Source organism: Sceloporus occidentalis, unplaced genomic scaffold (assembly GCF_023333645.1).
Source record: "Sceloporus occidentalis isolate IW3139 unplaced genomic scaffold, rSceOcc1.0.p SCAF_224, whole genome shotgun sequence".
Classification (NCBI taxonomy): Eukaryota; Metazoa; Chordata; class Lepidosauria; order Squamata; family Phrynosomatidae; genus Sceloporus; species Sceloporus occidentalis.
In genome coordinates, this window is record NW_028317204.1 from 1,166,261 (window position 1) to 1,287,945 (window position 121,685).

The window sequence follows — 121,685 nt, forward strand, 5'->3', positions numbered from 1 at the left end:
AGATACTCCAGAATGCCCACGCTAATATAATGTGAAAGACACGCCGACCGGTGCCGTTAGCAAAAGCACAGGTGCAGGTAAGTAAATAGCCCTAGAGAACGTCAGGGAGGGCAAGGAGAGACCCCATAATTATACCAATGACCCCCCTCCACCCTACGGACATACGTCAATAAATCCTGGTGAGGCAACCCATGAATTCCATGGGAGCCATTTGAGGGTGTTAAGGTACTCCTGACCTGTGGAGGAGGCCACCACCTAAAATGATGATTTATAATGAAGTTAAATAGATATATTTCCAAACACAAATTAATCCCTACCAGAAAAAAGCAGATCCGGTGGAGGCTGTCGGGCAGTTGTTGGTAGTGTTTGTGATTAATGATACTCTTTGATTGATTGAGCTCAGTCTCTTTGTCAGTTATTGATAAATTGTTTATTGAAACTAGAATTTTCCGTCAGATCGGCCCCATCCGGCCCCCGTCTAGTCGCCCGTTTCTCCTGCTGTAAAGACTCAAACCTTAATCAGTCGTTGGTCTCGTCTTAGATTCAGGAGCCGTATGTCTATCCCATGCATGTTTAATCCCCTCTACCACCTCTGCTGGGAGGCTGTTCCACTTAGTAAGTAATAGTAATAATAATAATAAATAATAGTAATAATAATAAATGATTATTAATAATAATTATAATAATTGGTGTAATATCTATTTAAATCTAAATAATAAAAATAATTTGCTCTGAAAAAACCTCGTCTTATAATCGAGCAAATACGGTATATTGGGAAATCAAGCCTCCAGACACCCCTAAAGTCACTGAGGCCCCCTGTAATGTCTGTTTTCTCTTGTTGTATGTAACCTCTTGCAGCCTGCCTTTGACTGTTTCCTGTGAGTTTGCATTTGCTGATACTTAATAACCAGCACCGATTAGATTTGTTGGACTCATGAACACATTGAACCGTAGTTACATTTTCTGGGAAAATTGCCAAGATGCCAATCACAGCTTGTTTCAGCCTCCCGCAACAAACGCAACATACGGGGAGAGAGTAACATACAGGGAAAAGTCTAAGCTACTGAAAATGAGCATTTAGAGCAGGGGTTCTCAAACTGCGGCCCTCCAGCTGCTGCAGGACTACATCTCCCATAATGCTCCTTCAGCTAAGGGGCTGGTTGAGGAGTATGGGAGATGTAGTCCTGCAGCAGCTGGAGGGCCGCAGTTTGAGAACCCCTGATTTAGAGTTTTTTCACTCGCTTTTGTTTGTTTCGTTGGAGGCCCTTCTTATGTTTGGAGATTTGCATAAAATTGGTGAATTAGACAAAATTTGTTAAAATTAAAGTTGAGACGAATCCGATTGCAGAAGTCTAGTTTTTGTGACATGATATAGAATGTATAGTATTCACTTACATGAACATCAAAGCAAAAACATGTCTTACGTTCTCATTTTCCTTTTTTGCCGTATCATCCTCTTTACCCAGGTAATAAATGGGTATTATCAGCCGAGCAGATGGTTTGCTGTTTGACGCATATCAGTGCATTGACTTTCATGCATTTAATGCGCCGGTGGGTCCGGCGTGCGGTGATAATGCGCCGGTCTGAAACCGAGGTCATTGATTCACACGGTGGGACACGCCTGGCGGTTCCAGATAACATAGCTTTATCCTTTTAGTCTTTTCAACCGCAATCTCTATTTCTACAGACAGTTATATTTCATATTAAATAATAGCTAGTCCTTTAAAGAACCAAACTAGTTTTTTGGTTTTTTTTACTAAGTTCCAAGGATCTTGGTGAAAACCATTAGAAAAATCATGGATTTATTACCTTCATCTAAATAAGCTTCATGTTGCCTTGCAATATAATAAATCATAAATAATTCATTCACAGAGTAGCTATTCCCCCTTGCTCCCGCGCAGGCTACTTTAAAAGAATGTTTTCGAATAAAAGCCATTTTAAAGATTAAATATTATAATCTTCAAGAGTTAACATGTCAGATTCAATGCTGGAGATAAATATATCACACGTAAGATGCGTTAGATTTATCTCCAGCAGTAAAATCATGTCTAATGAGGCCTACGAAGGAAAGGACTTCATTAGCATCGCCATAAAGCATCAGCTCAGTGCGATGTTTGAGCCGGGAAAGTCCCCCAAAATATCACATGACTGACAGCAACGGCGGCTCCAGGTCTGCAGATAAAGGGGGTTTATTGGGCCAAAATAGATAAAACCAATGTTTCTTAAGTGCTACATTGTATACGTGTACACAGCACTGGGTTTAAGGCCCAAAGAAATAATTATTTTCCCATGAGACTTCACCTTTACCCTGAAGAAGCTTCTGCTGACTTTAGTTCCACTGGGAACCACCTTGGTTTCTATAATCGTGGTTCCTTTTGGCTTTTAGGACTGGGTTTCCTCTCGCATTTGCTCCGTACAACTTCAAAGACGAGATACTTGGCATCATTTAACGCTATTAGGTCAGCTGGATGAGTTTGAAGCACACGTCGGCCCATACGTACCACATTGAGGCCACCACGGTTATGAAGGATAAAAGAAGATGGTAACCTTGGGTCCAATTTGTAATCTAAACGTTCATTCTGTCCATTGAATTCGAATGAAGGTCCATTTGTGTCGGCCCTGCGAGCCCTCATTACCTGGTAACATTATTCTATGTGACTCAAAATGAGCGGTGGGTGAATTTTTATGTTGAAGCATTACCGATGCTATAAGAAGTGCAGGCCTCGCCGCGCTTCTCCTGCAGGAAGGTCGATGTTGGCCACAATTCATATTTAATTATGTGGGAAATTCCTATTTGTCTTTTCATAAGTGGCTGTTTAGTGAATAAATCCCATTATGAGGAGTACAAATCACTAGGGGAGATTGATAACTCTTGGCACACACGTGTTTTCTGTTAGTGGTCTGTATATGAGATAAGGATTACATTTCTGAATTGAATTTTGTAGAGCTTTATGAACGGGTCATTTATGAACGGGCTTTATTTAAGGTATTTCTTTTTCTTTTTGTCTTTTCCAATACTCACAGCTCCAAAGACAGAGCCCAAGAAAAAAGAAGTGCCAACGCTATCCGGGAAAGTGGACGCGGAAGATACAAAGAAAGAGAGTGGGAAAGGAGGAAAGAAAAAAGAAGGAGATAAAGGAAAAGGAGACGGGAAAGAAGGAAAAGGAGACGGGAAAGAAGGAAAAGGAGACAGGAAAGCGGATGGGAAAAGTGGGAAAGAAGATGGAAAAGGAGGCGGAAAAGGAGGTGGAAAAGGTGGAAAAAGTGATGGTAAAGATGGTAAAGGCAAAGGAGAGGTAAAGGATGGAAAAGATGGCGCTAAAAGGAAAGATGGTGAGAAAGCCGGCCCGGATAAACAGGGAGCAGGAAAGAGCGGAAAAGAATCAGGGGCCGCAAAACCAGGTGGGACGAAATCGGGTGGGAAGGGAGCTGGTGACCCCAAAACCCCAGGGAGAAAGCCACCTGCAAAGAAATGATCGCGCTCTATAAGGGGGCATTTGGCGAAATGGACGCGTCTATCTTCAAAGCTCATCCAGTGGACCTTGTGATTGTTCTCTGATGACTTCATTTGTATTATACTGTAAAAACTGTAATTTTTGCCAAAAACAATATTATTTTCCATAAAATCGTGCTGCACACCATTAATAATTTACTGAATAGAGGATGAATTCGTTGTCTATGGGTTTAATATTAGATACAATTACATTTAATAAGGGATAGTTAGTGATATTGCCTAATACCTAGATAATTAATGCAAGGGGGACTTCGAGGTCTGACATACCTTCGACCGGCACCTGGGTATTGAGGTCCACTGGGCATGCGGGGGTTCTGCCAGTTACCGGCTCTCGCTATGAAGCCATAAAGGACAAGTTGGTGAATAACTGAAAGTCCTGAGTGGCCATTATCACTAATTAATGGGGCAATAATGCCATTTTTGGCTTCACGAGGATAAGTGAAGCACAACACGCTTGCTTCACTCTCCTCTAGCAGCAACATTAAGGACCGAATCTTGCTGCCACCTACCTGTGCCATTGGCACACAAGCCAGCTAGATGGGCTAACATGCTAGTGGTGTTAGTAGCGGGGGGGGGTTGGGGGTTGTAGACTGCGACCGCCACAAACACCTACATAAAAATCACTAGGAAAACAACTTCTACTAAGCTGTTCAATGGGCTGGGAGGGATATTAGCAATTAACCGAAACGAGTACATTTTTTTGTCTGGAATCCACAAGGCTAAAGAAATTTAATGTACCATCCCAAAAAAGGCATAAACACCCCGCGCATGCATAGGAAAGGAAAAACATTGGCGATTCAACGCTTTCAATTCAATGCCAGTTATGTTAAGTTGGATTAAGAGTTACTGGGATTCATTTATTGCCGTGTTTCGCCTGTCTGTTTAAATGTGTTTTTGCATTAGTCTTCCCCGATACTATTTTTTTTTTTACTCGCTGTGAAAATATAATTGCGCATTTTCAAAATAAGCAAGTTATTAATTTTATTAATCAATAAAGCGCTAAATGCATTATTTTTGAACTAACTTTAGTTTGAATTTTTCGGACTTCTGAAGTTATACCATATACCATAGAATCAAAAGTCTCCTCTCCATCCCTGGGAATTGTCAGGGTTTGCCCCCTGAGTCTCATAGTTTTTTACCCCAGTTTCAAGGCTTGGGGTGAATGGGGCAGATTCTCAGAGATTTTACCCCAGTCTCAGGGTCCGAGGGTGAATGGGCAGATTAATATGCTTGAATACAGGTGACTCAATTAAGAATAACCTTACCACCTGACAAGTCACGGTTTCCATGACGACCATTGTTAGAACCATTTAATTGAAATTAATAGTTGGTCACTATATTAACAACATATATATGTTATTAAAGGGTTAATATTTGAAAGCGTCCCATGTATGACAATTCCTGTTAATTAAGGTTACAATAAAAAAACGCAAAGAAAAACATAATTTATGGTCTATGGGATAAATTCTTACTTTCCTTGGTAACTCAGCGCAGAGATTCAGAAATGAAATATTAATAAAAGGCTACGACCTAAGCGAATACTAAAAATACTAAGCTAAAAAAAACATAATAAATATCAAATCCAAGCTCCACTGACTCTGCCTTTATGATTCTCCGCTCTGCGAGCTAAGAAATGATTTCCGACGGATAAGAAAATAGATCAAAATATCAGAGATGGACCAGAACCCCTCCCCCCCTTCCCGCCATAGAGCCCCCCTAGAATATCACCCGAGCCGGTGAATGGTCTTTTCAGCTATTAAATATTTAGCAGAAAAGTTCAACGAAACCCAACTTTTTAAAATAAAGCAAAGAGGACCGGACCTCCGCAAGTCACCGCTAACGAATAGAAGGGAGCGGAACGTTCGCCGATATTTTGTTACAAATAAAAACATTCTATCTTTGGAATGTACGAGCGTTTATTATTCTGAATTCCGCGGAACGTATTCCATCTTTTATGGAGTTCTAATTCCTTGCCTCGTTTTATCAAGCATCCCGTCCTATTACCCGGGTTATTAATTCTTATTCAGATAAAAATTAAAAACTACTCATCAGGATCGGGGGAAAGTAGGAACTTTTAAATGAATGAGGGATCCTGTCCCGTAATCACAGTTTATCCCGCTGCAGAACCGGAGGCATCTCTTAAAACACACAAAAAAAATCAAAGCCGAGGCGCATCATTTTAGAAGAGACAGAAGCTAAAGATTCCGAGCCCTATCAATCAGCTCGAGGGAGGGAAAAAGCATTACGGCATCACAAAAGGAGCTTTAAAAGAAGAAGTGAGACGTGCCGGTGAATATATTTGCATCAAATGTTAAAGACATAAAAGCAATTCTTCTGCTTAACTAATGCACTTTTAGCAAATATACCAAAAGCGGAGATTTTTTGCTTTATAAAGGAAGATAAAAGAAATAAATTTCACGTTGTCGCTTTGTTTCTATGGTTCAATAGTTAAAAAATATAGAGATTTCCATAGCAGGCGTTACCATTTTAACAAAAATGCTAAAAATCTGCAAATTTACTTTTCCCTGAAGTTACATTCGCTAAAAGTAATTAAGATGCACAAATTGAAAAAAAAAATTATGCACAAATTGAAAAAAAAATTTTTTCTTTGTAACATGAAAATCATTTTTTTTCTCTCCATGTCTTAGAGTTTTGTTCCCATCGCGGTTATTTTTGGACATGACCCTAACGTAACGGGGGTGAGCAGCCTTTAACTATCTAAGTGCTGGCTGAATGTCATGGAAGTTCTAGTTATCGGAGGTTGGGGGTGTCTGGTTTGGATTTGGGGCTGACCGGGGATACTTGCATGTGAGTGTCCTCGTTTATACTCAAGGGCGAGCACTGGAGGTGGGAGGAATATTTTGGATCTATTCATTAAGAAGTCGAGTGACTTCTGTCGCAAAGACCTCACATTTTAGGACTCAAACCTTCTTGCAGATTCTCTACTCTGTGAGTTGTTTGTGAGTAGTATGAGTTTACATTTTGTGAGTTACAGGCGAGGGCATGCGTACATCCCAAGCATCCTTTTTTAGTCTTGCCAGTCCATCTTTGGTCTCCAAACCGTGGAAGGCTACCCCTCTTTCTTCTCCTGAGGGTATCAGAGCTAAATCCCTAATGATGTGAGTAGAAACAGTAAGGAATGGGTTAATCTATCCATTATTCATTTTCTTAATGCCTCAGTTACACAAAAAGCTCTGCCTTCAGACCCGCCCTGACCACACACCCTAAAGCGCCCCAAAAATGGTTTATTTTTTGCAATAAACACAAAAGTCACACTTGACTATCTATCTTTAGCTTTAGCCATTTTGGGTGATATCGGTGTTTTTATTAAACTTGTTTTATTTTTTGAAATAGTGGATAAAGTCATTTTAAACTTAATCTAAACTTAATTTAAAAATGTTTACGTGAACAACTAAAAATGTACAAGTGAGGAAAGCTTCTACATAAAAGGCAGTTTCATTTTTAGATGAATAATTTTAAGAAATATGGATTAGATTTTACCAGCCGCGGAGTTTAAAGTTTTCTCATCGAACGAGAAACGAACTTTACGCTCTGATTTAAGTTGTCCTCGGGGAGTTTGCTAGTTCTAAATTTAGTAGATCAGACCCTTTTTTCCCCCTATTTTTCCATTATCTGTGACGATAGCTTCTGATTAATGACATCTCATAAGGAAAACACCTTCTGGGGCTACATACAAGCCAAGCGGAAATTCCACTTTTTTTACTAATTTTGGATGAGCTTTTAAAAACTCCGGCCATATGGAAAAAAAATTTTTTGTTTAAGTATATGACTGATACAAAGGCTCCCTGCGACCTCTCTAATATGATTGGACCTTATTTGCATGCGCCTACCCAGAATCCCCTGTGGCAGCACCATGAGATTTCTGAGGGAAAAACAAGCCTTCTGGCCTGTCTGGTGTCTGTAGATGAGTGTTTAATAATAATACTTCTACTATATATATATATATTACCTTATAATAGAATAATATAATTATTATATTTTTTTTTTCCTCACCATAAGAGAAAATATTTTCCACCATTACAAGGCAATTTGCAGATTTTTACAGCCCGTAACCTGTTTAGAATGATAAACTTGCTTTAATTAGATTGTTATAGCAAGATAAAATACAACATTTTATAGAGTGACTCATAACGTCAAATTGGAAACCGAACAACCCGAAGCAATATTTAAACATTATTGCCATTATAAAGAAAATAATTAGAGTTTCTGTTCAAAGTTTTCCCATTATCTGAAAATCTGGATAAAAAAAAAAATATGTGAAAAGCAATATAACAAAATTAATGATTTTTCACTAATTAAATTACCCAAATGCTATACATAGATATATTAGCATTATTGAATTTAATAAATTTTGGTAATAAAATATATTTCTGAATTTTGTATTATACTGTACAGATTCACCAACATTTCTATATTCAGAGCAATTACCATGTAATTTTTTCATATTTTCCATATGATTTTTTTTGGTTATTTTTTTCCTACAGGAAGCTAATTTTAGACACTTTTCCCCACTAACTACATTTCATCCCGATAATCAGAGGGAAGCTGAACTGAAGCCAAACTGTCGGCTAAAATACCTTTTTCCTGGTGTTTACAGGATTTTAATAATATTAATAATCATTTTTGTAAACACTTATTGGGAAGAAACCCATTTAGAAGGCAATATACCCAAAGTTGGTTATCCAAAGACATTGGGGGCCCCTGAGCTGTCAGCGACAATCAAAGAGGCTTGGGGGGGGTCATTATTTCTGATAGAGGGACTTGAGGGGCAGATGGAGGACAGACCTCACCTAGAGTATTGGGGACAGTTCTTAAGACCCCCATCTCCAGAAGGATCTTGACATACTGGAGAGAGTTCAGATAAGTAAAGGGAACGGTTGGCAGGATAAAAAATAGCAGAAAAAACAAAAGGATCTCAATATGTCCGACCTGGGGGAGAGAAGAGAGACGGGGGATGGGAGAGACATTAAAATCCATAAAGGGATAAAGGACGGGAGGGAATTTATTTCAAAGGAGGAGAAAAATTACAACAAGAGACCGGAATATAGACGGTCAGAGGCTGAGGTGGAAGGGAAGGAAGTTTTACTTTACTGAGAGGGTGGTAGATAAGTGGAACGGCCCCCCAGCAGAAGTGGTAGAGGGTTATACAGTGAGGGGATTAAACATGCGCGGGATAGACATACGGCTCCTGAATCTAAGACGAGACCAACGACTGATTGAGGTTCGAATCGCCCCACTTTTTCTGTTGCTAATGCGTCTCTGCTTGTTTTTCTGACGCTTATCGATGAATAAATAATAAGAATTTCTTGCACCGGCGGAACTTCACTCGTTTGTGAATCGCAGCTGGCGAAGGTCCTCTTATTTTCTTATTATTTTCTGAACCGGCCGACCGCGGCTTTTATTATCCGCGCGTTCTTTGTGAGCCGCTATCTGCATGAGTGCATCGAGTGAGTTTTTGTAGGCAGGGTGGCCAAGGATCCCGTTAATCTCGACACATTTTTTTTCTTCTTTTATAGTCGGAATGCCGAGGATTCGCGTAGCGTCTTATCGAACACGTTACCATTTCACAGCAAAACCAGAAAAAAAAGAACATCTACATTCGTTCATTTATTCCTATTTCATATTTATTATAGTTTTATAATTTTTTTTTTTTTTTTTTTTTTTTTTGCTTTTCTTGCTTTGTTTCTATTTTCGAAATAAAATTCATTCAAATTTGGAAAAAGGTCTTTTCTGCCAAAAAAAAAGGCAAAAGTACAGAACATCGTCCGTCTTGCTTTCCGTGCCATTGTCCATAGAAAATACTTTGAATGGCATTTTAGGTAAGAAAAGAAACAATTTTACATTTCAGGGGGTTTCACGGACTATCTGGGGAGGGCAGATTTCTCAACCAGGAGGACTGCCCCCCCTGAGAGAGAGGGCATCCTTTTTTCAGTGGTATATTTCTGACCAAAATCTGGATAATTTGACCCAAAGTCAATCAACAAGGAAATGTGCCGGGAGGACGGACGACATCAATTTCGTTTATTTTTTTTTCGGTAAATTCGTGTTCAGATGCTGAATTTCGGTTCCTGCCATTTTGGTTCCGATGAAATTCCAGAGAGGTTTTTCCATTCGGAAACCACATTTATTTTCACTCACTTTACTCATCCTCTCTCACATTCTATTTCACTCTTTTTTTCCTTTTTCTTTTTCTTTCCCTCTTTTTTCGCTTTTCCTCTTTCCCAATGTCTCCCTACCTTCTCCGCCGCCCCCCCGGGTCCTTCCCTCAACGATGCTTCTTCTCTTGCCGCGAGAAAGTCTGAAACTTTATAGAAGAAAATATTAAAAAAAAGTTAACAAGCGTTATAAAAATTATAAAAAAGTTATAAAAATGATCTTACTTTGTAAGAAATAAAATTGGAAAAATTGGGGCATTTTGGGCCAAACCTGATACCTTTTTATGATTTCAAACATCTCTAGTTTCTAAGTAATATACAAAAGAGATTTATTACATAAAATTTTCCCTCAAATGGCTACTTTTAGGCAGTTCTAGAGTTTCCTTTCTTTTATATTAAGTTTTTCACATTTTTTTGTATTTTTTTTTTTTTTTTAAATTGATTTATTGTCTGCTGTAAACGGAAAACTCATTATATAAAACACCCGAACTGAGGCAATCAGATTCAGCACATTGGCGTATTCACATTTCCAGCTAATTGGAATTACTTATCGCTCTCCCGCGGGTAATTACAACAAACAAACAAAAAAGTGAAATCCTAATGAAAGGTTTATTAAGAAAATATAACGATTTTTTTTATAATTTATGCTGTGTGAAAATAACAATTTTAATCTCTGATTCTTTTAAATTGCTTGGTGTACGATGTGGGAGATGCTGTCATGCGCGGGATAGACATACGGCTCCTGAATCTAAGACGAGACCAACGACTGATTAAGGTTTGAGTCTTTACAGCAGGAGAAACGGGCGACTAGACGGGGGCCGGATGGGGCCGATCTGATGTTTCTAGCCAAGGGCTTTGCTGCTTAATATTGCATTAAATACTATTGACAGCTTTAATAAAAAAATATTCTATACATTATTTTATATAATTCCACTAATTGTCAGCCATTAAACGGACGTAATTTTGTGAATATAAGGAAAACATGGCGGACGTCTGCTGACCAGTAATGACCAAAGCCCATTCAGTAAAGTGCATTGGACCCAGTCATTCTAATCCAAAACAAAAGCGAATAAATCAGATGAAGGATCTCGCCTACCGTGACTCTAACACCTAGTCGGAGACATCGGCAAAACGATTACAATGTGAACCGAAATCTTCATTAATAAGTAAAAGACCCCGAATCCCCCCCCCAGTCTGGCCGGGTATTTCATTTAATGCCCTAAGGGCAGCTGGGCATTTCCATAAAGCCTGTGAAGCGAAGTAGAGGGTTTCAAAGATTTATCACCTGCTTCATTTTTTATCCTGAAATTAAATACAGAAATGCGTTTTTAGACACAGAGGGAGATTATATTTCTCCGACACTTTAAATGACCCTTTTTTTTTAAAATCTATGCTTCTGGGGAACTGATCTGATCATCATTTTCTGAAAGTTTTTAACCGGTTGACGGGGAAATTTCATTTCTACGGCCATTATCCGCTGACCCTTCGACTGCTGACCATTTGTGAGAGGTGTGATGGGGGAAAAAAGGGTTAAACTGTCAGATTCTATCATCGTAACTTGAAAATGAGAAACTCCATGTATTGTTCGCTGTGAAATATTTTATGAAAAATCTATAAATGGACATCACTCCCCCCCCACTAACTGGACATTTTAGTTTTTTTAACCCCTTCCATCCCACAGGACATGGGTGGAGAGGGGGAGGGGTCTGTGTCCCTCCAAACTGGATTTAATTTATTCTTAATCATTCTCTCTCTCCAATGAGAAGAGGATGAGGGGCAAATATGCCACACAGGGGGCGGCGCTTTTCAGTGGCAGCCAATCATGCAACCAATGGGTAAAAAGTGGGGTCAAAGGTCAAGCTATTCCAGATTGGGCCCTTTAATCATATTGATTATATTCATGACCTCATTTCCAAAGCAGGGACACTAAGGTTAAATTGGCTAGAAGTCAAATAAAAATAAATATATTATGTGATAAACAAATATTAATTAGGACTATTGTAAAAATGTTACCATTTTATGTACAATATGTAATTTTTTTAATGTATCTTTTCGTAAATTACTTTTAGTTCAAGTGCAGAATTTATTGAATTTTTAGCAGCATGAAGTCATTTTACAAAACTGTGTAAAAAAAAATAAATCAAATATTTACCATAACGCATACGGAAATATTTGTCCATAAAATGGTAATTTATAATTAATTATATTACATAAGACGTTCTGCAAAATGTAACACTCGCTGATGGCGTTTAATGAATCTGGGTGCTAAATATTGTAATAGAATTTGTAGCAGACTGACTAATTCATACACTGTATCTCAATTAGAACTAATGTGTGACCTAGGTAATATGCAAATTAAAATTTGATTTAGCATGCTAACCTGTTTCAATGCTTTTGATTAAGATTTTATTTTAATATGACTTTTTTCCCCCTAAAAGTTCTATGAAGTTAGTGCATTAACTTACAATCGGAAGCAGGGGCTTGAGGAGAACCTAATAATGGAGTAACGTTTTCATGGAGGTATAAAAGCCACTAAAGGCCTCTAGGTGTGAGCCTTGGTATCTGCCAATCGAACGCTCCATCATCCTCCACATCCTTCCAGCTTATTTGCTTAATTTAAATGTTTAACATACACAGGAGTGCAATTAAAGTTTTGTCAAAAATATATTAGTTTTTAAACAGAATGGACTAAAGACATGGGAAACTGATAAACACATGAAAAATATATATATTACAATATTATAATATGGAACTCGCATGTCCTCACCTTCAACTCACAAAATTATTAATTATTACGATTAGTAACTATATCATAATATTTTAATATTATATAAAATAAACTATATACATAATTGTTCAACAAAAAAAACAATAATTGAAAAAAAGAAAAATATATTTAAAAAAAAAAGATTTTCCTCTCAACTCATCCTCCTTTTTCTGTCTCATGTGTGGTTGAATAACTTGTGGTTGAAAAAAATCGCTGATAAAGACTCCATGCTATGCCTCATCCTAAGATTGGAGGGGGGTAAAAATGAAATTCTCTTAGGGGAGATTGAGGCCTCTATCCCATGCCCATTATGATATGGAGTTGAAGTAAAATTAACCCTTTGGAGGGGTATGGGGTAAACCGGCGCCATTCCTGTCCTATGTGGTGGAAGCGATTAAGTAAACTAAATTTTAAACAAGCTTTAGGAGATTCAAGAGAATTTATTTGAAACATTGTTCTAAATATAAGCCACTTTAAATGCTAATCCTTTTTAGACTTAATAATGTGCTTTGTCTACAGCAGATCTCAACAGTAATGATCGCAAAATAAATTCGCCTCAAATAATTCCTACTTTTAGGAAGCCCATGAGCTTCGAAAATGATTAATTTTATCTCGGTGGGAATATAATCAGATAGCTTATCCCGAAGGTATTTTATAAAGATAACACGTGTGTAAAATCGAACAGAAATATCTTCAAAGCAACAAATGACCTTTGATAATGATGTTTTTGATGGGCACACAAGATCGAGTCATCCTACAAAAAACATTCCCACCAATAAAAGTGAAGCAAGGAAAAAAGTAGGTTATTGGAAGGAGAAAGTTTGAGCCCAGAAGAACCGGCACCCAGCACCATTTTGCAGTTGATGGCGAATTATTTTTGTCCTAGCAAGATTGCCTTCTTAGCTTGGCCTGCACTGGAGACAAGACTTACCAAAAAAACTGGTGACTTTGACTAAAAAAATAGATTTTTTTCACTTTTTCTTTTCTTTGTAGGAATTAATGTTTTTTGTACACTGACTATATAAAAGAGGCATTCATTGCGCATATCTTTAACTGAAATCACTTTACTACAATCCAATGAAAAGGGGGGGGGGGTTGTTGCTAAAGGTAAGAAATCCAGAGAAAGGGGCCCCTCTGCTCCTTAACCTGGCCTTGCACACACACATACTCGCACACACATTCATGTTAACACTTACATACACTAACCCCATACAGACACACGCATACTAATCCTCACAATATTTTACATAAGGTTACTTTTAGCGTTAAGCAGCAGTTAAAAAAAAGGGGGAAAACTGAAAACCTGAACACTCATCTACAGACACCAGACAAACCAGAAGGCTTGTTTTTCCCTCAGAAATCTCATGGTGCTGCCACAACCACAGGGGATTCTGGGTAGGCACATTCAAATAAGGTTAACAATTATCGCCTTTTGCCTCTATATCCACTTTATACACGGATCCCTTGAAAGATAATTGTTGACCTTATTTGCATGTGCCTACCCATAATCCCATGTGGTTGTGGCAGCACCATGAGATTTCTGAGGGGAAAAACAAGCTTTCTGGCTTGTCTGGTGTCTGTAGATGAGTGTTTAATAATTGCTTCTACTACCCCTTAAAATTAAGCGGAAGGATTTTCCATCACCTTTACCCCCATAACTTATGTAATGGTAAAATTTTAAATAAAATACAGTATATGTTAAAGCACTATATAGCGGTTTCCAGATCAGTGTAGGTTAAGGAATATATGTTTTTGATATTTTTCCCTTTTATACTAGCTAATTTACATATAAGTAAATCTCTAAATATTTTTTTAATTCCATTTTTTTTTTAATTTTATTCCTAAAAAATATTTTACATAGATGAGTATGGCTTTCAAAAAAAGCCCTACTTGGTCCTGTCGTGTAAAAGAGCCCTGGTCCCTAAGGGGTTAAATATTTCTGTCAGTCCTTAAACTGCTACATTTCTCAATGTACCTCATAGTGTTTTAAACTTGTCCATTAATTAATGGAATATAAGGTCAGACCCTTTCTGTGCCAGACATTTATAATATAAAATAAAATATAAAAAGCTATTAGTAAATATACGTACATATGATGGCGTAACGCAACGATTCACCACGGACCCACAATTTTTGAAAGCTCTAAAGACCACAATATGGTGGAGATTATTATTATTTTTTTTAATAATAAAAATTAGGTGAAATTCTAAGCTTTCAAATTCTACTATGCAGAAGTAATTACTGGTATTCCCCATGATATAGTGGAGCTCTCTATGGAACCCTAAGTAATTAATCACTCGCGGTTAGAGCCCTATGCCTGATACTAAATGCCATAAGAATCTTTATTCCATTGATGTATTGCAATTTTAATTAACCACATGGTGGCTCGACTGGCAAAATACATGCAAAATAAATCAAAATCAATTTGTCAGATTACAGGGTAAAGCAATTACTGTTGAATAAAGCAGATCTCCCCCTGCCAACAAAATCTAAATAAAAAAAATTCAGCCAGACAAGAGATAAAATAGTCACATTTTTTTGTTATTTTTAAATGTTTAAATAGAAACAATTTGGGACCGGTAATTTTTTAACCCCTTAATGACAAAGCCCGTACATGTACGGGCTCAAAATGCATTGTTTTCAACGGGTTTAGGGACCACCCATTGTCCTTAAGGGGTTAAAAATGTGCTACCAAAGCATTATGAGGGGTTCCAGAGGAATAAATAGGATGATTTCAGCTGCATTCCAAATCTAAATTGTTTCTTCGACTAATTAAAAGAGTTCAGGGCCCGAATTAGTCTTTTTCCGCGTGCCAGAAAGGCATGTTTCACGTCTCACCCGGGCCGTCTGTAGCCCAGAGATATCCCCCTCCCCTGGCAATGAGCTCTGGTAGAATTAATTTTAAATAACTTTTTAATTGCCGTGTTTATTGCTTTATTCTGCACTGAAGTGCCTAGGCATCTTGAATAAAAAATAAAAAAAATAGAGATCCCTTGCAAGAAATTCTAAATAGGAAATAATTGTCCTCGAAATGAATTTGGTTTTCCCTTTTAACAAGTAACGGTTTACAAACAGCCCTACTGGTTCATTTTTATGAAGTATTTTTTAATTCCTAATTAGCGAGATTGCTCAGTTGAAAATACAATGTGCATTATACAAATGGCGGGTAGAATAATTGAGACGATTAGATTGTATTATTATGGCAGGTGACGTAAACATGGAATACTAAAACAGAATAATGGAATAATTTGACAGACTAGTCCTAGGCTGGCAGGTCCAAGGGGCAGCTGAACAAAGCAAGCAACTCGCAGATTAATTTGTGAATTAAGTTCTAACCCTAACTAATACTAACTCTGGTGGTTTGCCTGCCTGCCTGCCTTCATGCTCATAGGGAGTTACTTACCAGTGTAATATTCATTTGGCAGTTACCATGGAACCAGGTGAAAATGTGAATTTAAACACAGGAATCTCAGAGTAAGACACTTAGGTCTTTTTACAAAAAAGTTAAGTGGTCAATTGAGCTAAATCTTAACTCTACTGACCTGACCGTACTTCAGTCTTATACTAACAAACACGAAACAACTCACAGATTTACCCATCTGAAAATGATTAGGAAGGGATGCGACTTTGAATTTAGCGTCTTTCATGCGAGGGCATGCAAGTTCAAAATATACTGCTCCTCCCAATACAAATAATAATAAATAATAATACAATAATAAAAATAAATCCTTTTAAAAATGAAGGGAGGTCCCCAGGATCCACTAGTGACCAACAGGAGGACCAGTGATAGAGCTCCTTAATCCCCCCACCCTGTAACCCATTGGGGGTAATTAAAGTACATGTGGGGTTTATGAGCCATGCTGGGTTAAGTAATATCTATAAAAAAATCTGTAGGAGGAACAGACACCCAACCTTTCCTAGTGTGACGGGGGCTTAAAGATGAAATAAATTGCCCTTAGGCTTAGGTGAAATCCCTTCATGCATTCTCTGTTGAGTGGAAGGGGGTTAAGTAAAAAAAAAAACAACCCTACCTGCCCTGGTAGTTGCGAGTCCATCCAAGCACCCACCATGCATAAAAAGTGTCACTTGAGCAATGATCAACGTAACCCTAATTCCTCAATGTCTACCCCATAAAAGGGACCATCAAAAAAACAAAAGTGTAAGTAAGTGTAGGGTGTTTTTGTATTTTTTTAGCTGACTGCTCACACGTCTGACTGCTCACACACTCACTCTTTAGTGAATAGATCTGATTGAAGTACCCCAGCTGTGACTACTACCAGACCAGCTCTAAAAGGATCCAGGTTGAGAGTCTAGCTGAAACAATTGATTATTTTATTTTTCCCAAAAACATGATTTTTTTCCAAATATGAATCACTTACCTGTTATATGCACAGGTTCCTGGTCTTGAACTCAGTTTATAAAGTTGTTTGCTATGTAGGAGAGTAATCATTTTATATTGTCTCTTTTTTGGCATCACATGTTGGCTGCTGTTTTTTAAATTATTCAACTAAAGTACATTATAAATTATGAATTTTTATTATTTTCTTTGCTCTCATATTTTTCTGACATTATTTCTCCAAGGAACAATAATAATAATTCTAGGGGTATAATGCTTACAATTTAGCCCATGAGTGTGTTGAATTATATTTTTTATTACCAGATAGGATGAGATAACCGGACGTCATTCACGAACTTCCACTTTCCATAGCCCTGGCCATTTATAATTATTTTTTACATGCATTTAAAATATAAATATAAATACAGTATTTGGGATGTCTGTTTAATCCACTTGATAAAGTATAAGCTGGCGTATGTTTTTCTTCCATTTGCATTTTATTTTATTTTTTGTTTGTTTTAATAAATATATATATTTTTTACGGTTCCAACCGAGGAAAGGATGGTATCTCCGGCTTCTAATTATTTGCTGATTTTCACAAAGCTTAGTTTAAGCAGACGATACTGCGGATCAGCTCCAGACCAGATCATATTAATTAGCGTGAGTAATTGAACGTAACACGGAGAGAACTTTATTTGACGCCCAAGTAGCTTCATAGGACTTAAGGGGCTTAATGTCTGTTCCTCTTACATCAACACAACTGCTCTGTTCCAAGAGACTGAGTTACATTGGTAAGCAAAATTTAAATTTTTGGACTGGGAATACTTATTTTGTCCGAAAAATATATTTTTTTAATTGGTGATTTTTTTTTTCATTCATAATGTTTATTATTTTAACTGTAAATTATGTTAACAGGAAGTTAAGACAAATTCTTATTTCTCTACTTTTTCCTTAATTTCTTTTTTTCCTCCCTCTTCTTTGATGGCGTTTGTGAGGGGTTGGACTTGAGACATTTTTTTACTGTGTTTTGGGGGAGGGGGTGTCCTAGGAGTTATCATAAGTCCCATATGTTATCTCTTTACCGCTAGGGGCAAAATATCACTGGATAATCACTGGGGGACGATGCAAACCCGTTCACTTACATATAACCAATCTGAATCATGGTCGGATTACAGATATGTCTTCAGATGGGTCAGATGAGATTTATATAGCCTCTCGCTCCTTTTTATCCCAAATGAGCCCCACAGGACGGATCTAGGATCCTCTTTCTTGTACTACCTACCGAGGCCTGGACTGGCCATTTGGCACACCAGATGAATGTCGGGTGGTCCGCTGGCCAACATCACTACTTGTGCAAATGGGCCAAAAATTATTCGGATAAATATTTTGGTTTGTTTTTGGCCTATTCGCTTTGGCCAAAAATTCGGGGGCATTTTTAATTTGGTAACACAATGAGTTGCCCAGTGCTCACATTCGCTCTCACTCTCACACACTCTCATTCATTCTTTCTTTTTCTTCTGACCACTTCCGCTTCTGCCAGCCACTTCTTCTTCTCTTGTCTATCTTCATCTTCTATCTTTGTCCGCATCTCGCCGGACATAACCCGGCGGCAACTTCCATAAATATGGCAGCACCTGCAGTGATGTCCTCTCACCGATCCTCCAATCGAGGGAGAGGACGTCACCAAAAGCACCATCACTTTGCCCTTACTTGAACTCAGGGCAATATTGTGGCACGTTCGATGACATCCTCTCCCTCATCCTCCAATTTGCTACTGTAATTTTGTTTAATAAAATTTGAATTGGGAAAAATGCTCATTAGTTTCTTTCCTAAGCCTCTTTATTTAATTTAGATTAGGCAAATGCAAGGTCTACCATTTTCAGTTTGCAGGAGCATTCAGATATGTACATCTTAAAATTCCACGGAAAACCCTGGAAAAAAACTTTTCACAAGAAATCACTTTGAGAAATCAAAACGCAGATATTTATTTCAACTTTTTTTCTCTTGTTTTTATACAGTTTCAGCGATTTTACAAATGTAGATATTTTGATAGAATTTTCCCACTAAAGGTTCACTCTTTTTGCAAGTCGTGCCCAAATATTGACCCAAGAGACTCTTTATATATATATATTTGAGGATTATTTTTTTTAAGTGAACTACTGTATATAAGATGAATGATTGAAGGGTATAACACAGACTTCTTCAGCCAGGGACGGCGGTCATAGACAGGGCTGCACTGGCGCTTTAAAGCCGGCGGCCAAATGATGACATAGGTACAGCCGGAGGTTGGGTGTGTGCGGCTGCATGTTATGAATGCAGTCGGGTGTATCCAGCCAGCAGTCGCACAATTACCCCTGGGGTGTATGGGGCTGTGTTGGCCAGTGGCCCTCCGGGCATTCACCTTGTATGCCAAGCGGCCAGCCTGGGGCTCCCTGTAGCCCCTGGGGCTCCCAGATTTAAAGTGCCCCTAAGGCTTTTTGTACAGAAGTGGGCTCTTATCGCCTGTTTATGACATCGTCGTTTTTGCTATTACCGAACATTCCCAAGGTCTTTGCTCATATTTCACTGGCTCAGATTTTGAGCTTGATTCCCTTTATTTGCTCTAAAATATTCATTCATTAGGAGTCGGGCCCCTGAACACAGACTGTGGGGGGGGGGGGGCTGTGACTTTTTTATTATTTCATTGAAATTAATGTTGTGCTTTTAAACAGAAGACGGGCAGACTGCGTTCCAGCTGATCCTTATGTGCCGAGAGCTGCTATCTTCCCGTATCTGCCAACCGCTGCCAACAGAACAGCTTGGTAGAGTTTAGATTCCATTAGTAATCATTAAACTGTCCAAGAAAAGCAAGCAATGTGTTAAAAAACCTCATTTGTCAACATTCTGTTATCAAGGGTTCTGAAAGGCAAGCGATCTATAGAGAAATACACCAGTGAATTGATTATTACTGTCCCAGAAATCTGATGAACCCTTTTCTTCCAAACTCGTTAACAATAAACCTCTAGGTCACAATAAATAGATACAGAACTTGGAAGTCTATTCTTCAATTTCTCAACCATAGCGGAACAAAAATTCCATAGGAACAAACATTTTTCCCCTTGAGTATAACCCCAAGTGTTGTATACAGTAATAATAATAACCCCCTGCACTGCATACAGCAATAACCCGCAGCACTGTATACATTAATATAACCCCCAGCGCTGTATACAGTAATATAACCCCCCCAGCGCTGTATACATTAATATAACCCCCAGCGCTTGACTGCTTAAACCAAGACCACAGGGCCTAATATGGCACAAAAAAAACCCCCATCCCACCCAAAAATTACACAACACAACAATTGTGGGTAAGGGCGTTGCCACAGCTTTATTAACGTCATGAACCAGCACATCATAACCATACATAAACATAACCATCCTGCCAGCTGTCGCGTTACCGACAGGCAGATAACCCAACACTTTACCAAGAGCTCTCGTTCTGGGTACCGTCAGCCTCCACAGAACTCGTCTCCCCAAGCCTTCTCCATCCACTGGATATTCCACATAAAAGGTGCTGGCCGAGACTTCCCGCTGTGACTAAAAGAGAATAAAAGAAACCAACACCGGCACAGGAAAAAATACAGAACACATAGATAGAAGGGGAGGGCGGGAGGGAAGCTCGTACAGAGTGTCAGGAATGACTGAAACCCTGCTCCGGTAAGCCCACCCTTATACACCAAAGAACATTATAGCAACAATGTTGCTACCCACACCTGTGACCGGACCATGAACTACTGACCCCGGTCAAAGGGCCAGCAGTCATGTTCCCCCTTCCTAACCGTCCAGGGGGGCCCCTGTATACAGTAATATAACCCCCAGCGCTGTATACAGTAATATACCCCCCAGCGCTGTATACAGTAATATACCCCCCAGCGCTGTATACAGTAATATAACCCCCAGCGCTGTATACAGTAATATACCCCCCAGCGCTGTATACAGTAATATACCCCCCAGCGCTGTATACAGTAATATAACCCCCCAGTGCTGTATACAGTAATATAACCCCCCAGAGCTGTATACAGTAATATAACCCCACGCTGTATACAGGAATATAACCCCCAGCGCTGTATACAGTAATAACCCCCAGTGCTGTATACAGTAATATAACCCCCAGCGCTGTATACAGTAATATAACCCCCAGCACTGTATATAGTAATAACCAATACAATTATTTCAGAACAGATATTCCGATTTTTATTATGTTTCACCGGTAAAAAAAAAATAAGTTGGGCTTTAAATGCAACTTTGATACTTTTGGTGCCATCTGGATTTCCGCGTGTTGATTACAGAAACCAGCGCATGGTTCAAAATGAATTTGGCTAATTTTTCTGGATCCAAGAATTCAAAGGTTTGTAAGTTACTTGTTAATCTGTGATAAATTAAATGAAGTCTCAGCTGCTCTATTATGTATTTAATAAAATTTTTAGAGTGTGTATCAGCAGGACGCTCTCCGTACCAGCTGTGCATTGGAGGACGTTCAACTCAACAGTGGTCACCAAATGCAAAATGTGTTAAAATACTAAAAGAGGTTGTTAAGCGTCCAAAGGATCAGGGAATGACACATGGAGATTCTAATTCCTTTGTAAAGGTTCCAACAATCCTTTTTACTCTTCTGTGTGTGGGCAGAAGGACAATGGCAGACTTTGGCTTTGTGACGTACAGAGGAGATCTGTTGGATAGCTCCATGATACCAAAACAATCAACAATCTACCAAGTACCTTGCAGTTATGGAGCAGTCTGGACAAAGTCATGTCCATAGTGAGACATTAAGGAGCAATATACTTTTAACATTATGAATGATATACAACCATAGTAGGCAATGCAGTCAGTGGCGACTCTAGAAACAATATATAGGGGGGGCACACAAGATACCACAGTCAAACTGGGGGGGGCATTCATAATTTCCAAAAGTAATGTGCTACGGAATTATACTTTTGTTATTGGGCTAAAATAATAATTGATCATAGGAAGCCTGAAGCCACAACTGAGTGCGACTAATCCTTGAAATAAATATTATAACACAATAAATAACTTTTCCACTAAATGATTTCAGGGCATTTTATCTCTGGATAAATATAAATTAAATAATTCCTACTGTAAATTAAGTGCCAGGAAACAGATGACCAAACACACACACCAACACAGGCTCTGTCACACCGACACCCAGACACACACACCAGGACAGGCTCTGACACACTGACACCCAAACACACACCCTAGGACAGGCTCTGCCCCACCGACAACCAAACACACACACCAGGACAGGCTCTGCCACACTGACAACTGAACACACACACCAGGACAGGCTCTGTCACACCGACACCCAGACACACACACCAGGACAGGCTCTGTCACACCGACACCCAGACACACACACCAGGACAGGTTCTGTGACACAGACACACACACCAGGACAGGCTCTGCCACACCCACATCCAAACACACACACACACACCAGGACAGGCTCTGACACACCCACATCCAAACACACACACCAGGACAGGCTCTGACACACTGACACCCAAACACACACCCTAGGACAGGCTCTGCCACACCGACAACCAAACACACACACCAGGACAGGCTCTGCCACACCGACAACCAAACACACACACACCAGGACAGGCTCTGCCACACAGACACCCACACACATCAGGACAGGCTCTGCCACACCCACATCCAAACACACACACCAGGACAGGCTCTGACACACCCACATCCAAACACACACACACACCAGGACAGGCTCTGACACACTGACACCCAAACACACACCCTAGGACAGGCTCTGCCACACTGACAACCGAACACACCAGGACAGGCTCTGCCACACCAACACCCAAACACACACCAGGACAGGCTCTGCCACACCAACACCTATACACACACCCGGGGACAGGCTCTGCTACACTGATAACCAAAAATACACAAACCGCAGGACACAATCTATGCCACAGACGTCTACATCAGGATGGATTTTTCACACTGCATTGTCGTTTATACCTCCCTTAGTGTTTTTGCCCCTTGTGTATTGATGCCCCTGCTGCCCATATATATTAATATTAGCCCCAGTTGCCGATAGCAGGTATAGATCAACACATTAACACACAAACCAAGCTTTGCATGTATAGATCAACTAAAATTCACTTGTGATCTCAGCACTGAAGGTATATTTCAAATAAACAGAATCAGACATACAAATCCTGTATTTGCAGGTATACAATAATAATATATGAAACGTAGCATCGCAGGTATAGATCAAATCAATACATGGAAACAGCATTGCAGGTATTAATCAACTGAACAAGACATACAAATCCTGTATTTGCAGGTATACAATAGTAATATATGAAATGTAGCATTGCAGGTATTGATCAAATAAATACATGGAAACAGCATTGCAGGTATTAATCAACTGAATAAGACATACAAACACTGTATGGAAAACCAGCTTTGCAGGTATAGATCAATTGGAATTCACATAAAAACACGTCATTAAAAGGTATATTTAAAACCCCCTAAATTACAGGCATAGATCACAGGTTGCACACCCCAAAGCCAGCCCTCGCGTCCACACTGCCCACACAGCAATCACATTCGTATCATACCCAGGCAACCAGTAAATGCTGGTACCTAGGCATGATGGGACTGTGCTTGCTGTGATTGCTGTTAGCAATCACACTCCTATCATGCCAAGTCAGCCAGTACATGCTGGTACAGGGTGGCTGTAAGTAATGTGCAGACCCCATACTGCTGGCAGCATCAATACACAAGGGGGGCAGCTAGCTAGGTTTCAGCATGTACTGGCTGACTTGGCATGATAGGAGTGTGATTGCTAACAGCAATCACAGTCCCATCATGCCTAGGTTCCAGCGCTTACACACCCATGCTATCACACACACACAGTCATTCATTCATATACTCATTCATTCACAGATTAATTCCCTCAATCACGCATACTCATTCAAACACCCTCCCCACCCCCTTACCTGCACTGCAGCTCCTCGATGCCGCTCACAGACTTCAGCAGAGGGCGCGGCCTCCCTCTGCGTTCTCTGGTACTGCACAGAGGAAGCAGGACTGGAGCAGAGTCATGTGATGTTACGTGAACTCTGCTAGGTTCCGCTTCCTCTATGCAGTACAGAAGACCCTCCCACAGGTAAGTAGCCTGGCTCGAGGTGCGGCCCGCGTAAGATCGGTTGCCCTGGCTGCCGATCGTACGCGGGCCGCACCCTCTCTCTCCTCCGCATAAAAATAAATAAATAAAAAAGATGGGATTTAAAGTCGCATTGCGACGACCAATAGAGTTGCTCATACGGACATTTAAACTCCTGGCGCCAGAGCTGCTGCGGTACGCGTTAACCCTGTATTAACCCCTTAACCAGAAAAAACGAAGAAAAACCGAACATGAAGGATGTCCACGAATATTCGCATATTTTTTTTCCCGAAGACGAGCACAAAGACGAACACGAAGAGCCCCCTGGTGCCCAAGTCTAGTCTGACCCACCATCCCTGTGGTCAATGTCAGGGGGTATGAGCGATGGGTCAATATCTCCAGCTTCATACGTACAGGTTCCTGGGCACTGCTTAGGGCAGGCAGTCTTTGGCTATGTTTGAACCCCAACTCCCATGCAAGCGGCTGAGCGTTGTGAAAGTTATAGTCTTAAAGCTGCAAGACACCTGCTGGTTGCCTACTTTTAGGTAATATGGATTCCGTTGTCCTGCTGTTAATTTCTCTGTAAGAGATTCTACGATCCTAAAAGGTCATAATCAAACCGTGACGTTCGATGTGCAGCCGGAGCCTACATGAACTGATGTTTCTCCTATTAATGTGTTAACTGCTTCGAGTCTGAAAGCTTTTCCTTCCCTTAGAAACTGATTTGCAATCACAACAATTTAATTTATTGTACATTCATAGCTAATACTAGATAGATAGATAGATAGATAGATAGATAGATAGATAGATAGATAGATAGATAGATAGATAGATAGATAGATAGATAGACTGAAAGTGCATTTTGTTTATTTTGACCCCTATCTCATGGGGAATGGGATGGGGGATCAGGGGAGACAAAACTTAGGGTTTTTGCCTCCCATAGGGCAAATCTTCTTAATTTCACTATCCCCATCCCTGGGATTAATCGACTCTCCTGCAGGCGAGTGTATGTGATCAAACCAAAAGGTTGTACATTAATAATTATGTGGGCTTAAAGTTTGGAATGTGGCATTATTATGAGAAGCCAATGGAACCCTCTAATCAGCAGGAACATTATATTAGTCGCTATAGTGATGATAGCTTTTCAAACGTTGCACCAGAATCATTTTTTTATGCATGACCCCAATGGATCCTTCAGTTAAAACGGAGCAGCCGACATAAACTCACATATATAACATGATAAAAGTCCTAAAATGACTTTGGGGATTGCGGGACTACATACATTATCTGTATGTGATTCTTGTATTGATCAGTTACAATATATGTCAACCTGCAAGTCTATCCCTTATCCCAAAGATCATTCAGTGCATGTATTATGTATGTTATTTCAAGTTTTCCAATCTTATATTGGTTTTGCTGACATCTTCTGAACTCAAAACTTGACTGATACGTTAAATCAATTCTCTAGAATCTCACTTTTTTTGTCTTGGGAAAACCGCATGCGATAAACACTTACCTTCATATAAGAGGAAACGTCTATTATATTTAGGTGGAAAGAAAACAAGATTTGATCATAAAGTTGTTAGGATTCAATTATTAGCCTTGCTAAATCATTGCTAAAAAATGCATTTTATTAAGGTTTTTTTTTTTATTCAAAGATTTAAAAATAAGAAAGCTGTGATTTAAAAAGGACATATTGGCCAGCAAATAATTACACACTCATGCTAACACACACTTACACATACACATTTATGCTCACACACACATATACACATTCATACTCACATACACTTACACATTCATACTCACATACACTTACACATTCATGCTCACACAAAAACCCTTAAACATACATGCTAACACACAAACACTTACACTAACATACGTACATTCATTAATAAATACCCACTATATGACACAATTTTAACACCGCCATGTCCAAAAAACATAACATACCCCATCACTACCATCTCAAATACCTATAAATACCTACCTCTATGTATATATACTTTTTTTGTTATATGCACTGGCTATGTATAATTTTTGGGGGTAAAACCTTGAAAACGTATTATTTTCCTTTTCAAATGTTGTAATATTTTAAATACTAAATTATGGTTTATTTATATGTATAAGGTTTCTAAAAAAAAAGGCATACCTCAAAAATAATAATAAAAAAAATAAATAAATAATAAAAAAATATATAAATTTTATTTGTGCGAATTAAAAATTAAATTAAAGAAGAGGAAATTACCTCTGAATGCAAAATAGCGTAAGTGCTAAAAAAAATGAGTCCTTAAGGGGTTAAATTTATGAGCGATGCTAGTTAGTTACCATTGAGTGACAAATGGTTAAAATCCAATGTGTACATTGAAGCCACTGTGAAATCTGAAATGGAGCGCATCACCGGGAGTGGATTGATTTCACACTGAAGTATCCGGCAGCAAATCATGGTGTGCGACAAGGAACGCATTGCCGGCAGCTTGGGTCGCAGCCAGCTTGGCTTCGGTACAATTATTTCAAATATTTCTAACGAGATCTTTAGTTCAATTAACTAACCTCACGGGATGCAAATAAATGATTCTCTGCACTTCCCTTTTTGACTTTGGAAATGCAAACTCTTTTTTTTGGACTCCAATTCAAAAATAAAGATAAATTACACAGTTTAAAAACAGGATGTTTTATGCCGATATATCACCCCTTTTCCAAATATTATACATTAACCCTACATAATTTTTTTTAAAGAACTCCCATTTATGTATACATCATGTGAGCAGCCATTACTTTCTATTATCAGGATCTGCATGATTATTCCTCCCCTATTGTTAAGTGGCTGTTTGTTGCTGATTTACACAGCCTTCCTAAGGGGGCTTCAAGACAGTATATTTAATAAAGGAGGCTCTACTATTGGCAGCCACTGGGCTTAGCTTACATGGGGTGAAATTTCAGCTTAAATATCTCCAAAACAATTGCACGTATTCACAAGTTAGAGATTCAATGAGCAAATGCATTTATGCCAAACACTGTGGTGATGATGACAGGCCTATTCACTAAAGAGTTGGCAAAAACATGCACCAGCAGCCCCCAGTGTTTAAATGCTGTATTGCAGCCTTAATTAACTTGCATGGGCCCTATTTGAGCCTATGGGGGTTTCTATGCATCTTCTAAGCACTGATGGCAGCTGGTCCACAGGTGTATATACTGTATAAACTCTCCGGGGCAAGCAGGAGATGGATATGAGAGGATATACTTGGGCTCTATAATCACCCGGTTGATTTAAGAGGGTCGGATAATTGTCATCCCCCCTGATTAAAAGGAAGACCCCTATTTAGACTTTTATTAATTTTCTATTTCAATGTATTGAGGGTTAGTACATTTTGTGAGTTTTAGGTGAGGACATGTAAGACTGAATTGAGCCCACATGCCCTCGCCTGAAGCTCACAAAATGTAAAGTTGCTTATCCATATAATAAATGGATATGGGAAAGTGCTGTTGAACTGAACAGTATAAGACATTACTGGGTTACGTTCGAGTTATCATTGAATTTAACTCAACTGATGTCAAAATAATCATTGATTTTTTCAAGTTCACCAGCTGAGCATGATTCATGATTCGAGTCTGCAATCTGTTTGCCAAGTTTGGCAACAATGCCAGCTTTCCGAAGCTGCTTTGCTCTTCGCAAGGACTTGCTGTAAGTTGAAAGTCAAGTTGACAAATCATATACCTATGTATACACATATAGTAGATTGGCATTGGCATGTACAAATCTATGGGACGCTCTTCTGTGCCAGGGGGGTCCACAACAAAGAAAACAGTCTTCAAAATGTTGTTTTTTTTGGTTTTTTAAAAAACAATTCTTACCTATAAGCGAAGCTGTAGCTCCTCCATGGTCAGATGTTTCATGTCACTGATTGGATGCTAGAAACACCAATCAGTGGCAGGAAATGGCTTCCCTCAATGACAGTGGCGTCTCCAGCTTTCATATTTAGGGGGGGCACATGGGGGGCCAGGAACCAAAGTATGGGGGCCAATTATAAAACGGTACATATACACTATATATATATATATATATATATATATATATATATATACACATATACACACACGCGTTAGGCAGTTATTTCTCATTCTTTAATATTAGCCCCTGCTGATGACAATATATAGAAATATTACACCCTGCTTCTGATATATATTAATATTAACCCCTGCTGCGGATATATATTGATATTAGCCCCTGCTGCGGATATATACTTATATTATACCCTGCTGCCGATATACATAAAAATTATACCCTGCTGCCGATATATATTAATATTTGACCCTGCTACCAGTATATATTAATATTAGCCCCTACTGCCAATATATATTATTAGTCCCTGCAGCCAATATATATATAAACTTAGCCCCTGCTGCTGATATATATATAAATACTAGACCCTGCTGCCAATATGAATATAAATACTAGACCCTGCTGCCAATTAATATTAATATTAGCCCCTGCTGCCAATATATGTTAATATCTCCCTCTCCCTCCCAATCTATCCTAACTACCCCCTCTCCCTCCCAATCTATCCTAACTACCCCCTCTCCCTCCCAATCTATCCTATCTACCCCCTCTCTCCCTCCCAATGTATCCCTATCTACCTCTTCTCACTTCCTATCTACCTCTTTTCACTCTCTAACCCCCTCCTAACTTTCTACCCTCCTCCCCCCCCTTTGAAGTTCACTTACCTTGGGCTTGTAGAAGTCCAGCGGCGGGATCGCGAGGTCTCTGTCTTCCTGGTTCTGCCGCAGTGTGCGCGGCTTCATTGCTGAGCGCCGGATATGACATCATATACCGGCGCTCGGCTTGAAATGCCGGCACTGCGACCAAGGCAGAGGCCTCGCGGTCGCGGAAAAGAGTGAGAGGCGCCGAACGGTCGCTGAGAACTTATTCCTCAGCGACCGCTCGGCGCCTCTCTCTCTCTCCTCCGGATCTATTAAAAAAAAAAAAAAAAAAGACGGCGTTTCAATTGGGGGGCACACCGGGGGGCACAGCATGATTTAGGGGGGGCCATGGCCCCCTCTGGCCCCCCCTGCCGACGCCACTGCTCAATGAGCTCTCTGTGCATAGGGGGTCTCATTATATCCCCCCACTAGGAACTCTCAGAGGGCCAGCCCTGGAGCTGACTAGTGGTCAGTAATAGTATATCACGTGGCAGGAAAGGTCAAACACATCTCATGCACAGCAGATCGGTGGGAAAAGGGGCAAATAAATAGCCACCCAGAAATCGCCTTGCATGAAAGTGGATATGATAGCTGGAGCCCTTGAAGTATGATCAGGGCCGTATTTATTAATCTAAAATTTGTATTTCACTTTGTTGATTAATTAATTTGTTATTTTCTCCACTTTCAGGATGAAATACAGCTAACATATAAATGACTAATGATGAGATTTAAGTACCGACAATAAAAATAAAGAGTCCTAATGTCTTTCTCTGCTCTGATTTGTCACATCGCTATCTGCAGCAATGAATCATCAGACATCAAACTTATTTTATATCAAAACATAAAAGCATTGTTATCATATCAATGTAAATTGGTCTTTTGGGATGGAATTCGGTTATTGAAGCACTCATAAAGCATTAGACGTTTTGTCAAATGAGTGATTAATAACTTAATTATTAGAAGCCAAAGAATAAATTCTAAGAAACCCGTCAGATGTTCAGTCTTTACTCAAGATGCTAAAAAATATAAATGTGTGCGGTAAACCTGATGATCTCATTCCTGAGATCCATTAGCAGGGGTTAACAGGCATTAAAATAAACATCAGCAAACAAAATACAAACCTATTGGCTTTAATGAGCTTCTGCTGTTGAAACAACCTGCACCAATGTCAATTAGAATTTTTTCATTGATCTTATAAGGTGCTCAGAGGTGCCGATTGTCCATTCAGTGATCTTGTTCCATGGTCATCTTGGGTGGAGAGACCAAAACGATTGTTTTTTGACCAACTCAAAATGTATTCTGCTGACTGGCAGCTGTTTTGTTTGGCCTCCGCTGCTGTTCTCTGCTTCCATAGAGTGTCCAGGCTCACTTGCGATGAGGGCCAATGGGGAGGACCGAGACCGCCTGTCTATCTAACGTAGCAAATTGGGTTAGTGCCACAAATCAGTAAAGGGACCTACTTGTCCCTTAAAGTCCACATCTCTCTCCGATTTGAGTGGGCAGAGGTGGGCAAGCCCCACGTGACAAATCACGAAACTAAGCTTGGGCCAACTCAACTTCTCAAGCTATGTTTGTGTCCTTCTAGACTTGAAGACAAATGGTAAAGAAAGTTTAGAAGAAGGAGGCGTCTCAGTGGACTGGATCCAAGTCCAATTCTTAAACTCAACATTTCTGATGAACCGAAGAGAGCAGGCACTAAGTTGAAGCTCACTCTGGCTCCACCAGCTCTCTACCAGCATCATTTCACTCCGATACACGGCTCGCTTACCTGGTGGCTGCATCCTGACCTCATTCATTGGAAGCACATTCACGTCTTCCTAATACTCCCTCAATTATGAACCCCGGATACCCCATTACCTGCGACAATTGATAACTTTCTCAGACAGGTCCCAGTTGGATCATTTTTATTTTTGGGAAATTTCATTTAAATTACAAGCAGAATACATAAAGTGAATTATACTAATACCCCCCCCAAAAAAAAAATATTCATATTGATATATTTATATTTCCCACAAAATATGTGATTTTGCTATTTTCTGAACAGGAAACATGCATATGTGAAATCTTTCTGCATTTGGCTGAAGGCATTTCATGTTCCTACCAAGCTTGTGGTGTTTATGAAATGCAATCAAGAAACAATTGCGATGATACATTAAATTCTCAGAACGATGTTCCTAAAAATCTCCGCAAAGTTAAAATGCATATAAATCAGTTTTGCCTTTGAGGACCCCCTGCAGAGAATCTGATGTCTTATAAAGAGAGCATTAAATAAATGAACGGTAAAAAATAAAAAATAAAATTCACAAATATTCTCTATTTTCCAGTACAGAAATATTTAAGAAACTTATTCATGAACAGTGGTGGTAAGATCCAAGAAGCCATACGTAACCAGTAGAGCTCACATGCCACACTGGTCAGGAGCATTCCACTCTATGGTTAAGTTGCTGATTGTTGCTGATTGGTTCAGGCAGCCTTTGTAAGGGTGACGCAGGAGAGGAGAGAGAACTTTGAGACAGGGAATTGATTGGATAATGTATGTTGTAAGATAGGGTTATTGGATAGCAAAGGAGAAAGGGAAGAAAAAAGTAGGAGCTCAAAAAGGGAAACAGAGGTATTACTTGAGACTGAATATGTGATTATAAAGAAAGTGAGAGAATGAAGTAAAGAAGAGAATGAATGAGACACGCACCCACTGGCTACCTTGTGGAAGGACTGGTTGGCTGCACCTCCCTGGAGATGCCCCTGACCCATGGGGCACGTCAACTCAATGACAGGCCTCGTCTGCTGCGTCCCAACGCGCCATACGCTTTAAATTAAGCAATTTTGAGGTCCGTCTTACGCAAGCCCTGATTATGTATTAACAGTGGAAGGCTGGAGAGCTGGCCATAAGATCACATCTGAGAAAATACTGTGTCATTTCAGCGTTACAAGGAGTATTTGTTCAGAGGGGACATTGGCAAGTTGTAAAAACGCTTCTCATTTACAAATCTGGAGCAGACGTTGTTGATCTGTTTGGTTATGTCACCCTCCAAACTGTGGTTTCCCTCAACTCCAGGGCGGAGAGAGAGTCACAATGTTGCTTATTCTTTGGATTTCAACCACCAGTAACATTTGAAGTTGGATCCAGAGACCCCAAACCACAATAAGCACATAAATCTTACTCTATTTTATATTTAAATGCTCTTTAAAGGGATCGTGTACAAACTAGACATTTTTTACGTAATGTCATCATCTTATTCTATCGTCTCATTTTCTAAAAGGTTACATTTTCTAAAAGGTTACATTTATATCAACAGATTACTGAATATTCATTAAAATATTGTTATTTTTTATATACAATATTTTCAGAACTCCAAGATATTGACCTCCATCATTTGGAAATACATCTAATACATTTTTTTAAAAATAAATTTTGGATGAACAGAAAAAAAAGCATTCCAGAAGCCCACGGCGGGGGGCAGAATGGGCCCTGACTGAGATGCTGAGTAGGGCTAGGCCTAGCGGCAGTTAATGAATATAGAGGGCGGAGGGTATATGAGGAAGTATGCTGCAAAGGTAGGGGCCATTTTGTTTGTCACCTTATTATGTTGTTTGTCCCACCTTTGCTCTCTGTTTGTTTTTCGGGGTTCTAGTAGTCTTTATTTTGTCCCAGTCATGGGGCGGAAGCTTTCCAGGTCTCTGAAGGTTTAATGCTGTGGTGAGAGCATTAGGGACACTTTGTGGAAGGTTTCTGGTGGGTGGAGCTTGGAGCCTCAGGTCTCCTTCCCTAAGTTGATGGTACCTCGATAACGTTGCTTATGTTAGATATTTATGTTATGTATTGGGGGTCCTTTTTGGTAGTCATCACCCAGTTAACGCGCTCAGGTTTTACTTAAGGCTGCGTGGCAATGGCTGACGTTAAATTTATCGGCTGTGGTCTTTCTGGCCATTGTGTCTTTATCGTTATTTTAATTTAGTGTACAGGCCTAGCACGGAAATTGAGGCGGCATCCGTTATTGTGTAGCCCCCTCCATTTCCTCACATTTATTGCCCCCACTGCTGATGGGTTGTTTAGTGTCGAAATAGAGGCTTTGGCTGGTCCTCCCATCCATCCCTGCTAGCAAGGCATGTGAGCAAAGACTCTCTCTTTGGCACTTTTCACTCTTTGGGTAAGAATTGACATAGCGCATATTTGACTTTTTTACAAAAGCAAATTACATAAGTTATGGTGAGTAAAGGTGATGGAAACCCCTTCCACTTAAAATTAAGGGGTAGTAGAAATATTATTAAACACTCATCTACAGACACCAGACAAGCCAGAAGGCTTGTTTTTCTCTCAGAAATCTCATGGAGCTGCCACAACCACAAGGGATTCTGGGTAGGCGCATGCAAATAAGGTACAAAATTAATCCCCTTTTGCTATGAGATTTCTGAGGGAAAAACAAGCCGTCTGGTGTTTGTAGATGAGTGTTTAATAATAATAATACTTTAAGTGGAAGGGTTTTCCATCACCTTTACCCACCATAATTTATGTAATGGTATTTCTTGTGCTTCCCCAAGCCTCGAGTATTAAGCCGGTATCAGAGCCTCATGCTGACGAGTCCCATTAAGGATGAAACAGCTGTCCATGAGCGGTGATCTGGCTGCTGCACCTCTTCAGGAGTTTTGTCTAAAGGCTGTCCTGTGCAGCGGGCAATTATTTTCAAGGATCTATGTATAAAGTGGATATAGAGGCAAAAGGTTGTAATTGTTGACCTTATTTGCATGCGCCTACCCAGAATCCCTTGTGGTTGTGGCAGCACCATGAGATTTCTGAGGGGAAAAACAAGCCTTCTGGATTGTGTGGTTGGACGGATGCGTTCTCAGGTAAATCTATAGGAAAAGTCAATTGCCCCCAAGGTCAACCTGCCTCTGGAATAAACCCCAATGTCTACAACAATCGAATAAGGAGATTAGGAAACTGCTTTGGGCCCTCAGTGCCGTAGTGGCTGAAGGTGAGGAGGCTTTAGGTTTACAATGGGTTCCTTAGCCCGGTATTTCACTGGAAATAAAATCTAATTTATGCAAAATTATTCTTTTCATTCATTTATTATTTTTAATAGATGGGAACCAGATAAATCCTTATTTTTTTTTCTTAATGCTCGTAAAAAAATCCTAGATCCATCCATCTTAACTTTCATTGAGATTTAAGAAAGCATCTTAATCCATAAACCGAAATCGGTCAAATTTACAGAAGCAGAACCCCCCACCACCCACCAGGGTCCTTCAGAGCAGATATAAGGACCACTGACACTAAAACATGGGACTGACACTAACTCCAATTAGTGAAATATCTCTCCATGCTGACCAAATAAAGACCTTCTTTACGACGAATAACCACATGTATTTGGAAAGGAACAGGATGAGCTTTGATTCCCTTCCAAACGCGGCACAACGTTTACTTCTGTCCAGGGAGGTGTAAAAAAAAAAAAAGAAAAATAATCAGAAAATATCATTAAATATGAAGCTTTGCTCAGTTACTTACCATCATCAGGATGAAGACGTTCTGACGTGCGTCGTAACATCGATATAAACCGAGGGTAACGTCCGTGACCTCCAAGGATCAACGCCAAACCCAGTAGAATTAAATATATTCCTTAGTATCAGGATTGTGTTTCCAAAAAACGCTATTTTTGTTTATACATTTTTTAATCCATATTCAGTGTTGGGATTGGCCCACAGTCAATGCTACAAATGTATCCTCTGGAGGAACTGAACGGAACCCGTTAAAAAAAACCCCTCGTAGATCCTTCCATGAAAAATGATGAGCTGAAAAGGCCTTCACACTGATACCATTATCCTTTTGTGCGATTTGCAGGATATAAATGATTTGTGTAAATTTTTCTGGCTGCGCGTCACAGGGAAATCGGTCAACAAAATAAAAATTTACTAGGTTCGCGTAATTTGGACTGGGCAAATATCGTGTTATTTGCAAATACTTTTTATTAAATCTCCCCTCTTCCTGCTGCTTCACAGTATGATTTTTTTTTCATTTATAAGAAAATTCTCCATTTTTGTTTAACTTTTTTTTAATTATTTTTTTAACTGTGTTGAGCTGGAAAATGGTCGCTTTCAAACTGATTTTTTAAAAATTTTTTTTATGTTGATCTCTAATTTTTCCCGAGTCTGATTTCTTTACAGTTTTAAACTGCAATGTAATAAGTTTCCGAACAATTTTATCCAGTAGAGAGGAATAATGGTCATGGAGTTATTGACCTTAAGAATGATTTCCCCCAATGAGGGGCTGGCCAAACTAAACAGGGGGCACTGGGTGTGTATGGTTGTCCATTGAACCGCTGATGGTTATTTTTACTTATTATATATATATTTTATAACAGTACGTACCCAAATGAGACAGTTCTAGAAGGGAAATGTGAGTTACGATGAACATTCTGTGCTGTTTTCCGCACAAACAGTTATTTTAGATGATACTCGGCTACGCGATGTTCCCGGTCCAGCTACCCAACCACAGCTTGAATGAAATGTTTTCTCTTAAAATGAACCAAAAGCAGTTTATTTTTAATATAAAACCAACTGATTTTGGAGACAGTTTGTATTTTTTGTGTCACCAGAAAGAACTCATCTGGTAAACCACAGTTTGCAAACTTCCCCATTGCTACGGACCGAAGACTCCAATAAAATAAACACACAGTTCATCTTTTTTTCCCCCTTTATTTTTCCACTAAAAATTAATAAATCAAATAAACATTGAACAGATAAATTTTTTCCATATCTCACAACTTTTTAAATAGCCAAACAATCCCTCTTTGGGTCCCAAAACTCTGAAGCATCCATTTAGTCTCCTGATGCCCCTCCTTCCTCCCCTGTGCCTCTCTTTTCTCTCTTGATGCCCCTTATCCCTCCTCTGTATCTGACTTTCCTCTCCTTATGCCCCTCTTTTGTCCTATGTGCCCCTACTTCCTCCCCTGTGCCCCTCTTTCCTCCTATGCGCACCTCTTTCTTCTCCTGTTGACTCTCCTTCCTCGTTTGTGCCCCTCTTTCCTCTCCTAATTCTCCTCTTTCTTCCTATGTGCTTTGCTTTCCTCCACTGTGCCCCCCTTTCCTCTCCTGATGCTTATTTTTTCTCTTATGTGCCCCTCTTTCCTCTCCTGATACCCCTCCTTCCTTCTCTGTGCCCTCTTTCCTCTCCTGATGCCCCTCCTTCCTTCTCTGTGCCCTCTTTCCTCTCCTGATGCCCCTCCTTCCTTCTCTGTGCCCTCCTTCCTCTCCTGATGCCCCTCCTTCTTCCTATGTGCCCCTCCTTCCTTCTCTGTGCCCTCTTTCCTCTCCTGATGCCCCTCCTTCATTCTCTGTGCCCCTCTTTTCTCTCCTGATGTGCAGACCCCATACTGCTTTCAGCATCAATACACAAGGGGGGGCAGCTAACTAGGTTTCAGCATGTTTCAGCATGTACTCATTCAAACGCCCTCCCCACCCCCTTACCTGCACTGCAGCTCCTCAATGCCGCTCACAGATTTCAGCAGGGGGCGCGGCCTCCCTCTGCGTTCTCTGGTACTGCACAGAGGAAGTAGGATGTGATGTCACGTGAACTCTGCTGGGTTCCGCTTCCTCTGTGCAGTACAGAAGACCCTCCCACAGGTAAGTAGCAGGGGGGGGATTCCTATGGCCCTGGGGGGGATTTCTTAATTATCGGTCCCCCCCGCATGAGTTACTGGGGGGGATCTGTCCCCCCCGTCCCCCCCGGTTCCTACGCCCATGTTACTGGGGGGCTGTTCCATGTATCGACTACCCTCTTGGAAAAGTTGCTGTCCAGAGTTTCCATGGCCATTCTAAGATGCAATAGTCATCAATGTGTTTCTACTAATATTTCTAGATAGTGGGTTTAGCAGTAGCAGAAAAAGGAATGTGTTTGCTGCAAAGTAGCCAGGCTGCATTATTAAGTAACAACGAAATGTTCCTCCGCTCCCAGACTGCGCTCTGCGTGGACATTTTATAAAGTTACTCAGCAGAAGGCCGACGTTAAAAATAATTACTTGTATTATAATTACTGGTATTGCACATCTGCTTTAACTATTCACTCGAGAAACCAAACATCTGTTCCTGCGCTGGATTTAGTGTGAAATAAGCATAAACAAAATAATTAAGAGAACCTGACAGGTACCGAGGGTTTAAAAAGTAGAGCCTTAAAAAACAACTGGAAGAAAATGTATCAACCTAGAATTACAATCACGGATGCGATGGAGTCCCTGCTCGTGATGTTAACGAGCGGGTAACGAGAGGCCGTTTGTTACGTTTAGATGAGTCGCCGGTTCTGGCTTAACCAGAGAAGGCTGTTGTTCCGCAGTAAGGGCTGTAAAGCTCTGGAACACACTGCCTATGGAAGTGGTGACCTCACCTATTGTCAAGGCTTTGGAGAAGAAACTCAATGGATATTAGATTAATAGGGACAGAACGTTGATCCAGGGATTTATTCTGATTGCCATATTTGGAGTCGGGAAGGAATTTTCCCCCTGGTATGGGGCAATTGGCATCTGCTTCATAAGGGTTTTATGCCTTCCTCTGGATCAACACAGTAGGGACACAATATGTATATAGGTTGAACTTGATGGACTTTGGTCTTTTTTCAACCTTATGAACTATGTTACTATGTTACTATGTTACTCAGAGTACCCAGCATCGTTAATAAGATGCGGATCCAGGAATTTCCCTTCTTCTTAAGTTCTTAAAGAGTAGTGTTGCCCTCATTTGGATCAATGTGGATAAAGTAGTAGTTGCAGCTTGCACTTGGTCTGCACGAGGTAAGTGTGTACGTGTAAAGTGTTAGAGTGAGTGTGTGAGTGTAAAGTGTTAGAGTGAGTGCGTGAGTATATGGTGTTACTATCAACAGTCTTTTTTTAGCATGATTGTGGGGTTGAACTCCTTCCTATGTGTGCTGTACCTGTATATATAGTGTACTATATTGATATATTGTGTACTCTACATGGATTTACTAAGGGGGTCTTGGTGTAAATAAGCAGAATCTCAGGGTCACACAGTCTGGAGCCGACTCCTTTGCATTTTTCTCTGAGTTAATGATATCTGAGCATCCCGATTGGTGCTTTTCTCCCTGCTATACAAATTAAATCCCTGCTTGAATGCAGGTGACTTGATTCAGAAGATCGTCACCTCCTGACAAGTCGTGGGTTTCCATAAACACCTTTATTAGAGACGTTTGGGTACTGTCGTTGGCGTGTCCCTTCCATAGGATGCACTTTTAAAGGGTTAAGATTTGGGACGGTGTTACTATGTTACTTATGGCTGATTTCACTGAAGCTAACTCTATATTTAAAATAAAAACTTAGTACATTTTGCAAAAGTTTTAAAGAAGACCAAGAGACAAATCTAAAGTACATTTTTTAATAGCTTCAACCAATTGAAAACATACAAGTAGACATTTACAATGGCCTCGGGATCCTTGAGTGATACATGAAAATCGGGTGCACTGCGCATGCACTGTGAGTTTTACATATGTACAGAGTCATGATACACGGATCATAAATAATTCATTGTAGTAAATGTGTCAAAATAATCTGGGGTAAAATTAACAAATCAATGTAAAATAATTTTGTCGAAACACAGAATTAGCTTGGATTCCATCCTCCTTCAGCTCCCCTGCATTCTAGCCTTGACCTCTTCCTATGAGAAGTGACGGGTATTAATGACATAGAGAGACATAAACTAATGTCGTTTTACATGTGTTTATGGGCTCCACTTCCCATGATCCTCTGGTCCCCATAACCTCCCACAAATATCCTTAGTCTTCTGGCTGGTGGAACGTTCAAGCAGCTCTCATGGACCATCGTAGACTATGAAGGTCCTGCCATCGATGGACCTTTTTATCGATGGATTTGCCAAAATGGAAACCAGATACTCAACTTAAAGAAACTTAAACTTAATTTAACATGTTTTGTAAGTAGGGTTTGTCATCAATCTTGTTGGAACCAGGAGGCCAGAGTACAAAAATTATATTGGAGCCCCATATCTGTTCAAAACTATTCTAGATGAATCCAAGAACCCACAATCTCTGTATCTCCAGCTGGCACGGGATACAATTTTAAGAATGATAAATCTTGAGGTTAACCTTGTGGAATTCCTGTCTCAGATAATCTCCAACCTAACCAAATAAATACAAGATTTGTCAACATTCATTTTAAGATTATCTTAACTTATCCCATTTAAGTTCTTCCTGAGTTCTGTCCGCCATATTTGTTACGTATGAGCGCGACATTTTTTCATGATGTTTTGGGAGTTACACATTCTATATTTGTGTTTTAAGGTATAAGAAGTTTCATAAAAACATTGAACTTGATACTTCCCTTACAAAAAAATACTGCAGTTTTTTGGACATGAAAAAACTGCAATACTGCACTTTTACTGAATTTGTACTTCACTGTACTGCAGTTTTACTGCAGTTATTTTTGTAAGGAAGTACAAATGCAATAAAGCTGCAGTACATTGAAGCACAACTGTAGGTTTGCAATAGAAAAAAAAAAGTGCAGTAAAACTGCAGTAAAAGTGAAGTATTAACGTTTTTTCATGTCCAAAAAACTGCAGTATTACTTCAGAAAAAACTGCAGTAATTTTTCGTAAGGGTTTGTTGTGTCTTCTCCGGTGGTCCACTTGTCCCGGTTCTCCGCAGGTGTAGTAGCCCTTGGTGTAGTATTTCCGCAAAGGGGCAGAACCTTGGCTCACACCATAGTAACCGTCTCTCTCCCATTCCTCCAATCGGGGGAGAGGATGTACGCCAAGACTTCGCTGGGAAAAGGCCAGGATAACGCAGAGGAGAGCCGGGAGCAGTGGAGAGCTGGGAGAAGAAGAAGAAGAAGCAGAAAAAGAAGAGGAGCTGCAGAAAAGGAGATGGAGAGGTGGAGACAAGGACGTGTTTGTCAGAGAAGGTAGGGAGACATTGAGAGAGTGTGAGCGAGAGTGTGTGACTAAGGGTGGGTGACAATGAACTTAATTTCCAAATCCCTCTGAATTTCATTCAAACCAAAAGGTCAGGAACAAAAACTTGTCTGAAAATGAATTGACCAAAAACAAATGGTCCATGTGCTCAAGTCTAATCTTAACCCTTAACTCCCAACTACGCAGAGGCCAAGATCTCCCTTAGGAAGTAAGTAGAAAAGTAAAAATGCACAGAATAACAGAATAAGAGCGAGTTGCATTGAAGGTAATAATTCAATTTCATCAACCATTCAATTTAATGTAGCATTGTGTAGTAGAACCTTGGCCTATTCTTCCCTGCATGGCTAATGAAACATTTCATCTCGCTGTAACTATGTGTTCTGTAATTAACCCCGTGTGTCTGAAAGGATCGCCGTCATTCAAGTGGAATTGTTGAGCAGCATCTCACCAAGTTAGCCCGCCGGAATCTGGTTGTTTGCCATCAGTCGTTGCTATCTCGATAGTAGCGGATCAATCATCCTAGTGTTACCAACAAATACGCAAAGGCAATACTCAGAATTCAAAGGGAATTATATTTATTGAAAGATTGATTCCTACAAATATTATCAACATTTTGACCTTTATCGGGGTGAATTTGTAAAAAGACGGCATTACAAGACTGTATCTCGATGAAGGTCCATGCCAGGGTCGAAAAGTTGGTCATCTTTGTAGACGCCTATCTTCCAATAAATATATTTTCTTTTGAATATTGAGCGTGTGGAGCCGTGGAGCCTATGAATATTTCCAGAAAAGACTAATATAATTATTCATTTGCTTCTACACCAAATACGTTATTCGCTGAGAATCATAGGAATTCAACACTTAAGGGAACATTCAAAAACCCAGAATCTGGACCCATTATATTTAGAGACCGCCATGAGGTCAACGCAACTGTTCTCAACATTTTGCGTTGTGATGCATTGAAAAAGTCAACAAAATCAATTTTTATTCCTAAGGAAGAGGTGATGACCTCATAAAACCCAACCATTAAACCCATCTTTTCCGTGAATAGACAGAACCTTTGGTGAGTAGACTGCTGTTGACCCCATAACTCATCTAAGAACTAGACCTTTGCACGCTAAACTGTAGTGATATTTCCGAGTCTCCCGCAAGATACCCGACGTGTCTGAAAATATCTAAAGAGGCTTTTCCATAAATTAAATCAAACTTGTTAATCAGCAGAGAGGGTCAGACACAGGAATTTTCCCGTATAATATATATATATGTATATATATGACATATCGTTTGCATATGGTTTTACAGAGTTACTTTTTTCCCAAAAAAATTTTTCTTTTATTTTTAACCCAAAAACTGTAACACTGCATATTGTAAGAACATTTATCAAAAAAAACCCAGCATAATTTATCATTGCAATAATTAAATAAACATATAATTTGAACAGTTTTTTTCTGCTTTTTATTTAGGAGTTATAATTTGTTAACATGATTGGCAACGTCGCTCAGACGCAAAATAATTGTAATTTACCAAATCCCTGAAACCTTTCTTTCTGTTATTATCTCAAGGTGCCATTACTTGTGGTTGTGAAGGACGTTGAGGGTCCAAGCGAACTGCGCTACCCAAGAGTTGGTGGAGCTACGCAAATCTTTGGGAAAAAACTAAATCAGGCATTGTTTGTTATTTTAAATGCCCCAGCAACACCTCAAAAGTGGCCTTAAAAGGGGGAAATAAGAGCTGGGACACATAAAGAGCAATTCAGGTTCTAAATTTGGAGGAACCGAAAGGAACGTCCATTGGCTTTCACAAAGATTGCTTCAAATCTCTCTTCCTGCTCAGAGGCGCTTTCTGTATTCTGTATAATAACAAATATATCACATAAGGTAGGCAGAAATCTGATATAATAACTTTTTATAATTTCCTATTTACCCCAGGATTGACCTTTAAAAAAACGAGCCATAGTTGTATTTATTTTGAATTTCTCTACTCTTTTTAATATCTAGATTTTATCTATAGGTGTATCTGGGCAGGTTTAGTATTCGAAGGCTTTGGAGGGCTTGACTTATGCCGAGTCTGGGTAGGATCGGGCACAGCTTGGTGAATTCTGGGCCATACCAATGATTGAATGATTGGTTGCCCTCCACTAGCTGCTGGGGTTTCTTTAGAGGAACAGAAAGCCCCGATGTTTGCTTGAGTTAAACGCATCACAAAACTTTGGTATTCAAGCAGCCGCAGAATTATTAATAAGAGGTGTGCAGCAGTTTAAGGTCTCTTATTGGCCACACATTGTGGCCCCGTATTTGGTCCACCCCTGTGCTTTACACATTGGGAAACCTGGGAACTCTCCGAGGTTAACCCGGAGTCTTCTGGTAAAGAGCTGCCTCCATGGGTCTCCTGGTCACTTCCACTTTTTCCTGGAAGGGAAGTGGTGTTTAGTCACGCCTACTCCTTGATCATTTCCCCTCCTACTCCTCTCCTGGTCACCTCCCCCTTTTTCTGTCAGGGAAGTGCTATTTAGCCACACCCACTCCTTGACCAATTCCCCGCCTACTCCTTTCCTGGTAACATCCCCTTTTCCTGGCAGGGAAGTGGTATTGAGCCACACCCACTCCTTGACCATTTCCCCTCCTACTCCCTCCAATTTAAGACTGTCTGCCGCTAGCTCTGCCCCTATGCCCAACCCCCACTGATGGTTATTCCAGCCCCCTTCATGAAGCCACTCCCCAGAAGAGGAAGAGCTCTGGGTAGCCAAAAAGCTTTTACATTGCTGCACCCACACCCCCCCTTTTTACTCCTGCGACATGTTTTTCATTGATCGCCTAAAAAACAGGTATATTATTAAGGGAGATTTTAATATCGTCCCAACATTCTATCGAAATATCAATATTTTCACTTATATCTAATATATTATTCCCCATAATCCTTAAAGTTCAGAACTCTGGCACCAAAAAATATAATAATTTAAATATGTATATATCAAGAGATTATTTGGTAATAGAAGTTATTTAAATATTTTCTTCATTATTAATATTAATTTAATATTTTTTATTTGATTTTTTTCCTGAGGAAGGAGTGAATTATCTATCCCTGATCCCTGTTAAGAAATATTAGAGAGTTCCGTTCTGTATTCCGACCTAATTGCATAGGTAATTTGGTAGGTTTTGTAAATTTAAACTTGTAATAATTAGTTATTTTTTTTACATTTGATGCTACACGTCATCTCTTTTTTTGAAATAAAAATAGAGCCTTTTTTTTTTTTTTTTTTTTTTTTTTTTCCCTAGAACGCATTCTACTTTTATGGAATTCCGAGAAAAACGACCACTCGAACTGTCGGTTAAAAGAAAATCATAATTATCTATTTTGCCGGATGACTGAATTGCAGGACTTCAAAAAAACAAAACACAAAAGTTTTAAAATCCGGGACTCACAACTAACTGCCTTGCAAAATAATACAAAAAAAATTAATAAAATAAATAAAAAAATATATATATTAACAGTCGTTGAAATGAATGCAATGGTACATTATATAAAAAAAATAATATATATATATACTTTTAATGCACAGAATTTCTTGGTAATTGTGTTTTTGTGCTCTGATACTTCCAATAAACGGCCTTAAAGTAGCTGTTATTATCTTCTGCTTTATTCCCACCCGGGCAGCCCGACGAAGATCTTGTTAGTCTCCTATTCAGCCGCATTCTTTTTTTTTAACGACGTGTCTTTTCCGCCATGTTTATAGGATCCGCGTGTCCTTTGGAACGTGAAAATATTTACATTACGGTTTCCCTCTCCTCCTCAACCACGGAGTTGGGCCTTTCTGCGTCGTATAACCCCGACCCGTTCAGGTATTCATCATCTTTGTTATATTGTTCTGGTCCCGAGGAAGGAATGGAGTTTTCCGAAATGGAGCCGTTTTTGACGTAGCCCGGCAAGTTCCGGTGGCCGTTGAGGGCCGCCGATACGAGTCTAGTGTTCAGGTGCAAGGCGAGGGGCCCCCTCGTGGTTACGTTGGTGATACTCGTGTGCGAGACCATTGGTCCGTAGCTATACGTGGTGCTGCCGCTCCTGGCTTTGCGTTTAAAGTCAAGGGCCAGCGTCCACCGGCTCCAGGATTTCTTGATCTCCGCTTGTACCTGGAGGCAACAAATCCAAGTAAAAAAAAATAAAAAACATGGTGGAAAATGGATTATCTCAACTGAACAAAAAAAATTATTTTCATTCTGTAAATTCTAGGTTTATATACATTTTCTGGACAAATATTTTATGAAGCTACTGAGAGGACAGCCTTTGAGAGGACAGCCTTTTTTTGGAAACTCACCACGACCTCCATTGTTTCCTTTTTCAATTAACATTTGCAGTGAGACCTCACTACGGGTCACTGACTGTGGGTTAAGTAATGGGTTAATGCTTAATTTTAATGGAGACCCACGTGCCGCAGCTGAATTTAGTGGAAATTCAGAGCTCAATTGAGCTTGGCCTGTGTCCAGGTGGTCATTTCACCTACCAACAGTCACTCTACTGGACCGAGTAGAGTACCGGCTTAGCTGTGAGACCACAGACTTGGACCTATGATCCCTTTACATAGTTAAGGAATAAGTAAGGTTGGAAAAAGCCATTGGTTCATCCGGTTCCACTTATCTAAGATATCTCTAGTTTTATTAATCCTGAAGAAGGAGCGAGAAAGCCTCGAGAAGGTCTCTCCACGACCGTGGACAGTCAGAATACATTCTAGATCAACTTTTCAATTACGATATGTATCCATGAAAGAGATTTCTTCCCAACCCAGTTTATTCTTAAAGGTGTCCAAGGTACTTGGGATCACCACCTCCATTAGAAGTGGATTCCTGATCTTTAGAGTCCTTATTTTTTTAAGATGCACCAGTGGTTCCTCTAATCATTATTAACGATTGTCAAACATTCTGACCTCGGGGTGAAGATTTTTCCCGGAAGGAGCCTCAAACGGACCTCAAGTATAATTAAATATTGTATTCAAATTATTTGGATTTAGGCCAAATGCTGCAAAGTGCAGCACGGGAAACTTTATCAAAGTTTTTAGGGGGCTTTAAAGACACTTCAGCCGACCCCGGCTACTTACTTAACAGACCACAGGAACATAGAATCTAGGGTGGATCGGCCCCGTTCGGCCCATTGTCTGTTTTTTTGTAAAGAATGGAACCTTAATCAGTCGTTGGTCTCGTCTTAGATTCAGGAGCCGTATGTCTGTCCCATGCATGTTTAATCCTCTCACTGTATTGCCCTCTACCACTTCTGCTGGGAGGCTGTTTTATCTAAGCCTCTGACTCATCTCTGTTCAAACAAATTCCCTTTATCCTTTATCTTGGAAACCAGATGAAATGGGTGCGTTGCGAGTGTATGGAATTACTGTTACAAGAAATCTTTATAGAGCAATCGAATTGGAAGAGAACAATATCGAGTAGAACATTATTCAAGAGGACCTTTCATTCTGATTGACGGAACGCGGTTATTCCTGCTGACAATGTATCCCTGCGGATATAACCGCTCTGTGTCATTTCCATTGCTTTGTACCGGGGAATAAAGGGATTAAGGGGAGATCTCACCTCTCCGTTGCAGAAGCAGTAGATAATAGCGACGAAAAAACCCTGTTGAAAATCAAGAGAGAGCAAAATATTTGATTTTGTCTTTTGTAACATGAAAAATTTTATCAAGTTTATTAAACATCATGAATAATCGGCCGTGCGATTAAACTATAAATATAACACTATAATATATATATATATATAAGATTTAAATTAAGTGTTTGAATCCCCCACCCCCCTCCAAAAAAAACATACCATTAAATAACTCCCTACCTAACCCCTACCTCTAAGTCCCCCAGGTAGGGGGATGGGGTTCATCCAAGTACCCTTTTGGGTAGACAGTGAAAATCACTCTGCTTTTTCACTCAAAGGGTGCAGCCTGGGGTAAACATGGGGTAGTGCCCCCGAATCCTCATCTTCAGCCGAAAGGAAACGGCCATCTAAATATTTGACAAAAGTCAGCCAATAAAAAAAAAGCTGATGTAGAAAAACCCTTCTCCCCAGCTGAATGGCCGCTGGTCGCACGGACGCATTTATATGTACTTTGGTGACAACTCGCATGCCCTCGCAAAAAAATTGCTAAATATTTAATGTAAAAACAATAAATAAACACAGTGTGCGCACGGGTGGTAGGGGGAATATAAATAACCCCTGGATACCCCATTTTGTACACAGCACATCTTGCACTCAGTGGGATGGGGGGAGGTCGAAATATAACAAAAGACGCCATACTAGAGGGGCTGAAGCCATCCTGTACCCATCGTATATCACCTATCGTGTGTCCAGCGGCACTTTTATACATGAAAGACTTCTGCTTGGACCAGGCAAGATGGCTGCTGGTCAGCTCAGGAGCCGATCATGTGCCTCAACTACGCTACATAAAAGGTAGAGGGCCTCTGTTTCTTAACCATGCGTTGCTCTCTTCTTTCAACCTGCGTCAACTCGACTTTCCTTCAGCCGACCGTCAGTGCATCTATTGTTGACGTGATTTCTTTCAAAAACCCCATTAAATTCCTGGGGGAAGGGGTTTACTTTTACAAATTTACATTTTTTTTTGTAATTTGTGTTGGTTGGGCCAAATCCCAGCTATATATATATATTTTATTTTATTGTGAACTATTTGACTGCGATTGTGTCCCGCACAGCCAGGCTTTGAATTAATGGTGACGTTATAACCGCTCGACTGGTAAACATCAGGAAAACGCGTATCTTCAATAAGGTTTTTGCCCCGTCATGGTAACGCTGTGTATTCTGGCAGGCCGTGACGTGTCAACATGCTGACCTCGCTAATCACCAGCTCAATAAACTACAACGTGATTTAACGGCCACAATATTTACCGTATGTATTTGTTTTTGCCACGGCATAGAAAAGGCCCAGATAGACCTTCCTTGTAAAAACATCTGGGTCTAATATAAGACCTTCCAAAGCCATGTGTTATTTTTCCGTTAAGTTCCCCGGCCCAGCTCGGAGTTGGCGATGACTGAATTATGATGATGCTTATCCTTCTGACCTTTGGGTTTGTCGTAGATGTTAATTCTATATTTGTTTATCTGCCGCTTGCCTTTGATGATATTTTGCTACGACAGCCAGTGGACAACCCCCCCCCCCCCGCACCCCCACCACCAGTGGAAATGGTTTGGTCCAGATGTGATACTCTTGAATGAAGGTTCCTACGGAGCCATCCTTAGCAGTCTTAGACATGGTGCCGGGGATCAAGGAGCTCATTATGAACAAGTGAAGTTTATGGAAAAGTACCAGTTTATTTCGTTATTCCAAAGAGATATTTATTTTAATAAAAAGATATTGTTTCTCAGACCAGATCGCTGATGGAAATTCTATTCTGGAGACTTTATATAGTTTATTTTATATTTTAGTGGAATGTTGAAAGTGTAAAGTTGTGTATATTCTCCTAGATTTGGTGTGGACTCCTAATTGGCTGAAATATAAGCTATTTATTCAGACTTTTCACCTCCATGCGGGGCTTCCTCGGTCGATACGCTCTTTGGTTTTAATGTTTTTGCCCCTGGCTCAATTTTTCCTGGGCTCTTTCTTTTGAGAGAACATGTTTTAATGAACAGCACTGAGTGTTTCCAGGGTGCATTGAATAACATGGACTAGATAGATCATAGATCGATTGAAGAGTTTATTTTCACAAATACCTATAAAAATCATTTATTTTCAGGTGGGGGTGGGGGAAGCAAATTTCCTGCGCATTGCTCCTGTGAGCGCTTCCTGTACACTTTCTCAGCAGGATATTGTTGTGAGATACAACAGGAAGTGACAAGTGCCACAGCACAAACAAAATATTATTTAGGAAAAAAAAACTAAAATGCTAATTTATCTTTCTTTATATTTTGAGGATTTGGGGGGGGAGGTGAATATAGTATTTCCATGCAATGTTAAGAATTGTATTTACATCAATAAAACAGCGGTACCTGGAAGGAGTTAAACAGCATCTCGTAATGCATCTGAATCTGCCAGAGAACCCCCGACACATCGGTATACGGCAGAGCCATGAATACGATATAGTGAACGCCGAAAAGTGGCATCAGTACGAGGGTCGATTTCAGCAGCTTCCTGCGGAGAAACACAGACACAAAGTAATGCCTGGATAACGATTGGCTGGAAAAATATAATGGAAAAGACTCTGGGATTGTTCTAAAAGTCTCTCTTTCTCCTTTGTTTTAATTTTTTTTTAAGGTTTGGAGGGTTAACTTGGGACCTGCACAGAGACATTTTTTTTAAATTCCCTTACTATATTAACCTGTTCCACCTCTCCTGGGAGGCTGTTCCCCTTATCTACCACCCTCTCAGTAAAGTAAAACTTTCTTCCATTCCATCTCAGTCTCTGACTCTCTAGTGTTAGAGTCCGCTCTCTTGTTGTAATTTTTCTCCTCCTTTGAAATAAATTCCCTCCCGTCCTTTATCCCTTTCTGGATTTAAATATCTGCCCCCCCCCCCAAAGCCAGACATATTGAGAGCCCCTGGACATGAAACCATTGTAACAATTCTGTTGTCATATAAAGGAAAATGACATCACCTGTACTGTTGTCGGGCGTCACATCTCCCCGCATTCGTTTCTCTTAATTTGGTCGCTAGAACTCTTACAATATTTAAAAAAAGACCAAAATTAACCTGAAAGAAAAAAAATCTTGGTGTCAAATCAGGAATCAAAATGTCATTTTAACCCCCCCCCCCATGACTCCTGTGTATATGTATAGAAACCATTTCCATTGACTTCAAAGGAAGAGCTTTCCTGATTGGCTGCTTGGGTGTCTATTTTATTTTTAGATAACGCCAAAAAGGGCCACTACTAAAATTATAGAAAACCACGAAATTTGTTGTGTTCCTGAACTCTGCAAACAGTAAGCCGAATGCCAACTTAAGCCACAGGACCATCGCGTGACATCACACATATGACATCACTAGTTGAGGGAGGATACACAGAGGTCTGGAATGAAGAGCTTCACATGAACCATAAAGATTACTTAAATGTCTAAACAAAATCATACTTTTTTAAACAAAAAGGCTAAAAATACTAGGATAAAATATTCTCATGGAAGCCAATTCCCTGCTTTCTCATTTTCTTATTGCCTTCCGAACAAGCGCAAGCAATTGTCCCAAAGAGATGAGTAACGCCGCTACATTGTTTAAGTTTTGCTCGCTATTAAACCACGAGACGTTCCACGTAATGTCCTTGATATCAGACCGCAGACGTCTAACTACATTCCGAGTCTCATCAGGACCTAGAAAAGCAGACACAAAAATCCACATCCCGGCCAAATGAATTCCAGTAATGGCTGCGAACAAAAAAAAAATAATAAAAAAAAAAAAACACGCGGCAACGATGACATCGACAAATAACGGCGACCGGGGTTTATTAGACCGCGTGGTCGTAAAAACTGAAAATAGCAAAGGGCAGGAAATGTGTTTCCATTTCTATAAACGGTAATGGAGTGTTAGAAAATAAATAATAAATCTCAGTGGTACACGGGCCTGAACGCCTACCGTCCCCGAGGGCCGGCAAAGGTTCGCAATACACCGCGTATAAAACAAACATCCAATTGTGTTCAGAGATGCGGATTTGAACTTGACTGCGACCTCGTCCAAATCCCAGGAGTAAAAAAAAACAAAAAAAGGAAATATAGGTTTTTGTTACATTTTTTTGAAAATCCTTGTGCAGTCACCATCTTTATTTTAAAAAGAAATAGTGCCAATTGATTAATAAAAATTTATTATTTAAAATTTTTTTTATATTTTTAATGCCCTTCATGTAAAATTTTACTTAATTAAATTTTTTTAAAGAAGCAAAAATAAAGGAATTAAAACGGCTTTTACGATACATTTTCTAAAGGAAATTATTTCCGCTCGAGCACTAAGTATGTTAATCATAGAAACCGCTCCCTGTCATGTTTTATTAATAAATCCCTATTTCTGTTTTTGATTAGTAACTATTTTTGGGTCGGGCTGCTAATAAATACATTCATGAACACAAGCAGCAGATTATACTTTTCTCTGTTTTATATTATTTTATGATTCAGAGGAGGAGAAACGTTTGAACGGGAGGTTATAATCAAAAACTAGAGGGTCAGAGGCTGGGATGGAATGAAAAGAAGTTTTGCTTTACAGAGTGGATGGTAGATAAATGGAACAGCCTCCCAGCAGAAGTGGTAGAGGGTAATACAGTGAGGGTATAAAACATGCATGAGATAGGCATATGGCTCCTGAATCTAAGCTGAGACCTATAGCACCGGGCTGATTAGATGGGGCGAAAGGATCTGATCTTCCGGTAGATTCTTGTGATGCATCATGATGAGAAGTCAAGAAAAGGCTGGCAAGTTGGTCCTGGAAAAGTAAAAGCCAAGTGCCAGATTACCAAAGGGGAGGAATAACATTATCTGAATTGATTCCAGTTCACAGTTCGGGCTAAACTGCCTAAAGGGATTGAGCCCAGTTGGATCACCAGCTGTCATCTCTTGTAATAGATCCTTTCCCTCCATCTCATGGACCGAAGGAAGCCCTTAAGCAACTCAGTTTACTGATGATGATACGGCACTCGTTGAGAGGAGCAAATTTCGGTCGCGGGTTCACATGGCACATTTATAAATGGCGGAACTATAGGTCTTCCTTCTTCCAGCTAACAGAACACTGGATTCCCTTGAGCTCGATGGTGGACATTACAGTAGACCATTCTTAATACACTTTCTGTGACCTCTTGTATTGCCGGAAGCCAACTGGAGATTAACGACCCTTTGTTCAGAAGGTTATCTGACTTTAATGAAGATGAAAGGTGCCCATTGATCCTCCGCTTGTCTCCACTTAAAGAGGGACCTGAATGAGATTTTGATGTTGGGTGGAAAACACCATCGCTGGATAAATCTATCAGGACAATCACGTGTATCAGTGGCGGGCATCTTCTTGCTTCGCTGCAAGTTGAGTTCATGTGGCTTTCCCTGGTGTCTGAACTCTCCAGTGAACTTTATGGAAAACTCATGGAGTCCAGTTGCCACAAGAGCCCCATTGGTGGAGTAGGTCAAAAAGTTGACCATGTTTCTACGGGTCTTTCTCGGGTTGGAGGTGGCTTCCCATTGGTTTGTCTTTGAGGGCATCTACAACCAACATGCTTTTAGGTCAATCATCGCTGAAGTTCAGGTGGTCAAAGTCAAACTCCAGCCAGAGAACTTTCTAAAGGAATTGTAGACATACCGCGCTCCGCTCTTTAAATCTGCCAATTACCAAAGCCAATAGCTTCCTGAAACAAGGACCACAAGCTGTTCTGCTGCAGATGTGTATTAATCCAAAAAAAGACATTTTACAAGCAGGTTCAGAAATAAATTTAACAGGTTTTTTTGTGTAGGATGGGTCATTAGGTTGGCCGTAACGGCTTTTATCGCTCCGCTTTTACCTCGATTTGAATATTCAGCACAAAAGAACCTGATGATAATCATCCAATAAACTTGTCCTCCCCGGCAAATTACTCCCACGTCAATTCATGTGGGTTTTGTTAAAGAGGAATGGGATTCAAGTTGCCGCGGTAGTCCGCAGGAGCCAATATCATGAAATGGGCCTTATTATCTAAACACCAAAAGACATCAATACATCACATCATTATGTAATTAAAAGCCAATTTCGGGAATTTATCTTGTGTTTTTGAATTCGAAATTGGACAGCTTCAACAAAGAATTAAATTTTTAGATATAAATTCTAGTTAAATTAATCGATTATTTGGTTGAATTTAATAGAATATTAATTGTATTTTATATATATATATATATATATATATATATATATATTCTTTGTTACATGAGCTTTCGGGAACCTCAGAGGTCACTTTTTCAAATGAAAACCAATACTTTTTTCTATATTGGCCCAATAAAAAGCATGCATTGGCATCAACCAAAGAATTGATTTTCTCTGGGGTTACTACGACTATTTTTTTTAGTTAAATAAATCTAATTATATTAAAGGAATATTATACTCTATATTATATTAGTGATTATTATCAGTACAATATGCGCAGTGTATCCAGCCAGCAGTATTTGGGTGGTCTGGTAGAATATTATATTTGTAGCCATTTTTCTAATTAACAAATTCTTGGTTCTTCCTATAATTTCTCGCAGATGAAGTAAATGCTCTTCAGAATTATTATTATTTCATAAAATGTTAGTTATGGGTAGACGTTTAAAAGCTATTAAAATGTATTAAAGGCTATAAATGCTTAATGTGCTTTTTATACTGTGGACGAATCTCAAAGCTCTACAGAAAATCTGTGTCTTCAAGTTGAAAATCTGGATTTTAAATTAAATGAATCTATTTCTTTTTCTATTTTGTTTGTGCCGTGGATTCCAGTCAATGTGGATTAGAAGAACCTATTTGGGTCCAAGAGATAGAAGAAAAGGCTGAAGGATGTCTTCCAGGAAGCAAAGGAACGTAATCCAGAGAACGTCACAAAGTAGTCCTCTTTGGAGTAGCATTGAAGTCCGCTGTACCCATCTATAGGGTGTTGGAATCTTTATGGCTCTAACACACGCCCGTAGAACACAAAGTAGAGATTGTATCGGGGTAGCTCTATGCGTTTTGTGATTTCCATGCTCTACAAGAGTTTTCTTGTATTAGGTAGGAAGAAATATCCATAACGTCTTCAAAAGTCACCTTTGAAGGTCTGACGTCCAACGAAGAAGATATGGTCATCGATATGTTGCTTCTTCCAGTTGACGTACTCGTTGGAGTACTTTGATGGCCACATCCAATTTTGATGCCTATACCATTGGTCAACTTTTTGTTTCACATAGCAGCCATATTGTTTTACCGCGGATTTGACTTTTATTTAGCCCTACCAATAAACTGTGCTATGTTCCACCAACCTTAAGGAACTCATAGTAGGCATGGACAACGAATAATTCCAAATCAGAGGGTGTGTATCTTGGCGTCAGGTGGCTCTTGGTGCTCAAGACCAGTCCTCATGGCTAGAGAGAAAAGGTTTCATTCCCGGCACCAGTCGCATCATCATCTTTCAACATGTCCATTGTCTTTGGGCGATTATAGCATTTTAATTGGTCCTCCGCACGTTGTGTGTGAGACGCCGAATGATGAACCATGTAAATAAAGCCTCGGGTCGTTTCTACATATTGTGTGTGCAAGGATAACAAACTTGTATTTTTCTACACAAGGAAATATTTTCTGTAGACACCAAGCAGTGAACAAAAATGACGCTTATCTTTTCCAGACATCCGTGGCCAAGGGGGTTCATTCATTCGCTAACTCCATGCGCCAGCATCGCACTGCTGGTCAGCGCTATAGCAGTGCCTTCGAGACAAATCGGAATGAAGATCCAACAAACAGGACAGTCCAGCTGACCCAGCCCTGAAAATTTGACTAAAGTGATATTATTTGCCACAAAGTACACTTTTCTGAAAAATGAATGCATTAAAATATAAATACATTTAGCGTGTGACTGCTTTTAAAAAAAAATAATTTACGTTTCTGAAAAAAAAAAATAGCTTTCCTGGCATCTGTCATGTCTTTTAGCTCATCGTCTTTATATACATTTTAGAAATAAATTGATCTTCTTTTCTAATAATAGGAAAATATTTCCTGATTTGTAAAAATCTAAAAAAAAAGAGGCAACACCTCGTCACTTTCTTGTCTTATTAACAGAAATAAGAAGCTTAAAAAGTAAAATCAAATTAATCAGCTTTTCCGCAAAAAGTTCTCTCAGGACTGGATTTTATAAAATGAATTCGGATAAACAGCTATTCATGACTTGATGAACATTCAATAAATTAACCGGAGCCAATTAAAGAGTTTGCCGGGAGGTCGGCCCCATTCGGCCCCCCATCTAGTCGCCCGTGTTTGAGAGCAGTGGCATCTTCTGTTTTAAGAGAAATACCGTATTTGCTCGATTATAAGACGAGGTTTTTTTCAGAGCAAATGCTCTGAAAAATACCCCTCGTCTTCTAATCGGGGTCGTCTTCTAATCAGACCTCAAATAGAGTCTGATTAGGAGACTAAGATCCAGATCCCCCGCACCGCTGCAGGGGACCTGGATCCTCCTGTCTCACCCCCCCCCCCCCCATCATACACACACTTACCGGTGCTTCCTGCTGTATTGCCGGGGCAGCGGGTTGACGTCTACGCGATCCGCGTAGACAACGTCCGCTGCAGCCGGAAGGAGGTGTGGCTAGCAGCGGGGGTTGTCTGCGTCCGTCGCGCAAACCTTCCCCGACTGTCAGAGATCAGAGTTCCCCGCACCGGTGCGGGGAACTCTGATCTCTGACAGCCGGGGAAAGTATACGCGACGGACGCAGACAAACCCCCGCTGCCAACTCCACCTCCTTCCGGCTGCAGCAGAAGGCGACGTCAACCCGCTGCCCCGGCTGGAAGCACCGGTAAGAGAGGGCGGGGAGGGGAGGGGAGAGTGTGTGTGTGTGTTAGTTAAATGGGGGTATAGGGTGTGTGTGTGTGTGTGTGTGTGTGTGTGTTAAATGGGGGCATAGGGCATTTCTGGAGTGGCGTTAAGGGGGCATTTAATAGAGCACTCTGCCTCCTGAAATGCCTTATACACCTATATGCCACTCTGCCCCATAATATGCATTTTAACCCCCTAAATGCCAGAATGGGATATAGGGGTATAAGGCATTTCTGGAGGCAGAGTGGCATATAGGGGTATAAGGCATTTCTGGAGGCAGAGTGGCACATAGGGGGTCAAAAGGCATACCATGGGGCACAGTGGCATATAGAGGGTTAAAAGGCATATCATGGGCCACAGTGCCATATTGGAGTGGCAAGCCTGGGGGCAGATGTGCGTAACTGGGGGACAGGTTGGAAAATACAAGAAATAAAAACAAAAAAAATATTTTTCTCAATCATAGCTTTTATTAAAAAAAATAGTTTACATGAATTAACATTTACTGGTAAAACTTTTTTCCTTTAGGGTCGTCTTATATTCAGGCTTTTTCTTTTTTTCCTAAGTTAATATTCAGATTTTGGGGGGTCGTCTTATAATCAGGGTCGTCTTATAATCGAGCAAATACGGTAATTGTAAAAGTGCAAAAACAGCATGCAATCAGTGATGGCAGAGCGGGCATCAAACTTCCTATGTAGTAATAGGATCAGCCAATAAGAAGCTCTTTTTGTAGTCACATGCTGCAGTGAGAGCGGCAGCTGGCAGCTCAAAGATCAGAGTCACAGCCAGCAGCCTGCAGTCCCAGGAGCTGAGATGCTCTGCGCAGGCAGGTGCTTAGATCCGTGTGTATGAAGGTGTGCACGGGACTGTGCCTAGTAAATATATCTGTGTGAGGGAGGGTTCTGGGGGCACGGCGCCGACTCATTTTTCATGTGAGAGGCTGCGCAAGAGTTTTATGCTTCTCTCTCTCTCTCCCTCTCTGTCTTCCTCTCTTTCTCTTCCTTTCTATCTATCTCTCTCTTGTATTTCTCTCTCTCTCTCTCCCTCTCTCTGTATTTCTCTCTCTCTCTCTACCTCTCTCTGTATTTCTCTCTCTCTCTCCCTCTCTCTGTATTTCTCTCTCTCTCTCTGTATTTCTCTTTCTCTTCCTTTCTATCTATCTCTCTCTTGTATTTCTCTCTCTCTCCCTCTCTCTGTATTTCTCTCTCTCTCTCTCCCTCTCTCTGTCTTTCTCTCTCTCTCTGTATTTCTCTCTCTCTCCCTTTCTATCTCTCTCCTGTCTCCCTGTCTCCCCCCCCTCTCTCTGTATTTCTCTCTCTCTCTCTCTCTCTCTCTCTCCCTCTCTCTGTATTTCTCTCTCTCTCTCTCTCTCTCTCTCCCTCCCTCTCTCTGTATTTCTCTCTCTCTCCTGTCTCTTTGTGCTCCCTGTAGCAGAAGCTGTTATGAATGCGGTGCCGTGAGTCCTGCTGAATGTCACTCTCCTGTTTTCCCTTCCTTATCAGATTCATTCTCCTTACAGCTTCCGCCACCGAAGCTCCTGATAAAGGGTAACGGAATGAGGGATGTAAGGAGGACGCGTTCTCCAGAGCGAAAGGTTATCATGCCTGGAAATCATGCTTCATCGTATCAGCGCTGAAGCAGAAGCTTCAGAAACAGGTCTGGCATTAAAAACATGCAACAGATGCAGACAATTACTAGAAAAATAGCAAAAAAATGTAGGGTTTTTTTAGATAATATTTTTGCTTTAAATTTGCTTCACTTTTGGAAAGTGTATCATTTTGCCCATTTCTGACATCATGAGCCATCCAGAAAAAAAAGGGGTCTATTCACAAATGATTCAGTCAGTCCCCCTCTTGGGGCTTAATTAACCCCCACCCCACCAAACAAAAGATTGGGCGAGATATGGTGATTCCAGAGCATACGAAATGGGGTCACACCTCCTGCCCTGTCTATCCCTTACGAAAAAATTACTGCAGTTTTTTGGACATGAAGAAACTGCAATACTGCACATTTACTGCAGTTTTACTGCATTTGTACTTCACTGTACTGCAGTTTTACTGCAGTTATTTTTGTACGGAAGTACAAATGCAATAAAGCTGCAGTACATTGAATTACAACTGTAGGTTTGCAATATAAAAAAAACTGCAGTAAATGTGCAGTAAAACTGCAGTAAATGTGCAAAAAGTAATTTTTTCGTAAGGGATGGCCCCACCCACTCCCACCTATGGTTCCACCCATTCTCTTCCCTTGTCACACCCCCCGAACACAGGTATCCCGATATTTATCAAGGCAAAGTGCCACATTAGGGGCAATCCGGAGAGAATTCCCATTGGTTTCCATGGTGACGTATTCCAACTTTGGCACTTTGGACTACAATTCTTTGTGATTGTGGCCCTTAACACTGATTTACACCCACTGAATGTCACAAACCCCAGGCTCATATCCGACTCACCAAAATAGCAGCCAAGATAGGAAACTGCACAATCCACTTTAAATAACCGGCACTTAGATCCCAGCACCTGAGGACGGAACGGAATAAAGACCGTGAAACCAAGCGCAAGGCACTTTGGGGACAGATTATTACATTTTCTGCTCTGTAAAACTATTTACAAATAAGATAAACGCCCTTTAAGAGGAAATCCAGAACCTGCCAGCAGATCGGCCCCATCCGGCCCCCGTCTAGTCGCCCGTTTCTCCTGCTGTAACGACTCAAACCTTAATCTGTCGTTGGTCTCGTCTTAGATTCAGGAGCCGTATGTCTATCCCATGCATGTTTAATACCCTCACTGTATTACCCTCTACCACTTCTGCTGGGAGGCTGCTCCACTTATCTGCCACCCTCTCAGTAAAGTAAAACTTCTACATCTGATGAGGTGAGAACCGAACTGCACTCAAAGTACAAAATATACTTCAAATTCAGAAATAGCACAAAATAAAAAAAAGTACAACAAATACTGTATAATGATACTAATGCTGCAAATACGACATGGTAACATAGTAATTAAGTAATTTAGTTTAATAAGAAAGACTCTTTGACTGATCCTTCCTGCTTTTAAACCAAAAAATGAAAAATAAACCTCAATTAAGTAATTTTTCTAATTTTACAAAAAAACTAAATCCTTCATGACTCCAAGAGGCAATTAGATTTCTCCTCGGATCCAGAAGCTCTAAAATATTAATGTTTATTCTATTATTTATTCCCCCCAAAACAATTATTTTGTATCTTAAAAAATAAATGTAAGAAAAAGTCTAACTAAACAAATCAAAAGAAAAGAAAAATGTTTTTTTTTAGTGCACATTTGATAGTTTTGCACAAAAACCTTCTAAAAATACAAGCCTTTGGTGTAATTACTTTGTTGTTCTGGCATTCATGACCGCCGGACTCCAGCATTAAGAACGTTTGCTGCTTTTTGTTGCATTAAACCCGTTTCGACGTCTTTGTAAAGCAATCTCAGAGGCCAAATTAAGACTAATGCGATGGTATTTACGGTCAGACGCGGCCCGTTATTTACACGATATACAGCGCCGGTATCTCCCGCGGGAACGGGGCGTTTGGTAATAACATCTTTGTACCTTTTTTTAAAGCTCTTGTCCTATTGATCATTAAGTGCATTCATGTTTTGCTACCGATGACAAACCCAAGCTTTTAGACCAAGAAAATCGATCGGATGGCAGGAAAAAACAAACAAAAAAACCCCCAAGGACAAGAATATCAGGCAACCTATCGCAAGTAATAAAAATAAATATATTTTAGGGGATTTTATACAAGTTATATATATAGTTTTTTTTAATCACCATTCTTAAGTAGGGAAAATTCCTTAAATTCTTTATGCTTCTTATAATCAAAATATTCCAAAACGACAGTGACTATTTTATATAAATATAAAAAATATAAATATATACATAAATATAAAAAATATAAATATATATATAAATATAAAAAATATAAATATATATATAAATATAAAAAATATAATTCAGAGCTGCATTTTATCTGTATAATAGGGGTGGAGGGGCAGCATTTTTTTTTTTTTTTTTTAAATATAGAGGATAAAAATTAACAGAAAATAAAATGCTACTTACTCTGTATCCGCAACTGTTGCCCTTTCCCTGGCCCATATGGTCACGAATACCGCAGGCAGCCCTGGTATAGAACAAAATATAAAAGATATGATTTTGTTCTGTATAATTTGTTTTGTATAGCTTTGTCTTTGTTTCTTCATTTTTTTTTATTTTTTTTTTAATTTATTTTAATTTATTTATTTCTGTAAAAATCAAAACTAAACTTTTCTTAATAAAGAGATATTTGTAAATTAAAAAAAAAAAAAAAAGGAAAAAGAAAGGTTATAACCATATCTTTCCCAAGGTTATTTATAAAATCACAAAAAACATTGGCGAGCCAGCCACTGCAAGTCAAAGTATAGACAGGAAGATCGCGTATCAGAGTGAGGGTAAACCATGATTTTAACCCCTTAAGGTCCCCTAATCCCATTGAAAACAATACATTTTGACACTTTGTCATCAAGGGGTTAAGGATTTGCATTTTTGCACACACTAAAAAAGTTTAGTTTTTTAAAAAAAATATATGAAATACACTCTGAAATTGCAAGCTCATGCACACAATTTGTTTTAAAAGAAAATCAGGTGAATCAAGTTTTAGATTTCATAAAGTCAGCCGTAATCCATGGAAAATCCAAAGAAAAGTCTTAAAAAAGTTTCTTTACCAAAAAAGGGAAAAAAAAAAAAAGAAGTTTTTGAGAGAGGGCCACCCAAACTGACCAATAGTCAAAATATTTGGGGCAGATTTTGAGAGGAGGTCATTGGAGAAAGAAATACATAGATATTATTAAGAAAAGGTTATCACCAAATATTTTGTATAAAATAAAAAACAAAAAAATTGGCGAGCCAGCCACTGCGAGTCAGATGGCGCTGCATATGGTCAGGACGGGGGCAGGGAGCCCCCATGCGGGTGAGAGAGGCCATGTTTGCTCCATCCTTTTTCCCTGTCACTCCTGCTCCTGACACCATTCACAGGAACGGCAGAGTGGCTGGGGAAAAACAAATTGAGCGCTCGATCGTGACGATCATTTCATCATCGCTGTCAAACTGTTCCAAAGTGACAGATGCAATAATACTAAATCACATGCCTATGAACCTTTTTATTTTCCACATTTAACTCTTTTCAACGGGGGTGGGGAGGGGTTGTTTGATCAATACATTCCTACTTGCATTAAAAAAAAAACTCTTTAAAAACCTAGGGAGAAAAATTGCTGCTGAATATGATAGAACTCAAAAAATAATAATAACGTTCCACCTTTTTTAGCTGAAAGTTGTTTTATTATTTTTTCTCCATATATACCTCCCAAAATGTGAAATAAGCGGATGGATATCTTTGTTTCATTTACAAGAATACCGGCCTTTACTTACACAGTTTCATTTATAAAGCAAATTTCTATACACATTATCGGGGCGTTTAGGGCTGTAGAACCCTGTGATCCCCTCATACAAAGCAAACATTCTGACCTCCTAGAAAAGAGGGGGATCAGGGGAGGAAAAAGGGGCATCAGGAGAGAAAATAGGGGCATCAGAGGAGGCGAGAGGGGCACACGGGTGGTTATCCACTGCTATAGGTTTTCTTTTGGTAATTATTATATAGTAAAATATAAAAAATATACAAAAATAAATATAAAATATATATAATAATATATTTAGTAAAAAAATTAGTGAATTCGGGGCTCATTGTCTACGTTTGTAGCAGCCGTGACGCCATTGACTGATATAGCATCCACATTGTATGCGCTGTGCAATCTGAAGTCACACACAGTGTGTACAATGCAGGCTCTATAACGCCATGTGCTGAGAATCCAATTCACCCCCTGAGCTTTTACACTAAAAAACATCCACTGAATAGAGGAGATGTACTATTCACTAACTCATTAGTATCGCCATAAAGCATCAGCTCAGTGTGGTGATTGAGCCGGGAAAATCACCCAAAATATCACATGACTGACAGCAACGGCGGCTCCAGGTCTGCAGATAAAGGGAGTTTATTGGGACAGCACTGGGGGGTTATATTACTGTATACAGCGCTGGGGGGTTATATTACTGTATACAGCGCTGGGTGTTATATTACTGTATACAGCGCTGGGGGGTTATATTACTGTATACAGCACTGGGGGGTTATATTACTGTATACAGCGCGGGGGGTTATATTACTGTATACAGCGCTGGGGGTTATATTACTGTATACAGCGCTGGGGGGTTATTACTGTATACAGCGCTGGGGGTTATATTACTGTATACAGCGCTGGGGGGTTATATTACTGTATACAGCGCTGGGGGGTTATTACTGTATACAGCGCTGGGGGTTATATTACTGTATACAGTGCTGGGGGTTATATTACTGTATACAGCGCTGGGGGGTTATATTTTTGTATATAGCGCTGGGGGTTATATTACTGTATACAGCGCTGGGGGTTATATTACTGTATACAGCGCTGGGGGGTTATATTACTGTATACAGTGCTGGGGGTTATATTACTGTATACAGCGCTGGGGGTATATTACTGTTTACAGTGCTGGGGGGTTATATTACTGTATACAGCGCTGGAGGGTTATATTACTGTATACAGCGCTGGGGGTTATATTACTGTATACAGCGCTGGGGGTTATATTACTGTATACAGTGCTGGGGGGTTATATTACTGTATACAGCGCTGGGGGTTATTACTGTATACAGCGCTGGGGGGTTATATTACTGTATACAGTGCTGGGGGGTTATATTACTGTATACAGCGCTGGGGGTTATTACTGTATACAGCGCTGGGGGGTTATATTACTGTATACAGTGCTGGGGGGTTATTGAAATATGCCGTTCTATTGTTCTGATGTCGTCGCTCGTGTATAATTTTCTCAAACGAATTCTTCATCCTTGTTCTATTTCCTCTTCATTATCTTGAAGTTAAGTTAAGAAAACCAGGAATTCTCGAAGCGATGTTTTTATTTAATGGGAAGCGCTGGCGCTGTGAAGTGTGACTGCCGGAGTAATCAGCAATAAGGCAATCGAGACAAGACTGAGGTTCCCATTACACAGAGACTGTCAGCGTTAACCCGTTTCATGCCAAAGCCTTCTACATACAGTGTAACGGCCAAGACATGAAGCCGGTACGGCCTCGGCAAACAGCATCTAAAAATGTTCTTAAGCAAAACATATTTATTTTGTGACTTAACCCTTTAGTACACAGGCTGCTCGTGGAAATTAAGAATAATACTCAATGCATTATCCTTATAGAAATCTATGGTTTTATTGTTTTCAGGAGTATTTTTGGAAATTATTTTCTTGTTACAATTGAAGTTTTTAAAACATGTTTTTCCTTCCATTGAAACCATGCTCATACTCAGCAGGGCTTTTATCACATTCTTCTAGATATGCCACCCAACCTGGCCGGTATCCAAAGGAAAAGGGAGCAGATGAAATGCAATTCCACCTATAGCCAGTGGGTGGCACTGCTGAGTCTCTCTGCTTCCATGCACCTACAGGTGCACGTGCTAAACCCAAATGGGGTACAAATCTCCCCGATATTACCCCAGAGACCTAATCCATGGCATCACTACCAACATAAGGAGCACGCTGTCAAACATGGACGTTTCTACCCCCACAAGGCGCACCATATATGTATCTGCCCCAATGTTTCTCCACATATTGATGTTGATTTATATAGCGCCATCATATTCAGTAGCGCTGTACAATGCGTATAGGTGCATGCGTTGCACACTGGTTATATAGTAATTCTGTAAATACAAATATGTTAAAATGCGCCCTATGCTGGCTGCAATTAAAGTAAATAAGGGGGAGTGGAATCCCGTGTATCAAAAATTCCCGTTTCTTGTAAATAAATAAGTATTTTTTAACGTGTTTTAACACAATTTACCAAGTAATGAACGAGACTCTTTATGGCAATCCCCAAAGAAAAGCAGATAACTAACAATAGTTGTGTTTTGTTTTTTTTTAAGTAGAACACCCTACTTCCATACCCCAAAAACTAACAGCGTTATCATCAGTAATAGAAATGGGGGATTAAGATTTTTCTAATATCTTAAAAAGAAAACTTGTGGCTAGTACACGCAATAAAAAAAGTGGAAATATTCACTCCCATCACTGGCAGCCAGACAATGGATGATTGGGAGACACATTTGTATTCATTGGCCGTTGCTCTGACGTACGCGGGTCTTTTACCAGCAGACATGTGTTCTATTATTATCTTTTCCTAATTATTCCGTCTTCCTTAATAGCATTCAGCTTCATTTAAAGTTAAAATAGTTACTGGCTATTTTTGGAACTACGGGGTAATGTATTGACCCTTTGAACTCAATTAACACGGACATTCACAGACTTTCTAATGATGTCTGGTAAAATGTATCAGCTCAGCTTTATGGTACAAAAGAGGAGCCTGCGCCAGGTATATGCTGTAAGACGATAAGGTCCGGGAAGTCTAAAAGGTTAATGAATGCAGTAACTGCTTCTTACTGGGGTTCCTTTCGACCGGTAACTCATTAAACTTTCACCGGAGTACGGGGCGAGCTAATATAAGGAGACGGGAAGAGAAGTCATTCCTGTAACAGTGTAACTCAACATGAACGATATAATATATACAATGTATCAATATCTAAATACTACTGATAAGGGCACCGCCGCTGTTAAATGAGATCAATAATATCAGATTAAAATACGTTTTCTAAAATATTCTGCTGTTTTCTTTTTTTTACCCCAGTTTTAGTTTTTGCCCCGTAATATAATGTTTTCAGGCAGCTGCATATCAGCTATTTGTTTCTCGCTCTGTTATCTGAGCCCAGTCTACTAGACAAACTCCTTATCACACTACCTTTGGGAAACAATAGAATGGCTCAGTCTTAATCGCCCAGCGGGACTCTCTGACTAATGGAAGCCTATGGAGGAAGGGACTTTATTATCATTGCCATAAAGCATCGGCTTAAACGATTGAAGAATTATTCTTGTTTTTTTTTTTTTGCTGAAATATGTATTACCTTAATATACTTTCTTCATCAGAGAGGCTGAAAGGGAGATCAGACTGTCTATTTATTCCGCACAATATGCATTACACACCCAACTCGGCATGCAGGGGGTTAATAAAGAGTAAATGGATCCTTACCCCAGCCAAAGAGTGTGAATCCCCAGAGATACTTTTTGTCGGAGAAAAAAGCCATGAATATGAGGCTGTGCAGATAGAGACCTTCCACCAGAATCCAGTAGTAATTGGTGGCCAGGAAGTAGAGGAAGAACGTGACAGCAACTTTACATCCCACCTGGAGCGAGGAAAACATACCAGGTTTAAATAACCGGAGCACGGGCTGTATAAATCAGGGTAAAAGTGAAACAATCGCCATAGCAACAGGAATGCTCCAATTTTTTTTTTATTTTGCACAAGATTTAAGTCACGAGAGGGCTGGGAACATTCTCTGCGGGGGGCAATCACAGCCAGGTGGCTCCGTGATAAAGCAGACTAAAGTTTGGAAGCAACAGGCACAGAATTTACTTCCAATACCGTTCATAAAAGTTTTTTACAAAAAATGAATACATAAAAACACATAAACAGAACATAGAAAGGATCTAGTCAATGAGTGCATTTGTCCCGGAGCCCTTTTACGCTAGACCCCCCCCTGGTGGCTGTAAACGGGATTACACGTAAAACACATTAAAGCGCCAGGCTCAGGATCATTAAATTAGAACATCCTAGAGGGCAATTGCCCCCTGCCCTACTTGCCAGCCATCCCCTGATTTAAATCTGTCCATATTAATTATACATTATACAGGGCCAGCCCCTTCCTGCAAGGGCTTCTTGCGCTTGGTTCCTCTTAATGTTCGGAGAGTCATAAACTCATCGTTTAGTAAAAAATACCCTCAATCGTCTGAAAAGGGCAGTAAAAACATTTAGAAACAAATGATTCTGCTGCCGATTCCTCAAAGATAATGAAACTCAATAGTATGAGATGTACCTTAGTGTTTGTAACAATAAATATTTAACTGTGACATTTACTGAATTTGTTAATCAACGTTGCATGAATATGCAAGATTATTATTTTTATTATGTTTTTTTAATTATTATTATTATTAATAGTAGTAGTAGTATTTTGTTTTTATTATTATTATCATTGTTATTATTATTTTTTTATTATTATTATTAATATTATTATTATTTTAGGTTTATTATTATGTTTATGTTTATTTTTTATTTTTTTATTTTTCATGGAGGTCCCAAAAATGAATAGCATACCAAATAATATTTAATAAAGTAATTTACATATTTTTGCCTGTGTACATATATAATAATATAATAGATATAATAGTTCATTTTATGTTTTATTTCTAATATACTATAGATTAAATGCAGAGATATTTAGAGCTTTTCTTCCTGAGACCGGACAGGAAACACAAAATTCGAGATAAATATTTATTCAGCTATTGTTCCTTTATTTAATCTCAGATGGGATACTGATTGGCTCACATCTAACCCCCTCCTCCCCAAAAAAATGTTCATTTTTGAAGCTAACGCAAATATTTTTAGCCCCGGATCCTGTAAATGCCTCCGGGGCAAAACCTTATTATTTTATCGGAATGGAAGTTAAGCGATTTAGGAGGAAAGGCGTTGGGCTTTGGACTCACAAACTGCGCCTTGTCTGCCGGAGGGACCTCAGTGATTGACTTAAAGTCTTCTTCGGATATTCGCTCCATCTCTTCGAGAGCCGATCCGGAATACAGGACGGCGTCTTTCACGAAGATGCTGACGGCTCTCAGCATGAAGGACACGAACAGATGCATGTGGATGTAGTTTCTGGTGCAGTGCAGCCTCCTAATTAAAAAAAAATAAATTATAATAATAATTTAAAAAAAATATTATTTTTTTATTATTAAATATAAAAAAAAAAAAAATCAAAATTTTACCAATGTTCCCCTTGTCAATAAAGTTAAGACTGCAGTGTTGGGATAATTGGGCAATTAAACGGTCAGCCTGGGGGTATTTTAGCTGCTGAAGACAACGTAACAGCCGGGGTAAATTCTCAAAGAAAACAGGATTGAAGACGGGGGCTGTTTCTCTTTTTGATGAGCGTAGTTTTGCCCGTGGCGCCTGTCATTTTAAACATATCTCGCCGTAAGTACAAAGAGACGTGTAAAGAAGTAATTACCAATAATTATAAAAGGTATCATTCAACTATTAGATAAGATACCTCAGAATCTCTCCTTAAAATGCCGAAAGGGGATGATCTGCCGGCAGGTTGTATTTCGCTGGGTGCAATACACTTTATCACCACTGCATTTTATGGGGGCGCTGTTTGATATTACCGTATTTGCTCGATTATAAGACGACCCTGATTATAAGACGACCCCCCAAAATCTGAATATTAACTTAGGAAAAAAGAAAAAGCCTGAATATAAGACGACCCTAAAGGAAAAAAGTTTTACCAGTAAATGTTAATTCATGTAAACTATTTTTTTTAATAAAAGCTATGATTGAGAAAAATATTTTTTTTGTTTTTATTTCTTGTATTTTCCAGCCTGTCCCCCAGTTACGCACATCTGCCCCCAGGCTTGCCACACCAATATGGCACTGTGGCCCATGATATGCCTTTTAACCCTCTATATGCCACTGTGCCCCATGGTATGCCTTTTGACCCCCTATATGCCACTCTGCCTCCAGAAATGCCTTATACCCCTATATCCCATTCTGGCATTTAGGGGGTTAAAATGCATATTATGGGGCAGAGTGGCATATAGGGAGGTATAAGGCATTTCAGGAGGCAGAGTGGCATTAAGGGAGTTAAAAGGCATTGTATAGAGCACTCTGCCTCCAGAAATGCCTTATACCCCTATATGCCACTCTGGCATTTAGGGGGTTAAAAGGCATATTATGGGGCAGAGTGGCATATAGGGAGGTATAAGGCATTTCAGGAGGCAGAGTGCTCTATTAAATGCCCCCTTAACGCCACTCCAGAAATGCCCTATGCCCCCATTTAACTAACACACACACACACACTCTCTCCCCCCCCTCCCCTCTCAGCCCTCTCTTACCGGTGCTTCCAGCCGGGGCAGCGGGTTGACGTCGCCTTCTGCTGCAGCCGGAAGGAGGTGGAGTTGGCAGCGGGGGTTTGTATGCGTCCGTCGCGTATACTTTCCCCGGCTGTCAGAGATCAGAGATCTCTGACAGTCGGGGAAGGTCTACGCGACGGACGCAGACAACCCCCGCTGCTAGCCACACCTCCTTCCGGCTGCAGCGGACGTTGTCTACGCGGATCGCGTAGACGTCAACCCGCTGCCCCGGCAATACAGCAGGAAGCACCGGTAAGTGTGTATGATGGGGGGGGGGGGTGAGACAGGAGGATCCAGGTCCCCTGCAGCGGTGCGGGGGATCTGGATCTTAGTCTCCTAATCAGACTCTATTTGAGGTCTGATTAGAAGACGACCCCGATTAGAAGACGAGGGGTATTTTTCAGAGCATTTGCTCTGAAAAAAACCTCGTCTTATAATCGAGCAAATACGGTATTTCACTTAGCGGCACCAACGAACCATGTTAGATTTTTCTTACGTTTCTAATGAATCCCTTGGGACTTTTGCGCTCAGCAGACTAATTCCTAAAAGGAAACGTCATTTGGAAGACACACTGACCTGAAGTATCCCAGAATCAGGACGGCCACGGTTAGCGACCCCAGCGAGATGGAATATCCCACCGTATAGATCAAATAAAGACGGTCAAAGACTTCCTGAAAGAGAGTTATAAGGCGGTTTAACCGGGATAACGTGAAAACGTATGGGGACGGCTCTGCGTTAATAAAAGGGAAGCTAAGAGAAAAGCTTTGGGGGGGGCAGATAACTGTTTTGTGGCGTCAAGGAAAGAGATACTTTGTTTCCATAATTTATACTTTTGTAGTTAATCGGTAATAAATCAGGTGACCCGAGCCGGCTTCCTCTCTGCTTAAAATGTCTAATCTTATTTCTTTCATATCTATCTATTAATCTATCTATTAATCTATCTATCTATCTATCTATCTATCTATCTATCTATCTATCTATCTATCAATCTATCTATCTATCTATCTATCTATCTATCTATCTATCATCTATCTATCTATCTATCTATCTATCGATCTATCTATCTATCTATCTATCTATCTATCTATCTATCTATCTATCATCTATCTGTCTGTCTGTCTATCTATCTATCTCTATCATCCATGCAGCTCTATTATTTAAAGAGACAGTAACATTTAATTATCACAATCTTGAGCCTCATTACATTTTTTACATGTTGTTTAAATGCCATGACTGTTCCTTTAAGAAAATACAGATTTTTTTCCGTTCTTCTCCATGGATTCCCCAAAACATTTCATTTTAAAGCTCGATCGTCCCTATCAGAGAGCGGAGAGCCGCAGTAACGCCAGGAACAAAGTGGCCGTCTACTGCGCCTCCTCTACAGACGGTCTTTGCAGAATAAAACGGTTTAGTAGTTAATTCCCCCGCCGGCCGTTAGACAGAGAGAGAGTGTCGAGACCTGGAGTCATCCGGCCTCGCAAGACCAAGAAAGGAGACGGGCGACGCGTTGCAAGAGTCTGAGAACGAGACGGCTGCTCGTCAACGAGGCCAACGCAACCTCAACCAGGAGACACAATATCTCACCGCCGGCTCCTCGGGGGCCGCTTCCTCACGAGTGACTGCAAACATCTCCCCAATTATTAGCGTCTGGAGAGATTACGGAGGAGACGCACGGAAAGTTCCGGTCTCCGTGGAGAAGATTCGATATCTAAGTCATCCCGAATTCCGATAATTTCCAGAAATGACTTCTACGGAATTTCCTGTTTGCTACAATTAAAATTTCATTATATTAAAAAAAAAAATGTATATTATTGTACGGGTCATGATAAAATATAAACATAAAAAATAAAAAAATAAATGAATTGTTCCCTTTACAACTTAAAAAATAAAAACAATAATGGGGTTATTATTTTTTACTGATAAATATGTATTTATTTTAAGTAATTTATTATTTATTTAGATGTTATGGTTGCTTATTTAAAAACCACGAATATTTACAAAGCTAATTTTAAAAAATACTTTCAGATTTTTTTTTTTTATTTTTTTTTTTTAAAGTAAGTTTATTTGGGTTGAATGAAAGGATTTGGAAAATTATAACTATAATAAATCTTACACATTGAACTTTTTATCTTTAAACTCTTATATATAAAATTAGGTCATTCTAACTCTGCTCAATCTGGATGGAACTCAGCAGGGGCAAATGCAGCAATGCGCACGGGCCCGGGGGCAGATTAATAATGGGCGAATGGGGCAGTTTCCCCATGGCCCCTGATAGCAAGGGCCCCCCCCCATATTGCTGCACCACGGAACATGAATACAGTAGTTAGTGTGCTGGGTGATAGGGATCCTCTTGCTCTATGGGGGTCGCACTCCTGCAGCGGGGGTATCAGCAGAGGTGAAGAAGGGCATCAGTGATGGCAAAGTCAGCTTACTCATTTGTGTCATGTGACAGGACCGACCAGTAAGAAGTTACACGTTGAAGTATGAGTGGAAGCTGCGAGGCTCTCTGCGTGTAAGGAAAAGGCAAGGCTCAGAGTTACTGAGCCAGGATCCTCCGACCAGCAGCCCCCAGTCCCAGGAGCAGAGATACTCTGTGCGGACAGGAGCTGGGATTGGGGTTTATGGCGGTCTAACACTAGAGGATTAGAGGCTGAGATGGACTGGAAGCAAGATTTACTTTACTGAGAGGGTGGTAGGTAAGTGGATAAGCCACCCAGCAGAGGTGGCAGAGGGTAATACAGTGAGGGGATTAAAAATGCGCAGGATAGACATACGGCTCCTGAATCTAAGACGAGACCAACGACTGATTAAGGTTTGAGTCGTTACAGCAAGAGAAACGGGCGACTAGACGGGGGCCGGATGGGGCCGATCTTTTATGTTTCTTCATTTTCTTGTATTTGAAGAAATTTGCTGCCAGAAATCTCACAAACAGTCCGGGGGGGTAGGGGCTGTTCAGGCGCTCGCTGTAATATTCCTGAAACATGTAACACGTGTAACAGTTGCCGTGTATTTGTCATGTTTTACACGCTTACACAAGCCGTTTGCAAAACCAAACTGTGCGCATCGGCCGGGGCGAGCATTTTGGGGCAGAACAGGTGCCCGGCGTACTCGCGAAGGATGAGCGGCGACAGTTGTTTTTAATCTTTTCTGGAGAGCGCGATTGGACGCGGCAGGAATCCAGACGCTGGCGGAGGACGGAGCGGCGCTGTCGCTATTTTTACCGCCCGCCGTGTTTTAGAGTCTCAGGGCTCCGCTTTGAAGTAGAAAACTTTGAGGGGATTAAAACGGCAGAAGCGTGAAACCCGGCCGCGTAATCGGAAGAAACACGAAGGCAAAGTCTACAGAAACTTTTATTAGGTGAAGATTACTTTGACTTAAAGGGGACCTCCCTACATTCTTTTATTACAAGAAAAATATTAAAATTTAAAAATATTTCTCTTTTTACCCCAGTTGTATTTTTTTGCCCCATAATTTAAAGTTTTCAGGCAGCTGCATATCAGCCGTTTGTATGATTCTCGCTCTGTTATCTGATCCCCGATCTACTAAACCCCCCGACTCCTTATCATACTGCCTGTGGGAGACCATAGAATGGCTCAGTCTTAATCACCCAGTTGGACTCTCTGACTAATGAAAGTCTATGAAGGAACGGACTTCATTAGCATTGCCATAAAGCATCAGCTCAGTGTGCTGTTTGAGCCGGGAAAGTCACCCAAAATATCACATGACTGACAGCAACTAAGACTGGGGGTTATATTACTGTATACAGCGCTGGGGGTATATTACTGTATACAGCGCTGGGGGGTTATATTACTGTATACAGTGCTGGGGGGTTATATTACTGTATACAGCGCTGGGGGTTATATTACTGTATACAGTGCTGGGGGTTATATTACTGTATACAGCGCTGGGGGTATATTACTGTATACAGCGCTGGGGGTATATTACTGTATACAGCGCTGGGGGGTTATATTACTGTATACAGTGCCGGTGGTTATATTACTGTATACAGCGCTGGGGGTTATATTACTGTATACAGCGCTGGGGGTTATATTACTGTATACAGCGCTGGGGGTTATATTACTGTATACAGCGCTGGGGGTTATATTACTGTATACAGCGCTGGGGTTATATTACTGTATACAGCGCTGGGGGTTATATTACTGTATACAGCACTGGGGTTATATTACTGTATACAGCTTTGGGTTTTTTTTACTGTATACAGCGCTGGGGGTTATATTACTGTATACAGCGCTGGGGGTTATATTACTGTATACAGTACTGGGGGGGTTATTACTGTATACAGCGCTGGGGGGGTTATTACTGCATACAGCTGCATACATCGTCATGACGGGCTATTAAAGGGTTAATATTTTAAGAGTCTCGGGGTCCGCTCATTGTCCTGGGTATGACAGAAAGTTCACAGTTAGATGATGGCTTTAATGAGCTTGCAGGCACTTTATTTAAATGATTCTTACATCTGAAGAAGAGACCTCTGAGCTCTTGTGAGTTTACGTGTCTCAGGTGTAAGATTGAGGGGGGATGGAGTCCAATAAATGTAATTCAAATGGAGAGGCCTGGCTTGTGACCCCCAGCATTTCAATATTTGGTATACATTCTCCCAATATAAGCTCAATATTTAAAGAGTTAATAAGGTACCACCTTCTGCTGGGAGCTGATTAAGACGTTTAAATATTTACTGAAGCCCGAAATGTCTTCGGATTTTCTAACAGGTAAGAATTGGACCAAAAAAAAAGCGTCACTAATGCATTTTTCATCCTCAGAAATGACCCCATTCTCCCACTTCAGAAAATATGAAATTTGCCAAATCAGGCACTGAAGAAAAGTTTAAATATTTATCACTCGTAAGACCCTGAAAAAAGTATCTGTTTTTTTTTTTATGGCGAGATTCCAAATGAGAGACGGAAATTGCAGTTTCTGTAATTAAAATCCTTCGAGAAAAACTCAACGAACAGACGGTAAAGGTAACGACATCTGGGTCGTATTTAATAATAATAATAATTCATTCTTAACATAGAAACCCAGACCCCGCTGGCAGATCGCCCCCCCCCGTCGGACCATATGCCTATCCCATATATGTTTAAATCCCCTCACTGTATTACCCGCTACCACTTCTGCTGGGAGGCTGTTCCACTTATTTACCACCCTCTCGGTAAAGCCAAACTTCCCCCCGACCCTCTAGTTTTAGATTACTTAGTTGTGTATCTAACCAAAGCTCCCAGATTTGTGAGAAGCAGGATTTTGCTCATGTCAGAAAATGCTAAAAATAACCATGTGGGTATCGCTAAGCAGGGGCGGGGCGGGCAACTTAACTCCACCCACTGATGGTGTTGTCCCAGAGGAACAGTCTAAGTTTTAGGAATTCTGAAAACAGAAGGACTGTTCACGCGTGTTAATGATTAGAGAGCATTTCTTAATGAGCTGTCATTACCCAATCAATATCCTTTCCTGAAGTTCTCTCACTTCCCCCCACCCCCCTTACAAAGGCTGTCCCGACCAATCAGCAGCCATCAGCACCTCAACAATAGGGAAGAGATGAGTAAATGGGGAGGAATAATCCCGCAGATCTTGAAGAACAGGAAGTTAGATAAGTTCCCGGCAATTACACCGATTTGTAATGTTTCCAACCCCCAAAATATCTGTCCTGATGAGTAAAGCGCGTCGGCCCCGGGAGGTTCTCTGCGTAAAAGCAATTAGAGCCCGACGGCCGCCCCCCCATCTACATACGCAGCCGACGCATAACTATTCCCTGTGACACGCGTAGTGATGGGAGTGAATTCCCAGCGTGGGCTTTTTAAACTCCAACAAAATAATTGGCACCCCCCCCGAGCTGTTAAGCTATTGATGCCCACAAGCAGTCGCTTAAAATCCGCTCAATTCCGGAACTTTCCATGCAATTTCTGCCCTACGTAAAGAATTCTTATTTCAGTATCAGTTCAATGCCTTTTTTTTTTTTTTTTTTTTGCGTCTGTAAATTTCATGCCTAAAACCCCATAAATTGAAGAAAAAAAGACATTAAAAATAATAAATTATGCCATCTATAATAATAATCAGCAAAGAATATAAATTAAAGATTCTGTTCCACTGAGACGAAATATTCATCTCTCTAGCATCCTAAGAAAATCATCCGTAGCAAATGTCATTTTATATTTTTTGCATTTAAAGTTTAATCAGATAGGGGCAGCAGGAAAAACATTTTTTCGTTTCTATGGCATAAGATTTCAGCCAATGTGGGTTTTTTTTTCTTTGAATAAAGAAAAGAAAAATATAAAATACAATTATTTCTTTATTCCCTCAGAGGGTGGTAGATACGTGGAACCGTCTCCCAGCAGAATTGGTAGTAATTAAGGTTTAAGTCTTTACATGCAGACTTTTTCTTGTTCTCCTTTTAACTGAACAATATGTCGGCCAAAATACGTGCATTCCACGTCTTCCTGGAGAAATTGCGATATTAGCATTCATTTACCCGTTCCCTGGTGTCGTTTGAGAGGTACTTGGCACACTCGGAATAATTCGCCCAGGTGCGGTTGTTACCGGGCACCAGCTCCCAGCTTCCGTTCATGTCACACCGACGATAGGCATGGCCTGCAACGTAAGCAAAAGAGAAAAATGCTGACAATACGTCATCGATGAATAAATATCCGTAACCGGTCAGGACCAAGAGAGGGTTAACGTTATTTTTTGAGACCAAAGGGTCAAAGTAAATATTTCTCCCCCAAAAATAAACAAAAAACAATATGTTTGTCGATGAGACATCATGTTTTCAATATATTTCTTAATAAAACCTACATTATTTGGGTCTATTCACTAAGAAGTTGAGTTGTCAGTTGAGTTAAGGGTTAACTTGTCTGACCAGACTCCTCTTTGGTCTCACGCTGTCTGGGTACTAAATACCTTGAAAAATGGGCTGATCTGTGAGTTGTTTGCGGGGGGGGGGGGGGGGGCTGTGACTTTCATTTTGCGAGTTACAGGCGAGGGCATGAGCGTTCAGGGTGAATTCTCATGCCCTCATCTGCAACTCGCAACATTCAAATATATTATACAATAATAATTATTATTATTTTAAATTATTAATCATGGGAGGGGTGCCGATTGTCTCCGCCTTCTCTCACCCTGAGCATGGTGTGTGAGGCTATTAAATCTGGGAGGGGTATATGCCATGGGGGGGGGCAACTTTGCTCCTCTGCCCTGCCCTTCAATGGTCTCCATAGTTTCTTATCTGCTGTCCTCCGTAGACTTTCTTTCATTAGTCGGAGAGTCTGACTTGGTGATTAAGACTGAGCCATTCTATCGTTTCCCACAGGCAGTATGATAAGAAGTCGGGTGTTTGTCGAGTAGATTTGGCTCAGATAACAGCAAGAACTCTTACAAATGGCTGATGATACGCAGCTACCTAAAAATATTATATTATGGGGTAAAAAACTACAACTGGGGTAAAAAAAAAAAAAACTGCAAGATTTTGAAATTAAGTTTTTTCCCTAGTTTTACTCATTTCCAACAGCATTTGATTTTAGGGATTCATAAAATTTTCTAATCAAAACTATTTTGTAGCAGAGATTAAATATTGATAGATTTTAGCCAACAAAAAGCTGAGCGTGGGAATGACTCATTCTACAAATAATAAAGTATAAATAATGAAACATGCGCGGCGAGAGCTTCTATTATTCAGTTCAAAGAGAGGAATCTCTGCCCAGTTTACTTTATCAACGTAGTCGAGGACTTTTGGAAATGTCTTGACCCTGAGACTCTCCGAATATTAAAAGAGAGTGGTAGATAAGTGGAACAGCGTCCCAGCAGAAGTGGTTGAGGGTAATACAGTGAGGGGATTAAACATGCATGGGATAGACATACGGCTCCTGAATCTAAGACGAGACCAACGACTGATTAAGGTTTGAGTCTTAACAGCGGGAGAAACGGGCGACTAGATGGGGGCCGGATGGGGCCGATCTGCTGGCGGGTTCTCTGTTTGTACGTTGAAAGCCTTAGTTGTAATGGTTGCCTTTCAGCACCACGGACAGGGGCCCGGAGCCGGGCAGTTCAGAGGTTTTTGTGTTCTGGTCCAGCGAACTTTAACCCTCTCAAAAAACGAGTTAACCCTTTACATGAACGATGACCGATACGGCAGCCATTAATGCGGTTGGTGCCTAGCGGTGCTTGTCCAAAATAGAACATTACTTCAAATCTTTTTGGCCGAAATGTTTTAAAACTACAGAATTTCATACCAAAACTAGACGGGGGCCGAATGTGGGCCGATCTGCCGGCGGGTTTACAATTGCAAATATATAGATTTATCTAATTCTGTCTTAAAATGAAGTGTCTTGGGGCAGGCGGTTGCTCCGAGCCCCGGACTGCGTCTCTCCGTGAGCTTCCTGATAGAAGTATTACCGGTATTTGTATTCAGAGACTAAGGAGGATCTGTGGGGGGTTCGAGAGCGCGATGTACACAGCACGGCGAGACTGTTTACCCAACTAACCGCCAATTAACTCGATCCCTATTGACACCGCCGATTATTACTCCCTGGATATGTTTATCTCTGATAATTATTCTCTGAAATAGAAACCCAGAACCTGCCGGCAGATCGGCCCCCATCCGGCCCCCCGTCTAGTCGCCCGTTTCTCCTGCTGTAACGACTCAAACCTTAATCAGTCGTTGGTCTCGTCTTAAATTCAGTGAGCCCTCACTGTATTACCCCCTACCACCTCTGCTGGGAAGCCGTTCCACTTATCTACCACCCTCTCAGTAAAGTAAAACTTCCTTCCATCCCATCTCAGCCTCTGACCCTCCAGTTTTAGCCTCTTGTTCTAACATTTCTCCTCCTTTAAATAAATGTGAAAGGTTTCTGTTCGCTAACACCAAAGATTAACGATTTATATAAATAAACCAGGGTGTACAAAAAAAAAAAGTGTGAACTTTGCTAAAATCACCAATATTTGACACATTATATATCATAATATATTTAAAATTATTTAAAAATCACCACGGCAACGGCTAGTAAAAATAAAAAGAATGTTCCAAATTTAAAACAGAAAACATTTTAATCGCATCATTTAAATGATGTCACGAGGATCCCAAACAGCATTTTTTTTTTGGTACATCTTCAATTTTTGATTATGATTCTTTATCCCCAAAAACATTATCTATCCTTAAGAAAAATATAAACCAACATCATTTCTTAACCCCCCAAAAATTGGAACTTTACGGACTTTTCTATAAGTTTGACCAATTGAGCCTCAAAAACACAAAAAAAATGTTTGTTTTTTTTCTGGAAGTTTCCCATAAATTTACAGATTAAAATTTTATATTTAAACTAAAATTTGGTTAAAAGCGAAGTGATGAGAACGAGGAATCTGCCCACCCTGAGAGCCCCAGAATCTGCCCCTTCGTTCTGGGGTCAGACTAACCGGTCTGCGGTTCAGTGTCAGACCAACGGCGTTCCCGAGCATCAGCGCCATGCGCGACCGTGTCTGCGTTACCTTTGTGGTTGAAGTCATAGATGTACTCGGGGCACGGGATGGACACCACGTTTCCCGGCCTTCCCTCCGGCCAACAGACGACGCCGTCCCACTCGGAGAGACAGAATCCATCTGCACGGAGCAAACACAGAGCACCGAAGAAAGCGTTAGCGGAGGTAAGGAGGGAGCGATGTCGCCCTCCATGGTTATTGGGAGAGCGACCATCGCGGTTCTGCCAATGGAAGAATGGCCTCAAGATTTATGATGTCATCAACTGAAGCTCATGTGAAAACGAGCTGCTCTTCAGGCCTACGATGATGGCGTTAATTTGTCAGGAATTGTGATAAAGTTAGCCACAAATTTTTACGATGAGAAATAAATTATTTTGTAATTAAAAAGATGAATTCCAGGATAACAAACGAGAAACCCGCGCTGTAGGAGAATAAACTTTCCTTCCCATAGTTTGTTAATCCCCCTCTCTCTCTTATCTTCCATTCCTGCTCTTCTCTCCCATCCCTTTTCTCTCTCTCTTTTCTCCCATCACCTTTCTTTCTTCACTCCCCCATCTCTCTCTTCTCTCCCATCCCCTTTCTCTCTCTCTCTCTTCTCTCCCATCCCCTTTCTCTCTCTCTCTCTTCTCTCCCCATCTCTCTCTTCTCTCCCATCCCCTTTCTCTCTCTCTCTCTTCTCTCCCACTCTCTCTCTTCTCTCCCATCCCCTTTCTCTCTCTCTCTTCTCTCCCATCCCCTTTCTCTCTCTCTCTTCTCTCCCCATCTCTCTCTTCTCTTTCATCCCCTTTCTCTCTCTCTCTCTTCTCTCCCACTCTCTCTCTCCACTCACCCATCTCTCTCTCTCTCTCCTCTCCCATCACCTCTCTCTTTCTTCTCTCCCCTGTCTCTCTCCTCTCCCGTCTCTCTCTTCTCTCCCATCCCCTTTCTCTCTCTCTCTCTCTTCTCTCCCCATCTCTCTCTTCTCTCCCCATCTCTCTCTTCTCCCCCATCCCCTTTCCCTCTCTCTCTCTTCTCTCCCCGTCTCTCTCTTCTCTCCCATCCCCTTTCTCTCTCTCTCTCTCTTCTCTCCCCATCTCTCTCTTCTCTCCCCATCTCTCTCTTCTCCCCCATCCCCTTTCTCTCTCTCTCTCTTCTCTCCCCGTCTCTCTCTTCTCTCCCATCCCCTTTCTCTCTCTCTCTCTCTTCTCTCCCCATCTCTCTCTTCTCTCCCCATCTCTCTCTTCTCCCCCATCCCCTTTCTCTCTCTCTCTCTTCTCTCCCCATCTCTCTCTTCTCTCCCCATCTCTCTCTTCTCCCCCATCCCCTTTCTCTCTCTCTCTCTTCTCTCCCCGTCTCTCTCTTCTCTCCCATCCCCTTTCTCTCTCTCTCTCTCTTCTCTCCCCCAAGCCAAACACACCGAGATCCCGCAGTCTTTCCTTTTAGGTTATTTGTAAATATGGTGATAATGTATGTTTTGAATTATTTGACACATATGTATGGAATGTGGATGCAGACTCTGAGTAAATTAATGCCCCGACCGGTTTACCTGATAATACATAAATTCTGTGTCTGAATCCATCAACATTACAACTTCTCCCAAAGGTCACTAAGAGAAGGACATTTTTACAAAGACTTTAGTGGACATATTTAAAGCAAAACAGCATGTGAGTATAACAAAGGTTTCCATGGTGACTGCACCAGATGTACTACCATACAACATAACAGTAATGATAATAATAATAATAATCTAGAAATTGAAATCAAGTCTCATCTCATGCACTAAACGTATAATTACAGCGAGCGTCATGATTCGCCTTCTTTAAATAATCTGTTTTTTGGAATAAATGGAATATTTCCGTTAAAGCAGCGCCCGTGTCGGCTTCTATCCGCTTCGTCCTTATAGTCTTACGGTGAATATTGTGTTTTACTAGAAGTCATATCCTTCCTTATTCTAATTCATCTCTCGCCGTCCATGAAAACCAGAAACCGGTAACATAGAAACCCAGAATCCAACAGCAGATCGGCCCCATCCGGCCCCCGTCTGGTCGCCCGTTTCTCCTGCTGTGAAAACTCAAACCTTAATCAGTCGTTGGCCTCGTCTTAGATTCAGGAGCCGTATGTCTATCCCGCGCATGTTTAATACCCTCACTGCATTACCCTCTACCACCTCTGCTGGGAGGCTGCTCCACTTATCTACCACCCCCTCAGAAAAGCAGAAACAAGATAGTATAATAATCTCTAGATGCTATATGTTGATATTAATATTTTTGTGTGATTTTGTGGTCTGTGGTATCTCATTTTTATTGATAATAAGTGGCCAAGACCAGCTCCGAGGGTAGTCATACATCTGGGGCTCTGTTGGCTTAGAACTGACCGTATGTTTTTTAAAGATAAGCTGAAGTTCTGATAACGAGCATCACTTTCCGGTTACCGGACACACAGATCGATTCGCCCCGCGCGGCTCCCAGCTGCCCCCCCGTTAATAAACCCATCGAAGTCGTTCTGCTTTCGGGAGGACGGATAGAGCCGATTTTTGCAGCGTCTTTAAGACGACCGTCACCTTGTTGGAGGCAGACGGAGAGTCTTGAGATCTCTTTAATGGCAATTTGCTGGCCTCTGCCTTCATGCAGTGACTTCTCAGGGATTCGTATAATCCGAGAACGACTGCACGCCGCGTGATGCTAAACGATTCTGAGACGGCGACAGGTACCGTTATAACAGTAAAAAAGAGATAAAGGGAGCGGTATGAGTAACCAGAGACGCAAAATGTATAATGTGCACACGCTGGAGCTTTAATTTACTGAGAGGGCGGTAGATAAGTGGAACAGCTTCCCAGCAGAAGTGGTAGAGGGTAATACAGTGAGGGTATTAAACATGCATGGGATAGATATACGGCTCCTGAATCTAAGACGAGACCAAGTGTGATTAAATGTAACGGCATCAGATTGTTATTTTAGTTTTTAGATTTATAGAATAACATTGATTTCAATGTGCAGGAAGTGTACTTAAGTATGCTTCCTGTTTATACTTCCTAGTTTCAGAAGAGGAAGTTGGGGGAGGAGCTAAATGGAGACAGAAGCCTCATTTTCTAACGCTAATAACTAAAGTACGCAAGCTCCGATTTGGGTGCAGTCAAATCCTTCGGCCTTCAAACAAATTGGACTTCAACATTACAGCCGTACTGGTCCCAGAAAGCATGGCCGAGCAATTTAGGGGGTAGGGAAGGCGAATGTCCTCCCGGCCACTCTGATTTGAAGATTTTGGGGATGCTTGTTCATTGGGTAATCAGGACATCAGGCAGCCTTTACTCGATGACTGGATCCTTTATATCAATGTGTTTTTCAGTGCACTAAACAGGTAGTGATATATTTTTAGTGGCTGACAACCATGAAGGATCTCAGGGGTCCCATCATCAGATGCCATCGAAAGACAGTATCTTTAACCCCTTAATGACGTGTACGGGCTCAAAATGAATTGTTTTCAATGGGTTTAGGGACTGCCCATTGTCCTTAAGGGGTTAAACATCTGAAAAAGAGACCTCCGAGCTCTTGAGAGCTCTAATGTGATTAATTGAATAACTTAATAATGTGGAAATGAATCCATTAATTAAATTTATTTAAACGGAGACGCTGCGTGTAAACAATTATCAAATATCATGTTTTTCTATAAATGAAAAGGCCAGAAATTCATACATCATTTCCTTTAAGATGTTTCCACTCAACGAACAAATAAATGGCGAGCCGCAGATACGATGACCCCGTTATTGCCCGGGGCAAATACATTTTTTTTACAATGTATAACATTTTATTTTTATGTGGGGGGGGGGGTGAAATAAAAGTCAAACATGCATTTGGTTCACATATGGAAACCATATGAACCGAGGAGTGTTTTTAACCCTTGCTGTACAACATTGTATCCATATGGATAACACAATACACGGAGCAGCGCTAAAGCTGATATCTGATAATAAATTTAACCCTTTAAAAATAAGATATTTGTCCTATATAAAGTACAATGTATAGCTCAAATTAGACCCAAAATGAGTTGATGAGTTAAATATATATATATTAATCATCTTTGATAGTTTTGTAATTTCCTTTCCGGCAATTACACAGCTTTCATAATCAATTTTGGACGCGCGCTATTAAAGGGTTAATAGGAATAAAATCTTATTAAACCATTTCTGAGAAACCCTTTCAGCCAATAGAATTTTCTATAGGATCCAAAGGAGGCAGACAGCAAGACTCTGGCGAAGCAGTTAGAAAACGTTTAACATACTTTGCTCCACCAATCATAATATAAAAAAAAGTGAAAAAAAATTTACTGGTAAGAATTACGCGAATTAAATTTCACTTAGTAAAGTAGAGTCATTGAAAAAATTCTTGCCGTTCGGCGGCGTTAAGCAGAGTCCTTGTAGAGGGTAATTGCCGCCAGACAAATTATATTTTTTTAACGTTAACAACGTGGTGTTTTTTAAATAAAAAAAAGAGTCTATTTTGGGGGGGAATAAGTAGGGATATTGTTGGTTTGGGGATTATTAGGAGTAATTAGACAGGGAGGTGCTGTGTGTGCCTACGGGTTCAACAATAATGGAAACAGACCACTCTAATACAAGGATACATTGTATACGCATCGGACGCTGACGCCTGATTGGCTGAAGGCAATGTGACCATTTCGGCCATATTTTTTTAAGGAATAAAATAATATTTTTAGCTTGTGGGGCCCTCAGGAGCCCATCATTCCTGCCGGGAACTTCTAATAAAAGTACCATAAGGCTATAATGATGAGCTGGGGGTCCGGGTCCACAGCTCCTGCTGTATCTAAAAGTGTAAATGTATATTTGTTGTGTTTCTTAACCACCCTATATTTAAATTGTACAGCGCTGCGGAATATGTTATCTCTTAATAAATAAAGAAAAAGAAAAATAATATTTGTATATATCACTGACCAGCACATGTAAAGTGCTGCCCCCTACAGCATGTGGTGTGTATAACATCGCAGAACGGAAATCAGTGACTTGGTTATACTTTCTGCTGAGAGGGATAAAACTTTATATTTTACTTATCTTTTTTTTTTTTTTTAATTTGTAGACCCCCAGGGATCACTCTTTTATTTGGTATAATTAATAATATCACGATGACATCATGAATTTAATTTTCATTTTTTCTTTATGATTTATTTAAGTCTTTGCAGTCCTGTTTCCCTGATCCTCTTAAAAAAAACACCCATTTCCAATAAATATATTTAGGGAGAAGCCTATTGCGCGCTGAAGTTCATACTAACCCTCAGTGACAAGCATCAGTAAAAAATTGAATATTTTCAATAGATTAAATGGCTTTATTTTTAAGTTCCGTCAACAAAGTCTAATATTGGTCATTATTTGGACCTGTGCTGAGAAGAGAAGAGGCCATAATGTGAAACCCGAGGTTCAGAGGCATTGATGGAATGTAAACAAGTTTTACTTTACTCAGAGCTGTATAAGTGGAGCAGCCTCCCAGCAGAAGTGGTAGAGGCTAATCCAGTGTATAGGTTAAACACACAGTGATTGCTGCTGATTAAGCGCTCGCGCCGTAAAAAACAACAACCTATAATTTAAATAAATAACACAAATTGAAACGCATTGCAATATCCTGATTAGCTGTAAAGGATCAGCAACTACAGGAAGTCGATGATATGTACGGCAGAGCGGAAAAAAAAAACCAGGTTTTTTTTTATTAACCCCAGAAGGACCAAGGGTGTAATTTACACCTACAGACCAAAGCATCATCAGAGAGCAATGCAGCGCAAGTTAAGATTCTCCTGCCGTCTTTGTAATTAGCAGGTACAAATGTAAATTCATTAAAAAATGAATATTAAAAGATAATTATTGAATTCTTAAATTTTTTATTTATTTATTTTACATTTTTTCTAGATCTAGAAGCGGGGGTGCTGCAGCCTTGTTTTCCTGATCACACCTCAGCAGCAGATGGGGCGTCAACAGCAAGATTTTTTTACATTTTTCAAAGTTTCCATCAAACGCCTGAGCTACAGTACAGACATTTAAATGCTCTCGGGGAATCGGTCCTCTCACAGAGCACCATCGCGGTGTCTCTGCCCGTGATCCTCACTCCTGGTGACAGAGAGGAGGCGGCGGATCATTTTGTTGCCCTGCCCTGACGAAGGCCAAAAATGATAGGCCAAGGGTGTCCAACCTGCGGCCCTGCAGCTGCTGCAGGACTAAATCTCCCATACTCCTCTGCCAGCCACTTAGCGGAAAGAGCATTATGGGAGATGTAGTCCTGCAGCAGCTGGAGGGCCGCAGGTTGGACGCCCCTGTGATAGGCGGTCTATTACACCTCCTGGGGCAACAGTATTTATTTTTGTCTGCCCTGAGAATCCAATCCTTAACCACAGACCTTCTGTTAAATAAAAGTAGTATAACTACAGCAGCGAGAATGGTCTAAATAAACACAGGGAAGTTGGGATGGGTGGGTCACGGGGAACCATTGGGCTTCTGTGATTAGGAGATAATAATGATAAATAATGAAATATTCCACGCTATGGGGGTTGGGTATAAAGAGCGATTCTGTTTCACAGTGGTGTTAGTGTCATAGCAACCAATTTCTATTTACTGGATCATTCTGTTGGTTGCTATGGTGATAACACCCCTTTTGTTTGTTCTTTTGGATTTTATCTTTTCAGATTTTAATGTTTCTCTAAGTTTTCTGTTGTACTTTACGGCGTCCGATTACTTTTATAGTACTTGGAAAGCAACAAATTATCATTTCAGCCGCAAGAAACCTTTTTTTTTTCTTTTTTTATCTCGGAGACACTCTATAAACCCATAAACATGGCAGACACGGCCGCGGCGTCCCAGACAATACAGCCCAACGTTAGCAACAAAAGAAACATAATAATGGAAAAAAACAAACCCTATAAAATTGACAAAATGAAAGACAAAGAAAAGCCCTTTGCGTAAATTCATAAAAATACTGGACTTTATAAACGAAAACAAAACTATTAATTTGAACGTTACAGGGCGAGGAGCTCGATTTCCCCGCGGCCTGAAATATCGACTTGGTATAAAAATTTTAATTATTTTACTCTACCTTCTAAAAAAAACCAAAAACCTTTATTTTCCGTTTTTTAACCATGAAATGGACTGCAGAGGTCCAAAGGTAACCAACTCAGTGCCCTACTGTGACCTCACAAACACCACCTACCCTTCTTATCTGCTCTTTTTGCCCCCGACAGAGTCCCCTCTACATCGGGTTTTGCCCGGAGTCTCCAGGGGAAGCTCTGCTTTTCTGGGTCACTGTGCTCTGTCTCCAGGGTATGGGCGTGGCATCTAGGCACGCCCAATCCCCGCCCTATCCCTAGACTCCTCCCATACAGACTTAAGCTATCTAGAGCTAGCCCAGACCTTGTAGGCAATGAGCCCCACCCCTCATGTTGCTAGCCCCGCCCCTCTCCACACCTCTCCTTGAAGATGGAGGGGTCCAGAGGGGGAGCGGCAGCCGTCCGGTGTAAAACCAGAAGGCCAGACCACCATCTTGGGCTATCGGGCCCCCGAAGTGTGCTGCTGCTCAGTTACAATGGGAGATCTCCGGTCATAGAGTGTCAGAATAGGGAACATGGCAGCCACGGAGGGGACGGCTGAGGGTGCTGCTCTGGGTCAGGCCTAGGGCAGCACCAAAAGGAGAGACACTCCCCGAAAATAAATTCAGAACAAATGGGTTGCGGCGTTCTAAGCTCTTCTAAGAGGGCCCTCGGTTATTTGGTGTTTGGAGGAAAGGTTTAATCTCCTGGAGAAACCCGAGAACGTTATTGAAAACACATGCTGGAGTCTCGGGGGGGAAAAACGTGACATCTGAGTCTGAAACGTTTGGTGGTTTTGTAATAAAAAGCAGATTAATCTCATTTGAGGATTATGAGAACAGGTGGATGAAGCTGCTGGATCACAGATTCGAGAGCCCGAAAAAAAGAAAAAAAAAAAGGACGCGGGATAATCCATTTATTGGCCCATTAGTAAATTGGACGCACCCTTTCCTGATGGACTATTTTACCCTAAAATGTGTTTTTTAAAATAAGACATCTTTCTACATATTTAGATTCATTTTAAAATGTTGGAAAGAATTTTTGGAGGTAAAAAAGAATTTAGGGGACTATTTTACCCCTGGGAAGCTGAGGTCAGTGGCAGCCTGTGGCAGAGTCAGTATTATCGAATCAATTTCCTCTCTCTTCTCCTCCTGTTATCCATACAAAGGCCGTCCGAAGCAACCATCAGCAACTTAACAATACGGGAGAGATAACTTAATTGGGGAGGAATAATCATGTTATGATGGCCGCTCCCATAGTATACACATCAGTTGAGCTTCTAATATATATATTGTTTATTTTCATCTCTTTATTGTGTTATTCCGTAGAACTATGATAAATAATGGAGAATGTAAAATTAACAGAAACAATAAAGTTAACAAAATACAAAATTGACTACACGCGTTAAGACATAATGTAGGGCCCCTGCTCTTAGGAGCTTACAATCTATTAGGGAATTTGGTGTCGAAACGGTTAAATCTAGGATTTGGGTAAAAGGACATGACCAACCGTAAGATACTTTCCTCAATGTATTAGCCTCTGCTGGGAAGCTGTTCCGCTAATCTACCACTCTCTCAGATAAGAGATGATTAGGGTGATACTTAAGTCCCTTTTATCTGACATTTATTCGAGTTTACATCGGCTTGTACGTTCTATCGTTCTACCGTTTTATCAGCTTGATTTTACTGCAAAGCAGACGGGAACGTGAGACAACATTCAATACGTATCGATCGCCTCATTAAACGAGTTAAGAGATGTCAGGATTGACGTCCTTCCAGAGGCCGGTCAGTTTAACCAATTAATCTCTGTGACAAACGGATGAATATGATATAAAGTCACCTTATAAAATCACTTCGCAGCAAATAGCATTAGCCGCTGGTAATCAGATCAGCTTGCGGGCTACGAGCCACTCCATAAACTCCTGGATCTTCCAGCTGCTTTTTATTAGAGAAAGCTAATGGAATAAAATGCTTTCATTTACCTGGATGGGATACTTTAGTAAATACAGGGAATTATTAAAAAGTAGAAAGCCAGGTGTATAGGTAACCTGATAATGGTTCAATAAATAATGCATTTTTTACATTTTTTGCTGAATTTCTCTATTTTATGACGTATATATTTTGGTTGGCTTCTGGTTTTCTATATTGGAAGTATAAAAATTGTTACAAAGTATGTAGAGATTGAATGGGTTAACAAGACCCCAAGGTTAACAAGGTTTTTCCCCCCCAGAGCCAGGAAGTGGTTAATGTTAACTAACGTTAATTGGAAGTACAAAAATCCTTACAACGTAATATTACACAGAGAGGGAAAGGATTACCAGGAGTTTATTTCCTAGAGACAGGAACAGGTTAACGTTAACTGTTAATGTCACAAGGCGAGTGCTCAGAATCAGCACGCAAATGGTTAATATTGTTGTGCGCTCATATAAAGTTGGTAGTCAAATGGTTAATATTGTTGTGAGCTCATATAAAGTTGGTAGTCAAATGGTTAATATTACTGTAAGCTTGTTACACACAAAATAAGCAGTGGCATGGTCAAGTATACTGTGAGAATGTTACATTGTATTAGAAGTGAAATGGTTAATGTTATGGTGCGCTTGCTAAACACAGGATTGGCAGTGAAATGGTTAATCCTTTGGTGAGCGTATGTAAAGTCAGTAACCAAGTGGTTAATATCACCCTACGCTTATTACACACAGAACAAGCAGGGGAATGGTTACTGTTGCTGCACAATTGTTGCGCAGAATCGGTAGGGAAAGGGTTGTGTGAAATGGTTAATGTTCCGTGAGACCTTTGCACACGGGAGCCAGCGGTGAAATAGTTAACATTACTGCGAGATTGATAAACAGTATCAGCAGTGAAATGGTTATGGAATATTAGGGCGCGCTTGCTCAATACGCGAATGGCAGTGAATTGAACATTAACCATTTCACACAACCACCTGCGCGGCAGTAACTCCGGGGAATAGACCATAGGTTCAGGAGCCGTATGCCTATCCCATGATTGTTTAAATTCCCTCACTGTATTACCCTCTACCACATCCGCTGGGACACTGTTCCACTTATCTACCACCCTCTCTTTAAAGTAAGAAAAAAAACCCCTATAATAATAAATCACTTGTAAAATCCCTCTGGTGCTTAAAAGGGTTAAATAGCTATTCCTGCAATTGCATTTGTCCAAGCTCTGGATTATAAAAGTCTTTATTTATAAAGTTTCGGCATTTAGAGAAATGAAAACGTGATTCTGATCGAAAAAATGCCGTCGATTGAACAGCCTTTAAAAAAAGAGTCCCGGACTTTAATCTCTTCGCAAGATATACCAAAAAAAAATAAAAATAAATAAAAATGGCAGAAAACCAATATCCAACAGAAACGCGGCATCCGAAGACAACGATATTGCCGTGTAACTCGATAATCTGCCTTCTAATTAACTCAGGGTTTAGTTTTATTATTGTGACTTCCTGAAAGCTGCCGAAGTTTCGTGGCAATAGAAAGAAAAAAAAAACAAACCTGAACAAAAAACCTGAACAAAATGTTCTCAGCATAAATTAAAAGAATTAAAAATATATATAATCACTATAATAATATCCTATTTTTAAATAAAACTGGTTATATAAAGAATATTAAAGAATAGGACATAGCATTTTATTTTTTTTATTTTTTTTTATAATTATTTTTTTATTTATTTAAATTTTTTAATACTTTTTATTAATTTTCTGAAAAAAATATTTTTTAAGTAACATAAGACTATTCCATAGTTATCTCGTAACGCTTTCATATTTCTCATTCTTTTTCCAGCAGACGTCGGCCACGAGCGACTTTCGCATGCGCCCCAAAAAAATAAAAAATCCTGATAATTCTTCCATAAACCCCCAATGCGTTAAAGTTTTGTAGAAACTAAACAATTATCCACATGATCATATTTGGGATTTTCTGCTCAAAAATGCTAAATGGTTTTGAAATCTGTAATTCAAGAAATGTCGGATTTCTGGATAATCTTACAAAATCTCGGTAAACAATTTGTAAACCATCGTAAAAAAAAAAAAAAAAAAAAAAAAAAAAAAAAAAAGAAATAAAAAAAAAATGAAATAAAATAAAAAAATGGAAATCTGTTTTAAAATTCCAGACGCCTGCAGCTTGTAATCGCGCTTCGCTTGTAAAGCTTAAGCTACTGAATGAATCATAATTTTAGATTTTTCAAATAAATGTAAATACAAATTAAATTAAAATTATATGTTTAAATATATACATTTGTTTCATTCCTGGTATTAAAGGGGGGGGGGTCATTTTTTTCATTTTTTATTATCTATTTTTAGCATTTTTGTGTGTTTGCTGAATTTGGAATATTTCCTCTACCAAGGACACATCTCGCTGATGCATGAGGAGAAGCGACAGGGCCACGGGCGCCTTTTATACCGACATACAATAGCAGACGGGGCATTTTCAACGGCAAAGGACAAAGGTCCCCCCGATCGGCTGCTCAGCCCCAGCCACAGAGACCCCCCGGGGCTCAATACACTTTCTGCCCATGGAAATGATGATAATGCCATAAAAAAACATGTCTTTGGGTGAAAGTTGGCCACGTTCCGCATGTTCTACAAGCTTTGACATTGACGCTTCCTCTTTAAGGACATTTCTCCGGTCCTAAACCGCTCCCAACCATCCACTAACCAGCGGCTTCTCCATCCTATCTCGGAGCGGCGGACACACACTACAGATCACACAGTAGGGGGCTCCCATTTGGGGTCAGGAGCCATAAGCCTATCCCATGAATTTTTAAATTCCCTCACTGTATTAGCCTCTACCACTTCTGCTGGGAGGATGTTCCATTTATCGACCACCCTCTCTGTAAAGAAAATGAACCATAATAATAAATCACTCGTAGAATTGTATTCTATACGTCTTCTGTATCTTGTCTAGACAACAACCTGTGAGCGCAGCCCGGAGCACGTATATAATTAGTGGATTTCTGCTTGTGGTGTGAAAGTAATAGGATAGAGATAATCCTGTAGCTTTAGCTTCACCGGTCATGTGACGTCCTGCAACATTCGTTGAGATGATTTTAAGATATTTAAAGGGACAGTTTTAGGCTGAACGCATTTCTTGGGTGGTAAAAAGCTGGAGGGGGGGCACAGGGCACAAAGGGGCAAATGGGTATGGTGGCGTTTGCTGAACCCCCCCCCCCCGTGCATCACAACAATTTAAACCTCTCAGCTATCGTATGCATTAGTGTACAGTATGTCATGGCTGGAGTGTCCCTTTAAACTCCAACCAATCATAGGCTCTGATCCCATACCAAGGAGGTATTTATATTAACAGTAGGGGAGCATTTTAGCTCCGGGAAGCTGCGGTCGGTGTCATCCCATGAGTTTTTTTTATATTTTGCCCAAGACTTTCAATAAAGTTTTATTTATCTAATGAAGTCCTTTTTTCCCATAGGCTTTCATGAGTTTCTGAGTCCATCGGGGTGATTAAGACTGAGCCGTTCTACTATTTACCACAAAGCTCTGTCCTATGGACTTTTTACATCTAGCTGGGCTCGGATAACACAGCTAGAACTCAAAAAACATCAAATATCAATAATGGAATTATTTTAAACATTTTTAAACATTTGTTTTTGATATGAAAAACACTGTTTTGCTGGGAACGTCCCCTTTTTAACAGTAAATATTCTGGAAGACGTTGCTCGATAATCTGTATTAACCAACCATGAATTATTTCCGTTGACTAATTAGATTCAGGAATAAATATTTTTGCAGAAGATTAATGTATGGCCGCCTTTCATTACAAGAAAATAACTACTTCCAATTAACGTCTTCTCAAAGAAATACTTATTATCTGACGCTCGTGTCCGGCGCGTTCACCTTCACCCCATAAACCCACGTCTCGTGAATTACTCTCTGTACAATTTATTTTCACGAATAGTCTTTTATGGGTGCTGGGGAAAAAAATGCACAAAAAAGGCTTGTTCAGTGAGGCCCTTTCTTGAAATTTTAGGTGGAAAAAATAAAATTATTTTTATTAAATATATTTTCTAGAATTAAGAAAACCTTTGGGGTTTTTTTGTTTACTTATTTAGTAGCTATTTCAATTTTATTGTCGTATTTTATTTATTATTGGGTTTTTTTATATAAAATTCTAATAATGGTTAATCTCTTTGAAAATTCTTGATTCCTAAAAAGAATTCTTAAAAAAATAAAAAAAGAATTAGGAATGTAATTTTAAAATAAATACTGTAACAATTAAGGAATTTGTGATAGAAAATGTAACAAGTAAATGTAGCCAGTCGCATCTATAGCACAGAAATAAGATTGAATGAATATTTCTAATTGATGTTATTGCCACAGCAGAAGCTCATTGTAACCAATGCGGTATAGCCAGTAGTCGGAGGGCTTTTATGTTTGCCGGTGCTGGTGTGAGCTGATCTAGTTAAGTTAGACTTCATATATGTGTTAAATCTTGGGATGGAAATGAATGTTTATGTTCAGGTAAGAAGCCCCCCTATGGAAAGGACGGTGAATGTGGTGGTCCATACGTCTATGTGTGAGATTCTAGATATTTAATGATTGCAAACCATGTATTTTTAATCACTAGCAAGTAAACTAGAACTTATTCTATTCAAAATGTGCTTTTCTTTCCAAAACAAGGAGGTTTCTGAGTGACCACAAACTTTTGAACAGTATGCATATGTTATGTATATGTATTTATACACGATTGGAGGGTTCCTGTTGGCTGTAGGGGGGTCTCTCTGATTTCAGCAAACACTCAATAAACCTTAATGTGAAAAAAGGGCTTTTTCCTTTATGAATGTAAATCTAGTAAATCTAGCGCCGGGCGAGCGGATAAATAAATCCCCCGGGAGTGAGGGAATCCAGCGGGGAAACGTCCGCTCCGCCACTCAACGCTGCCAGCGAGATAACGGGGATTAGACAGGACTCGCAAAACATGGGGTACTTTGATGTAGTGGGGGGGGGGGGTGACGGAATCCCCAATATTTATGCCTTAACTAAGTGTTGTTTGGGTTTTTTTTGGTATTTATTGGTTATTCTAGCATCAACCCTGGAATCTGAATTTTTATGCCTGTTATGCTTTTTCAGGTTGCGCTCCCCCTTCTGTATATTTTATGTGCAGGTTCGGACCAAACCTGAGGGTTAACCCCCTACCTGCCACACAGGAGCCTCATTAATGGGGTCCAGAGAAGGCTTTAAATTGCTGGAGAGTCTCAGTGGGGTTAAGGTGCAGTCCCACTGATTCAGCTCCTCGGTAAGCAATATAGCCGGGAAAAATAAGGTAGGAATCGCCAAACGTGGGGTAATTTGACGTAGCGGCGTGTGAAGCCATATACGGCCGTATTTATGTCGCAGATCTGTGTTTTTTGAACAGTATTCGCTGGCTAGGCGAATCCCGGGATATTTTCACAAAGTAAAATAACGAAATTACTTTTAGCATATAGTAACATGTAGCGCAATATAGGATGACATCATAGCACCTATACCATAAACATATGTGGAACTTCCAATTATTATAGATTTCATTGATATTATTCACATTATTATAGATTTTATTGATATTATTTACATTATTATGGATTTAATTTTCCAATTATCATAGATTTATTTTGCTTCCGTTACATTATATCAACAGAACAATAGAATAGCGGATTCCGTTAGCGCCATTACAATAGGAGGACGAGGAAAATAAATATTAAATAAAAATATATAAATAAAAATATATAAAATACCATTAAGAAGAATGGCTTAGAAATTGGAAAAAAAAATATATAAATAAAAAAATAACATGTTTTCTGTTAAAATATATAGAGATTGGGTCTTTTTTAAACAGATGAGCGCGGTGTCCGTATCGCCGGGTATCACCTGTTCGTAATGAAAGGGCTCGTGCGTAGAAGAGGCTGTATATCTTCACTTTAATGCTATATACGTTGAAAGCTCTCCACGTTCTGTTTATTTAAACATAAACCGTCCCGTCTTAAATCTCTTTTATGAGAAGGATTCTCGCAGACTGGAGACGCGGCCATATTGTTCCCGTAAAAAATATTTATTTGAAGTCTGCTTCCTTTTTTTAAAAATCCGCGGAAAAATGGAAAAGCCGCTTTCCGTGTTTTATTGGTTAGGGGATCTAATAAAATGTATCGCACCTTCATAGAACTGTAGGCGAGAGTAAAACTTTAAACCGCGACTGTAAATAAGCCACGTTAACCCTTATATTACTATATACAGTGCTGGGGGGGGTTATATTACTATATACAGTGCTGGGGGGGTTATATTACTGTATACAGCGCTGGGGGATTATTACTGTATACAGCGCTGGGGGTTATATTACTGTATACAGTGCTGGGGGGTTATATTACTGTATACAGCGCTGGGGGGTTATATTACTGTATACAGCGCTGGGGGTTATATTACTGTATACAGCTGGGGGGTTATATTACTGTATACAGCGCTGGGGGTTATATTACTGTATACAGCGCTGGGGGGTTATTACTGTATACAGCGCTGGGGGGTTATATTACTGTATACAGCGCTGGGGGTTATATTACTGTATACAGCGCTGGGGGGTTATATTACTGTATACAGCGCTGGGGGGTTATATTACTATATACAGCGCTGGGGGGTATATTACTGTATACAGTGCTGGGGGTTATATTACTGTATACAGCGCTGAGGTTATATTACTGTATACAGCGCTGGGGGTTATATTACTGTATACAGCGCTGGGGGGTTATATTACTGTATACAGCGCTGGGGGTTATATTACTGTATACAGTGCTGGGGGTTATATTCAGGCCCGGACTGGGACAAAAAAAAGGCCCGGGCATTTAAGAACGAGCAGCCCATTTTTCAGCCCATTCATGATAGACACAAACACTTACTCACTCATTCACACAAATCAATAAGACATATTCATTAATGCAGTCTCACAAATCATTCAAGCAATTTATCCACACATGAATACATTAATTCTCATACGCATTCATACAATTCATCCACACATTTATTCATTCATTCTCATACGCATTCATACTAACCCCTCTCCCCATCCCCTTCTTATCTGCCCCTTCTAACTATGTTCCCCCTTATCACTATGTACCCCCTTTCCCATGTACCCCCTTTCTATCTAACCCCTCTCCCCCTTCTCACTGCACCCCCCTCCCTTACCCTACTTACCTTGTTGCCGGAGTAAGCAGCAACTGCAACCGGGTCCGCCACTCTAGGAGGCCGGGCAGCCCTAACCAGGGCCGGCCTTAGGGTTTTTTTTTGTTGTTTTTTTTTTTTTACTTTATTTAACATCCTCCATGTTAAATTAAGTTAAACAAACTTTATTTAACATGAAGGATGTTAAATAAAGTAAACAACACCCCCCCCCCGATGTTTTAATTTAAGCCCTTTTCGGCCGCGCACCCCTAAGGCCGGCCCTGGTTGGGGCTGCCCGGCCTCCTAGAGTGGCGGACCCGGTCGCAGTTGCTGCGGGCTTAAGGGGAAGGTGCCCCTTATGCCCTGCGTTAATGCGGCCGTAGAGGCCGCATAGGCCCAGTCAGTCCAGTCCTGATTGGCCTATTTTAAGGTAGGGGCCTGGAGCTGCAGCTCCATCAGCCCCTAAGTCAATCCGGCCTTGGGCCGCCCGGGCCTGGTTATATTACTGTATACAGCGCCGGGGGGTTATATTACTGTATACAGTGCTGGGGGTTATATTACTGTATACAGCACTGGGGGTTATATTACTGTATACAGCGCTGGGGGTTATATTACTGTATACAGCACTGGGGGGTTATATTACTGTATACAGCACTGGGGGGTTATTTCACTATATACAGCGCTGGGGGTATATTACTGTATACAGCGCTGGGGGGTTATTTCACTATATACAGCGCTGGGGGGTTATATTACTGTATACAACGCTTGGGGGGGTTATATATTACTGTATACAGCGCTGGGGGGTTATATTACTGTATACAGCGCTGGGGGTTATATTACTGTATACAGTGCTGGGGGTTATATTACTGTATACAGCACTGGGGGTTATATTACTGTATACAGCGCTGGGGGTTATATTACTGTATACAGCGCTGGGGGTTATTACTGTATACAGCTGTATACATCTTCATGACAGGCTATTAAAGGGTTAATATTTTAGTTTCCCTATACATACATACAACATAAAAGGTTCTTTATGAAGTCATTAACGTTGTTTTTAACAAATAAAGAATATAAAAAGGCCTGAATGGAATGTTTTAAAGAATTCAGCAGGACCTTGGATATTTTTATAAACCGTTGTATCCTACGGACCGATAAACATATTAGAATTTATTTTTAATGCGTTGTTTAAATGAAAATATATTGATCGCATAAAACCATGAAATATCTGTTAAAAAAACCAATAATATAATATTGTGAAAATGTGAATGTTTATCATTAAAACAAATATATATATGGAAAAATTAACATTATCATACTTCCCAACAGTCCTGCTTTTTACAAGGTAGTCCCAATCTCTCAGGAACTTCCTTTGCAGCTGTCAATGGGAGTTATGAGTTGGGTCTTTGGGCAAGGCCAGGGTGGCCACGCCCCCTTCAGGCACATGTGTCACTTATTTCTGGTCTAGCCCCGCCCCAAATATCCCAATTTCCTGTAATCGATGAAATATAGAAGCCTTTTCTCCCCCCAAAATATAAGCATAAAAAATATATTACGCTGGGAAAAAAACCCTATGAAATTTAATAATAGGAAATCGCAGAAGAATCGAGAAAAGCCTAAAGTACATAAGATCTTTAAAGTTGTGTTTTTGTTGAACGGGCTTTAGTCTTACTGGAAATGGAATAAATCTCCGATTCTAAAACTGCAATTAACACTTCATTTATTTTGGCCGAGCGGAAAGGAAAAAAAATTAAGCATGAGGATTAAGAATATTAAATTGTCGACAATATTGAACAAATATTTTCTTCCACAGTAGTGAAGGTAAGAAGGACTCGACGGGCAAAAGAATTACAAACCAGGAGAATTTAAGGAATCTAGAAACAAAACAAAACATTTTTGAGACCAAATATTTTTGATTTTAGTGATATTTTAGTCTGTCCTGAAAATTATATTATATGTTTTTTTATTTAACGTTCCAAAATATTCTTGGCTGAATTTTAGTGTAATTTTAGAATTTTGTTACGAGTACAGAGGCAAAAAAAAATTAAAAAAAATGGCACAGATCACGCTCACGGACGGAATATTGGCCCACTGAAGAGGAACCAAAGTAAGAACAAAGGTAGAATTGGATGGTAAGTTTGGTTTAATAAAGATACATTTTACCATTTCATCTTTTTTTCCATAATTCCTAATTGGAGAACCAGGGTTTCAGTGAAGACCTCCGTCGGAGGTCGCCATTAGGTCAAGGTGTGGTCAAGCTAGACCTACATAAATTTGACCAGAATATGTCGACCTTAATATTAAGTCACTTTGTCACCGGTGGAGATGGCCTCTCGCACAGCATATACCCTTACATCACCCAGGAGCATTAGACATTCGCTGACATCTAGAAGTCCACAGAATGGAGTTATATGCATTACTTCCAAGCGACAGGACGAGGTCTTCTGCTCTCACGCTCCGGAACAAAACTGATTGAACGTAGACATAAATTAATGATGGTGGGGGGAAAAAAAATATTCTAAATACCAGCACGTGAAGAACTGCTCACAGTTTTAAAAAATGGTCTCTCGCTCCAAACAAGGCTTGGAGAAGATACAAAATATGTCCGAGTCTCGGCCAGTCCTCGGCCAAATAGCTCCTCAGACGAGAAGCCCCCTCGACCAAAGCCAACCATGTGTTCTTCATTCATTGAAAATGAAGGCATTGATCTCTTGTGCATTTTGGAAGCTTCCGTCTCTTGTCAGGCACCACATTGACTTCTACAACTGGGGGCATTTTGTATAGGGACTGTTGCCTGCCGCCCCAATCTAGGAACCAAAGGCAGCTGCCTGACTCGCCTGGCACTAATATCAACCCTGGTCCAGGTCACTTATAGATGACCCTGAAGTTATGATGGTACCACACGTCCTATGGAGTTCCATCAGCCCACATCATCATAAGACTCAAAGTTCTACCACATCTCCACATCCACCACAGGACAGATCATCGTTCTCTCTGATTTCTTAAATGCGATCTAATATCTCAGCTTCTAAAGAACATCAAACTCTAGGATACGAGTAATGATTTAGCAATGACAAGACTCGTCTTGTAATCATATTGAATGATGTCATCAAATGTCACAATTATGTAATAAATGCATCAGAATGAAGCAAAAAAACAAAATGGGTTTTGTCATCATCTTGCGCAATAAATCATTTAAAAGAACTGGAAAGCCATCCCGAGAGCGGGAAGCAGGTTGTGTGTTTGAGTTCTAGAGATATTCTGCGGCTAAATATTTAAATGTTAGCTCCGGGGGCCGGATTACCCATTTCTTCTTTTATAGAGGTCCTGTATATAAAAAGTATAGAAAAACATCTTTCTGTCCTAGACTTGGGCAATCGGATTCCAACGAATTTTAATTTTAACAATTTTCCAATTTTGTTCATTCTTATGAACGTTCAAAAATGAGGAGAAACTCCCAACAAAACAAATATATAACATATATAAATATCTCTCTCACGTTATTATAAAGAATTATTTTAATGAAAGAGATTTATTGACAGAATCACCGAAACCCTTTAAATTCCTGATTGTCACCAGAACTAAAATAAAGTGACCCCTCTCTTCGTGCGTCCTCCGGTTCCGCGTCTCTTACGTTAATGGGAAGTGCTTTTCGACCGTTTTTCTCTTTGGTTGTATCCTTATAACAACGCACTAAGTGGCCCATCAGCGGCCCCCCTGAACGCACACGCTTTATTACACGTGCATTAAACAGCCCCGTGATGCCCAGACTGACATTTAAACACCTCGCGCAGGCTTTTCAAACATCTCACGTTAGTTCTTAGGCTTTCCAAGATGTCTTTGCGTTGTGGCCATGAATATTCAGGAGACCCGTGTAACTCCTCTAGATCCTGAGGGGTTTAAATATCTACGTGTTTGGAGGATTATGGAATAAAGCGGGAATTACATCTCTATAAGCCTAGTATCTGGATGGGTACAATGATTAACCGCTTTGTGACCACCGACATACCAGGAACGCCACAAAGAGATGGTTCTTTACCACCAGTGATGTACCTGGTATCTCAGAGTTCTTCTCCCGGCTCTCCGATGCATTATCCTGGCCTTTTTGAGAGTGGATACGCAATAGGGCCTTTTTCGCCTGATTGGAGGAACGGTTGTCCCCGGTGGTGAGCGCCGAGGCTCAGCCCCGTTGAGAAGGACATGGAAGAGCCTAGGATAATGAAGAAGCCTAATACTGTAGACACAGGAGGCTGAGACACCGGGTCAAACTTGTAGTGGCTACCACCATTAACTAGAGTCTTGAGTCTTTAGGGGGTTCATCCCAGTCATGTGGGATAAATGGGCAGATTCTCTGGGTTTTTACCCTAATCTTGGATGAATGGGCAGATTCTTAGGGTCACACACCCTGGAGCCAACTCATCATTCATGGTTTCCATAAGAACCATCATTAGAGCCACTCCAATAGAATCTTTGTGATCGGCTGTTCTTATTTGAAGGGTTTCAGAGTCGTCAGAAAGTTCCCAGGTATGCTTAGAGTGATGAGAACCGTCAGGGACGTTGGAAGAAAGAACCGCTATATTTAGCAAGGTCCGAGCAACAATATTGTCCCATTCTGCCTGATTTTTAATGACATTTCTGTTGTTTAATGAGGTCACAGGGGAGCTCTACGCACTATTTTATTTCAGAATTTTATCGAGTAGGCTGGAAGAATTCCAGCTGACGTACGCAAGCCAGAGTGACCTGACGGATCAATTGACGTCAATCATTGGTATTCTGGTGGGCTACCACGAGGCTCGTTCCTTGTGATACTCATCTCGCTTTGAGTGTGGAGCTCATTAGGTCCACCAGATGATGAGAAGGGACCTTCATCGAGATGCCTACGGCCTCAGGTGAGGCCGCGTGGCTGATCTGCTCGAATTTGATCTGCCGAAGGAAGTCGGAAGCTTTTGATTGTCCAAAAAAAACCCCAACCTCTCTTTCCTTCGTTGAGGTTCCAGCCTGTAGGGTACGTCGACGGCCTCTCCTGAGTTTTCCCGAGAGTTTGTGTGTGAATTAGAACAGTGTGAGACTGTGGGCCTCTCGTTTGATACTAATTAGTTTGAGCAGAACGCTGGACTCCAACATGTCTCCCATTAATTGGTATCCGGGGGACTGGCGAGGTCAGCCACCTCAGACGCACATCTGTGTTCTGTTACATGTCCCATAATCTAATGATTGGAGGCACGGTGCAGACGTCGGCTAATTATTTACCCCGAGGACTAACGTATTCTATCCGTAGAATGTTCTAAACCCCCGTATCCCTGAAAAGAAGAAGAAGAAGAAGAAGAAGCTGTGCGCAGGCATCGGCACCAATATCTCAAATTTAGTCATAATTTCTATCAATAATTGTAAATGAGACCCGAGAAATATTAACTCTTTAATAGCCTATTGCGAAGATTCTAAGAAAATGCGTTACCAAAATGGAGATCTTAACTTGTCATTATTTAAAGATTAATTTAAGTGAGTCACCTGCATTCAAGCAGGGATATCAGCCATAACATACTGGGAGCAAACGCACCAACAGGGAGCCTTATATATGATCCTAGCTGGGGGGGGGGATAGAAAGGAGTGCGCTCCGGACTGAGATAATTTTATTATTGGCGTCAGATAAATCCCATCAATCCCAGCCAACAGAATTCACATACCCCCGTGTAAAATGATAAATCACCCTGCGGAGACATACTTTCCTTATAATGCATCAAAAACCCACAAACGGATTAACGAGGAATGCGATTTTTTTTGGCGTCGTTTACTTGAGAAATGTTTCTTTCATAAACCTGTCTGCGGCGAGGTTAATGAACATGATTAATACTTCGACATATCAAGGATGTATGATGCGGGGGATGGGATGCATTATTATCTGAATTAGGCTATTCTGACCTAAAAAAAAAGGCAAATAAATAATGTTACAAACGGGGAACAGCTGCCTTTGCTTAGAGAGTGGTGGATAAGTGGAACAGCCTCCCAGCAGAAGTGGTAGAGGGTAATACAGTGAGGGGATTAAACATGCATGGGGTAGACATCCGGCTCCTGAATCTAAGACAAGAATAACTGAGATTATTGAGAAGATGTTGATCGGCCCCCGTAGTCGACAGATATTTCGAAGTCTGATCTTGCATTTCATGGATTTCGTTAAAATATATAATTCGGAAACAATTACAGAAAAGCCGTTAGTTTTTATTATTGAGATTCCGTTCCATTCATTTTTTGCGGTTGTTCACGCCTGACGTCGCTGAGATATTTGGCGGCGCGCATGAATAATCAGGGCGGTGACCTGGGGATAATTCACTTTTACAATAATTATTAATTTCCCAGGAAAATGGCTACAAATACAAGCGGGGGGGAAATAAACGGGATGCAGGGAGAGGGGGGGTCGGGTTTTCTTGCTTAATGTCAATCCATCTGGCGCATTAAGTGTCATCAGGCGCCCGCTGGCTTAAAGTGCCGAGACCAGCACATGACCACCAGTCCCGTCACCAAAGACACGCAATACCTTTCAAAAGTTTGGGGTCACTCGGCTGATTTCATGGAAAACAAAGACATTTCTGGCTGTAACGTAATTACAAAAGGGTTTCTAACCATCGATTATCCTTTTAAACTTAAACTCTGATCAGCGAACACAACGTGCCATTGGAACACAGGAGTGATGGGAGTGATAAAGGGCCATTGGAACACAGGAATGATGGGAGTGATAAAGGGCCATTGGAACACAGGAGTGATGGGAGTGATAAAGGGCCATTGGAACACAGGAGTGATGGGAGTGATAAAGGGCCATTGGAACACAGGAGTGATGAGAGTGATAAAGGGCCATTGGAACACAGGAGTGATGGGAGTGATAAAGGGCCATTGGAACACAGGAGTGATGGGAGTGATAAAGGGCCATTGGAACACAGGAGTGATGAGAGTGAAAAAGGGCCATTGGAACACAGGAGTGATGGGAGTGATAAAGGGCCATTGGAACACAGGAGTGATGAGAGTGATAAAGGGCCATTGGAACACAGGAGTGATGGGAGTGATAAAGGGCCATTGGAACACAGGAGTGATGGGAGTGATAAAGGGCCATTGGAACACAGGAGTGATGAGAGTGAAAAAGGGCCATTGGAACACAGGAGTGATGGGAGTGATAAAGGGGCATTGGAACACAGGAGTGATGGGAGTGATAAAGGGGCATTGGAGCACAGGAGTGATGGAAGTGATAAAGGGCCATTGGAACACAGGAGTGATGGGAGTGATAAAGGGCCATTGGAACAAAGGAGTGATGGGAGTGATAAAGGGCCTCTTTACGCCTATGAAGAGATTCCATTAAAAGTCAGCCGTTTTAGCTATAATAGTCATTTCCAGCATTAACCCCGTCTGCGCTGGATTTCTGATCCGTTTCATGCTATTTTAATGGGGAAAATGTGCTCCCCCCCAAAAAACAAAAACAAAGAGATTTCTTAGTGACCCCAAACTTTTGGACCGTAGTGTATATAGGAATAAAATGTAAACAAATAATTATACGATTTTCTAAAATGATGATGAAATGGAGGCCCCGTTAAGACGGAGCCCAGATGGGTTTCCCTCGAGAAGCTGCGTTTTCTGAGGTCGCTTGCGAGGGAATCCAACATGTTTAAAACTCAACGTAATTAAAAACTCGGGTTCCTACAGCGTATTTATTGATAACACAAGGGTAAGGGTTCCATACCTCCCAAGTGTCCCATGTTTCACACAACAGTCCTGATTTGCGACCCTTTATATTACATTATACGGTAATAATAGAGCGCGGGCGAGAGTGAAAATTTATGGTAACATTAAGAGTCGTCAAGATACCAAATTGATGGCAACATTAACATATATTATGACAGACTGTGACAGAAGGAGAAGAGGGCCTTGTTCCCGGGAGCTTACAATCTATCAGGTGCAAATGTAATCATATCAGAGTGAATATCCAACCTAAATTACTTTGAATAAAAGTCTGAAATTATTATTATTTGGTTAAAAAAAAAAACCATTTATTTTCCCAATTATCAAAAACATATCGGGGGTCACAGATTTTGAGATCTGCTTACGATTCCGCGGAACTCAGACACGTTTTATATACAGCGTGAGGTCTGGACCCGGCTGAGTGCCAATGAACTCAAAAATTTGGAATTGATACAAAATTAGGTTTTTGGGGGGAATAGTTCTAAATATTTGGGGTTCATTTATATCGAACGCTAACAGCTCACAGCCGGGACGCGATAAACTATCACATCAGCATCTCTACTTTATAAATAGAAAAAGGGTCATATAAACACAGAACCCGCCGGCAGATCGGCCCCATCCGGCCCCCGTCTAGTCGCTGCTTCTCCTGCTGTAAAGACTCAAACCTTAATCATTCGTTGGTCTCGTCTTAGATTTATAAAATACCCCCCAATATGTGCCGCATCATGTAAAAGAAACATTTTATCCTTAATGCTCCTCATCATTTCATTGAGTATTGAGATACTGGTGCTGCTTAGCAACAGAGTCCTGTCCTTCTTCCAAAGCTCTTCCTGCATGTTTTACATCACAGCTCTCTGACATCCTATAACCACTTCTAGTCTCCAATCCAACGCCCACCCCCCTCTGTGATGTCAGAGCTGAGCAACGCAGGGCAAAAAATAAAATATACCAAACTGTGGAAAAACGGGGCATTATTTCCAAACGGGAATTCCTTTATTTAACAAGAGTCCAAGAGTAGGATGTAATACTGTAAGTCACCGGGGGGGGGGGGGGGGGGATATCGGGAAAAGTCTCGGCAGGAAATGTTGTTTATTTGTTTATTTGCTACAAATTGTATCCTGCGTTAAGTAAAAGGTAACTTTGTCGCCGTTCTATAAAGTAACAAACGCAAAGTTACATCAATTGGCCGCCGAGCGCTGCCTTCCGCCCGCAGGAAACAGATCGCCGCGGTTACAATGACATTTTTGTTTATTTTGTGTGGATTTTGTATAAGCTGCCTGAACGTTAGCGCTTCGGAATGAAAGGAGAAGGGATATCGAACGCTGCGGTTATTTATGTTTCACGGATTCTGGTAAAAATAACCGCAAGTCAGCGATCCGAGCGTCTGGGGGGGGGGGACCCTAAAATAAAACTTAAACACGATAATTATTATGTTCACGCGGCGACTGCTCGGACTACAGTCAGGGAAGAATTTCAGAATAACTTTGGTGAACCACAGAAAGAAATAAAGTTAGAGTGAGAGAGACGAGAGAGAGATAAGAGAGAGATAAGAGAGAGGAGAGATAAGAGAGAGAGAGAAGATAGCGAGAATAGAGAGAAAAGAGATGAGAGAGAGGAGAGAAGAAGAGAGAAAGAGAGAGAGAGAGAGAGAGAGAGAGAGAGAGAGAGAGAGAGGGAGGGAGAGAAGAGAGAGAGAAAGACAAGAGAGAGAGCGCAGAGAGAAGAGAGAGATAAGAGATAGAGAGGAGAGATAAGAGAGAGATAAGAGATAGAGAGGAGAGATAAGAGAGAGAGAAGATAGCGAGAATAGAGAGAAAAGAGATGAGAGAGAGGGAGAGAAGAGAGAGAGAAAGAGAGAGAGAGAGAGAGAGAGGGAGAGAAGAGAGAGAGAAAGACAAGAGAGAGAGAGAGCAGAGAGAAGAGAGAGAGGGAGAGAGAGAGAAGAGATATAAAGTTATAAATAACAGAATTAGTCGTGTGGAGAAGCACAGCTGGGGCGGCCAGATTTATCTACAAGGCATATGATCCACATACAGCGCTTAGGTTTTTTTTTAAACTTTATTTTTATTCATTTTCTCTAAAAATGGAATAAATAAATAAATATATATATATAGATAATTTATGTTCTACGATGCCGGCAAATAGCGAATTAGAATAAAAGCAAAAAGAGCAGTAGAGCAAAAGAGAAAATGTTTAAGGTTCTTCATCACAGATTCATTTTCCACGATTTATATTCTGCCGGGAAGCCTTTTAGAAAATGGGGCGCTGAGTTCCTGATAATGAATATTATTTCTTAAATCGGAGACCCCGGCCCCGTCGGCTGGGTAACCTATTCAGTCGTTGGTCAGACTCATCGCTCTCTAGTTGACGTTTCCATGTGTCCAAAACATCCCAAAATGTCCTGATTCTGATCTCCCCATCAAGCTGACGGGGACCTGTGTTGTTCCAGCTCTGACCTCCATTGTAGGTTGTATCTCATTTTGCCCCAATAACCCCCTTTATCTGCAGACCTGGAGCCACCATTGCTGTCAGTCATGTGATATTTTGGGTGACTTTCCCTTCTCAATCACAACACTGAGCTGATGCTTTACGGCGATGCTAATGAAGGCCGTTCCTCCATAGACTTTCATTAGTCAGAGGGTCCCATTGGGTGATTAACACTGAGCCATTCTATTATATTGCCACAAGAGCTATGATAGGGAGTCAGGGGGTTTATCCAGTAGATCGGGGCTCAGATAACAGAGCGAGAATCATACAAAACATTATATTATGGGGCAAAAACTACAACTGGGGTAAAAAAAGAACACAGAGCGATATTTATAAACTCTCATACGAGGAATAAACGAATGCTTCCCTCTGAAAGTATTTTTTATAAACTTACCGTGTTGTTTGGGCACTTTGGAGCTTATATGTCTTTCGCACTTTGCTTTGGCTTTCAGTAACAGGAAAATTTGTTCTTCCTTGGTGATGACATCATCGGCATCCACCTGTAAGACGAGAGAAGCAGGGAGGTGAGTACACTGTGTGTAACATACGGGAAACATGCGTTCATATCCCGTCGGGAGCGAGGTAAACGTTCCAGAAATTTGGGATACTGGGACTTGTAGTTCATCATAGCTGGTGTCAGAGCTGATTTATTAAAACAAAGTTCCCAGGTCTCCCTATTTTTGGTTGTTACTCGGAGTCGCGCAGGCTCTCTGCTGGCCCAACTGAAGGTCTAATGCTGGCTGAGGACCAATCTAGTTGGGTTTACATGGGAACTTTCTGGCTCCATCTAGCCGTTGCCCCCCACTGCGGGATGCGGGTGGGAGGTTCCTCTGACATCATCGAGTGCTCTAGCTGACATCAGTAGGTGGTCCCGCTGACGCCAGTAGGTGGTCCTGCTGACGCCAGTAGGTGGTCCCGCTGACGCCAGTAGGTGGTCCCGCTGACGTTACGGGATACACGCTGTGGAGGGGAAAGGGACGGCGTGTAGGGGGGGCCACAAGGCCTCTCCCGCGACCTGGAGTTTCCCTGTAGTGACCCGGAGAAGCAAACACTTCACTCAGAGTCTCTGGGCAAAACCCGGAGGGTCCTCATTTATGGTTCCATGGAAAGACACTGATGTCGTCCGTCATCAGCTCGGTGTCACCCGCAACATCGTCTGATTCCGGAGACGACCCAGGTTTGGAAGGAAACGTTGACTCTGTTGGTCACGGACCCACGACTAAAATAGTTCATTCCAGGAAAAGAACTCAGAAGTTCTGGTATCAGCCCGGCCCTCGCAGACCCTCAGAGACCGTCTCTGACATAAACTTTCCCAAACACTTTGCACGTCTTTGATGTCATACATCGTCTGTAAACAATCATCGGCCAGAATCGTTTTTCCATAAGACGTTCATCTAAATAAACTTTGAATTCGGAACTTTGTGTACTTAAAAAAAAAAAACCAAAAAAAAACAACATAAAAAATGGAATACAAGAGATTAATTAAGGAGATAAATTTAAAAATGTATTACAGATTATTTCCGATATCAGGAAAGTCGCCAAAAAATAGGCCCTTTGTGAAGATCTGAGGTATCTTCACAATTTTCTCCTTTCCTCTAAAGTCTTAATCACATAAAAACTACATAGAATATTTTTGAAGACGTCTGTTCTGTCTCCATGGCAACAACCAATCAGTGCTCGGTTATGCGTCACGTGACAATTAGGCAGTCCCCGAAATTGTACGAATATTGTATGATATAACACTTATTTCTTAATTATTGTCAGACCTAAATATGGGAACTATGTGTGATTTTTTTTTGTTGTCCTCCTAGAAAAAGAGAGACCAAAAATTTGCCTTATTTGGTCTTTTAATATCGTCGTATTTTTAGAAAAAGTTTGCAATAAATCCCCACGGATACGGGAGAAACGCCTAGAATTGACTCGCCCTCGGGCTCCCTGATGGTTATTACAGTTCACCGGTTAACGAGCGACATTATTTAACAAATTAACTCGATTAAACTGATAAATTAGAGCTTTTCTTCCACTTTAACGACGCTTTGTGTGATCGCCTGAGGCTGCCGTCACAAACCGAGCGACGGAGAGAAGAGCGGAGAGACGCGGGCTGCCACCTCTCCTCCCGGAAAGGATAGGTTTGGGGCAAACAAATGATTCGATCACCAAATTACAAGATAAATTCTGTCGCCGGGAATTAATTATCTGATTGGAAACATTGTAGGGAAAAAAAATGACCTAAAAATAGTTCGAAAAAAAACCCACGAATGAATTAAAATAATATCTAAAATATAAAATAATATCACGACTTTCTGTGGTTCTCAGGGCAGATCCTTAGGGGGAGTGGGCACATTTTTGGGGCGATAGCATGAAGGGGCAGATTCCCACGGGAAATAGACATGATTTAAGGGTAGAGGGGTAAATCCCCAGGGTGAATAGGCAGAATCTCAGAGTAGTGGGGTAAAATCTGAGGGTGAACGGGCAGGATCAAAGACTAAAGGGGTAGATTCCCAGGATAAATGGCTATGATGTCAGAGCAAAAAGGCAGGCTCCAAGGGTGAATGGCTATGATGTCAGAGTAAAGGGGCAGGCTCCAAGGGTGAATGGCTATGATGTCAGAGTAAAGGGGCAGGCTCCAAGGGTGAATGGCTATGATGTCAGAGTAAAGGGGCAGGCTCCAAGGGTGAATGGCTATGATGTCAGAGTAAAGGGGCAGGCTCCAAGGGTGATTGACTATGATGTCAGAGTAAAAGGGGCAGGCTCCAAGGGTGAATGGCTATGATGTCAGAGTAAAGGGGCAGGCTCCAAGCGTGAATGGCTATGATGTCAGAGTAAAAGGGGCAGGCTCCAAGGATGAATAGGCAGAATCTCAGAGTGGTGAGGTAAATGCTGGGGGTAAATGGGCAGGATCTCAGCATATAGGGGCAGATTCCTGGCGTGGGATTGGTATATCAGACTCGAACAGGCAGGATCTCCGACTAACGGGTCAGGATCTCAGCGTAAAGGGGCAGTTTCTCACAGTCAATGGGAAGGAACTCAGAGTAAAGGGGCAAATAAGGGGCAAATTATCAAAGTGAATAGGGAGGATTTCAGAGTAAAGGGGCAGAATCCCAAAACAAAAGGCCAAGATCTCAGGGTAAACTGGTAGACTCCCGGAGCGAAAGGGGCAGAATCTCAGAGGAAAGGGTAGGTTCCCGGGACGAATGGGCAGAATCTCAGCACGCTGGGGCAGATTCCCATAACCTCGCACGATCCCTGCCCACCTCACAGAATTTGAACTCCATACACATCGGTTATACCTCTCCCTACAGCTGCCTTTCATTGCCGCCGTCCGGCGATCACACAACATATTAGCCCAGTCTTCACCTACTAATCAACCCTTCCGAGCAGCCGGCAGCATCCGTGGCACAGTGCCACGCCACCACGCACTCGCTCGCTGTCAAACATAACACACGCAGACGCGTAATTATATTTGCAGAGTAAACTGTCACGGTGACGGCCGGCACGCGTTCTTAGATTACAGAATTCATTATTACGTCTGTCTCGTGACAGTTAAAGGGACAGAAGAACAAAACTAGACATTTCATTTCTTGTCACCTTGTTATTACAAGATTTTGTTACATTTTAAATCATATATCATATAATAGTTGATTAACTAATAAAGCCCCCCCCATGTCCATAGTTCTTTAAGATTTTTTTTTTTATGGAAAGACGAGATTTTGATTAAAAGTTTCCATTCGTCCAGGAGGTGAAATCTCGGGACAATTTCTCATAATCTAAAACAGAAGTTTTGGGGGGTTTTTTTAAACTAAAAATGGGGGTTGTTAAGGGGAACAGTCTTCCAACTGAGGTGGTAAAACCTTCAAGCAGCTAGAGAAATGAGTAGATTAAACAGGCCCGATGCTCTAACGTCAGGTACAATTCTAATATTTTAAGTTCTCTTCTTGAATAAATATTTTAATTCATATTTAATAATATTTTAGAACGTTTACATGCGCCAGACACATAGTTTGCCCATGGAGCTTAAAAGCCTCGGGCCTGCCTAGATGGGATAAAAAGTGTTTAAAAAATCCGTGGGTGAATCCATGCCACATATTTTTAATGAGACACGCTATCCAATCAATTTATTTAATAATTTTCATCGATTTTAGGTATTTAAGTTAAGCATTGAAATTATTGCCCTATCTTTTTTTTTTTACTTTTTTTTAACTGATTCAAAAAATTAATTTTCATGGTTTTTTATTTTTATTTATTTATTTTATTTTTTTTACACATTTTTCGCATGTCCATCAGTGCAGCCCAAACTTCGAGAAATGTCATTAAGACCTGAATAAAGTGTTTATTTACATTCTAACATTCTAAATGTTTTGATACAACATTCCAGGGGGGGCGGAGACAGAACTGCAGGATGTCAGCCCAAAGCAATCAATGGAATGCAAATTGCTGTAATTTACTGAAAAATTGTTTTTTTTTGGGGGGGTGGGGCAACAAAGGTCCCTTTAATTCCTTCGGTAGCTAAAGGCTAGAAACTATTTTTCACTGTTTAGCAAGCTAGCCTTTTTTTTTTTTGTATGTTTTTTTTTTTTTTTTGCACAGAAAATGTAAATTCCAAATTCTGAGCTGGAACCCAGTTTTATGTCAAATGAAATTTGACTTGAAAACATTTCTTTTTATGATAAATGATCTGATTGAGCGGAGCCCTCAGCGAGTTTTCTTCCGTGGATGTTCTCAAGGGATCCCACTCGTTTATTTTATCTGGATAATATCATTTCTGTAATGTGGTTTGGCTCATCAAATCGAGCGTAACATACAGCGAGTATGAATCCCGGACTGTCCGAGAGATTGCGGCACGCAAAAGGTTAATCGTATTCAGCGGGATCTAAAAACACCAAACTTTGAAAAGTACAAATTTGGGAAAATAAATAATCGGGCAGCTGTTTAGTTTGGTAACAAATAAAAGGGGCAGTTCGTTTTTTATTGAAGTTTTGATGTTAAGATATAATTGTGACTCTTTTTGGATCGCAGAATTATCAGAGATTCTGGATGAACTCGGAATACTTTGGGGTTTGAGCCCATAAATGCTTTAGGACATCGGAGACAAAAGGAAGGAGGCAGCAGGTGCGGATTAGCATTGCGGCATTGGGGGTAATTGCCCCAGGGCCCCTGGTAGCAGAGGCTACCCGCAGTCACAGGAGCAGAGATACTCTGCAGCCACAGGAGCCGAGATACTCTGCAGTCACAGGAGCAGAGATACTCTGCAGCCACAGGAGCCGAGATACTCTGCAGCCACAGGAGCGGAGATACTCTGCAGTCACGGGAGCGGAGATACTCTGCAGTCACGGGAGCCGAGATACTCTTCAGTCACGGGAGCCGAGATACTCTTCAGTCACGGGAGCCGAGATACTCTGCAGTCACGGGAGCGGAGATACTCTGCAGTCACGGGAGCCGAGATACTCTGCAGTCACGGGAGCCGAGATACTCTTCAGTCACGGGACCCGAGATACTCTTCAGTCACGGGAGCCGAGATACTCTGCAGTCACGGGAGCGGAGATACTCTGCAGTCACGGGAGCGGAGATACTCTGCAGTCACGGGAGCCGAGATACTCTGCAGTCACGGGAGCCGAGATACTCTTCAGTCACGGGAGCCGAGATACTCTGCAGTCACGGGAGCGGAGATACTCTGCAGTCACGGGAGCCGAGATACTCTGCAGTCACGGGAGCCGAGATACTCTGCAGTCACGGGAGCCGAGATACTCTGCAGTCACGGGAGCCGAGATACTCTGCAGCCACAGGAGCCGAGATACTCTGCAGTCACAGGAGCAGAGATACTCTGCAGTCACGGGAGCCGAGATACTCTGCAGTCACAGGAGCAGAGATACTCTGCAGTCACGGGAGCCGAGATACTCTGCAGCCACAGGAGTGGAGATACTCTGCAGTCACAGGAGCCGAGATACTCTGCAGTCCAGAAACCCGCAGCCATCCCTTCTCTGGACACAGGTACGCGGTCCCTCTGATGTCGGAGGACGGTCCCGTGGACGCTGGCAGGCGGTCCGCTAGTATCAGTGGACTGTCCCGCTGGAGCTGTGGAAGGGGAATTGGCCTTTGATTGAGGGGACGTGTGTGGGGAGTGGGGAGTGGGGAGTGGGACGTTCTCCCAATTTCTCAAAATGCTGAGGGTATGGAAAGGATTTTTAAAAAGGTAGAAATTCCTCTTTACAAGTGAAATTTGTAAATGTAATTTTCCACTGCAAGTTGCTGCCCAATAGCATGTCTAAAAAAAAAATCTGAGCTTCTCTTTAAATATTCTACAAAAATGTTTTCTTTTAAAAAAAATAAATAAATGTTAAGAGGAGATTATTAATAAACAACGATAGAAAAAAAATAGGGATTTTTTTTTAATTCAGACTTCTCACCCAGTCTTCAGGAGGAATTTCAAAAACGTGGGACACAAATTTAGAAAATGATTAGTTGATTGGAAAGGCATCTGCTAAAATCAGGGGCTTAGCTATATTAAGCTGGTCCCGCTATGGCACCAGAGGCTTTCACAGGCAATAAATCTGTTAACCACGGAGTTTAAACAATTTGTCCTCCTTGAAGTTTTATCTAAAGTATTTAACACATACGGGCACATCTAATGCACATTACTATAAAAAAAACAAAAAAAAACTTTTTATACACATGCATCTGTTAGCAGTGCCCACATAAGCATTTTATTTTATATATAATGTATATATATATAATATATATATATACTGTTATAAATCTTTATATATACTATACTATATATTTTACATTTATTTTTTATGTATATATTCTAAAATATAATTTTTTATGTATATTATTAAATTATAAATATATTTATCTTTTTTATTTTTTAGATATTTACATTTTATTAAAATTTAATGTTAAGTTTCACATCTATTTTAAATTTTATATATATATATATTTTAAATCTATATATTTTTAACATATATATAATGTAAAATAGATATATATTTTTAAAACATATATATAAAATTTAAAATAGATATGAAACTTAAAATAATATTTTAATAAAATGTAAATATCTCAAAAATAAAAAAGGTAAATATATTTATAATATAATAATATACATAAAAATATATATTTTTATTAAAAAAATGGGTGTTTATATATATTTTAGTTTGTGAATACTGTTTTTTTTCCTTTGAATATTGATTGCTTAAAGTTTTGTCATTTTTCTCTTGTGTTTCACAGTTTTGTACACTAAATAAACCCATGTACTGCTGATTGTTGTTGATTGGTCGAGGCAGCCTTTGTGAGGGTGGGGGGAGGATGGGAGAGAAGGTTTAAAGGGAGAGTGACCCGGAAGCATAAGAAAGGGTTAAGGCTCGGGGGGGGGGTTGTACATTTGCAAAAACCACAGTTTTACTGAGAAAAACAATTTTATTAATAGAAATGTTATGAAATGCTTTTTCTTGGACTAAAAATGACAAGTTATGTGGGCGTGTATGTTGGCTACGGCTGCAATGGTTATTCCAACAAATAAGAATAATTTCATGTCAGTTACAATTTTAGTCTAATATTTGTCATTTTTTTAATTTAAATTTTTTTTAAAACAAACATTTTCTTAAATATTCCTGCCTTATTGGAAAAAAAAAAAGAATTATGGAAAAAATGTTTTGTTAGATAACATAATGTCTTGTTATTTATTTGTTCTGAGGAACATCACCAAGTTCAGCTAAGCTTATGAAGCACTAAGTACCGCCGCAGAATAAATCATTTTCCTTATTTTTAAAATATTTGCTAATTTTTCACGTGAAGTATTTGGAACATGCACCATGCTGCGCGCTGTGTTCCCCCGATGACATCATCAGAAAAAAAAAAACATATTCTGAAATTCATTAACAAATGGAATGCAGACAGATGTTGTTTTGTTCAAAAACATTTCAAAAAAAATGTTTTAATTAATTTGCTTAATAGTCCATAAAAATGTATTATGGCGCGTTTTCATCACAATACTGTTATTCACTTTTTATTATAATAATCCGTATTTTTTTTTCCAAATAATGTTAGTTATAAAGACGTGCATTTAAAAATATAGAAAAAAAAATATGTATGAAAAATAGATAATTAAAAAATATAGTCTTTTTAAGAAGCTGTTTTTGAATGACCGGGTGAACCACATGTGGCTATCCCTCTTCTGGGGGAGTGGCTTCGTTTAAGGGCAGGGCTTGCTGTTTATAAGGGTGGGGCTATCTGAATCCAGGGGCGGGCTAGCCCCAGACACTCTTTAGTGGAAGGGAACTGGGTGGGGAGACCCATTCGGCCCCCATCTAATCTGCCTGTTTTTTTCAGCTTTAAAGACTCAAACCTAAATCAGTCGTTGGTCTCGTCTTAGATTCAGGAGCCGTACGTCTATCCCATGCATGTTTCATACCCTCACTGTATTACCCTCTATCACTTATGCAGGGAGGCTGTTCCACTTATCCACCACCCTCTCAGTAAAGTAAAACTCCCTTCTGTTCCATCTCAGTCTCTGACTCTCTAGTGTTAGATTCTGGCCTCTTGTTGTAACTTTCAAGCTGATGCCTGAGTTTACTTTCCCTTTAAGGATTCTTCCTTAACAGGAAGGCCTACAACAGGAAGTAGGGAGAGCGCTGGGAAATCTCTTCCCCCTGCGAACCTGCAACAACACAAAATTGTTTTAAATATTTTCATGTCCAAACTATTTTTATGGAAATTTGGAAATCTTTAACAAACAAATCCTCTTTGACCAATTAAATAGATCATTATTGATTTGGTAAAAAGCCATTTTTTTCTTTTCTAAATCACACAAGACAACATTGCTTGAGCTCAACTTAACCTGCCAGAATTTTTGGGTAGAGAAATCCGGGAATATCTGTTTCCAAGTAGAAAATGTTCGGAATACAGCCAGACTTAAGAGAGAGCGAGATAGAGATTCTATCCAGGACCCATAAACGAACGTTCATTTTGGCGTTTCTTCCCCTGAGAAGCACATGGGGCAATTATGATAATATGTTCTGGAATTTCCATTTCATTGGCGCATCTCCCAGCCACTAAAATAAACCCCAGCTCTCCAAGGAGCCTCCTTATTCATCCCCGTTTATGGGGCTCATTTTCAGAAATAACACGGCAGTTTTTTGTAAAAAAAAATTCCTTGGCCCTTTTTCCAGATATAGAGAAAAGCAAATAGACTGAAACGGCACCAATACAACAGCCCAGGTAAATATTTGCGTGCCACGACCTCCCCACCTAAGGGGCATTGAGTGCAGCTACTTACCGGGGCTACACCCCTTAATATATAAAAAGACCCCCCAAAAAAGGAGCAACACAGTGGGATTCTCCTTCATACCCTCGCCCTATGTTTGCGAAAAAAGATACATTTATAATTTATAAAGAAACCCAAAAACCATGATGGAAGACACCCTCTAACTGGTGCCAAACCGGCTCATGACCTATCAGTAAAACCCTAGTAATGGGCACAACCAGTACAACCAGTGCGGTACAACCAGTACCCATTTATATAGGACTCAGGAAAGCCGGGGGGCCATGGCCTTCTTGTTGGCTCTTGTGGCCCGCTAACCAAAGCTGGGCCCTAACAGCCTGCCATACGGGACTGGACCCTCGTGGACTTTGGGGCCCAGATGTCCTCTTTCCTGAGAATGGGGCCCACTGCCCAACTCCTGGACCTTCGTTAATTTTACCACCCTGGAGTGGGTCAGATGATGCCCCCCAACTGGCCCATGTTCCCTGCTGCCCGCAAAAAAGTGAGGCAGCTATGTCCTGCGAACACCGGGACACTCGGGAGGTATGTCAGGACGATTTACCGAAAGGCATTTTAAATTATTCACGTAACGGAGCCCGAGGAAGGCCTTTCAATAAGTCCGCAGCGTCGAATTTTCTCACCTATTTCTCGGGCTTTTTCCTGTTCGTCTCTGAGGGGGCCCCCGGGGGGATTAAACGCAATTTACTGGAACATTTTTTTGTGGGAAGCAAAACCATTTGCAACAAAAAAATAAAAAAACGAGCAATTTATTACGTATGAAATACGCATTTAAGGCTTGTTTTCCTTCCCTTTCCTTATTCCGCGATGCAAGCAGAGGAACCTTTCAGTCAGTCTGAATCGAGACTCGAGGCAAACGTGACACAGGGCGAAAGCGCTCTAAAGAGACGGACAAACACAGATCCGGTGAACTGACCAGAAATTACCAGAAATCTCCCAAAAATGGATTCATGACACACTTTTCTAAAGACATCAGGCTCGCTGTAGACTTTAACTGCCAAGTCACATTTATAAGGATTCTAAGAGCGTTTTAGCAGCAGAAACACCTGGAATGAAAGATTTCCAACTAGAATCATCATACGTTTCCTTTTTTTACCTCAGCCCCATAATGTTTTCAGGCAGCTGCATATCAGCCGTTTGTATGATTCTCGCTCTGTTATCTGATCCCCGATCTACTAAACCCCCCGACTCCTTATCATACTGCCTGTGGGAGACAATAGAACGGCTCAGTCTTAATCACCCAGGCGGACTCTCAGACTAATGATAGTCTATGGAGGGACGGACTTCATTAGCAATTGCCATAAAGCATCAGCTCAGTGTGGTGTTTGAGCCGGGAAAGTCACCCCCAAATATCACATGACTGACAGCGACGGCGGCTCCAGATCTGCAGATAAAGGGGGTTTATTGGGACACAATTAGATAAAAAAACAGGTTTTTGTCAATATTGACCAACATTACTGTATACAGGGACTGTTCTCGGCTATGCAAATGCATTTTAAAATCAGGAAGACTGAAAAAGATTGGAAAAAAAATTCCCAAAATAAACAATACCTCTTTCTAAGCCACCCTCTTGATGCGCCTCTTTTGGGGCCAAAGGGCCGATTTTACCCAGCCGCGATTGGGTCCATACAGGTACTGGCTGTGAAAAACAAGTTACTACCAGTAAATATGCATTCATCACATGTTCAGTTCCCACACAGATTGTTTTGGTAAAAAGTGTTTGAAGCTTTCATTTCCCCGTCGATCGCTTCCCTGCCCCTCTGACGGGGTCCATAGGTTTTTCCGACCGCGTGGAGACAGCTGATTGACTTCAGCTTCCTCCGTTTACCAATCACAGTCTTTAACCCCCCCAAAAATTCATATTCATAAGTATTTGGCAGCTGCAGACGTCGTGTTCAGCGGCGTCATCTAAAATGCAAATGGCGGCTACTACTCCATGTGGATCATCGCACCGTCTGAGAAAACTATTCACGAGTCGCTATTAATCCTAATTGAAATGCGCATTGAAACAGGGGACTTGTACTTAGCTGCCACTAGGCTCAGATCGTCCATGGCTACTGGTGGTGGCAGAATGATACCCACGGGGGGGGGCCAGCATGGGCTATAGTGGGCCCTGACTGTTGTGCGGAGGAGGGGTAGGATTTTTGGCGGGAATTTCGGGGGTGGAGTTGGGGAAGATTATATAAGTGGCTGCTTTCCCGGGCTCAGGAACCATTCTTGTGGTTAGCTTACCTGGTTGCGAGTCCCACCCTCCCTCCCTTTTTCTTTTGTTTGTTGGTTTGTGTCGTTTGTCACAGTCTGTGGGGCGGCAGCTTGCCAGGTATCCAGGGGGTTAATGTGGTGGTAAGTGAATGGTTGGTAACATCTGGTGGGAGGTTCTTGGCTGTCAGTGCTGGAACCTCAGGTCAGGGTGGGGGCTTCCTTAAGTGGCATTTGGTTATGGCACCTGGATTGCTTGGCAAGCTTGGGTGTTTATTGTATATATTTACATGTTGGTGTTTTGAGTCGTTGTCGTTGTTAACGCACCGATGTTTATTGTTTCAGGTTTTGGCGTGACTATGACTCTAATAAATAAAATTGGCTGTGGCCTTTTCTCATCCATATTTATGGTGCGTGGTGTCATTATTGGGGGGTTTTTAATGGGGAGTTAAGCCTAGCCCGAAAATCGAAGCTACAACAGTCAAGTGCGCCAACCCCATATCGTCCACCACGCACGCTTACAAAACAGGAGGAGGTAGTGTGTGTGTGTGTGGGGGGGGCGGAAGACTCTCCGAACATTCTAAGCGAGCCTGATTGGCTACTTAGTACTCTAATTTGGAACTTTGATAAGAATTAAGAAAGTGCAGTTTGTTCTTCATATCCCACCAACCCTGAAAGAGTTACTTAACATACACAGTACCCCAGCGCTGGCGTTCACGGTGACTTAAGGTGAGAAATCTCTTTCCCCGGGGCACCGAGCCAAATATATCAGCTTTTAGCTGCAAAGTGTTCTGAAATGGGAAATGGACGGATATATTGAGCAAACATTCATAAACGTAACCTGCAGAAACCTTCACCCCATAACGGCACCTTCTCTGTACACAATATCAACCGGGGGAGGGGGGGGGGCATTGTGAATATGGAAAAATATTCAGAACTGGCGCGGGATTTCTAAGGTCAACCGAGTGAACACATATACAACTTTTTTTTGTGGTTTTTTTTTTCTGGAGTCCTTCACCAGTTACAAAAAAACATTACGAATTTATGAAACAGACGCGAAATATGCCTCCGAAAGCTTGGTCCATCAATTTATCAATTTTACTAAAACACCTGCTATTAAAACCTGCTATTATTATTAAAATTATTTTTTCCCTGTTATTTAGAGTATTTTTTTCTTAATATAAATCAGTTCTCTTTTAGTTAGCAGGAGGGTTTTTTTATGTAAAATATATATATATTTCTTTTTAGATACTGAAACACCTGCTATTAAAACATAATTTTTTTCCGTTATTTACAGTATTTTTTTTTTTTTTAACATTATTGGTTCTCTTTTAGTTAGCAGGAGGTTTCTTTTTATAAAAAAAAAAAATTTAGGGGAATTAAATTTTTTTTTTTTTTTTTTTTCCCCTGTTCTGGGAATTTATAAGAGAAGCAGGCAGTTTTTGCCTTAAGCCCCTGAAAGACGTTACATCTACGACTGTGCCCGATCCACATGCGCAGCTCTCGGAGCAGATAAACGGAGAAGGACGTGAAACGAATCGCGTTAGTTCTGCGAATACGTAAAGCTTTTGAAGACTCGCAGAAACTAATTACTTCTCTATCTCCGCAGAAAATCCGAGGAGGGCGGCACAGTGACTGCAATTCACCCCCCCGGCTCGATGACGGGGGAATTGTTCTGAAATGAAAATTACCCAGAAATTGGATTTCCTTTTTTTTCGCTCAATGAGTTAGTCTTTCATCGTTGTTTTGACACGTTTTTAGCAAATCGCTCAGGGAATCATCCAAAGAGGCTCCAGGAAGAGAAATGTTACTGGAAGCCCCAGCGATATTTACCGGAGCTGGATAATAGTCCACCGGAGACAAGCGGAGAGCTCTGTGTATTTAGGGGCCCTTATTACAATAATAATAATAATAAAAAATTATAATAATAAGTGAAATTATAAAAAATAACATAATATGCCCCATAATGGGATTTGGGAGTAGCCACCTTTTTTGTAGGCTTGATACTTAACAGAGCGGCCACGTAACTTATAATAGCAGACTAAAAAATACTTTTATTCCTTTTTGCAGTTTTCTTACCCCAGTTGTAGTTTTTGCCCCATAATATTCTGTTTTCAGGCAGCTGCATATCAGCCGTTTGTATGATTCTCGCTTTGTTATCTGACCCCCCGATCTACTAAACCCCCCGACTCCTTATCATACTGCCTGTGGGAGACAATAGAACGGCTCAGTCTTAATCACCCAGTCGGACTCTCTGACTAATGAAAATCTATGGAGGAACGGACTTCATTAGCATCGCCATAAAGCATCAGCTCAGTGTGGTGTTTGAGCCGGGAAAGTCGCCCCAATTTAATTATCATTAAAAGGCAACAAATTTGGAAATAATAAATGCAGGATTCTCCAAAATAAAAGATGTTGACAACCACTGTGGTACTCAATGGGTTAGAATTGGATAATGGGACTGGATGATGACATCATCAGTAAACCTCTTCTCCCCAATCAATTCTTACAGACTCCGGGAGGCTGCCTGCGCTCGACTCGGAGGCTGGCAATTTCTGAACGGTTTATAATTTACCAGACTCCGCTGGGAAAAACCTAAATATATAAATATAAGAAAATGTTACAACTCGATTTATCTTCCGCCAGTAAAAAAATGTGTTTTCTAAAAATAATGATAATAAAAAAAATTCCTGTTCGGTGGCATTACATTTTATTCACAAATGAGAGATGGCACGTGCCTCGGGGTGATACTTTACACTGTCCACCGGCTCAAGCGCTTCGTATCAGCTTGTCACAACGGGTTATCGCTCGAATGAGCTACAGAACCAAGAAATACGGGTCAAAGTACCAGAAAGACAGGAAAGCAAATATCCCCCTTCATATCCTCATTCTTAAAGAAAAAGGAACCAGACAAGGAATCGGCCCCCATCCGGCCCCCGTCTAGTCGCCCGTTTCTTCCCGCTGTGAAGACAAAACCCTTAATCAGTCGTTGGTCTCGTCTTAGATTCAGGAGCCGTATGTCTATCCCATGCATGTTTAATACCCTCACTGTATTACCCTCTACCCACCTCTGCTGGGAGTAATAACCACCCCCGGCGGGGCTGGAAGAGCTAACTTGTGGCCCTCAGCTTCAGAAGGTTGCGAGGAGGCCACGTCGGAGCTGCAATGGAGGTCCACTCAACAGCAGCACAGACCTCCATAGCTTTTACCCCATCCCTGGACTGGTCACAGGAGATCAGCGGACCCCCCGCCCCCAACCGGACCATGGCCAGAAAAGTTGATTCAGAACCAAGCATTAGACGACTCGTCTCACAAATGACCCCAACATTGAAATGATGTCCTCAAAGAAATCCAAATGTTTCTATCGTTCTCTCTCTACTGTCACTCGACGGTTCGCATCTCTCCCCGACGGTTTGTCTTTGACGGCTTCCCGTCAGCTGTCAGATGCGGCCCTGTGATTCAGCCGCAATTAACTGCAACTTTGTAACTCGCGGCAGGTACCGCTAACTCTCAATTAAGTGGGAGTCTCCGAGAGAGAACATCTGAAAAGGGATGACAATGTATAAAAAATAAAAAAAAACACAGTCACGGCCCCCGACAGGGAGAACGCACGTTCCCGACACTATTTTAAGAATTTCTAAAGTAGAGGTGTCTGTGGAACAAAAAAACATGGCAAATTATGCATTTTCTATGTTATTATTTTTTACATTTTTCAGCTAGGGGTGGAAATGGTCAGCACTCCCTGAGCACTGCCAAGGAGGTCAACTCAAGACCCAGACCTTCTCGCTGACCTTCTGGTTGGAGCTAGGCAGGGGAAGGAGACTTGGGCTTGGTCCACTGTGGCTCCTCATCGCACTTGGCCCAAGCCACTTGGACCCTTGTACACGTCAGAGGAACGTTGTGTCTTGACTTCCCATATTGGTGGAATGAGTCTGATGTCCTCACGGACATTCTTCCAAGTGAGCGGCAGAGCAGGGCGACGGTGCCCCAGTAAACTCTGACTACTCGCCACTTTTTGTGTCACTTAGGGAAAACACATCAGGATATTACATAAGCACTCATGACATCACAGCGCATGCACATTTATGGAAATATTGTGACAGTAACAGGTAGACACCACCTTCTTTCCCCCCAAATCTTTGCCACCATAGAAGTTACCCAATAGAGTGTCCCAGACTTTTGGTCCTTCATTCTATGCCACCTGCTTCTTTCCTCTCTCCATCTCATCCTCTTTTTTTCTCATTGTCTCCCTCCATATCCTTCCCCCACACTTCTCATTCTTCCTCTCCTCCCCTCTTTCCCTCTCTCCCCTTTTCCCCTCACCACCTGTGATCCTTTTTTAAAAATATTTGTATTTTTTTAGGGGCATAAATCCCAGAGATTTATAACTCCCCCTCCGCGTGGCACGGCTGACCTACCGCAACCGCTACTGTTTTTTCTTTTTTCTTTTATTTATTTCCAGTAAGGCCGTATAATGCGCCATGACGTGGAAACACGATCTCCTTCCGATAGTAAACAAAACCTACAACTGGAAATAAACGTTTTCTTCTCCGCAATGCCCATTATGTTATTAGTTAGAATAAAATTGTTTCCAAATGAATAGGCGTGCATTTTTTTTTGGGGGGGGGGGGGGTGGGGGGGGCTCCGTCTCGGGGTATGAATAGCTGTGTGGTATAGAAAATGGCTTCCAGATGTTTGACCACAGCCAGCGCGGGTGGGGGTGGGGGGCGGGGGGGGTTCTTCTGGGTTTCTCTTTCTACTTTTTGCAAAAAAAAAACAAACAGAGGAATGACTCGGCGGGCTCGGCGCACCACAGCGGGCTGGCTTCTCTTCTCCTGCGATGAAGAACTCCATAACAAACATGGCCGCCATGTCACACGAGCAGCTCCGGGCGTCCTTTCCGACCATCCAGCTGGTTCTTTACGTAGGAAAGCACACAGGGTGATCGTACAGAAAATTGGAATAATTTTATTTTCATTTATTCCTATAAATTTAGTTCTGGTGAAACGTTTGGAATATGGCCTTATCACCATAGCGACCGGTGAAATACACTTGCTGATTGGACCATTCTTTTGGTTGCCAAAGCAGCACTTTCTAAAAAAAAGTGTTCTGGTATCAGGATCCAGCTTGGGTTGGATTTTACACCAGATGTTTTCCGTGTCTTAATACAGAGGAGCCAGGACCGGCCCGGCCCCCTGGCACGTGGGGCAAATGCCTGGCGGGCCGCTGGCCGCTGGCCGACAGCGACACACACTCACCCCGATCTGCCCGCTCCAGCAGCGTATTGGATGCTGCGGTGCGAGGCCCGGATCCGACCGGCCATACTCTACATCATCAGGTGGCCACTGGCCTTAAAGTGCCAGAGCTGCCCAATCATAGCCAGGCCGATCCAAAGAGGAGCCTTCTGAGAACAGCCGCTTCTTCTGCCGAATATCAGCTTCTTTACTCTCATTTTTAGTCCCAAAACAAGGAAATTTTAAGGAAATAAAAATATTTAGGATTTCCGCCGCCTGATGAAGGTTCAGTTCGTTGGCCATGTAGCTGTTTTGGGTTTTTTTAATCGTATTTTTGGGGGGGTTTTATTATAAATTTGCACACCGAATACATTTTTTGAAATAAAAACTATTACAATAATGGTCTTAAAGCGTCCCCAATTTAATGCAATTTTATTCAAGAGAAACACGGAAATAGATACCGTGTGTTCCCTGAGAGTCTCGAAGTATGTTCTGAAATTGCCTGATTTTCTGGCTTTTTTCAATGTTTTTTACATTAGGAAGTCATCAAAAAGTCAACTTAACTTTGAGTTAACTTTTTAGAGGAAGTTGGTTTTCTTTTTTTTTTCTTATAAATATGTTTTGCTGTAAATTCCAAGTTCTTCTCAGTTAATTGCATCGGCTGGAACACCTTTCCCGAAATTACAATAATTACAGCTGCTGATTGCTTTAGAAATGAGAAAACTGTTGTTTCCCCGGGGTTAAAAAGGTCCATTATTCTCCAGCGCACCTGTCAATCAATCTGTCCGTCTATCTGTCCGTCTATCCGTCTGTCTATCTATCTATTTATTCAGTGGCTGATTAGTTAAGGCAGCCTTTGTAATGTTGGGGGAGGGGAGAGAGATCCACTTCTCACTTCTCTAGAGTGAAACAGCGTTAAATTTTTTCCAAAACAACCACTTTGATTGGAAAACAATCTGTTTTAGTAAAATTGAGTTCCGCTATAAGCTAAGAAGATGATGGTTCCCCTTTAAGGCCCGGGCTCTCTGTCGGGTGGTGTGCTATGTCGGGGCGCGTGTTCTATCGGATGCTCTGTCGAGTCGGGCGCTCTGTCGGGTAGAACATTCTGTCGGGTTGCGTGTTCTGTCGGGTCGGGCTCTCTGTCCGGTTGCGTGGTCTGTCGGTTTCTGTCGGGTCGGGCTCTCTGTCGGTCTCTGTCGGGTCGGGCTCTCTGTCGGTCTCTGTCGGGTCGGGCTCTCTGTCGGGTCGGGCTCTCTGTCGGTCTCTGTCGGGTCGGGCTCTCTGTCGGTCTCTGTCGGGTCGGGCTCTCTGTCGGTCTCTGTCGGGTCGGGCTCTCTGTCGGTCTCTGTCGGGTCGGGCTCTCTGTCGGGTCAGGCTCTCTGTCGGTCTCTGTCGGGTCGGGCTCTCTGTCGGGTCAGGCTCTCTGTCGGTCTCTGTCGGGTCGGGCTCTCTGTCGGGTCAGGCTCTCTGTCGGTCTCTGTCGGGTCGGGCTCTCTGTCGGTCTCTGTCGGGTCGGGCTCTCTGTCGGTCTCTGTCAGGTCGGGCTCTCTGTCGGGTCAGGCTCTCTGGTCGGTCTCTGTCGGGTCGGGCTCTCTGTCGGGTCAGGCTCTCTGTCGGTCTCTGTCGGGTCGGGCTCTCTGTCGGGTCAGGCTCTCTGTCGGTCTCTGTCGGGTCGGGCTCTCTGTCGGGTCAGGCTCTCTGTCGGTCTCTGTCGGGTCGGGCTCTCTGTCGGGTCAGGCTCTCTGTCGGTCTCTGTCGGGTCGGGCTCTCTGTCGGGTCAGGCTCTCTGTCGGTCTCTGTCGGGTCGGGTCCTCTGTCGAGTCGCACTCTATAGACTCGGCGTCGGCTCGGTAATTGGTTACGTTGGCGTCGGATGTCACTCCTATCCTACTCTTGTATTCAGCCCGGCATTCACAGGCATTTACATATTAAATGCACCGGCATACATTGTGTCGCCAGGATTATGCTGTGAATGCGTTTGTTACAATAAAGATAATTTACAGGAAGGACGTTAAGAATAAATAATTTAATACACGGAATTCTAGATTTAATGCTTTCCTCCGGCAACAAAACATTTCGACTCAACAAAAGGGCTGGGACTGTGTAGGAAGTCGATGCGGCACAGCTGGGGTAGAAACAGAGCCGGGGTAACACACGGCCCACACAAGCATTTTGGATATATATATATATAGATATTGTTTATCTTTACTGAGAGGGTGGTAGATAAGTGGAACAGCCTCCCGGCAGAGGTGGTAGAGGGTAATACAGTGAGGGTATTAAACATGCATGGGATAGACATACGGCTCCTGAATCTAAGACGAGACCAACGACCGATTAAGGTTTGAGTCGTTACAGCAGGAGAAACGGGCGACTAGACGGGGGCCGGATGGGGGCCGATCTGTTTAGGTCTCTGTGCTTCTCGCGCACGCTGCACTTTTCAAATTCAATTTAAATAAATTTATAATAATAATAATAATAACAAAGAACAGTAAATGTATATCCAGTTTCCAGCTCAAAACTCCAACTCCCATCATCCCCGGCGCTGTTTGAATATTGTGCGCTTTCTTCCAATTGTTAAGTTGCTGGTTGTTGCTGATTGGTTCAGGCAGCCTTTTGTAAGGGGGAGGGGACTTCTGGACAGGAAGTTGATGGGATAATGCTGGCTGTGCCACAGGCTGCCACCGACCTCAGCTCCCCTAAGATGAAATAGCCACTTAAGGACTTAAGAACTAAAATCCCGCATTTTAATCAATGAATTTAGTGATTTTTCACCAAAATTCCCTTTTAACCCTTTAAAAATGAATCAGCGCAACTAGGCGTTACGCTCCTTATAAAAACTTTTTATGTTTTATTGATTTAAGGCACAGGGTCGCTCGGACGGCGGGTCGGGGAGGTAAAGGTTA

At 40.9% G+C, this 121,685-nt stretch overlaps 1 protein-coding gene across 1 annotated transcript; it reads right to left on the bottom strand.

Moving 5' to 3' along the window:
* Positions 1–43,378: 43,378 nt before the first annotated feature.
* Positions 43,379–118,871, bottom strand: LOC149276936 (parathyroid hormone/parathyroid hormone-related peptide receptor-like). The gene is made up of 18 exons (XM_089503260.1): positions 118,807–118,871; positions 118,360–118,466; positions 117,405–117,571; positions 108,004–108,144; positions 107,793–107,918; positions 102,952–103,032; positions 102,467–102,572; positions 75,668–75,778; positions 72,660–72,778; positions 66,752–66,846; positions 64,754–64,940; positions 63,243–63,396; positions 58,156–58,216; positions 56,525–56,591; positions 48,208–48,302; positions 47,603–47,744; positions 45,188–45,229; positions 43,379–43,741 (listed from the first exon to the last, which is right to left on the bottom strand). The coding sequence occupies exons 1-18, from the start codon at positions 118,869–118,871 to the stop codon at positions 43,379–43,381; spliced, it is 2,229 nt and encodes a 742-aa protein (XP_089359386.1).
* Between the last annotated feature and the right edge of the window lie 2,814 nt (positions 118,872–121,685).

Excerpts from the sequence above, each read along its gene's own strand:
- LOC149276936 (XM_089503260.1), bottom strand. The coding sequence starts at position 118,871 with ATGGCCGGTCGGATCCGGGCCTCGCACCGCAGCATCCAATACGCTGCT. Across the intron at positions 66,847-72,659 it reads CAAACGACACCAGGGAACGG|GAAGTCTTTGACCGTCTTTA; the intron begins GTAAATGAATGC and ends ACTCTCTTTCAG. Across the intron at positions 64,941-66,751 it reads CTGATTCTGGGATACTTCAG|GAGGCTGCACTGCACCAGAA; the intron begins GTCAGTGTGTCT and ends TTTTTTAATTAG.